Source organism: Amblyomma mixtum, chromosome 10 (genome assembly GCF_055824585.1).
Source record: "Amblyomma mixtum isolate Tamu chromosome 10, ASM5582458v1, whole genome shotgun sequence".
NCBI classification, from domain to species: domain Eukaryota; kingdom Metazoa; phylum Arthropoda; class Arachnida; order Ixodida; family Ixodidae; genus Amblyomma; species Amblyomma mixtum.
The window spans coordinates 32,859,146-32,968,068 of NC_143021.1; the positions used below are offsets into that span (position 1 = coordinate 32,859,146).

The 108,923-nt window shown below is 47.4% G+C and overlaps 1 protein-coding gene across 2 annotated transcripts; it reads right to left on the reverse strand.

Annotated features, from left to right (window-relative positions):
• Positions 1–10,776: 10,776 nt before the first annotated feature.
• On the reverse strand, positions 10,777–94,172 carry LOC149325558 (putative thiopurine S-methyltransferase). 2 transcript variants are annotated; one of them, XM_089565117.1, is made up of 7 exons: positions 94,047–94,172; positions 86,335–86,427; positions 82,798–82,927; positions 81,877–81,929; positions 19,646–19,737; positions 14,066–14,110; positions 10,777–11,211 (listed from the first exon to the last, which is right to left on the reverse strand). In XM_089565117.1, the coding sequence occupies exons 1-7, from the start codon at positions 94,136–94,138 to the stop codon at positions 11,102–11,104; spliced, it is 615 nt and encodes a 204-aa protein (XP_089421243.1). In that variant the 5' UTR covers positions 94,139–94,172; the 3' UTR covers positions 10,777–11,101. The 2 variants fall into 2 exon arrangements, with proteins under 2 accessions (XP_089421243.1, XP_089421244.1); XM_089565118.1 differs by lacking the exons at positions 14,066–14,110; positions 19,646–19,737.
• Positions 94,173–108,923: the final 14,751 nt, after the last annotated feature.

Sequence of the window (108,923 nt, forward strand, 5' to 3'; positions counted from 1 at the left end):
GGTTTTCAATACCTTGCAATGCGAGGCCACCACAAAAATAACCAAGTAGCCCAATTTTAAACGCTATAACTGTCTAATGATTCACATACCTGCACCTGTTCTCACCTTTTCTCTAAAGTTCAACACTTCTTTTGGGATGGAAGTACAAAAAGCAAGCTCTTAGAAAATTTTTACATGTCACGAAGAAAAAAATTTCCCTGCAAAAAAGGCTTCATCGGCTGTCGGAATCACAGATGAAAATGCTAGCTCCAAAATGAATGTGAAGTGGGTGCAAAAATGAAAAAAAGAATGTTCTTTATTCCTTTAAGAAGCAGATGGTCTTCTTCGCTGCTTCCAAACGGTGTAAACGTTCTTTTATACTAGACATACTATTCTGCTGTACCTAGCGACGCATGAAATCTGGTTCTAAGAATCGACTGTCGCAGGCCTAAGACCTTTCTCGTTAGTGTGTAGTCAGTCTGCAACTAAATTTAATCTGATAATATTTCAGGACATTCGTACATTGACACTTCAAGAATTGACGATTGCGGCAAACTGTTGACCTTAAAATACCTGTTTAATGACAATTCTTAATTGTTCTTTGTTTTTTTATAATCATGACAAAAGAGGTAGCTGATTGAAGGTTTTTTGGTGTTTGCAGCGCATTCCCGCCTCATCTAGCTCCGAAAGTCGTCAGCGTACCGATGCGCTTGATTTAGAGTCAATACAGCCAAATTATGATGTAGCCGCAAGGGATCATCTTCCCATTAAGTGTAAATACAACGTGAAATTCAGCGAGGAAAACTCAAGCGCTAGCAAAAAACGACATCAAGGTTGGGGGGAGGTAGAGCTAACTCCTCAGAAAATTCATCCCATGTTACCACCGGCCGACCTCTCCACCTTTCTCTCATTAAAATTCCTTTCTCTCTCTAAAGCGTTAGCCGCCGCGGTGGCTCAGTGGTTATGGTGCTCGGCTGCTGACCCGAAAGACGCAGGTTCGATCCCGGCCACGGCGGTCGAATTTCTTTGGAGGAGAAATTCTAGAGGCCCGTGTACTGTGCGATGTAAGTGCACGTTAAAGAACCACTGGTGCTCGAAATTTCCGGAGCCCTCCACTACGGCGTCTCTCATAGCCTAGTCGCTTTGGGACGTTAAACCCCATAAACCATAAGCCAACCAAATACGAAGCGCGCATTGTTTTGAATGCCCTAGCTATTAAAAATCCTTATCTATAACAGCATGAAGTGGCTGGATAAAGGCACGTCTCTGAGAAACTACACTGGTTCAGAAAACAAACACACATTTCATTCTGCACTTTGAGCTAATGCCACAGCGTTAAAGGCCTGATCGGGGAACAAATGTGGTGTCAGTCCTAAAATTTTCGCTTTGGCAGTAGCAGAGTGACGTCACAAGATCGCATCATTCCCATTGGCGTGAAAAAGCAACGTCACCCGAGCTGATAATTACCAATGGCTGGAGGTAAGTGACGTCACCAGACCGCACGTGGCGGCATTTCCGATAATACACCAAGAGCTCATAATGTTAATGCATTGTTCACGCATGAGGTTAACGTGTGTCCCTGTAAATTTGTTTTTTTATGCGTGTGCCGTTAAAGTCATGGTTATTCACTAGCGGGTGAATAACTGTAACGGAGTGCCCGTGTTCGAATCCTGCCGCGGCGACCTCGCTTCGATGGAGGCGAAACACAAAGGCGCCCGTGTGCTGTGGGATGTCAATGCAAGCTAAAGAGCCCCAGGTGGTCGAATTATTCCGGAGCCCCCAACTATGGCACTTATTTTCCTCTTCTTGTTTAACTCCTACATTTAGTCCTTTACGGCGTGGTTCGGGTGTCCGCTGAGGTGTGAGGTAATTACTGCGCCATTTTCTTTCCTGAATAACCAATTTTCTGCGTTAGGCTTCCCCGTCAAGGGAACAACTTGCAATCTTAGGATTTACTAAATGCTGGACCCTATACTCAGTCTTGCTTCCCTTTTATTTTGTCTAAGCCTCTTTTGCCCTCCCCCCCCCTCCCCCGTGATTCATGCGACCCACGGATTATTCTGGAATATATCAATCCTAGGTTAGCGCCATTGATGAGTGCATCTTCCTTGTTCGTGCGCTGGGTTTTGCACTCTCTTGCATATGTTATCGGATTCTGAAACGTCCAAAATTCCCCCTTCTTACCTAGTGTTTTGTTAAAATTTGCCTCACCAGATATATCTGACATGTCTTTGTATGTCGACGCGCCCCCTTAGCGCGGAGCACGTTCATTTCCGTTCTACTGCGCTCCAAATGCTTCCTTAAGGCATCGGATAAGTTTCCAACACTTCCATAGTGTGCAGATCATGGTTATGTAAAGTTTTGAAATCTGAATTTTGTTTTCAGGATAGTCTACTCAGGGAGGGCCTAAACGTCCAACTCCAGCGCGCACTTGAGATCCAGTACCACCCAGTGCCAACTTCGGCAGTATCTTCTAGTGACTCAACGAACCACAGCCGTGCTGCGCAAACTTCGAATGAAATAACTTCGGTCTGTCCCTGCTCTTTAGCACTAGTTTTGCTGCAAGAATACCCAGGCTCCAGAGAATGTGACTTAGTTTGTTGGGATTAACGTCCCAAAGCAAGTCAGGCTATGAGAGAGGCCGTAGTGAAGGGCTCCGAAAATTTCGACCACCTGGGGTTCTTTAACGTGCACTGAAATAGCACAGTACACAGGCCTCTAGAATTTCGCCTCCATCGAAGTTCGACTTCGATGGAGGCGAATCGAGCTCCTCTCTTTCGGGTCAGCAGCCAAGCACCATAACTGTGGCGAATCGACAAGTGGTTGGCAAGGAATGAACGAGCTTTATTAACGGTTAGTAGCTTTTATAGCCTCTTGGCTAGTGACGTCCTTGGGACCACTGACGATAACAGATGACTTGGTAGGTGGACCTCATATAAGATAAGCACGGCACGTGTCAGTAGCGCATGCGGTTAATAACAATTCTTCTCCCAGAAGGAGTGAAGCGGTCGGGGGGCCGACGCTTCCATCTCGGCCTACGCGGTGCGTCACCACCATCTTGTCCCTGTGCTTCGTTTGTACAGTCTTCAACTTGCGCGTCCGGCGCCGTGTGACTGTCCGGCCCTGCTTGAGACCGACTGTCCCTACTGCCGTGACTTTGAGGCTGCGATTCCACCGAGGCGCTTGCGCTGTCCTCAGCCATTGATGTTTCTGTGGGCGCCTGGGGCTTAACGTCAGCCCCTTCCACACTGGTCCTCCTGGTCTGTAGTTGGTCGAGCTGGCGGCGATGTTGTTCCCTATCTGCTGTCCTTACGATTGTCATGTGCGGGCCCTCGATGCACTCTACCACGCCTGGTTTCCATTTGTCGTGCACTCCGTAGTTCTTGAACTAGATTTCCTTGTGCAGCTGTTTTACGGTATAGTATCCATCTGCAGAAGGAATGGGTCGTGATACTACATTGTGTAATAAACAGCGCGGCTGATATCCGAGAAGCATGGAAGCCGGAGTATCCCCGTTTGGAAGGGAAGTGCGCCGATAATGAGAAAGAATGCGGTCCAGGCGTGCTTGCAAACTACCTCGCGTGTTTTTGTCTAACCCGTACTTCACAGTCCGTACCGCCCTTTTCGCCAGATCGTTAGACTGTCGTTTGTAGGGAGCTGTCCGCATATGACTGATGTTATTCCGCTTCATATATGTCCAGAGCTACTCGCTAGTAAACTGTAGCCCGTTGTCCGCCACTAGGGTCCTCGACAAGCCGAATCGGCTGAACAAAGTCTGCAGTGCTTCAATTGCTTATCCCGAACTGTTTATGGCCAAGGCACGGGTTGTCGTGCAGGGGGCATGCTTCCCTATTCTATGCACGTTGGACATGCGCTAGCCAGCTTCTCTATGTCTTGGTAGAGTCCTGGGCACCAGAATACAGAATGGGCCGATCTCTTCGTAGCCATTAGCCATTATTACTATTACTTCATAGCCATTACTTCATAGCCGTTCCAACATTCGCAGCACACCTCGGAATTACCGCTCGATTGCCCCAGTACACAATTCCATGGCTGGACGTCATTTCGTCCTTCCAGTGCATGTATGCGCGTAAAGGCTCCTGAGAAGGTTGCAAGTATCGTGGCCAGCCATTCTGAATGTTTTCGCGGACTTGTGCCAGTTGGCTATCGTCTGCAGTCATCGTAGCCAGATCGCTCGCTGACAGTGGACCGGAGTCTAAGTGTTCGGTTAGATGGACGTACTCAATAGCGTCCTTTTCTCCAGCCTTATCGGCATGCGCTTGCTGTACATGCAAACGGCTGAGGGTGTCTGCCGGAATTGACGCCTTCCCTGCTTAAACTCTATCTTGTAGTTGTAGGCATTTAGCAGGAGGGATCAACGCTGAATCCGTGCAGCGGCCATGGCTGGACCGGTCTTAACGGCTGAACAGGCCGAGGAGAGGCCTGTGATCTGTGACGAGCGTGAACAGATTCCTGAGTAAATATTCCCGTAACTTTGAAACACTGAAGACCACAGCCAATGTCTCTTTCTGTTTGCGCGTAATTCCGCTCAGCCGGTGACAGAGTTCGTGATCCGAACCAGATTGGTAGATCTTGCCCATTTACTCTGTGATATAGCACTGCGCCAACGCCACACTAGGATGCATAGGTTTCCAAGATAAGGGGCTTATTTGGATCGTAATGCCCCAAGAACTTTGCCTCCTGTAGCAGCCGCTGGGACAATCGGAAAGCGTTATCTTGTCTCACTCCCCACTGCTACCGTGCGTTCTTTCTTCAGGCAGCGGCTCCAAAACAGTAGCCAAGTTTCCCAGAAATGCGTGGTAATAGGTTACGAAGCCGCACAGTTTAGGCTCGGCACCTTTGCTATCGTGGCAATGTTGTCTGTCTTAGGTAACCATCCATCCGCACTTATACAATGTCCCAGAAATTCAACTTCTGCTTGCCTAAGCTTACATTTCTGCGGATGCAACATGACACCGTGCTGCCGGAAACGCTCGAAAACTTTCCGCAGCGTCTCCGAGTTCCGTCGTTTCTCCGCGATTACCACGTCGTCCAGCTAAACTTAAACGCTCGGAATGCCTCGCAGGATGCCTTCCATACGTCTCTGAAAAATAGCAGGGGAAGAGGCCACACCAAAAGGAAGTTGACTAAAGCAAAAAAGGCCTTTCTGAGTGTTTACGGCCAAGAGCTTCCTGATTTCCTCGTGGAGTGGCAACCGATTGTAAGCATCTTCAAGTCGATTGTGCTGAAGGCTTCATCCCCGTTTAGGTTAGCAAAAATATCCCTTATTTTTGGCAATGAGTATACCTCCGTGACACATGCGCCATTCGCGGTCACTTTGATATTTTCACACAATTGAATGGAGCCATTCTTCTTGATAACGGAACCGAGAGGCGTGGCACAGTCCGCACTGTCGATAGGCGAGATAATGCCTTCTTTAACAAGCCGGTATATACCAATATCCCTGAAGAGAAAAGTATACAACAGCTGTATGCTACCGGTACTCAACTATGGGGCAGAAACGTGGAGGCTAACAAAGAGGGTTCAGCTTAAGTTAAGGTCAACGCAGCGAGCTATGGAAAGGAAAATGATAGGTGTAACGTTAAGAGAACGAACAAACGCGAAGAGATCGAGGGAACAAACGCGGGTTAACGACATCTTAGTTGAAATCAAGAGGTAGAAATGGGCTTGGGCAGGGCATGTAATGCGACGGCAAGATAACCGCTGGTCCTTAAGGGTAACGGAATGGATTCCAAGAGAAAGCAAACGTAGCAGGGGACGGCAGAAAGTTAGGTGGGCGGATGAGATTAAGAAGTTTGCGGGGATACAGTGGCGGCAACTGACAAAGGACAGGGTTAATTGGAGAGACATGGGAGAGGCCTTTGCCCTGCAGTGGGTGTAGTCAGGCTGATGATCAGATATTAGGCATGAAATGCTTTTAGCTCCCGTTGTCGGCAGTGTGGTGATGTCACGCCGAGACCGGGAGCCAACATCCGGTCACTGAATTCCACTCACCCGGGCACTGAATTCGGCACATCCAGGAGCTGAAACGAGAGCATCTGGGCACCGTGCGAGATTTAACGAGACTCTCTAGAGAGGGCCGCTTAGAGCAAGAGGGGAGCTCCAGGGGGAGAAGCTGTTTGGGCGGAAAAACTGCTTCCGCGCCGTCCCCACGGATGGTGCGGCGGCCCCACACTCACGCATGTAAAAGGCCGGCCACTGTGCTTTCAGCTCATGACGTTTGCCCCTTTGGCAGGCAGATGTACACACGCTCGCGGAGTATTCGAACACGCTGCATATACATTCTTGTCAGGCCTGCGTCTCGTCGTGTCCGCGTACGCTTCTCCATCGTCCTGCATTTCAATACCGCCACCGTCACCGCTGCTTAAGCCGAGCAATGGAGCCTCACAGAATTCGGATACTGCTGACGAGGCAGGGTGGAAGACATTCCGCAGACACTCACAGGAAACGATTGCATCCACATGGACCAGTGCACAGTATGTGTGAGGTGGTGTGTTGACTAGACCCATTTCAAGATTTTTACTAGTACCATCTACAACCAATGTGTTATGCCCGTAAACATTTCATGCTTACTCTACTCTCGGTTACGGGAGAGGCAGAGATTTTTTCCTCAGACACTTGCTGTCGCATGGCATATGGCACAGAACGAGCTTTGCAGAATCACGGCCGCGCATTTTCATGCAACCGCAAATGAACCGCGGGGCCACCAATGCGCCCTAGGCCTGGTGTAAACAGATCACTAAACTCTTCTAACAGCGCGATGAACGAAGCTTGATGTGGAAAATTCGTCTCACCCGTACTTGCCTCGCCGACAATGCTCAGGACAGCCATTTCATTGCGATCAAATGCGCTGATAACGCCGCGCCCGCACAAGTTCGGACCGCCCCACTGCAGCACGGCTAACGTCGCTTCCAGAGTTTTACCTGCGTACGAGACAAGAAGCCGGAGCTCCCCTTACACGGGAAGCTTGCCCAGAAAGCAGGATAACTGCAAAAACGTCTCGCGGAGGCAGGCCAGGCGTACAGATGCTTGAAGTATGTCTCCACGTAATTATGGAGATCGGTGAACTGGTGTCTACTTGCATCTGGAGTGTAATTCCGCTCCAGTCGAAGGTGCGAACCACGTGCTTCACCAGGTTAACAGACACAGTGTACACATTTAGCGGACAAAGCTCGTTGGCGCTCTCTGAAAAATGCTCTTCGCAATGTGCCACTCCTGGCTGTTGCAGTACACACATCTTTGCTAGATGCCCTTTGCGTCGGCAGCAAAAACACTCCGCCCGGCGAAACTTGCATTTCGCTGCTTTGTGCCCTGCGCTACCGCAACACGAACAAACAACATGATCGCTTAGTTTAGGTGAAGTATGCAGGCGAGTCTTCTGGTAATGCGGTGGACCCTGCAGCTTGCTCTTCACAGCTTGAACGTTGCCATGCCGCTTTGTCTTAGCCATGTGATCCACGTTGAGGGCTTCCATCCCTGCCGCTAAAGCTGCTTTCTGTGCTTCTTGGAGGGTCAGCGACGATCTTGACAAGAGTGCTCGCTGAACTCCAGCGTCACGCAGGCCGCAATCTACTCTGTCTCGTAGCATCCCGTCCCTTGACTCGCCGAAGTTGCAACCGCAGGCCGTCTTCCGAAATGCGTCAATGAAGTCCTTTGTTGTTTTGTCAGGACGCTGATACCTGGTGAAGAACTTGTAAGACTCCGCTATTTCATTTCCCTGTAGCGCAAAATGCTCAGTGAGTAGCTGGACCGGCTTCTCATAGGTAAGCTCTTGAATCGTGCCCGGCGCGCAACGCCCCGTTAATATGCCGACTGTTTCTGTACTTAAAGCTACCGTTAGAAGCGCCCGTCGTTTCTTGGAATTATCGATTCCGTAGGCTTGAAAATATGACTCCAGACGTACTTGGTATGCTTCCCAACTGTCTTCCACTTCGTCGAACCCCGGTGGTCCAACGTGGGCTGCCATGGAGCAGCCAGTTGCTCGTCGCCACTGTAGTGAATAGACAAGTGGTTGGCGAAGAATGAACGAGCTTTATTAAGGGTTAGTAGTTTTTCTAGCCTCTTGGCCAGTGACGCCACCGGGACCACTTCCGATAACAGAAGGCTTGGACGGTGGACCACATATAAGATAAGCACGACACGTGTCAGTAGCGCATGCGGTTCACAACAATAACCACTGAGCCACCGCGGCGGCCAATTTTGACGTTACAGATGGACGTCCAGCCGGTGTTTTCTATGCCCCAAATGTTCGAGGCAAACAAAGACGGAGCAAGAAATGGTCGCTATGTTTCGACGTATCTTTTATCTTGCTGCTTAACATTCTTCTGCACGGCGCACATCGAAGCATGTTGACGTTTTCTCCTGGCGTAAAAATGCACTATCGGAAGTGTCTTTAATGACGTTGTGTCCATCCAAGGCGTGAAGTCAATCTTCCAGATGAGATGGTGGGACGCCTTCCTGTTCCGTGCAGTTATAGTTTATAAAAAGGCCTATCCTATTATTTGCAAGACGTTTAAAAGAAAGTGATATATGCAACAATCAAAATAAGGGAGTACTTCCTCATTGGCACCATGCCTCAGTGGTGGCTCAATGGTTATGGTGGCGGCTGCTGACCCCAAAGACGCAGACTGAATTCCGGCACCGGCGGTAGCATTTGGCTGGAGGCTAAAATCTAGGCGCCCATGTGCTGTGCGATGTTAGTGCACGATAAAGAGCTCCAGGTCGTCTAAATTTCCAGAGCCCTCCCTACGGCTCCCTTACAGCCAGTACGTTTCAGGAGTTCAATCCCATTCTAACCCCATAGGTTCGGCCTTTGAACCGTGTACCACCTGACCTTCCTGGAAAGTCGCTCTACCAAAGGAAATAACAAGCACGGGGACCAGACCTTGTGGTAGAGGCAACCGATACACGTCGCGAAATGGGAATGTGTTCAATTTGAGGGTAATCTCTAAGAGGTGCTTTGAACACTTGTGCATTCAAATGGTAGTATTGACTGAAATCAGCAACCCTACCGAAAATTTCAATGGGACTTCAATGGAACAGCTTCAAGATGGCACATTTTATCCGCCATTTTCGATGAAAAACAGCTTTATTCCATCCTAGGCTACTAGGAGTTGTGAAACTCCTGACTGCCGGTCCTATACCTAGATCATAACCACTGCTGTCTAAGTCAACTTGGATATTCAGCTTTGCTTTGAATGCTAAATTATATGAGATTTAAGACACCTCTCCAGGGTTTGCAATAGAATAACTATGGAAGCTTCTCTGTAAACCGCTTAGGATACATGAACCGCCTTCATTTTAGGTGAAAAAGCAAGCGGGAAAGCATACCCCGGAAAATCAACTTCTATTGCACACAAAAATAGAATTATTCATTAGTTATAGGCATCTCAGGCGGCTGCATTCCTGGAGAAAAAAAAAAGTGATATTGCTCGTAGAAGGATCAAGTTCTAAATATTAGGGATTCATTTAGGTGAAGTATGATTTAGCTTCTGGCTTGAAGATTCCTCGCCTCACAAGTAAAATTTAATGAATGAGAAACCGCCACTGTGGGGTTATTTTCTACTAGCTCTAATCATGAGCTGTCCTGCATATTGTAGAAGAAATAATTCTCCTTACCGGTCATATAGTAGCGTTCAATAACCAGTTTTGATCAGTGGACTACGGTGAAAGGTAAAGCGGCACCCATGAAGACAGGAGCTTGTAGGGCATTGAATAGGAAATCTGTGGTTATTAATTGCTAATGATACCTTCCTAGCGCTGCAAGGTGCGGAAAGGAGTGTATTAGAAGAAGCTGCACGGTGCTCCCACCACAGACGGTCTTGCTCTAAAATGTGCTGGTGATAAAAAAGCCGGAGCCGCTTCTTTGCAGGTATTTTTGGGGGACAACTGCAGGCGTCAGTACAAAAATAAGAGTGCTGTGAATATCTGCTGCTCCTAAAGTCAACTTAAGAGCACTTGTACGCAACCAAAATTAGACTGAGTGCTGAAAATCACGTTCTCCGCGGTGTTCTAATAGGTCAAAACACAGTTCGGTCCGCTTTAAAAGACGAATATCGTAGAACTTTGCCAGATCTAAGCAAAATTTCCTAAAGAGACTGTGGGCATGAGAAAGACGTGAATTAGGCTCATAACTGACACGTACTTGTCCCATACTGCCTTTTGGATAGGCAACGAAGCTATTTCAAAGAGTGGGTTATCTGCCCCTTCGCTCTGTGGTATTTCGTTGCCTTGTGATAAGCAAGGGTATCAGCTTTAATTATCTCAACCTTGTCAAGAATTATGCACAAAAAAAGCTATTTTTAAAACTCACAGCTGACTTTCCATGGAATTGCAAGCTCTAAAATGTGAAATAATTTGTGACATCAGCCAGAAATGTAGTGCCAATTGTCCATTACGACAAGCCTTTTGCACTTTTCATGCAACTTTCTATCCACATATATAATTATTTTGGTTCGTTTAGTTTATTGGGGTTTAAGTTTTCAAATCGACTCAGGCTATGAGGGAAGCCGTAGTGAAGGGTTCCGGAAATTTCGACCACCTGGGGTTCTTTAACGTGCACTGACATCGCATAGTACACGGGCCTCTAGAATTTCGCCTTCATCGAAATTCAGCCGCCGCAGCCGCGATCGAACCCGCGTCTTACGGGCCAGCAGCCGAGCGCCATAACCACTGAGCCACCGCGGCGGGGCGTAATTATTTTGGTTGCACTTTAGGCATTTTATATATAATAGAAGGAAGTGAGCTGTTTAGAGAACAAATGAGAACTCGACAACGTTCGAATTATATCTTTAATTACTTTCGCTCTGCTAACAAGAAACTTTCGCTAGCACATAAGAAAGCTTAATGGAAAAAAAAAATGCAGAGAAGCAAAAACAGCGGGGTAAGCCAAAGTATTTTATCCAGTGGACAGCAGAGAGCCATCAGCTTTGTTTCCTCTTCCATCCAGTCGATTTCTACAACAAGCACTTGGCATGCTTATTTCAAAGCAGATTCCAGTTCCAGTCTGAAGTGTAGGCTGACTAGTTCAGTGTAGTAAATCTTATCTTGTTATTGCTGTTACTGGTCAATATTCGCTATGAATACCGTGACTCGGTGCCGTTCACGAGCTTAAGCACCAGAGGCTCGCGGTGGCTGGGCCGGCGCCGTACAGAAACGGCACATTCTGCTCGACGACACTGTCCACGCGAAGAATCTTCGATGCGACGTCTCCTGTAGAGTGAGCATAAAAAGCATGTATTAATGGGATTAAAGCCGTTGTGTTTTCTGTCCAACGTTAGTGTGTGGGCATTACGTTATTGCCTCTCAGAACACCAGGAAAAGAGCGACAGTAATGAAGACGGCTAGCGGCGCGCGCAGCCAGCGTTTCCAGGCGTTTGAAGGCTGAATCTTGCCTACATTAAGAAAGGATGAACCACACAGTTCCTGCTTCGAACTAAGAAGCCTAGAATGTGAATCAGCAGCGAGTATAATGGCGTACGAAAGGGTACTACTTTGGTTACAAAAATGCCCTCAAGCCCATGTACAGATACCAAATTATACGGAGATTATCAGGTAGCAGCGAGACTGGTTATGCGGGACCTTAAGTGCACATCTGGGCATTGCAGTTAATCACACGTATTTTCTTGCCTACTCAGGTTGTTGTAGGATTGAAGGGCTTGCATTGATATGTGTTGCGCCAGGAACAGATTCGGTTATAGATTAGGCTGCTTATAGTCGTCGGTCTCCGTACAACGCGGTTCGTTAGGTGACTGCGTCTGTCAAAGCCGATGGAGGAAGCAACTGGTTGGAACGAAAAATGTGCACTGTTTTTTGTGTTGCGCAAATAGTGAAGTGAGTTTGGTCGCTGTCAGTGTCGACCAGGTGAGTCCGTTGTCAGCTCGATGGTGGCGCTCACGGCGGCCAGTCGCAGTGTAACGTGGCAGCTGTTTTGACAACAGAGCTGCACAGAGGCCAACTTAATGCTTCATGTCAAAAGGGAGCGCTGGGAGCGCTAAAAAAGGTGAAAAGTGACAGACCGAATAATCCGTTCTTTCTTGCGTCAGTGCAGTGCGCGAAGAAATGTTGCTTCTCTAACCTAGCAGTTCCTCATGAAAACTTGTGCTCGTTATAAAAGTGTAGCCACAAAAATTACAGTTCTCAGAGTCGCCGTTACGAGACAATGATGAATTTTTTTATTTGTCTGTGAAATCTAGGGTCCTCAAATCGCACTATTCTAAATGTGCCTCGAGAACGTATTTACTCATGAAACTGGTCCCGAAAACATGTGAAATTATGATTCGGGCAGATCACACGTTATGAAAAAAAAAAATCATCGCTACATTCTGGAGAAGGTAAGTAGGGAGCACATTTTGAACAGCTAGTGCTCGAGCACTTGTCGTTCCTGATCGTGTGTGAAAAATTTCCAGAAGACGAAGGAAACAATTTCATCATAAGAATATGCCTATTCATGTGAAAGCTACTGTCGCCGCAGGAAATTGCGCGAAGTACGCGCTTACGATTTAGAAAAAAAAAAGTTTTTCCTTGTGATAAAAACAGAGCAACGTTGATCAGAGAACCAGACCCATAGCATCGCTTATGAAGAACAAGCTTACATTTCGCACTAGTCGTTTTTAAAACGTAACGTGTTTTGCCTAATACACTGGTCTGTTTATACGTTAAAACCTGGGCTGCTTAGTTTCGGGTCGCCGCGCAAGATTTTTGAAACCTCAAGACCCTATTGCCAGAGTGCATACTCTTTTTTTCAGATCAACTGCTCCTCTTGCGCGCGTTCATTTCCACTCCCGTAATGAATTAAGCCTAGGATTACTATTAACTGGGATTATAAAGTGTTTTTCGCCCAACTTGAAACAAGGTTTAAAAAAAGCGGCGCACTACAGGTGGGTAAAACAGACACATTGTTTCCGCTCGTGTGGCTTTCCTGATATCGTGTCTTAGCTTCAGCAAAAATAATTAACTAGCTGTGAATATGAAGTAAAAATTTATAATAATATTAGAATCACTTCCACTTGGTTAAGTTGTAGAAAAGGTTATGAAACAGCGTACCGGGTTTTTTGTACAAACTCCTTTGCCACGTGGTTCTTTTATCGAGATTATAAAGAAAGCCCGCGAAAAACAGGAAACACATGATAGCGTTGCCAAAAGGGTTCAGAACAAACAAAGCGTGCGGGCGCATCGTTTCCACATGAGCGACATTGTCGCTCTCAGCGCAGCATTGAAAGTGTTTCAGCACATTCTTCCAGGGCGTGGAACGCAAGCGCCGTGAAATGCAATAAAGTGGTAGACAGGGCACCGACATCGAGTTGAGGCGGAACTTCTTCTGCGCCGTCGCAGAGAAAAAGCAAAAGAGGAACGGAAGGCAGTGAACACTGCTTATTTTAAAGTAGCCTCCGTTTTCGTTGCATGTATCACAGTGCAGCCCGTCCAGAGCAGCGGCGGCCGCTCATTTGGGCACAGTAAGCACGCACATTTTTTTTTTGTTCTAGATACGGATGGGAGTGCTTGAATGTGGTAGCAGATGTGCGCCGTGAGGCGATTTTTTTCTCCCATAGTTCCACGATTTTCTTCAAATTATAGTCAAAACAAACCTCGTAGAAGATAATTTTCCAAAACAAACTCGATAGGTTTTTTAATATTCTTTAGAAGTAATAAGCTTTTCCAATTACCCAATTAGCCAGAGCTAATACTCTGAGGATTACTACGCGACGGGAAACAATAGATATTTGCTTTCCATGAGCTCAGGTTTGCGTTTCTTTTAATCTTTGGTGCAGGAGATACATGCACTGTGCTTCTCAGGATTTTTTGCGCTATTATTACTTGCTTTCCGAAAAAAAATGGTCTTTTAGCTAATATGGGAGCCTCTTCGTCATTTCTTGAAGTTTTATGCACTCGTACCCATGGAGCTGTTTACAACAAAGCGAATTGGGCTTGAACTATAAATACTTGCGGTGAAATGTTTCGCTGATTTTCTCCGTAACACAGTGGCTAAACATGTAAACATGTTAATGCTTAACCTTACGCCCTCAAGCTACAACATATAGAGATATGGGATGCAGGGGGCAGTTACCGAAGTGTTCTTTAATCTCGGCTTGTCCTGCGCTGCGTGGGGCCGCTGTAAAAGACAGAAAATGTTGAAGAGCAGTTTTGTTTCAAGAAGCATTTAATGGCAGAAAAAATTTCTGGCAAAGGACAAAAAAAAGTACTAAACTATTGCAAATTATGCAAATATGTAGCCTAGCAAAAATGCTTGAAGTTACATCGAGGACACCGCGTAGCGCTATGGCAAGGAAAATGGCAGGTGCAACGTCAAGAAGGAATGAAAGAGAGCAGGCCCAAAATAAAGATGTCCTAGCTAGAATCCCAGACATGAAATTGACATTGTAGTGTATATAAAGTGGATACGAGATGATCTGTTTGGATGAAAGAGAAAACTTCAGTGAGGGTGGTATCGGTGAATAACATTTATCGTCCATTAAATATTCACGCAGAGGTGACTGGGCAAGGACACTATTGGCCCCTTCCCGTCACGATACTACGTGGAGCGCCTATTTCGGCGCCCTATTGGCAAACAACACCGCCCGCATCCGTTGAACCAAGGTCTTTTGGGCCTTGAGCTTGGATTGAATTGAATTGAATTGAATTGAGTCCAAACTTTATTTCAAAAATGTGCACATTCTTTAGAATGAGCCACAGGCCAAAAGCTAAAGAAAATAGCTTGAAAATGCCTGTGGCTCATCTAAGAGCCATTACAACATAATAAATAAGATAAACACATTCATACAACGGTGGCAGGTCGCATACGAGCACACTATAGAAAGAATTAATATTTACAATTGAATGGATTGCTACACACAGATGTAGTTTGAAACTAGAAAAAAACAATTAAAACTGAACAAGATGCATTTGAAAGTTACACACACTGCTGAGTTGATGACAAATGGGAAAAGGACACCGATACATACACAAACTACAATATATGATAAGAAGTTATGGAATATTATTTACAAAGTACACTTTTAAATCATGTGGTCGGAGGTTATACATGCTAAGCTGGTTAGATTCGTAGCTGTTTAGAACATTAGGTATAAGAAAATTAAGTGCTTGTTTACCATAATTAGTTCTAGTGCGTGGAAGTGTCCATTTTGCAGTTGATTGGGTTTGAACATACTTTTCTATGGCCTTTAACATTGCGATATTAAGCAAAAAATTACATATTGATGGTGAAGAAAATTTGAGATAGTATAATAGGCGGTACTCAAGAAAAATATTTACACCAGTTACTTCATACTTAATAAACAATTCAGCCGTATGGGCAGTAAAACTGGCACCTTCGAAAATCCTGATAGCTTTCTTTTGGAGAATTAGAATTTTCTGTAGATTTGTTTTGGATGTGGTAGCCCAAACTATGTGGCAATAGTTAATGTGTGATTGGAATAGGGCATGATAAATCATTCGTTTTATACAGGGAGGAAATTCAGTGCGGTACCGAGCAAGAAAACCAACGGAAGGAGCTAATTTCTTACGAAGATGTGTTGCGTGTGCGGCCCAGCTCATACAGGCGTCAAAAATTACCCGAGTGATCTGAAGGTGTCCACTATTTCTATTTTATGGTTACCAATTGGCACTCCCAAACCATGTAGAAGGTGTCAGCCACCTCCCCAGAGAACTGTGGATGACAAGGATGTGTTGAATGTGTTAAAGACCGCCAGGCACATTGCCGTAGTGGTAAAAATTTTGATGAGGACGCGCTCGTCTGCGCGGTCCAGTCCTTTAAAAGGGGCCGGGTAGCGCCGGTGCTCCTCCTTATATTAATCGGTGATGTGTTTGAATTTAAGGGCCAGATTGCCTGATGGAGAATAGGCTTCCAAGGATAGCGAGATAGCTTGGGAAGAGAGTGCGTGGGCGGCCTCATCGCCCTGTTCGCTTGCCTGGAGTCCCTGGTGACCGGGGCACAAATCAGGTTTCGTGGAGTTGGGGCTTCGTATCGGCAGCTAGACTGGCTTATGCGCCGGGCAAGCAGCGACCCCATCACTGCTCAGAGTTACGACTGGCGCCCCGCGAGTCGGTGATGATGTGTTTCGACTTCGGATTAGTGAGACCCAACGCAATGACAATCTTCTCCGTTTGTGTTGCCCTGTAGGTTTTGTAAGTGAGGCCGTTAACTATGTGTTATGTACGACTGCGGCCGCGTACTACCAGCCGTGGTGTGGGCCAGTATCGTCCAGGTAATACCGATGGTGGTGGTAACCATAGTATCGCACCAAGGCTTCCACGCCCGCCTGGCGAAGACCACTATGGTCTCCTCTGGACAAGTTGCTGGGAAGGCGCCGGACCTGAAGGGCCCGTCTCCAGTGTTCTGGCACTCTCTCCCTTTCCTCAATGTTGTAGTCGTGTTCGATGTGTAGCCGGTACAAGAGGGGCGACCAGACGTGGTCTGTGCAAGACGCGTGTGAGAACAAGGGTAGGAGAGGGAGCCAGAGAGTCTGGTTAGCGGATGAGATTAGGAATTGCGGGGATAACATGTGTTTATCTCGCACAGTGCAGCCCTAATGAGAGGACATTCGGAAATTTACTTCCTCTGTATAATACGTAGCAGGACTACCGATGGCGTGATAGGCACTTTTTCACGTCAACTTCAGGTACCATCGCTTTGAGTGAAAGAGTGAAAGCGAACTGTGCGTTGCTTGTGCCATTCACGTCTATTTGTGAAGCAGGGTTTCTCCAGCCTCAACCATACGCAGTGATAACTTCCACTAATTAATATAACACTGCAGGTATCAGCTAACGGCTAAGCAAAATCGGCTAGGGTTATTTGGTAGCTGTCAACTTCTTGTAGCACGACTTCAACCTAGATAATACAGATTTCTTTAGTAACTAGTAATCGGAGAAGCAAGGGCATAGAGGTTCTGAAACATTTAGTAATATGAATTGAAATTTCATGGGACAGGCTGTCATTTTATATACACAATGATTAGGAACGTGCTACTATTCGTTATATATTCTGCGCAATGTTCATCGTTATTAAAACGCGAAGAGAAATGCTCTGTCTACTGGCCGCGCATACGAGTACATATTTCCTAGACGTATTTCCATATTTCCTAACTTAATAGGAATAAAAAACTGGAGCTTTAAAAGTCAATTGTAACTGTTGGGTTTCGACATCACAACTGCACATATAGGCTTTGGGGGACGCCGTAGGATAGCCTCCTGAGACCCGTCTATGGAAATTGGTCCAATATATGGGACATTAGCTATTGAGCCAGTACTCCTACACCCGGTTCTCCAATACAATTGACAACTGGTGGTTCTATCTCGGGATCATTTTTGAAATTAAATTGTTCACTTTGCCTTCAAAACACATCGATAATGGCCGCGTTCAGTGGCGCGGCGTTCTACACTACCTGCCGGAGAAGGAAGTACTGTTTATGCCATTTTCACCTATATTCTGCGCACAAATTTGGTGTGACATGAACAAATATAGAACAGGAAACTCGCAGATATCATAGTTTTAACTCTACACACCATCTCTTTTCTCTTTTTTTAATCTGATTTCGCGCGTCCAATTAGTTGCACGCTGGGACTCAACAAGGTTACTGTGACCGCGGCCGCCGCGGTGGCTCAGTGGTTATGGCGATCGGCTACTGACCCGAAAGACTCGGGTTTCATCCCGCCCGTGGTGGTTGAATTTTGATGGAGGAGAAATTCTAGAGGTCTGTCTACTGTGTGGTGTCAGTACACGTAAAAGCGCACTTTAATCACGTGGTCGAAATTTCTGTAGCCCTTCACTAGGGCGTCCATCATAGCCTGACTCGCTTTGGGGCGTTAATCCCCAATTAACCAACCAAAACCAAACCTATTTTTACAGCTCATTTGAAATGGCTTTGGTTGTAACAGTAAACGAATGCTGCTTGTATTTAAAGGTGGGGGAGAAAATCATGTCTTTTCTTTTTCTAGGAGTCAGGCCTCGCGTTTCTGATGAGAGTGCCGAAGCAGTTTTACAAATAACTGCACAAAAAACACATCGGACAATGAGCTATGTGACAGCGACGACACTATTGTCGGTTCAAGCTTCAGTGCACCACTTGAGGATAAAGCCACGGACGAAACCAGTGACGACGACAGTCCCTCAATGATGACCTCCCAATTTATGTCAGCCACCTCAGAAATTGGCCCACTGGACCCTGAAAATTTCACTTCGTCCAAATTTGAACAAAATGGGTGTTCTACTCATTAAAGTATGGCCAATTCAATGGTTGCCTCCAATTTTAGGGGGGCAACCGCCGAAATTTGTCCTACCCTGAAAATTGGCTTCTACCAAATTTGAAAAAAAAAAAAACTGCTGCCCAGCCGCCTAACTGATTATGGCCAACTCAAAGGGTGACCTCCAAATATAGCTGGGCCACCTCCGAAGTTCGACTTTGAACGAATATGACAAAAATTCCTGTTCCAACCTACTTTGAGTATTGCCAACTCAATGGTGACCTCCAAACTTAGAGTACTTTTTCGCACAAGTTTCAGAGCTATATCTGAATTAATTTTTGCAATATCTGCTGGGTGGACAAAATGCGGCTTGAGTCCTGGTGTCCAATATATTGGACATCGTGCTCAGCTGAAAATATCAGTTTCGCTGAAAAAAATATATCCCACTTTTCACCTTTGTATTATTCTACAAATTACTATAATTATTATTATTATTATTCTACTGGCTTATTCTGAAAGCCACAGAAAGTTTGGGAACTCAAATGTATGTTGCGTCTCAGTTTGACAGGGCTCAAGATTAATGTTTGCTGCCTCAGGCCCTTTAACGTGCGCTTACATGCAACAACAGACCGATAGTTTTATATTTCTCCGAAACCGGGATCGCGCTGTGATCTAGCCCGTGAGCTTCTTACGAGCAGCCGAACACCGAAACCGGTAAGCCACCATGGCGGGTTAACCTTGTTTCAGTAAATTCTTAATATCCATCTAGGATCCATTCGGTTAGTGCAGATTCATATTTATTTTTCTGTGAGTACACCGACAACGCCATAGACATTGCTATCGGGGATGATGCACTGCAAGGAATACGTAGTTCTGCCACGTTCACCAATGGTCAGAATAAAAGGCATACAAGAAATGACAAAAAGTGTATTAGGCATCTACTTTCACAATTGCCGGATTTTAGTCAGGTTTAGAGCTTTACAAACAGCCTTGAGCAATCTGTCTTCTTATTCAGTTTTTACAGAATTTTACAAGCACCACAGAAATAGCTTTCTGAAAGCTTCTACCTTTGAAATCAATGCTTAAAAAAAAAGTGGCGACACCTCTGTGAGCACGACCGACGATGTTCGGCGTGAACGAATGCTGTACTCCATTTTTCAAATCCTGATTAATTATACTCTCGGCTATCTTCAGTCCTCCTGTTTAGCACACTCACCGGAATGATTGTCCCTATGAGGAAGCAGTACATGCATTGGCGCAGGCGCAACAAAAGCGTCGCTTAAAACCTGTGAAGGTTTAAGCGGCCACGCAGTAGAAATTCAGCTCTTACGTTCAGATTAAATTATCTCGGAAAGCACGAACGAGTTCCATCGCAAAATTCAATCTCCGAAATTTCTGTTCAGAAAACGATTACAGAAATTCTAGAATGAAGGCTTAAAAAACTCACATGCTAGAGCTGGTAGGGACTCGTCGTAAACAATGGACCACATACCGTAAGAGAAGTTTGGCGCCAGTATTGACTTCAGAATGGTAGCATATCTGAAGCAAAAGAGGTAGTTCGAAAGATCGTTTAAATTTGGCGTGTCTGATTTTACCCACACTGAATGCTAAGCTTACCAGTTTTACTTACCGATTTTCTTGCACCAAGCTTGTCAATACGGAAGTGTCGTGAATTCGCACGTTCTGATCCTAAGTCGCTTAACCATTTCTAGATGGACGGAAACATTGACGCTACGCTTACAGTATACAGACTTCTCCATGAATATGTTTGACGTTCTTGGCAAGGTCATGTCTACCAGGAAATTTGCTGCTCCATCAACATTCCTTGCTACCACGCCTTTCAAACCAGAATTTCCACCCTGCTCACTTCTATCACCGTTCTCCGCAATCTCGCACTCGTACCCCTCGACCTGTTCTTCGTCCCTTCAGTCTTACCTGGTGGCGGCGCCTTCTATCTTCAGCCACCTCACCTAATACTGTTTTTCTTGCTACACTGAACCCCCCCCCCCCCCCCCAGACAAACAATTCACTGCACTGGTTAGATTCCTTGCCGCCTTCTTTTCCTCTTTTCTCAAGCGGCTTTAATTAGCTGCGATGTTACCTGCAGACTCTTCGTAGAGGCCAGCAGGCTGATCACACCCTCTTTAATAACCGCCGAATGCCCACTGAGGTGGGCACCTGCTGCCAGCACTCTGCAGCACCTGACCGTTTTCCTCCACCTCCTTCACACCCTATAAGGAGTTGATTATTACGCAGCTCAATATAGAACTCACAGGAATAAAGCCGTTGCGTTGATGCGTCGACAGAAAAGACATTATTATCACTTAAAAATTAATGCTAATGCTAGCAATACCAAGAAACTATGGGAAATTCTAAATTCTATCATTCAGCCAGCGGGAGTAAAAAGGGTACTACCCTCAAAAGACTTGTCCCCGAGTGCATCACACATGACAGATGAATTTAACAGGAATTTTTGCTCCATAGCTCAGAATGTGATCCCCAAAGCGCAAAGCGGGGAGCCCCTTTTTCTTCCTCCATGGCAGGAATCCAGCTTCAGATATGATGACATAACCTGTCATGAAGTTATATCAGTGGTTTTACGAATTGGAAAAACAGCGCAATCAAAGACGAGACACAAGAGAAGGACAAAACACCAGCGCTGGTGTTTTGTCCTTCTCTTGTGTCTCGTCTTTGATTGCGCTGTTTTTCCAATTCGTAAAACATGTACCAACCAGCCCGTATTTGCCCTCTTCTGGAATTTATATCAGTGGGTAGGCAACTGGAGACCGGAAAAGCGCGCGGACTAGATGGAATTCCTGTGTCGTTATTGAAAAACAATATTGAAGTTCTAGCGCCTACTTTGGTTTCTTTGTTTAATAAGTCCTTTTATAGCGCCACATATCCGGATGCACTGAAGGTAGCAAAAGTAGTCCCGGTATACAAAAATGGGAACCCTGATAATCTAAGCAATTACCGACCAATTTCCCTCTTAAGTTGTTTTAACACACTTTTCGAGAAACTGCTTGCCAAACGTATTAAGAACTTTTTGAAGAAGTATGCCATTCTTAGCACTGATCAACATGGCTTTCAAGAGTCAAGATCTACTACTACTGCAATCTTATCCCTATCCGAAGTCGTAAATGACGCACTTAACAGAAATTTTGTAGCAGTAGGCGTGTTCCTAGACATAAAAAAAGCTTTCGATACCGTTGATCATGATATTCTGTCCAAAAAACTTGAAAGACTTGGTTTTAGAGGTTTAGCGTTGCAGTTCCTTAGAAGTTATTTATCCGATCGTTCCCAACGGGTCCAAATTGACGACATTGTTTCAGATTTGCTAACAGTGCCCATGGGTATTCCACAAGGTTCGGTTCTGGGACCTATTCTTTTTTCTCTTTACGTGAATGACCTTCCTGTATATGCAGAGAAATCACATGTCATTATGTATGCAGAAGACACCGCTATGGCAGTTACTGCCAAATCTATAGAGGATGGTATAACCGTGCTTAATAAGGAACTTCAATGCATTAAAACCTGGTTCCAATCTAACCGTCTATCCCTGAACACTGAAAAAACGAAATATATTACTTTCAAATCACCGCAAAAGTCTGCGTGCATATCACCCTGCAGCTTGCATATTGCAGCTGATGAGTTGCAGCAAGTTGACGCAATCACATACTTGGGAGTGATTGTGGATAAAGATTTCAACTGGCACCAGCACATTGATGCCCTGTGTAAAAAGCTGTCGTACTCTTGTTATACATTGGCGAAAGCATCTAAATATTTTCAGACTAATACGCTAAAAACATTATATTTCAGTTTGTTTCAGTCGCAGCTAACATACTGTATTGAGGCCTGGGGCCTTACGTATCCATCGTATATTGAACCCGTGGTAAGGCTGCAAAAAAGGGCTCTTAGAATCATCAATTTTGTTGCACCTAGAACTCCATCACTGCCTTTATTTAAACAAAATAACGTTATGCCACTAACTAACCTAAGAAACTATCGTTTAGCAATTTTTGTAAAAAATGTTATCTGCAACCCTAGCACCTTTCCTTTAGTTTCATACAAGGCTCCACCGTCCAGCTCTCGCTCAGCCGCTCATGGAAAGTTCTTGCTTCCAATATCTTACAATCATTATGGTCATCGATGTCTCCGTTTTTCTGGTGTCAAAATTTGGAATGCTATCCCATGGTCAGTCATATCTTCACCTAATACATTTAGAGCACTGAAGAATTTTTTCCTTCAAACAGAAGCGTCTCAGTGAAGCGACACTATATGCGTCTGTGGCGTGGCATAATACTACAAATCTATTGAACGTGGCAATCTGAATGTAGAATGACATTTATTTTTTATTTGGTTATATGAATGTCATACGACAGTGTTTCAGTCTGTATTTTGTATTGTATTTTGTATTGTATTTTGCATTGCAATTGTTTCATTCTACACCGACAATTGTGTGTGTGTGTTTTTTGTTTTGTTTTTTTTTCTCCTTAATCGTCACTAGACTTATTTGTATTCATTTTGGGATCCACGACTAGCCTCTGGCTAAGGATCCTTGAGTGTCTTCATGTAATTACATGTGTACTTTGACTCATGTCCTCCTCCAAGCGACCTTATCCGCTGCTCACACAGAGCCGTTGCGTACAACACTTTTGACCCCTGCCTTCAGCTTATCCAGCTGTGGAAGTGTCAAAGCTATACCCTCCAACACTATAACCTTCAACGCCGGACTTTAATTTCCCAGCTCCAAGATGATATGTACGCGTTGACGATATTGCGCTTCCCTCGCACAATCTCGATAGGCAGGCCCTTGCAATGATCTCGATTCGGTGCTTGATCAGAAAGCAACCTTGGCGCTTTTTTCACGCCCTCCTCAGTACCACCCCACCCATGGTCCGACGCTCGCTGAAACTATGGCCACACGGTTCTGCTGCAAATTCTTCGCAAATCTTTTGGCTGTTTACCTTGCCCCGACTATCTCCCTATTTCAATACATGCGCTCGGTACAAAAATAGTAACCTTGTTGTCCCTTTCTCAATCCGTGAGCTTCAGGCTGCACTTCCTTGTAACGCCACTCGCTCTTCTAACTTTGAGATTGCTATCACTTATTCCACCTCCGCGCCCTTCGTGATGCCGCAGAAGGGCGCTTTTCACCCTGTAACACCACTTGGGAAGAATATGCTGTACCCCCCTGGTGGACTCCCTTACTCAATTCCCTCATTCCTAAACTTGACAAACCGGTCGCGTTTACGAATATTTGTCCCATTTTTCTGTCTTCTTGTGTCGCCAACAGAACTAAGCGTATGGCGCCTTACTAAGCTTGGGAAAGATTACCATAGCTTAATTCGTAGGAAAGGGGGCATGAAGGACTGGAAAAATCACAGACCAGCAAACTTACTCTCCGTAGCCCCCATAGACACAGAGGGGGTAATGTCATTAACAATATGGGCAAGTTAGGTGTGGTAGCCGAAGAGTTCTAGACAAATATATACAGTAGCCAATGTAATCAGAACATAAAGGTGATCTGACGTATCCCACAGCAGGGAGTATCCGACGAGTAACGAAAGATTGGATTGGTTTATGGGGTTTAACGTCCCAAAGCGACTTGAATAAATAAATAGCAGCGCAAGGAGACAAGGACCAGAAGAGACAACAAGGACGGCGCTGACTTCAAACTTTTATTTCCAACGAATCGTGCGAACATACGTATATGCACTCTGAACAATCCGGCGTCATCGTCAGTGCATGCGCAGATATGTCAGCTCTTTATCAGAAAGTGTGATAGAAGCGGAGCTAACACATGCTTCTCCCCGATTATAAATCAACTCTGATTCAATGATTTCGCGCGTTACACATTGATTATTCTTTTTTCTAATGACGGGGCTAGCAAGGTCTGGGGAACATTCTTCACACGTAAGACAGTGGGCGGCCAGAAGTCCTTCAATATGTTTTCCTTTAAGGGCATTATCTACATTTTTGGCATGTTCCCTCAACCTGTCATTCACGCATCTCCCAGTTTGGCCGACATATGTTTTGCCACAGATTAACGGAATTTCGTATACCACGCCTTCTGCGCATTCAACAAAGGGCCGCCGATGCTTCTTCCCACAGTTCTTTTGCATCGCTGTCTCGGGATCTGTCATCTTGCACAGCTTTGACAGCTTGTGAGGAGCAGAGAAGACGACTTGCACGTCGTACCGCTGTGCTACCTTCTTCAGATTGTGTGACAGCTTGTGAATGTAAGGTATCACAGCTACCTTATGCCTACGCTGCGCGTGGGCGTCACACTTACTCACGTCAGTGCGTAACTTGTTGAGTAGGCCTTCAGCAACCGAAATGAGAAGGTGCTGCGGAAGGTGCTGCCCGGCACTGCTCAGCCTATCGGCTTGATGGTTGAACGCTTCTGCGGCGAGAGGCGGGCATCTTTTGCTAAGGGCGTTTTTAAAGCACGAGGTGGCGATGGCTCGCTTAACGAGCCTTCTTGTCATTGTCTCCTTGCGCTGCTATTTATTTATTCAAGTCATGTACCAACACGCCCAATTTTCCGCGTTAATAAAGCGACTAAGGCTATGAGAGACGCCGTAGTGGAGGCCTCCGGAAATTTAGACCACCTGGGGTTCTTTAACGTGCACTGACATCGCACAGTACACGGGCCTCTAAAATTTCTCCTCGAAAGAAATTCTAGCCGCCGCGGCCGGGATCGAACCCGCGTCTTTCGGGTCAGCAGCCGAGCACCATAACCGCTGAGCCACCGCGGCGGCGAGTAACGAAAGAGGACGGAAAGAAGGTCTTAAGAGCAATGCAAATGTGTAATGTAGCTCGTGAAGGTAAGAGAACAACAGGTCTATTGAAGGATGGAAGGGTGACTGTGCTCGAACTAGCCGCCCTGTATGCGCAATGCCTTAGAGCCTGGAGCTCACCAGAAGCTTGAAAGAACGCTAACAGAAAAGCAATTCATAAGAAAGGAGACGTCAAGGACTTGAAAGATTACAGATGTAACGTCTTGCTCTCCGTAGGCCACAAAGTATATATTAAGGTAATCGCTATTACATTCAAGGCAACATTAGACTTGAATTATCCAAATAATCATTCAGGCTTTCGTAAAAGATACTCTACAACCGAGCATATTCACACTATCAGTCAGGTGATAGAGAAACGCGCAGAATATAACCGACCCCTACATATACGTGAAAGACATGAGAGCGCAAGATGGCAACACGGACAGGTAAGGGAACCGGACGAGCGCTGCACTTTCAACAGGTATTATTAAAGGAAGAACGTTTATATAGCCTCTGTCCTTATTCATGCTCTTAATCGCACTTGACAAACATTCACTTCTCACAGATGTGCATCAAGAAACAGCATTTCACTATGGCGAACAACAACTTACGTGTCAATAATGCATATATGACCTCTCTTCTTGATAATGTCACGTTGTAGTGACGGCAGTCCAGCGGTCAGGAAGACACCAAGCAGTCTTGGAAACAAAGCTCTTTATTTGGGCTGACTTGCGCCCGCAAAAGAACTGAAACACTCGGCGGCGGCGTATAAAGAGAAGTTTATTTTATCTGTCATAGCATAGAAAATACAACAAAACAGATGAACTTAATTCTCTGATCATTCAAGCACATGCGCAGTGACGCAGCACTGAGCATGTCAGTAATGCAGTAAAAATGCCGATACTCGACCGCCGCGCAGGACGATAAAGTATGTCGACCATTTGCGCAAGAACTCAGCCTCGCTCATTGACAGAGCGTCCATGCATGCTTGTTCAAAGAGGCGCGTGCGCAGGCGCTGCAACATTGGGAACATTGTTCTTTGCGGACGCCCATTTAAGGATGCCACTCCACGCTGCCGCCACAAAACGAACATGCCGACACACAAGAGCATATTTTGAAACACTTCGGGAAAACTAGTGCGCGCTTCCAGGCGGGTTAAAAACATGCGTGACACTAATGTCCAAAAAGTGCGCGCAACTACACACTCAAACATTGCGTGCTGCAAAGTTTCAAGCAGACCGCACTGCGGGCATCGGGCGGAGGGCGCCACGCCCCACGCCGCAAGGCGGTCTCTTGTGGGCAGGACCCGCCAGCCTCGCAGCCAGCCGAAGTCCCTGACATCTGCAGGAAGCGTAGCTGAGGTCAGTTGGCGCCAGCGTGCCCGTCTCGTTTTCTGGAGTTGTTCGCGGGTCAGCGCAGCGACCGTTAGTGCTTCACACATTCTGGAGGGTGGGGTTTCATCAACATCCAGATCGGGCACGCTGGCAGTCAACGACGTCAGTGTGCGACGCACATTAACGAAAAATGCCGGCGGCTGCTCGGCTGTAGGGCCAACCACGTGTTGTGAAAAAAACACGTTACGCGCTGTACCCAGAAAATATGTGAGGAGTGTTCTCCCGGGATAGTCTGGGTTGCGTACAAGATCTCGTACTCCTCGCAAGGCGAGCACATTGCACATGGTGCGGATACAAGGTATACCAAACCCACCCATGTACGATGGAAGGCGCATGAACACTCGTGACACAAGTTCGGTTTTGCCCGCCCAAACGAAAGAGCCACAGGCCGAGGTTAGCCTGCGCGCAAACGTGCGCGGTGGGTTTGCGACGCGGGCGACAAAAAAACATGCGGGTAGGATTGTGGACTTAACTATATAGCAGCGCTCTGCCATTGAAAGGCGGAAAGTTGACGCCACCGAGAGGCGTTTCTCAGCGTTCGTGCGGAGGTTAGTCCAGGTTTCGCGGGCTACTTCTCCGCTGGCGAGGAATACTACTCCCAGGACTTTCACTCCCTGCACCCACTCCACCTCGCCCGCAAGGTTCGGTGTGAAGGTGCCAAACCTTAGTGCCTTGGTTTTTCACCTGTTCAATAGGGCCCCAGATATCTCGCTGTACTCGAGAAACAGCCGCGAAAAAGCGGCGTAGCTATCCTCGTCCTTGAGGAAAAGCGACACGTCATCGGCGTAGGCCGATACCTTGATTTGGCCCTGGCCAGGCAGAGGGAAGCCGCGTATGGATGGGCTGTCGTTAATGCGCCGGATGAGTGGATCCATGCACAACACGAAGAATGTTGGGGAGAGAGGGCATCCTTGCCTTATGCCCCTGGTGACTGAGAAGGGAGCGCTCTGGTGGCCGTTTACGGAGAGACGAGCATTCAGGTCTGCGTAAAGTAAGCGCAGCCTGCTGACAATTTGCGGAGGGAATCCGAAGGCTTCAAGGACTCCGAACAGATACGAGTGTTCCACCCGATCGAATGCTTTCGCCTGGTCTAGTGAAACAAAGCACCCGCTGAAGCCCGTCCTGCTGGCAAATGTGAACAGGTCTCTAGTGAGTGCCAATGCATCAAACACAGAGCGGTCAGGGACACTGCTGGTTTGAGCCCGGTGGATTAGGTGAGGTAGGATCGTCCGCATTCTTGTGTTCAGTAAAGATGTGACTATTTTGTAATCTGCGTTTAAGAGGCTTATGGGCCGCCATGCTTGCGGGTCGGAGGGGTCACCGCCCGCTTTCGGAATGAGTATGATGCGACATTCGCGGAAAGAGTTTGGACGCAACCCATCCGCGAGGAAGCCGTTGACCATCTTCAGGAGCGCTCCTTGGATCTCGTAAAAAAAGTTTGAATAAAAACTTGTTGGAATGCCGTCTGGACCGGGGGCAGAGGCTGCATTCATACTCTGCAGGATGGCGTGCAGCTCTTGGCTTGTGGCTGGTGCGCAAAGGTTTTCATGCAACTCTTCAGCTACTCGTGGCAAGTTTCCAAAAAAACTTTGTAGAAGCCCGTCATAACCATCTTGAAGATGTAGCCAACTGTCCGTAGAGAACAGGTTCGAAAAGTGGCTTGCGAAGATCGTGCAGATATCGGCCGTGGTTTTGCTTTGGGTGCCGTCTGGGAGTGTCACGAAAGGCACAGTAGCGGGAGCGAATTCCTCTGCCGTGCCTGCGCGTACGTGTCGTAGCACAGCCGGGTCTGATATCGGCCGCCCGAGCTGGTGTGCACGACTAGCTGCCCGTGATGACTGGCAGAGCAACACGTGGTAACGTGCTTTAAGTAGACTCAGGTAATCGCTCATGGCAAAGGTTAAGGGTGCTCCCCTTTGCACTATACGGATGCGCTTGAGGGTGTCATTCAGTGCATGAGTTACCCGGCGTCTGCGGTCTTGTCCGGCCGCCACCAGGGTTGCTTGCCAACGAGCCTTGAGTGTGTCCCATGAATCAGTCGCAACGAAGCTCCTGCACGATGCTGCCAACGCCGTACGCAGCGACGCCACGCTTTCCGGGTCCGCCAGTAGGCTCGTGTCCATGCGCCACGTAACAGTACGTGGGGTGTCCTCACCAAAGTCGAGCCTGACTGACAAGGGGTGGTGATCGGAAATCACCGGCGTGCCTGCAGGGAACGCGAGAACTTCGCAGCTAACGACAAAAGAAGCCAGCTCTGGTGGAAAATAGAATTTGTCTATCCGACTCGCTGACTGTGGTCTCTCAAACGTCGCTCCAAAGGCATCCCCGTGAAGCTGCACCCACGCGTCAGACAAGCGGAACTGAGTCACGAGATCGCGGAGCGCGGGGGCACCGCAATAACGGCGACCGTGACCCTGTCCGCGGACGTCACGGTCGATGTTAAGTACACAATTGAAGTCACCGACGATGAAAGTGGGGTAGGGATCAAGGAGGAATGAGTCGAGGCGCTCAAAAAAATCAGAACTAATAGTCCGCCGTGCTGGCGCATATACAACCAACGCACGTACCCGCCGCTGGTTTAGTGTGAAGTCGACCGCAAGAGTGCGGCCGTCCAGCCCGAAAGTGCAATGAGCACCCGCGCGCAGGCAGGGGTTTACAAAAACGACACCAACACCGCACATATGAAAATCAGTCAACGAAAAATAAGCAAAAACAGAAAACCGGGTGGTGAAATTCAGCACATCAAGTGAAGTACGGAAGTTGCATTCCTGTAAAAACAGGATGTCGACGCCCCTAGCCCTGGCAAAGTGCATCACCTCTCTCTGTCTGTCTACGGATTGAAATCCCCGAACATTCAGGGAGAGGAGATGCACAACCGCCATGACTGCCAAGAGCACCGACGGCATAGCATACAACCTAAAGAGCGCTGCCATGGGCGGCGCTTGGCGCGCGCGGCACTTTTTTGCTAGAACGTTCGTTAACAGTCCCTTCAGATTCCGATGATTGGGGGTGGGCACGTTTGAAGTCTGGTCGGGAAAAGTCCATGTTTTCGGGGCCGTCGGCGCTTGTGGCCTCGCTCACCGGTTGCTGCGTGGTCTTGGCGACGCTCGCAGCTGAAGCCGATGCCGACGCCAGGGTCGCCGATGGGAGGGTGTGGCTGGCTGGTGACGGGAAGCGCGCGTCGTCCGCACCTCCAGGAGTCGTCGTTCCTGACACCTGGCCGCACGTCAAGTCGCCTGTCAGGCGAAGCGGCGTGACTTTGTCCGGTACGTCCACAAGGTCGCCCGACGCCACGCTCGACTCATCGTCGCTGCTGCTCTCGGTGTTGAAGGAAGCTGTGCGGGGTAGCGGCGGCAAGGGTTCCGCGAAAACAGCACCGAACGGCTCCACCTCGTTTGAACGCGTCCCCTCGAGCTGCTCCTTCACGGGCACCTCCGTAGCGGGGGCGGGTTCGGGCTCCCTCGGGCGGCTGGTCGTTGGGTGCTCGTCGGCAACAGGCGTCCGGACGGTTGGTGGGCTCCGCGTTTCTGCGGCCACGTTGTCCTTACTCGGTTCCTTCCTCGAGGCGGCGGCCGCCGCATAGGACCGTGGCCGCAGGCAGTCCGCTGTGGCGTGGCTTCCACCGCAGCGCCTGCAAGCCGCTCCGCATCCGGCCGTGTCGTGGCCGAACACCTCGCAGCGAGCGCACCGCGGCGTTCGACACGCCGCGCCGATGTGGCCGTCCTGCCCGCAGCGGGAACACACCTTCCGGACGCCTCGGTAGTCAAACATGACGCGGTGGCCCTGGACGGTCAAGAAGTTCGGCACCGCCTGCTTCATCTCGATCTGGACCACGCGCGTCCCGTTGCCGACGTGACGACGGCCCTTGAGGACGTGGTGGGTGATGTCCAGCACCTTGCCGAAAGAGCTCAGTGCCGCTGCCAGCGCCGCGTCTCCCACGAACAGCGGCACACGAAAAGCCGTCACGTGGACCACGGCAGGACCCACGCAGGCTACTGGGACGGAAGTGCCGTTCACGTTGAAGGCGCCTTCCACGAGCATCTTCTCCGCCGCCGCAGCCGAGGCCATGGCGACGCAGAACTTCATGCCTCCATGGTGCTGGAGGCTCTCTAGCCCTTTCGGGCCGACAACCAACTCGATGCCGTCGACGATGTCGTCAGCTGTCGCGTCGGATGTAACTGTGAACGAAAAACAGTGCGCCTTTGGGGGCGGCGCACGGAACACCGGAGGGGCAGCAGGTCCCGGGCCTCCCATGACGTCACGGGCGGCCGACTGGGCTGCTGCTTGAAGGCCAGGAAGTTGCCCGAGCACCGGCAAAGGCACGGCGCCTGGGCTGGGAGGCTGGTTGCGGATCCTCGGGGTCGCAGTGGATCCGAGGCCCGCCTGCACTTGTCAAAACTTCTCAGCAAGCCAGCGCCGAAAAAACTTCGCTGGTTCTGGACGAGCTCGGGCAGCAACAAACGTGCTCGTCAGTCGTCGAACTGCGAATGCCCGCCGCTCGCGGCGTCGCTGAATTTAAAGCCGGCAAGGAAACTTCGAGATAACAGGACAACATCATCTACAGTAATCTGTAAAAGCGTAGATGTGGTTCTTCATGGCTGGGATCAATCGAGATTAGTCCGGTCCCTTCTCGCTTCACGAACAAAAATGATAACAGCCCTTTCCTGCGGCCTTGAGCGCGAAAGAACGGACACTACAATGATACGTGGCAATATAGAAGGCTTCCACGAGCTCACGTTCTGTCTTATCTCGGCTTTTCAATAGCACTTTGCAATTCGATAGTCGAGGCTTGCAGAATTTACGCTTCTCTTTCGAGCAGGCTTGGCAGCGGTCACGAAGACGGCCTCTCTTGTTTAATGAATTCTTGTGTTCAAGCAGGCGCTCATTAGGAGCCCGTGTTGTCTGTCCAACGTACACCTGGCCGCATGTAAGTGGGAACTCGCATACTACTCCTTTCTTGAAGCCAGCATGTGGCGTTCGGTGTCTGGTGGAGCACTCTTGCACTTTTTTCACTCAATGCGTGAGCAATTTCTGGCAAGTTTTAGCGGCGCTGGAAACACCACATCGACGCCGTACTTTTTGGCCACCTTCTTCAGGGTATGAGAGGCGTGGTGTACGTAAGGTATAACTTCCCGCTTTGCCAACTTTTTATCTTGAGGTCGGTTGTTTTCCTTGCTGCTCTTCAGCTTTTTTATCAAGGACTGTGTCACGGAAAAAATCAGGGAAGCCGGGAAACCTGCTTTCTGCAGCCTGGACACCTAAGAAGCAAAGCTGGCGTGAATGGCATGGTGGCAAGACCTCTTTAGTGTGGATGCTAAGCACTGGGTAGCGATAGAACTCTTAACAGTCCTAAAATGCTTCGAATGGAAAGGCATGAAATCTTTTTTTGCGCGTGGATAATATCGCCAGCAAACATGTGAAGGGTGAAAAGGTAGGGTGAGATCTAAACACTGTTATTGGTTATTTCTGCTAGGCAGTTTGTGAGTGAAGGTGAGGACCATGCTGTTCCGACCACACATGCCTAAAACAGCAGCTACTGCTTCGTCAAAGCTAAAATCGCTATCTGCGAAAAGGACCAGTTAATCTTCTTCATATCTAAAAATGTGGGCCATAAAATCCGTGTCAAGTGGTTCACTGTAAGTGGAAGCGGATAATTTGAGAAAAAAAACTTATTACAAAGTACCGCCGTGACACACGAGCCAATGCAAATGCCTTTTTTGCAGGCAGCTTTTGTCATTGAAATCAGTAAAAGTGGCCTTGTGATAAAACTCAAGTAAAGACATGAAGTTGTCCGCATTTAAACCGGTAGCGTTCTGAAAAGCCGTGGCTCCATTTCTGTCTGAGCAATTACGCAATACAGAAAAGAAACGTCGATGTGGAACAGAGTAGAAAAGATCTTTCACATCAATTGAAAAGACAGACCGTATGTTCCGATCAGTCTGAAGGAAGGCTATCACGTCATCGGAGCTCTTAGTTGCAAAGCCGACTGCTACTTCCACAGTCTTCAGGTGTTTGAGCGAAAATTGACTGACTTGCCGTCGCCAAGTTGCTTTTCGCTTACTATAGTTTGGAAAAGTATTTCCCGCTTGTGTTTTCTGCCGCGAAGAAAAACAAAAGGCTGTTTCTTTAAGACTTTTTGATGGGCCTGGTTAGTTTACACAGTTGCAGTTCCTCATAAAACGACTATGCCTTTTTTTTCTGAATTGCGTCGTATTCACTTTCACAGATCTGAAATTGTTCTTGACTGTTTCTATTGCCTTTTCGTTGTATAGACCGGACGCTATCATAACAAAACAGCCATCGACAAGATAGACCATCTTCCAGACACTGCCACGTCTTCTCGAAAGAGAAGCGTAAAAGCCTCGACTATCGCATCGCAAACTGCTATTGAAAAGCCGGGATAGGACAGAAGGTGAGCTCGTGTAAGCCTTCTATATCAAAAAGCTGGGAATAATCGGATTAGGGACACGTCAGTTCTTGTTCGCCACAGTGAAATGTTGTTTCGTGATGCATATCACGAGATGAATGAGATGAATGAGCCACTACGTCCCTCGCAAAGTGAGCAACAAACTTCCAATGAAGAAGGCTGTTAGGCATGGAGGTGCAATCTCGCCTATGATGTTTATATCTTGTTTGCGTGAGGCATTAAGGATAAAAGTTAAGGATAAGATTTCATCGGGAATATCTTAATAATGTGCTTTTCGCTGATGAGATTGCCTTGGAAAGTCACTCAGGTGATGGACTGCAAAGCGTAATCGACTTCGACGGGTAGAGTAAGTATGAAAATTAATATTGAGAAGACAAAACTAATGTTCCCTAGTACCGCCAGGGAACAGCAGGCACAAGTGATAGCGAGGCGCTACAAGTGATAAGGGAATGCGCGTGATTTTGGTAGGCAGTTACCGCTGGTGCAAATCACTAGAGCAAAATAAGAATAATAAGATTGGGGTGTAGCGCATTTGGGCCAGTTCTCTCTATTTCTTACCAGCTGTTTCTTACCAGTACTTACCTACAGGCAGAACCGTGGAGGCTAACGAATAGGGTAGAACTTAAACTGAGGTTAACGCAGCGAGCTTTGGAAAGAAAAATGATAGGGGTATTGTTAAAGAACAGGAAGAGGGTGGGTCAGAGAAGACACATGGGTTAGTTACATCCCATCTGAAATCAAGGAGAAGAAAAGTGCTTGGTGAGGGCGTGTAATACGAAGGCAAGATAGCCGATGGTGGTAAAAGGTAACGGACTGGATAGCTAGTGAAGGAAAGCGTAGCTGGGGGACAGAAAATTAGGTGGGAGGATGAGATATAGTTTACGCGGATAAGATGGCCGAGCTGGCGCCGAACAGGGTTAATTTAGGAGGTGGGTACGGGAGAGGCCTTAGTACTGCTCTGGACGTAGTCAGGATACTGCTGCTGTTGATGATGAGCTCACTTCCTCATGATTTCGCTGGATTTTATCTCTACAGGTGTGCCCAGAACTGGTTTCTTACACCTGCCATAGCTCGCAACTTTGTGCCCTGGTCAAAGTCGATATTCGCAAGGCATTCAACTTTTTCTCTTGTGATAACATCTTTGTCTCTAAAATCTCCTGTATCTCCCGCACGTATAACTATACTCCGGCTCACAAAAATGTTTGCAACATTAAAGAAGTCAGAGCTCTCTGGTCCAACCAGGTCAGCAGCCACATAAAACAGGGTCCCTGAAATATTTGAGCTATTAAGGATGTGGGGTTACTTGCTCGGCTTGGACCCTGCACTCAGTACAAGTACCACTCCGCTAGCTCCACCACAGCTGTGGCCGCGAAGAACAGGACCGAGGATTAGCCCGCTGGGAAAACCGTATATTAGGCAACTCCCAAAATTCAGGCGGCCTCCCTCAATCGCGCGCAGGCAGCAGTGCTGAGGCAGATCGGCAGTGGCTGGCAGCAGCAGGCAGCAGGCACAGCAAACAGTTCTGGTCACCTGGCCACATACCACTGCCAACTAAAGCGACAGAGATGTTTGGAGTGACGTCAAATATATCGTCGCCAGTCAAAACAAGACGTTTAAACTCCAAGGCGTGGAGCCTCTGGTTGCGGAAGACATCGTGAGGGCGACTGGTGAAATATAGAAGAATTATGTGTAGCATGTTATAAGTGAGTGAGGTGTGGGAAAAAAACTGGGCCACATCATCGACAATGTCTTCGACCAAGCACCGGGTATTGTGGTCAATCTGGAGGACGACACAACCAGCAGTGTTGAATTGAGTTGTAAATGGGACGATGGGATGAGCCCGTTTAACCTACTAATGTGATTCCTTAAGTGTGCGCGCACAATCGGCGCCGCTCAGTATTGTCGCAGTGAGAGTAACGAAAATGAGAACGACATCGTCTCTTATTAGATACGCCAGATTCCGTAGTGGAGCGCCGCGGATTAATGTTGACCGCTTGCGCGTTGACTTTCGCACACCGTATGGGCTTTTTTAGAGCGCAGCTCTTTGGCGTCCGTTCCTGGGTTTCGCGTCGTCGTCGGCGTTGTCGTCGGCCTCGTAACCAGCTCCGCCCCCCTTTCATCCCCCCAGCGCTAGCAGCGACCGACTGATACTGCTGGATGCCGCTGACGCCGCTAGAGAGTCAAGATAACGTGACTGCATAGAACACCGTCGCCGCCATGCAGAAAGAGGAGGAAAGGGTCCCCCCCCCCCTGTTCTTGTGTGGCGGACAGGGTGCTCTTCAGTTGCCGACGCGCCGGTTATTTCACGTAGGCCCCGGCACGTCGACGAATACGTGACCACCTTCCCACGGCTAGACCTGGTTCTTAGCGCTGCGGAAGCGAGGGTATCATATTGTTTGTGTAGGCATCGGCGGCGTTGTCCCTGAAACCAACTCCGCAGCTGGGGTTGACTCACTATCGGCGTCAGCGGCATCAGACAGTCGCTGCTATCTCTTCCCTCCTCCCTTTATCGTGTTGTCCGCTTGCTGCGCGCGCTTGTGCCCCCATCGTTTGCCGCTGGGTGTACACGCCGCCCCCCTCCCCCCTGTTCCTGCGAGTCTCCGGTTGTCAAAGCGCCGGCTCGAACTTAATTCCTGTGATAGCGTATACATGTGTTGCTCGATTTCTTTGCCTCAATCTATCGAAAAGGTGAAGCAGCTTATTTGCTGCTCTCAAATTTCGCATTAGGAAGTAACGTAATCGTCGGTAATTTTTGCTTCCACTTCGCCACCATCCACATTCGTCTGCTCCGGCCTGCATTCCACCCACCTTACTAGTGCAGTGGCCAGCTGGAGTAAATGAATTGGTATGCACATGACAGAAACATTGAAGTTAACTGCGACGTGACAACAGAAGAACTGACACAAACAGGTGGTGAGAAAAGAAAAGTGGGGCCAGTTCTTTTGGAATGTGCGTCCACCTGTCCAAATCGGAACAAAAGAAAAAATAAAAAACATGAACCGCCACCTGCTGCAGATAGAAAGACGCTAACTACTAGCACGCCTTCTTTCGCATGGAGCCACCTGTCCCTAAGTGGCGGGGCGTCAAGCGCGCAGGAACACGGTTATGTAGTGCGCGCCATCCTGACTAAACAAGAAAGCGCTACCTTTCGTAGTGCTGCAAACATCTTGTAAGACGGAGTATGCCTCCGAGGTTACTTTTCTATCAATTAGGCACTTTTCCAGATATTGCATTTCTCTTCTACACCCCGTGGTCTCCCCTGGGGTACCGTTTAGAGCGCCGTCCTGTAACCTATACTTTCAATCATCCACGGGTCCGCTCGTCGTTAATCTTTCATTATTTTCAGATTTTAATCACTTTTATACTGATTACAAAACACTGTGACGCTCGTAATGCTGTTCTGATCATGTGCCGACACCCTCCAAGAGCACCTGGATATAACCTACTATTTTCTAGACCAGACAGGCCTCTCTGCCGCACCCGACAAGTCGGAACTACGTTTCTAACACATTTTTCCTATTAACGAGCTCACAACTCACTGATCTTCCTTATCCTGTCTGGCTCCAAAGTATGCAGAGCTTCTCAGTGCAGTGTTTTTGGCATGCCTCTGTAAGTTGCCAAGAATGTATGGGGCCTTCATACAGCTGTTTTCAACTGTCACTTAGTCACCCACTTCAGCGCGTCGTGAGGCAGTCCTTCAGACTGCGGGAACCGCATGCTTATTCACCGGCTCGCGCACTTGTCCTTATCAAATTACTTACTTCATATCACATGGTACATTCATTATTCATTATGCCATCTGCACTGACTTCCACGACACCGCCGCTGCCATTCAGTCTAAAAAACTCCCACCTGATCTTTCTACGGAACTCGACGCAACACTTTGTTCTCTGCAGCTTTGACTGCATTCTTCCGTGCGACCCCTGCGCAATTGGGGATTGAGGTCCACGAGTGTTCTAATTTGCTTGCCCCTCAAACTCATATCCGGGTACCTTTGGTCCGCTGGCCCAGACGCTCGGAAGGTGGGACGAGAGTGCTCTGTCGTGCCGTCGTCGAAGAATATTCGAATGCTATTCGCGTTGATCGTGAGCTTCACCCTTACCCTCGTGCTGGTCATTTTGTTCGGCGTGCTCACGAACTTTAAAAGGTGCAGCTCAGCAGCCCTGCCCCGTTTGCGCGGCTTTATCTGTTCAAATTCGAACGAAATTCTTTGTCTCGACTGTCCTGCCCTTCACGCCAACTTCTGCAACTTCTTATTCTCCTGCCCTGTTGATCTGCAATTGGGATCCTATTCGGCCTCCTGCCCCCACTGTTGCGACTTGGCTCGATTGGCTTGCTGAAAGCAAAGACGAACAGCGCCTGTTCACGCAGGCGGCACTCGACTACGTAGGCGCCTAAGTTTTGTGCCCCAATAAAGTGGCACACTACAAGAATTAGTTGTATAAGACAGGATGTCTCAGTAGGTTGGCACGGCGTCGTTTTAAACCTGGCGGTGCGAAAGACAATGACATGAAGACACAAGTGCATACTCGCAACTGATGTTTATTGAAGCAGAGATTATATAACCATGCCAAGGGACACCCGTAAACACAAAACAACCAAAAAGCTTACAGCAAATCGAATAATGAACGGCCCTGAAACCGCACGCTCTTCCAACGGCGTGGCTGGGAAATTCTGCGTTCGTCAGACTAGAGATCTGTGCATAAGAATGTCAAGCTGGTACTCGATTACTGGTCTAAACAGTCTAAGCTTGACAAAGATGGCATTGCGGTGTCGAGCATTTGGTCAGTCGTGATGACGTCATGCTTTCAAAGCATGGGGATTACTTAAAGGAACAGATTCTTAGGCTGTCAAGCGCTGGATTTCCCAGCCATGTCGCTGCCAGAGTGCGCAATAAATTTCTGTAGTTGTGAAACCGTTCAGTACGGATTTGCGGGAAGAACCTGGGGCTAGACAGCGAAGTGCCAAAGACCAGTAGCGCTACCTCATATAGGCAGGCTTTCGCATAATTTGGAAAATCTGTCCAGAAGGTATGACGTCGTCAGATTCTAAGTTATCAGGAACATGGAACATGTATCAGTCTGCGAGCGCCTCCCTCTACTTCCTCCAAATCCTCAGTAAGCCGCTACGCGACGTAACAATTTTTAAGAAAAATTACCCTGCTCACTTAAGTCTGTTTATGTGCTACGAACTTAAGTCTGTTTACGTGCTACACCTGTCGGAGCTTCGTTCGTTAATGCCCGTATGTGCAAAATTGGACACTCTCTAACATTCTTACTTTGCGACGAGTGCTCATAGCATTACGAGCACAATGGTGCAGCGGTTAAGCGATGTGCCTCTGCAATGGGAGGTGTCCGTTCTTGTCATAGTCAACCGCAGTGATGGCATGACCCATCTGCTCCCCGAGCGACTTCTCGCGCAGTTGTCGCGACGCTCTTTCAAACTTACCCCAGCTTCCTCCTATTGGCTGCAGCTTGTGCTGTGCTTCTTCGAACTTACGCGAGCTCGCCCGTGTTAGTTACTACTGAGTAACTCGGCTAAGTTTCCGCACTTTCTGTACAGCTTTCCGCGGACACCACGCATGAGCCCAGAAATGCATGCGCATTAATAAAGCAGAAAGTATGTTTCCAGAAAGAAACACGTGTCGGGTGAAACATAAGAATATGTTTCTTGCTAAATGAATAAGGTTTACCGGATATCGCTACCTTGCGGAAGCGCACACATGGGCAGAACTTGCAGATGAATCAGTGTACAATTGTGGGAGCACGAGAGGTTTTCAGAGAATTCGCGGCTAATACGGTGGCTAGTTGCTTTTTATCTTTAGGGTGTTGGCGTGCAGTGCATTAACACAATGACTTACAACAAACAACTGGAAGAGGAGACAGCTGACGTACGAGATCTTTCAACTAGGAGAATGATAGGAGTTTGTACTTGGTTGTAAGGCGGAAGCCTTTAATGCCTCATCGTTGTAAGCAGCAGTTGTCGACAGAAATGTCATGCTTTTCAGTTGGTCCAAACGCCAAAGTGCGCGAATTTCAAACGGGGCCAATTGTATTTTCGGTAGTAACCATGCAACCAAATAAAGGGGTCGTATAGTGATGCTCCAAGTAAGTGGGAATGAGTTTAGTTAATTGCTTAATCACCTAATTAGCATAATTAACCTTTATAATTAGGAGATATAAATAAATAAAACCGAGTAGGAACTTCGTCGAGTTCGGAAATCGAAGCCCACCCTCCGGAGTGCGAGGCGAGCATGCTAACCCATCCGCCATGCCAGCTCGATGGTTTGGAATGAACAAAGGCGCGTCTAGTGAATACGGTGTCTTCGTTCACTCCCATCTTCCTCCTTTCCCTTTACGATGAGGTTCAGGTGTCCACCGAGATATGCGAGACAGATACATTTCTTTTTTTCAAAAGCCAATTTACCGACGAGCAAGGCGTAGAACCGAACGGGCGATGGCGTTCTGTGGACTCCCTGGAAGCGTTGCAAGACGCTGTCGCGTTTCATTCTTAGAGGCGAAGCTTAACATCTTAACAACGCATGAGTGACACAAACAGCAACACGGCGCTTAAGGCTTCCGCCTCACCGCACTTTAGGTCAACTAAGTGCCTCTTCCCCCCCCCCCCCCCCCCTGAATTTTTACACAGATGAACCGGGAAGTCATTGATGCCAGACATTACTTGCGACGACGTAACGAATGTGCGTTGCGCAAAGCGCGTTAACGAGCAGTGAGGTAGGTTATCATGATGGGAGTGGTTTTCAGGGCCGTTCATGAATTTTGTTGTTCTTGATTTTTTTGGTGATTGTTTTTTGGGTGTTGCTTGGCGTGGCTATATAATATCTGTGTGCTTAAATGCGTTTCTGTTGTATTCTTCATTCCCTTGTCTTTTCGCTGATAAAGCTAAATTCACTAGAACAATGAATCGGCAGCCTGGCAGGATGCGGATAATTATTTTGGTGAAGTGTGGTATCTTCCCTCTGCACCTTAATTGGGAAGCAATACGCGCACAGCCGGAACAGCCTCAAGTCCGCGCTGGCGAACGTCTTCAGGGCCCAATCGGAGCCACTCGCCGCCTAGCTTAGTCACCAATCATCCCATCGATTGGGCCATAAACTGCTGCGCTATAAAAGCAACGGCAATTGAGACATTCAAATTTCCCGCCAGACGATAGGTTAATGCGGTTTATGCGCACGCGGCCGGGTTTCGATTTTTTTGTCGGCGAGCTTCAGGAGTGTTCGTTTTTTGTTTCTTGTACGATTCATGTAAAAGATTGAGACATCTGTGTTCATTCGGCAACATCTGATATGCAATAAATTGCGCTGTCAGTGTTTTCTTTTTGTGTTTTTTTTCCGCGGGTCGCCGCGGTCACACGGTAGGCGAGGAATAAGGCAATGGTATATAAGCTCTTTCTTAGTAAATTGCTTTATGTGTGGGGTCTTGGTCTCATCCGTTCTTCTCTCCCCCTCTGTACACCTCTCTCCCACCTGAGCTCAGGTTGGCGACTCTGCCCTATGAAGTAACTACGCCCTGCGACTATTGGGAGCTATAACTCTCTCCACTCCTCCCGCCTTTTACTCCTCGCTTATTTTCTGGTCGCACTCCGGTGGCTGCACCACTTTCTTCGCCACTCAACACATAAACTTGTAGTAAGAGGTTCCCTGTGTAAAGAGGTGGATAAATATTTTCTAATCTTCGTAAGCTCCTATACACTGTTCTGTAGCAAGCCGCTTATGTTAGCAGTTCTGATCGGTGAATATCTTGTGCATATATTCTTTGCCGCTAATTCTAGAAGAGGGGCATTGACACCAATAAAGTTCTCTTGGAAAGAATATTTCACTGAAGAAAACTAATTTCACTGAAGAATGGTCGGGCGTCTGCAGCACAATCTTAATTGGGTGCTGTAGCCTAAGCAGCAAGTGTTTTTTGGGAAAATATTGTGACCACCAGTGCAAGAAGCGCCAACGTCAAAAAGCGCAGGGAACGAGAAGTTTTTATCGCCTCGGCAGTGAACGACCTCGTGCGCACGGAAACTCTTTTAAAACAAAGTATGCCAGGTTCCCACACTGTTCCTTTTCGTTCATCCCACGCCAGTATTTCCTCCTAGCATAGAGCGACTTATTTATTCGTCGCCAGGGATGACAGAAGTAGTCTAGACCAAACCTCATGTGAGAATCATTTTAGAAGCATTAATACTTGAGCTGTTTCGCATTGCGTTCAGCTTTGTGTTTCGAGGAACTCCTGCTTCTCTTTTACCTTGAGCTGCTATCCGAATGACTGACAGTGGTGACGCAGGTTGCGTGTGCGTTTTAGAACCCGGTTGTTCTTTCCGTTCAAGTAGGGCAGCAAAAGAGCCGCGGAGGACAGTCAATATACTATGCCACAGACACCGTTTGGTGTGCGCACTCGTAGTCGTTCGCCAGCAGTCCGTCCTCTTAAGGAATATGGAAAATAACTATCGATTCTCTTCCAAGACTAACCATATGTTATGTTTGTTTTCTCTGTAGTGCAAAAGTTCATTAGGAGTGGACGAAAATCGCGAAAATCGGAAATTGCTAAGTAACTGTTACAAAGCGACTGCTTTCCAAAGATGCATAGAATTTCTCTACTGCAACTGCACTTGGTACATCTGTGCAACCAAAAACAACTGTTTGCACGCTACATATTGTGAAAACAGGCCTTCCAGTATATCTTCGACGGCAACGCATGAGCTAGCTCTTTAAGGCACGGCGCTTGCAATGTTGTATGTGGCTATTTAACAATTTTTTCACAGATCGGTGTTGTCGTCTACATTTGAAATTCCTGCCGGACTTGATTTCAGAACTATAAAGAGTCTAGAAGAAAGGATCCGTTTTCCACGCCAACCATCCGCCAACAAGGTTTCTGGCGAGCCTAGAAGTGCTGTCTGGGGTTGTTACTTTACTCTTCTCTGATGCGGCGGACTGTTTCCCTAAAGTAAACCAAAGCGCAATCTTCGTTGTGGAAACAGAGTGCGGCCTGAGTACTGGTGATGGTAGTAAAGGCTTTAATTTGATAGAAAAGTAAAAACTAAAGACGGCGTTGAAGTATAGGCGTTGACGTGCGCAGGAGTCCGCGCGTAGTAATCTAATTTTTTTAAACAAGTAACGTGTTTTGTGAGGCTGGGTGTTCTAAATGTACGCGAACAAAATTTTCAAATTTTCTTGACAGCAGAACATATTTTTTTGTGATTAAAATTCGCTGCATACATTTTCCCCAGACTCCAGCTGCGCGAAAAGTTTTTTAACTTAATTTTATTTTTTCGGTTAATCACTCGCAACACATAAAAAAGAATTATTCGCCATGTAATTTTTTCACAATCTCGTCGTTTCAGGTTTAAATACTCACTTCCCCGTGTGCATATAATTTTTCACCGCAGGCAAATGTCAGATATTTCAAATAAATCCTGCCATATAACTCAATCATCAAGACCGCACTTGGTCATTATGTTGAAACACATCAATTATGGGCTGCATTGTGGCTCATAATTAAGAGGTGCAGATGAGGATCGGTGCTGTCATATGCTACTACATAACACATTCCTCTGTGAATGTCAGCTGGGAGAAAAACGCAATAATTGCCAGTACAAGCTTAATCGATGAGTGGTTTGTGTTTTTCGCAACGCAAATAAAAGCGTTCGATGTAATCCCAACAGACTATTTTATTTCCGCCGTAGCAAGCCCATCAAAAAGGTGGTTCACCTTGCACGGTCTTCCTTCTTCATCGCAGTGAATCCGGACCGGTCCCAAACAATGTCCACGGGTCCAGTGCATTCCGTAAGAAATAAAAATAAGAGTAATCGAAATTGCTTACCTTGCTTTTTTGGCGCTCTTGCATAGAGTAGTGGTATGTTTCAGGTTTAAAGTATGAAGCAGTGCTTCTCGTATCTCCCCATCCCGTATGACGCCATGAATACCGAAGGCCGACTTATTGTAATATCCTCCTCGACGGCAAGCTGGTTATTACATGAAGCTGCGGACCTTATTGTAAATCACAGCGGCGCAGCATAGGCGCTTGAGATATTGAATAAAATCTTTAAATCTTAAAGCCATCAAGAATAGGTGAAAAAATTATAAAATACATCGATGTGTATGAAAACTATGTCGCCTTAAGGGTTAGAATTCTATTTCGACGCCATCCTTACGGTGGCTTCAATATTAAAGAAGAGGATAAATAGCGAAAACACTAATTTGGACGCTGTAAGTGTTCCACTCAGTAGGTTTGTTTCCATTTATAAAAGTTCTTCTTTTCGGACCTTTCGGACAGTAATTTTTAGAACCGAAAATGGCTAATAATTGTGGTAGCGTAGTTCACGTTACCATAATCATTAGTCAATTTTGAGTTAGGAGAAGGTAAGTGACGCCAACCAAGTAAAATACAGGAAAAACACGACGTTTCGGGACCGGCTCGGCCCCTTCTTCACGGTGTGACTACGGGCGAGCGCAGCTTGGCTTTTTAAGCCCCTGTGTGGAGGACCTGCGGGTCAATGGCCGCAGCCCATGGAGGTAGGATGAGGGGAGAGTCCCCAGGGAACGATTAACATTCTCTCGTGTTTGCTGTATGTGCCACGACTCGAGTAGAAGCCTCCTGCGTGGGTTAGCTTCCGTTTCCAATACAATGGTGCTGTCGAAGTCAATTGGGTGGTCACACCCTTCACAGTGTTCGGCCACGGCGCTGCGTTGACGATTCATGTGACGGACGTCCGCTTTGTGTTGGTTCATCCTTTCCGCGAAGTTCTTCGTTTCCCCTATGTACGACGCCGGGCAGACGGAACACGGAATTTTGTACACGACGCCCTGGGCCTTTTCTCTGGGCTGCCGGTTTTTTGGGCGGGGGAGAAGGCGACCGATAGTGCTGGTCGGTTTGTGCGTTGTCAGCACCCCTTCTTTTCGGAGAATGCGACCGAGCGTCTCGCTCACGCCTCTCACGTAGGGGACGCAAACACGTTTCCGCTTCTGGCATGCGTCTGAGGAAATAATAGACCGGATTTTGTTTTGCCTTTCTTGTTTCCTGATAATGCGCCGGATGAATGAGCTTGGGTAGCCGTTCTTTTGGAGGTCAGAAATGACGCGGTTACCCAAGAACGGCTACCCAAGCTCATTCATCCGGCGCATTATCAGGAAACAAGAAAGGCAAAACAAAATCCGGTCTATTATTTCCTCAGACGCATGCCAGAAGCGGAAACGTGTTTGCGTCCCCTACGTGAGAGGCGTGAGCGAGACGCTCGGTCGCATTCTCCGAAAAGAAGGGGTGCTGACAACGCACAAACCGACCAGCACTATCGGTCGCCTTCTCCCCCGCCCAAAAAACCGGCAGCCCAGAGAAAAGGCCCAGGGCGTCGTGTACAAAATTCCGTGTTCCGTCTGCCCGGTGTCGTACATAGGGGAAACGAAGAACTTCGCGGAAAGGATGAACCAACACAAAGCGGACGTCCGTCACATGAATCGTCAACGCAGCGCCGTGGCCGAACACTGTGAAGGGTGTGACCACCCAATTGACTTCGACAGCACCATTGTATTGGAAACGGAAGCTAACCCACGCAGGAGGCTTCTACTCGAGTCGTGGCACATACAGCAAACACGAGAGAATGTTAATCGTTCCCTGGGGACTCTCCCCTCATCCTACGTCCATGGGCTGCGGCCATTGACCCGCAGGTCCTCCACACAGGGGCTTAAAAAGCCAAGCTGCGCTCGCCCGTAGTCACACCGTGAAGAAGGGGCCGAGCCGGTCCCGAAACGTCGTGTTTTTCCTGTATTTTACTTGGTTGGCGTCACTTACCTTCTCCTAACATTAAATTTCCCAACCAGACAGACTTCTGTCGAATGTTTTCTTTTGAATTTTGAGTTAGCTATAGAGGCGCACCGTTAATCGGCTGCGAATCATCGCTTTGATTGATAAGTTCGTCCGAAGTGAGCAGAGTAGGGTTGCCACCGTTTTTCGTGTCATTTGCGGGAACTGAACCTTTTTCTTGCCGGTTGGAAGCCGGGTAAGCTATTTACCGGATCACAGATTTTTTTTCTCTTTGCTGCGTTAATTGCATTAAAAAAAACCCTCAAGGGATAACTTGTAAAAGGAAGCCTGTTTACAGGCTACTCGTCTCTAGGAAAATGGCTCAAGTGTGTCATTCTGTGCACTGCACCAAAAGGATCACGCATATATGACTGAGTCTGCAAAAACATTTCGAGAACAGGATCGCCAACATATTCGTGATTACCTCAGACATCAATGTCACTATGACGAACGGCTATTCAGGGTTTCAACATGCTATCTAAGCCAAACAGCATTTGGAAACTGTGGGGAATACCATCAGAACTCTCGACTGACAAAAACAGAATTTTATGGCTATCTAATGGCAAATCTTTCACAACATTCCACTGTAAAACGTCAGAAAAGAAGCCAAATCGCAGAAATCTGTAACAGCGTGCGGTATTCCCATAAGTGTGCATAGACACCTCCTGGTCGAAAAAAATTCCTTTCCCGCGATCTGCCTTTACGGGCAGTTTGAAGACGGACGTTTCATACTAGACTCTGCAGGAATTCATTTTAGAGGTTAAAATGCAGTTATCTCCGGTCAGAAGCAATTTAATGACAGGCACACAGGAACAGAAAAAACTAGCTCAACAATGTCTGTATAAGCCGTTTTTTTTTTTGTAATACTGTAGCGCCACCGTATCTGCACGCGGAAGAAGACGAAGCGGTGGGCACGCGAAGGAGAACGCTGGCAATATACTCCATTCCCTGTGCATGAGTGCGTTTGTATCCGCTGTGCACCCTGGCCAATCCCCCGCCGTGGGTGTGTGCCATTCAGCCTGAGGACATCATCATCATCATCGCGCAGGGAACGCTCTGGACTTCGGCCTCGGCTGGACGCTGCCGCCGCTGCTCTGCCGCTACCTCTTCTCAGGCAGCCCTCATATTAACGTGGCCGCGGTCGCCTCCTGGGCGACCTCCACAGCGACCTGTACAAGTGGTGACCCGCAGAGCCGCGCCTTCTATCCCAGCGGCGTCCCAGCATGGCAGGCTGGCAAGACCTGGATTTCAACCCCCGCTCCCAGTGTTCCGGCCTGCAGGCGTCGGCGGGTGTATCGCCCAACTAGAGGCTGCGATGTACTTGAACGGCATTACCATCCAGCCGTTTAAACACGCAGTCCTTTGCGACATTCTCCCGCCCGATCTCCTCTGCCGACTCGCCTGCCCTGCCTCAGGGTGCCGGCCCTACGAAGGGTTGCGCGCTGCCGTCGTCGTCTACGGCGCATCATACTACCCGCTACCGCTCTATGATGAGGCCGACCCGCCTTCGCCACCCCCAGCGCCTGCGCCCGCACCAGCATCGCAGTCGTCTCCGGCTGCATGCTCGTGAAACAGCACGCCGCAACCGTCACTGGCCAGTAATCTGCCGCTCCAGTCCAGCGTCTCCGGCCGGGCTGCTTTAACAACGACCGCACCCTCGAATTCCTGCCCTCTCGCCAAGGACCTGGCTCAAGACGAGTGGCAGCCACCCGAGCTTCACGACCCTTCGCGTCTGCGGCTGTGGCTATTCCGCCCGCACAGCCCTGTCGCTTGGTTTGTGCAGGTGGACGTTCAGCTACACGTGAACGGCGTCCGATCACAGATCTGGCGGTAACTCCTAGTGAAAAGGGAGTTGCTCGTCGATCTCTTTTCCCAGCTTGACCTTCCGCTGCCGGGTGAACACCTCTACGATGACTTGAAGGACGCCTTCTTCAAGTTTTTCGGCGCAAACCTTCCCCGCGCTGCATCCCGCACGGTACAACCTGCTTCGGCCATAGACGCCCATCCACGTGCGAGCACCCGTCCCACGGCTCCTGCCCAGCCCTGCTTCCCAGCTGTGGTGCCTACCCTGGGGCCATCACCAGAAGAGCTCTCTCTCGACACTTGCCCCACCTCTTCGCAAAGTAACTCGACCTGCGGCGCAGCCCCGCTCCTCGTCACATGTTCGCCTGTACCCTCCTGCCCATTTCCGGTGAGCCCATCTGTGCTTCCTCTCGCGAGGCACGCATGCACGCCTCACCAGAGCCCTGTCGCTCATAATGCGCAACCCACACCGCTTACCCCGGCTCCCTGAGCATCTCTCGGCTTCGCTAGTGACTCTGCCTCTGCGACAGAGAAGACAGCCGCCGAATGTGGTGGCATGCTTGCGACATGGACGCGTCTAAGCGGGCCCCATACAGCACCGCCTGTGGTCTCAGCACCAGCGCATCCCGTTCCTTCCGAGGCTCACGTGGTGGACTTTTTTTTTTTATTCGAGAAGTCTGCCATGAGGCATAAGTTGAGAAAAGGGGGAGTGGAATGTAGGCTTCAGAAAGTTAAAAGAAGGAGTGTAGACCAGTTTCGGCGAGGTACTCGCATAGGCTGCTGGTGAAGTGATTGTCCATAGTCCACTTCGCATAGTCCCCGTCGCGGTTCCACCACAGGCCGACCTCCCTGAGGAGCCGTTTTCTAATAGGGGCCGTCGCTGGGCAAGTCCACAACAGGTGCCGCACATCACAAATGTCCGGTGCAGCGCCGCAGTGAGGGCACCTGTCAGATGCTAGCAGATATTTATCACCCCACCGGTAACGGACAGATGGGGTCAGGGCCGCCCCTGCCCGAATCCGGCGCACTGATACCTCCTCCTGCCGAGTAAGACTACGGGGGAGAGGGTGCGAACACGGAGGAATTAGAGCGCGTGTTCGCTGGCGCAGAGCTTGTGAATCGGAGACTAGGGACAGGAACGGATCTGGGGGAAGAGGGGAAGGTGGCGGGTCGTCTGATGTGTCAATGTGAGTCATAGCATCTGCTTGAATGTTGTGTGGATCGTGAGCATGACCGCGAATCCAGTGTATGCGTACAGGACATGGGTATTTTGCGCAGAGTAGGTGAATTGTGTAATCTGGAATGTGCGTCGAACAGCCTTAAACTGTTTAAGGGCGGCGAGGGAGTCTGTATAAATATGAAGTGCATTGAATGTGGGAACGAGCGGAAGTGAAGCAATGGCATTGTGAATGGCTTGGAGTTCCAATGCCAGGGGGGTACATGTATCTGCGGTGTACGTCGCACGAGAGTTGAGATGCGGATGGGAGGGACTATATACAGCAGTAACTCCCCGCTCTGCAGTATGTGATGCATCGGTGTATAATATGCACCCTTCAGGCAGATGCGCGGCTGATACCGACGGGGAAACAGTGGGGCGATTATCTGTGAGCTGACAATACGACCACGGAGGGAGCGTCTTTAAACGATGAAGTTGTAGAGACTGTTTGCGAGCTCTGTTTGCCACCCGCTGGTCGATGAGTTCACTGAGAGTATTAATTTGGGCGAACTCCTGAAGCACGGGTATGGGTGTCAAACGAGGCAAAAATGTTATGGCGCGGATAGCCTCACGATTGATAGCCTCAAGGGAGTCCCACTGTCTGCGGGTGAGACGTTGAAATTGTGCCTGATATATTATCCGTGGCTGAAGGATAGAGCGCACAAGCTGGCGGGCCGTATGAGCACGTGCGCCACCAGACCGCATAGCTATGCGACGAATCAGACCTATAGTAGCGTGAGCTGATTTCCGTGTGGCTGTCAGCCAAGGGGTGCCAGTCCCAGAGGTATGAAGGAGGAGGCCAAGAATACGAACAGTTTCTACCTGAGGAATCGGAGAACTATCTACTGTAAAGTTTAAAGGGGCAGCTTTCCGTAAGCCGGATTTGTTGCCAATGCGAATGAAACATGACTTAGTAGGCGAGAGGGTTAGACCCAGAGGTGGGAGGCGAGATGTCAAGACATCTAGTGCATGTTGGAGGGCCGACTGATGGATAGACGCATCTGGGTGACAGCACCACAAGGTTATGTCATCGGCGTACGCAAGCACACGGATAGAAGGGATGGTTTCTAGGGCTCTAACAAGAGGAATAAAAGCCACATTGAATAATGTGGCGGCGAGAACGGAGCCCTGGGGCACTCCTCTATTGGAAGTGAAGTTACCAAAGGGCTTTCCATGGACCCGTAAACTGAAGGTACGATTTGTTAAAAAGGCGTGAATGGATAGGAGAAACCGGTGAGGGAGACCAAGAGTTTGAAGGGAGGCAAGAATGGCAGAGTGAAGGATGTTATCATATGCCTTTGTTATGTCTGTCGCGATTACCGTTCGAACGAGGTGACTATGCGGAGAGTGGTGAAGCAAGCCAGTAGCCAAAGTAGCAAGACCATTCTCCGTTCCAATTTGGGGACGGAAACCTATTAGGGAATCTGGGTAACAATCGCGTGATTCTAGCCACCACGACAAACGTGCGGCCAGAATGCTTTCGTAAAGCTTGCAGATGGTAGGCGTGAGAGAAATTGGTCGAAGGGCCGAAAGAGATACGGGAGGCTGGCCTGACTTGGGTATTGGGACCACAATAGAATGCTTCCACTCTCCAGAGATGACACCAGAACGCCACACTTGGTTGAAAGTATCCAGTAGGGTTTGCAAAGCAGACCCATCCAAGTTACGGAATAAAGAGTTTGGTATGCCGCCGTGCCCGGGAGAAGTGGTAGTTTTGACGCGTTCAATGGAGGCTAGCAATTCTGCCATGGTTAAATCAGAAGTAACCTCATCGGAAGGCTCTGTAACCGATAAGACTGGAGGAGATGTAGGGTTGCAGTCATGGTGTGGAAAAAACTGACGGGCCGCTTGTTGCGCAAATGTATCTTCGTCCACATTCAGCGCGAGGCGAATGGTTTCAGTGTAATCTGCAACCTGAGAAGGGCGCTCCAGGGCGTGAAACACTCTCCAAAGATGTCGATTGCCCTTCGTAGAGGACAGGCGGGCACACCGTGCAGCCCAGCGTTTCCTGCCTAGTTGCTTTGCATAACGCCGCGCTCGGGCGGTAGCTCGGTGAAGAGAGGGAAGAGCCAAGGGGTCATCAGGGTTGCGAGAAGCATAATGATCGGCCTGGCGACGAAGAGCCCACAGATTCAGGAGGTGTATGTCCGGGTTTGGGTCGCTTTCATTTACAGTACTGGTAATAGTAAGACTGGTGGACTTGCGCGCTACTCCTGCAACCACCGCTGCCCGTACCAAAGCCTCCCGTTTCTCCCTCCGCCTTCGCCTGCCTTGCCGTTGCCTCGCCGCCTCGCCGCCTTGAGCGCCTGCGCCATCACCTCCGCTTCTACCACTGCTGCTGTAGCAGGCAGCATCTTCTACCACACCGGCTGGGGTGACGCACTTCACACGCTCGCAAATCTAGATGCTGGTCCATCTTCAGGCCATCCTCGAGCGCACTCTCAACTCTACCAGTTGCCCTCAAGACTGGATCACGACCACCTCGTCGCCATTTTCTGGGTGAATTTTCACGCCTGCTGCCTCTGTCCTCACCGTCGCCTTTCTACATCCCTCGCCCGTTGTGTAGCAGCCAGGCTCGACCGCCTGAGATTGGTTCTCCTGCCCAACAGCCTTCCTGGACTACCGACCTGAACTTACCGGCATTTACTTCCCAGCTCATACTTTTCCGTTTCTTTTATCCCCCCCCCCCCCGCCTAGAGTTTTCTCTCCTTTTCGCACAAACTAATCGTTAGTGCTGGGTGCGGGCCCCTGTAGCGCCACGGTTACGGCACGCGGAAGAAGACGAAGCGGTGGGCACGCGGAGAAGAATGCTGGCTCGCGCAGGGAACGCTCTGGACTTCGGCCTCGGCCGGACACTACCGCCGCTGCTCTGCCGCTACCTCTTCTAGGGCAGCCCTCAAATAAACGTGGCCGCGGTCGCTTCCTGGGCGACCTCCACAGCAACCTACACCTCTACAACACTATTTTAATACTCCAGTGAGAATTAGTTTCACGAAAACGGGTTGATTGGACAGTTTCACAGAAGCAACCACATGTTCATCAATGCGATGAAAAGCAATTGTTACCATGTGCATCGGAAAAGCCCTTGACAAACGCATGAGATGAAATGGTTAGCAAATATATGTTACAGTAAGTTTGACAAACGCAGGCCATCACAGAATACACGGAGGAAAAGGTTATCCGCGACTGCTTGTTCATATGATGAAGCCCACTTGAAGTCTACAAAGATTTTGATAGCTTTTTAATGGCAAAGCATTTCTTGTCTCAAGAGTGGCGTGTACAGAACCTGTCAGCACAGCGTGTCATCACACCGTGTCCGCACGAAAAAGACCATTCCAAAGCAGCAATTCGCGGCACTGCGGATTGAATCTGGGCCCTCTGTGTGCCAAACGAGCACGTACTGAATACGCCATGAAGGGTCCTTTTCCCAAAGCGGTCTTCAATACGCAAGGTTATGTATGAGCAGCATTATAGAATATAGATTATTTACAAGTACCTTAGCTAATGGCTGCACTCCACCTCTTGACACAGGACAACACGGCTAAGAAGACGGCAACAATAGACCTCGTATTGATAGCGAAAACCAGTCGGGTAGACAGACTCATATATGTCCCTGAACTGGAGCATCCTTCGGCTAAAATGGCTTCTGGGTGAATCAAAATGTTCAGCGCGGAGGCAACAAGCTATTGTTAACAAGCTTTTCTTAAGGACCGGCTCCTGATGTTTCTTGTAAAATGACTTAGCAGAGCCAGTTTTAATAGCTATCGCAAGTACTTCCTGCTTGAACATTTCCTAAGTGGGAAACAAGGGTAGGCTGCCAGAAAAACAGTATAGCAGCTGCGAGCGAACAGGAATAGTGAACTTCTGTCCATTCAAAAGCGTTAAGTTTAACTGTTGTTGAGTTTAAATTGTCATTGGTATTTGCCTCAAAGCGAAGCAACCACCATACCAGCATAAGCGAAACCAGCATAGTTTCACCGACAAGCCCACGTCAGAAAAGTGCACATGAGCATAACTCCGATCCGGGCTAGCGTGAGAGTTCCCTTGCATTAGCGTGATGATCGAGAAGCACAGCACGAAGCTTCTGCATCGATAAGCCCTCCATCTTCTCTAACCCGTGACAAAACATCGCAGCTCGTGTACCTGCGGACATTAGAACCGACGCGATCAATCGGATCACAAGCGCAATTAAAATCCGCCATCAGCACGACATGCCGGTCACAGTCCAGTTGACCGTCCATACCTTCAAACGGACTGATGGAGTCGCCTACATTATTTAATGCATAGACATTTATCAGTCTGCATGGCTTCCCTTCTGCTAGAAAATCGCAACATATCAACCTGCCCTTGGCGTGATTGTTACTGGTCAGGCCAGAACAAGGGAGGGTGCCTCGCAGAAACAGGAAACAACCCGCCGACAAATCTACAGCGTGCGTCAAGAGGACAATAATATCTGCCAGAAAGGGCTGTACTGCCCTTATGGGTCTCCTCCTCACTCTCTACTTTGTTTCCTAGACAGCGACAACATTTAGACGCCTGCTAGACAAAATTTGGTGATGTTGTCTTTGCCTCTGGTGAGGTCTAAGGCCACGCAAATTTATGCTTGCGAATACTAACGGCTTGGACGCAGCCAAGATCACTGAACCTAATAATGTTTAGACTGCAATCGGCCTGTTAGTAGACGGCGAAGCTTCGAGCTTCGAGCAGCAGGCTTCGTGCACCAGACCAGCACAATTCTTAAACTACGAAGTTCTGAGGAAGCTGTTTAACTTTCCTTTGTAGGCGTATGGCTTCGCTTGGGTTGGTGCCAAATAGCTTTTACTCTAATATTACAAATCTACTCCACCTTGGGGGATTCCCCTAAAGTTGCAATCACAGTTAGTCACTTGCAGTGGAGCAGAGAAAGACAGCGGGGAAGGAAAATGATGTACATCGCTAAGTTTGTCCGTTTTTACCGGGTGGTCAAAATTTAGATCTTGAAATCGTCGCCGATATTATCTTTTCGCTGGCCAAACTTTGTGTCCGGCGACAAACGGCGGTCAGGTCAGTTTTCGCAAATGAACGATAAATCTATACATACATTTCGGTTGTTGTTTCAATAGGCTGGATGTATTCGCACTTTCAAAGCAAAAGAATCCTTAAAGGGATACTGAGGCGGTTTTCGAATCAGCTAACCTTCTAGGGTTTTTAAGTAGTGTCGTTGCTAATAACGTCTGCGAAGTTACGTTTTCGATTTTGGCTAAAAGAGTGGCGAAATCAACATTTGAAAATGCGATGTTTAAATCTCCCGCGTCCCGCGCGAGATTGGACGCGGTTTCATTAACCGCATCCATGTCGGCCGACGTGACGTCACGTAGAGGGGCCCGGAATACTGCGACGCACTCGAGCGAGCTTTCAGCCAGCGTTGTTTCTCGTGCTGCGTGCGTTGTTCCTCGTATTGCGTGCGTTTTGGCGTACAAAGCGTGTCAGCCGACCCTGGCCGTCAGGTTCAACACGAGGTACTGCTCTGCGTTCGTGTCCACGAACAACTACGGCCGCGACTGTGTGCAAGATCATAGGATCGCAAACAGCGTGCTCGCAACGCAGGCATTCGTTGCTGAGACGAGGGAGAATTAAAGCGGACCAAAGTAAGCGTACTCTGCTCGAAGCACTTTCGTCACAGCGGCTGCATGCAGAGCTTGTGCTTAGTGTGATCTCTAGTGATTTCTGTCGAAGAGGCACTGCTTAACTATCACACAGTTCCTTCCATTTTCTCGCGTATGAGATGCGTATCACCATTGCCAAGAAGCGCCTCTTCTAAAAGTAGAAACGTGCTCACTTAGCCCCTGCAGAATCCTTATAGAGGCTTAACCCTTTTAGGCTCGAATTATTTTGAAGAAAACTTTCCCAGGTGGTCAAATTACTTTTTTGCGGATCTTGAATCTACAAAATGTATATAATCGAGAATAAATAGTAAAAAAAATTAGGAACAGTACTTTGGTGACAGCATCACTCACAACTGGAAAATGTTCAATAGAATAGAATTTCAACGGTGATAAGCAAGCTAAGAGCAGCACCAATAAAGATAGAAATCAACTTTCGCCGCCTCTGCAAAACAGTGCCCACAAAGAGAAAACACGTTTCGCGCGACTCCGTTGCGATCCCGCGGGGGAATCGAAACCGCGTAGGCGCGTTGCCACAGAGGGCGAGAATACCTCGCGAGCAACGGTGATAAGCAAGCTAAGAGCAGCGCCAATAAAGATAGAAATCAACTTCGGCAGCTCCTGCAAGATAGTGCTGACAAAAAGAAAACTCAAATTTCGCGCGACTCCGTTGCGATCGCGCGGCGAAACCAAAACTACAAAAGGGGTGTCGCCGCAGTCTGTGCCGCCGCGCTAAAGCTAGACATAAGTTCTGCTTATCTCCGTAAGAAGGCAGCACAAAATTCAAACACTTCTTGTAAGTCCTAAGAGGTGGCAGCACACCCCAGTGAGCACACATTGTTCTTTTGGCGCAAAATTTCAAACGGAAGATCGAAACCGTACCCGTACGGCAAAGACCTTGCGGGACAGAAAACCGCCGCCGTACATATACGGCAAAAACCTTCAAAGGGTTAAGCATGGGTCGCTCTCCACAGCTTAGGCGCGGCCAGACCACCTGAGGCGTGCTCAGCAAGGCTGGGTTAGTGATTTTATACTCGGTTCGACGTATCCAAGCAAGCATCGAAGCGCTTCATATGCGGCATCTTGTTTAATCATAGCCAACCGATTTAAACGAAGGTGTTCGACAGAGGCTTGTCTGATTTAGGAGGCAAATTTAAGATATAAATGAATGCCAACCATGTTTTTGCAAAAATACAGCACGTTTCGCAACCTTACTTGGTTTCTTCATTAAGTTGTGGCAGCGGGCGAGTTGCATCTAGCTTGGCTTTTAAACACACATATAGTTGGCTACCACTTCACTGAACCTAAACTGCAGATCTAAGAAGAACGAACGTTTCCGAGGGAGCGGTTAATATTTCCCGGCACCTGCTGAACGCGCCACGAGTGAGCAGCAGCCTTGTGCGCGTATTTGGCTTGGTTCTCAGTGCACAATGATTGCGTCACTAAACTGTGGTCACATGCCTCAAAGTGCTAGGCCACTGCGCTTCGCATATTTTGACGTCAACTCTGTGCTGCTTGATCGTTTTCTTGAAATACTTTCTTGCCCCAACCTACGACGCCGGGTACTGAGAACAGTATTTTTTTTACAGAACGCTTTGGGCTTTTTCTTTAGGATGACGCTCTTTAAGGCCAGCCAGGAGGCGTCCGGTGGTGGTAATTGACATTAGTATTTGTTGTGTCCCCTTATTGCTTTTGTGTGTGTGCGCCCCCGCATCCTCCTCCTAACGACCACTCGCATCCTCCTCCTAACGACCACTCGCATCCTCCTCCTAACGACCACTTGCCCCTCGTCGCACGCTGTCGCCAGATGCCCCCCCACGGTGCGCCCCCGCACCCTCCTCCTGTTCTGGGAAGCCACTCCCTCCCGTGGACGCTTCTCCGCTCCCTCCTTTCTTCGGGCGGCCAGTTCGGCTCCTGCCTCGGTCGACGCTGGTCGCACCCTCATCGGTTTTAAATAAACGAAGTCTTAAGGTACCGTGTGCGTCTTTCGCTGCATTCAACACAGCGACCGGACACGACAGTGGCGACGAGAAAGTGGATTCGACCCGCGCTACGCAACGCTATTGACAAGCCATGGCTACGCGAGGGTTTCCCAATCAGATACCAGAGTTCAACGGCTCATCGTGGTCATCGTGGATTGGACGCCTTCAGTTCTACTTTGAAGCTAACAACATCACAGACCCAGCCTTGAAGAGGGCCCACCTGCTGACGCTGTGCGGGGAGCAGACCTACGACACTGTCTGCGCCCTTATTCAGCCAAGCACACCAGCGGCAGTGTCTTACGACGACATCGTAAAAGCGCTGCAAAAGCACTACGACCCAAGCCCATCCGAGGTCTACAGCCGGGCTCGCTTCCAACGACGAGATCAACTGGGAGGAGAAACTGTGAGCGCCTACGTAGCCGCGCTCAAGAAGCTCGCTGCCGACTGCAATTTTGGAACGCTGTCGACAACAGCTACCGGGCAGGAGGGAGACGCAGCTTCTTCTGCTAACACCACCATGCTTCCCTTGGACGTGATGTTACGCGACAGATTTGTGTGCGGACTGAGTGACGAGTCACTGCAGCAGCGCCTGTTCGCTGAGAAGGACCTCACATTCAGCAAAGCTTACGACATCGCCGTTCGAGCGGAGAGCGCCGGTCACCAGCAGAGAGGGATTCGCCGGAACACCGAGCCGGTACACCAGACAAGCAACCAGGTGCGCAAGCCTTCTGTTGTTGTAAAATCGGTCAAAAAGGCACAACGCTGCTGGCGGTGTGACGACCAACACAACCCCCAGGGATGTCGATTCCAGTCAGCCACGTGTAATTTTTGCCACAAGCGAGGGCATATCGAAAGAGCATGCATTACGAAACGGAGACTTGCCAAGAAAAAGTCACCTTCCCAGCCTAATCACAGCGTCAACGCCTCAGAGAATACGCCGCTATCTGATCTCCATGGAACAACATCAGCAACACCATCTGTGTTGTACGACCTGAACACCATGAATCTCGGCACGCGACCGAAGATTTTTACAGAAGTAAGCGTACATCACCAGCTGATTAAGTTCGAGGTGGACTCCGGCGCAGCCTGTACTCTGATCAGTGAGGACACGTTCCGAACTTCATGGCCATCTGACGCACCCGCCCTGCAACAAGACGACACGCACCTGCGAACGTGGTCAGGACAGAATCTGCCACTATTGGGCTCTGCCAACGTGCAGGTTAACTACAACGGCCAGACCCATACGCTACCTCTGCTTGTTGTGAAGGGCACAGGATCAAGCCTTCTAGGGAGAAACTGGTTTTCTCCACTAGGCGTGATGATATGCGGCATACACCAGACGCCGAGCCAGAACATGGTTGAGCAACTGCAAGAGAAATACGAAAGAGTATTCTCGGAAGAGATTCCAGGAAACGAAGGGCCCCCGGTCACACTGGAGTTGTTGGACAACGCACAACCCAAATTTCTGAAGGCCAGGCCGGTGCCGTTTGCTCTCCGAGATTCAGTTGAAAAAGAGTTGGACAAACTGGAGCAGCAAGGTGTCATCGAGCCGACGCAGCATTCAGAATGGGCCACACCACTTGTCGTAGTTCGCAAGAAGAACGGAACCATACGCCTCTGCGGAGACTACCGGAGCACCGTCAATCTTGCGACTAAAGCGTCCTCTTACCCGCTACCGACACCTGAAGAAGTATTCAGTGTACTACGTGGCGCAAGAGTCTTCAGCACATTGGACCTCACCCAGGCGTATCAGCAGCTGAAGGTGAGCGAGTCAACTGCTGAATTATTGGCAATTAACACACTGAAAGGCTTGTACAAAGTCAAGCGACTGCCTTTTGGCGTAGCTGCAGCCCCGGCCATATTTCAAAAATTCATGGAGACAGTGCTTCAGGGCATCCCAGGAGTTTGTGTCTACCTTGACGATGTCATCATCAGTGGCACTTCCACTGAAGAGCATGCAGTGCGCCTAGAGCTCGTTCTCGAAAGGCTAGCAAACGCTAATTTGTGCACAAGCAAATCGAAGTGCTGTTTTGCGGTGCCAGAGGTGCAATTTCTGGGACACCGAATTGATGCGGAAGGCATTCACCCTACCGAGGACAAAGTGCGAGCGATCACAGAAGCACGAGCTCCAACAAACAAGCAGGAGCTACAGGCTTTTCTCGGACTCTTGACGTTCTACGACCGGTTCTTGGAACAAAGAGCTACCGTGGCCAACGACTTATACCAACTCCTTCGGAAAGATGTGACATGGACATGGTCGCCACGCCATCAGCAGTCATTCGATGCCCTGAAAGACCTGATTCGAAGATGTACAGTCCTCCGCCACTACGACGAAAGGAAGCCTCTGCTTTTGGCTTGCGACGCATCACCGTACGGAGTCGGCGCGGTTCTATCGCAAACTGACGAGCAAGGAAGGGAAGCTCCCATCGCCTTCGCCTCACGTACGTTGTCGCAAGCAGAACGCAACTACGCGCAACTTGACAAAGAAGGGCTAGCCATCGTCTACGCGGCGACACATTTTCACCAGTACATTGCCGGCCGGAAGGTGACCTTTATAACCGATCACCGACCGCTATTGGGCATTCTGGGACCACAAAGGCCTATGCCACCAACTTTGTCTCCGCGAATGACACGTTGGTGCATCAAACTCTCAGCGTACGACTACGCTCTGGTCTACCGCAATGGGAGTAAACATCAAAACGCCGATGCGCTAAGCCGTCTGCCACTAGACGCAACTGTTGACGAACCATTTCCACCAGGAGACGTTCTGATGTTCGAAGCACTGCCAGAACCTCCGCTTACAGCAGGCACAGTTGCAGCATCTACGCAGAAGTGCGCAGCTCTCCGGCTAGTTTACACAGCTGTTCAACAAGGCAACGTGCATAAACTCAAAGGGGACAACTTCGACGCTTACCGCAGGCGAGCTACAGAGTTGAGCACCCATCGCGGCTGCATCATATTTGGGTCCCGAGTTGTGATGCCGAGAGAACTACGCGCACAAGCTATGTCTCTCATCCACGCCGGACATCGGGGCATCGTTGCAATGAAAAAGTGTGCCAGAAGCTACATGTGGTGGCCTGGAATTGACAACGACATCGAAACAGTGGTGCGAGAATGCAAGCCTTGCCAGAGCAGCCGGAGCGCCCCGCCGAAAGCTCCTGTCCCAGAATGGGAAAAGCCAGACACACCATGGCACACATTGCACATTGATTTTGCAGGACCAATTGAGGGCTGCACCTTCCTTGTGGTCGTAGACGCCTACACAAAGTGGCTTGAGATAAGGCAAATGGGACAGACGACTTCGGCAGCAGTCATTGACAACCTCCGATCACTATTTGCAACGTTCGGCCTGCCACGCAAGGTAGTATCGGACAACGGAACACCGTTTGTGTCTGCGGAGATTCTCAAGTTTTATCGCGACAACGGGATCTCCTCAGTTACATCGGTCCCCTACCACCCAGCGACAAACGGACAAGCCGAGCGCTACGTAGCCGAGCTAAAACGCGCCCTTGAAAGAGATCAGACAGGCTCGCTGCAGCGCCGCCTTGCGCGCTTTCTCTTCAAGCAGCACACGACGGTTCAGAGCACAACAGGCGAGACCCCCTCGAAAATGATGTTCGAGCGTGAAATGCGAACCCAGCTCACAGCCATCCTCCCCGAGCCAAAGGCAGAGACGTTCCGGGAAGAAAAAGCAATTCCGCGCTGCGGCACGCTTAATGAGGGGCAGCGCGTCCTCGCCCGACAGTTTCTGAAAAAGCCACGCTGGGAGGAAGCTACAATTGTCAGACGCATAGGCCTGCGCTCTTGGCTCGTCAACATACATGGCACAGTAGCACGCCGACATCTCAACCAGCTGCGTAGATTTACGACGCCGTCTGAGAGCTGTCCGCCAGCGGAGAGAACACGTGCACCATCTTCCCACATAGCCTGGCACCTCTTCCCGGAAGAGGACACGACAGTCAGGACAGACCTAGGAGACACAGCGAACAACAGCCAGCCTACAAGTGTTTCTCCCCCGAGCGCACAAAGCCAGCGCGCCTCCACGCGTGAGCGCCGACCCCCTGCACGATACCAGGCAACTTTCTAAGGGGGAAGGAAGTGTTGTGTCCCCTTATTGCTTTTGTGTGTGTGCGCCCCCGCATCCTCCTCCTAACGACCACTCGCATCCTCCTCCTAACGACCACTTGCCCCTCGTCGCACGCTGTCGCCAGATGCCCCCCCACGGTGCGCCCCCGCACCCTCCTCCTGTTCTGGGAAGCCACTCCCTCCCGTGGACGCTTCTCCGCTCCCTCCTTTCTTCGGGCGGCCAGTTCGGCTCCTGCCTCGGTCGACGCTGGTCGCACCCTCATCGGTTTTAAATAAACGAAGTCTTAAGGTACCGTGTGCGTCTTTCGCTGCATTCAACACAGCGACCGGACACGACAGTATTGTTCGCACCCCTTCATTTCGGTGAATACGAGCCGAGGTTGTGCTGACACCTCTTACGCATGGACTGCATAGGCGTGTTTCACGCTGGCGTATGCTTGTGCTAGGCGTAGAGTTTTTTGCTTGCATCTTTTTTGGTTTCAGGTGATGCGTGTAATGAACAAACTGTTGTATACTTTGCTTTGGAGGACAGTAAAAAAGTAGTTGCCATCTTCACTTTTACAACACTACGGCAAGCTGCGATCTGCACTCAACGCAGCGCCCGATCCGCATAGGCAGCTTCTCCAGTCCTCAAAGTGTCGTCACGACCTCTTGACCAATCACGAGCGGCGGCGCGCCGCACAGTGCGCCCCGCGGCACAGGCCACATTTTTCTGCTAAAAAAGGCAATACGCGCTTGTTTTTGCCTTATTTGGATGCGATATTCCAGTATAGATAGATACAGAGCAAGGGGAAAGGCAGGGATGTTAACCAATATATACGGCATGAAAAAGTATAGGATGCCGCTGCCAGGCTGAATTCCAAAAAAAGTGCTTCAGTATCCCTTTACGGCTGGCAGCCTGCTGAAGCCAGAAAGCCTATTAGCAAATGCATTTCACAAAGCGCTAAAAGACACGGACACAGAGAGAGACACAGGACGGGCGCTAACTTACAAGTGAAGTTTATTGCATGAAAGCAGGCAATATAAGCTCTTTCTTAACAGAGAAGAGAAAACAAGAACCTTTGAAATAAGGAAGCACTCAAACAGCGTTGCCGTAGAACAACATTTTCAGATTGCCTGACATGAAAAGCATTTCCTTGACAGGTAGAAACAGTGAGGCAGCACTGACGCACGCATCTTCTTTTTCGAATGCATATTGAACGCCTGAATAGTTTCCTTTCTAAGCTTATCTTTGTGGCAATTAATGACAACAGAGCTTTTCATATCCGGATAACAGCCAGGACACTTTTGTTTTTCGATTTTTTTCTTCTGCTTTGATGTGGCCAGCAAGATGCCCTTTGACACCATTCCTGACATCATTGTTGGGTTCTCGCAACCTATCATTGAGGCATCTGCCTTCCTGGCCTGTGTACTTCCGGCCGCATTTCAACGGAATAGAATAGATTACATTCTTTGCACATGTGACATGCTGGTCCTTATGCTTCTTACATTTTATGGCTTTTTTAGGACGAGGGTTCACGCGATTACACAAGTTTTATCATTTTTCGGGAGTGGATAAGACCAACTGTACTTTTGCATGGCTCATTATCTTCTTGAGATTTTGGCAAAGGGTGTGGCAGTATGGAATAACCTTCACTTTTTTTTTCTGTTCTCATTCTTAGTAATAGGCTCGCTAGGTTCAGCCTTTCCGCACTGAGAAACTGTATGATTCAGCAACTTGAGAGCGACAGATACCAGAAGATAAGGTGCGTAACCTGCTTCCTTCAGCCTGTTGCACTGATTAAGAAAACTATACGCTCTACCAGGTGTAGAAGACCTTTTAAGTGCGTTGGAGAGGCATACGTTAGCGATGGCACGTTTCACTATCTTAGAATGAGCCGAGTGCAAAGGAAGGACCGGTTTTTTGCACCGTGGTTCATAGGACCAGCTGGTGTGACGTGCATGGAGGTGCAGTTTTATGTCTAGAAATTGAATAGACAGGTCTTCTGGCACCTCATGTGTTATAGTTAAGAGAGATAAGGCCGCGCTAAAGCATTTTAAGACCTGTTCTACAGTGGCATGAAAGTTCTGTCTGTTTACACTTCTCAAAACCATATAGTCGTCTACATACCTAAAAATTTTAACCCCACAAAAACCTAAAAAAAATCTGAGCTACCTCTCTGTCCACTGATTCCAAAAACCCCACAACCTGATGATGATAATGAGCCGTGCAAGAGTACAGTTGGTGGTCTCCGCTCCCGAAAAATGATCAAACTTGTGTAATCGTGTGAACCCTCGTCCTAAAAAATCCATAAATTGTAAGAAGCATAAGGACCAGTATGTAACATGTGCAAAGAATGTAATCTATTCTATTCCGTTGAAACGCGGCCGGAAGTGCATAGGCCAGACAGGCAGATGCTTCAATGATAGGTTGCGAGAACACACCAATCATGTCAGGAATGGTGTCAAAGGGCATCTTACTGGCCACATCAACACAGAAGAAAAAAATCGAAAAACAAAGACGTGTCCGGGCTCTTATCCGGATTTGAAAAGCTCTGTTGTCATTGTAGTCGAGGGTTTGACGGCATACCGTCTGGTCAGGAATCATGGTGATGAGGATTGCTGGTCACTGGCCAAAGTCAATAAAGATGGAAAGACGTTTCGGGAGCGCTACGGCTCCCTTGTTCACTATCTGTCGTTAATTGCAATTAATTGCCACAAAGATCAGCTTACTAGAGAAATTATTGAGGCGTTCAATATACATTCGCAAAAAGAAGATGCGTGTATCAGTGCTTCCTCAGTGTTTCTATCTGACAAGGAATTGCTTTTCATGTCTGCTAATTCATAAATGGTGTTCCACGATAACGCTGTTTGAGTGCTTCCTTATTTCAAGGGTTTTTATTTCCCCTTCTCAGTTAATAAAGAGCTTATATTTCTTGGTTTCGTGCAATAAACTTCAATTGTGAGTAGCGCCCCTCGTGTGTGTCTCCCTGTGTCCGTGTCTGTTTAGGGCTATGGGGCATGTGAACCATCACACACTCCCCTATTGAAAAAACTCTGCGTGAGTTTGCACGAGAACAGTGATTTTTGTACGATCACGTTCATTTTGCACACGAATGCGCAGAAATTGTGCATTACCTGTACGCATTCTGTGCGTCCTGTGTGCACATGATCGCGTACTGTGAGCTGAAAGACGTACACGCACACTCTTTGTGTGTAAAAAATCGTGGACTCTCGTGGACAACTCTCTGTGCGTGGACATCTGCGTGCTGAGAGGGGGCTTGCCGAAGCTGTGCGTGCTTATGTGCACACTGAGCAAGCTCAGTGAGGCTGCGTGTGGCCATGTGTGCGTTTGCTTGCTTAGTAGCAACTTGTCGAGACTGTAAAGGCCCATTTAGGGTGAAAGCAAACAAAGTTCGAGCATTCAGTTAATGATTACTTCTCAATAATGAGCAATAAGCTCACGTTTTGCTGTTTTATAATTTTCGTCTTGGCGTAAGTACCCATTAATCATTTTCAACTTCAGCAAACAAATAACCAAAAAATTATCTTTTAGTGCAAAATGGGGTTCCCTTCGAAACTGCAGGGACCTGTACATGACAACATGCACACTGAGCAAGAACTTGTCAACATTGCAAGTTCATTATAAAATAATGTAAAAAACAAGCTTCTAACGACTCTTACAGCATCCTTCAGTTCTTCCTTTAACCAATTCTGAAAGTTACAGATATCTTATAGATGCATGATGAAAGCCATCCAGAGCATTTATGTTGTCGCCCGTCATGCAGACAGCCATATTTCGAAATCAGAAGCAACACAACCATTTGTTGCTTGCACTCGAAAGGAGTCAATCAATGGAATAACTCTGAAAGGGCAACAGTGTCTGTTAGGTGCAACAAACAAGCTTGGGGATATAATCAGGTTCAATCAAACATGACGTGCAGAAAACGAATTGTGAGCTGTAACAGGAATGTTACGAGGCAATTTCTAAAACCATTTCCAAAGCAATTTCCAAAGTCATTAGCATAAATTTACATACACGTAAAAAAGCCATGTAAGCCTACATGAAAAGACAGTTTTGAATTCATAGTTGGTGTCAAAAGTTCAGAAATTAGTGCCCTCTCTCAATTTCAGTGACAAATCACAGATCGATTAATTAATTCCCAGTATGGCTCCAGAACAAATCCAATGAATCTCAAATGTGCGAAGTATATATACCACACATGTTGCCTGATTAGCACCAGCATTGCATGATGCATGACGAAGTATCACACTCTTCATTCTTCTTCAATCTGTTTTGAAATTTGCACTACCACAAAGACCATCTGGATGGACTATGATTCCATCATATTGCTGAGAGTCACATTTGGAGACCAAGAGCAACACAACAGTGTGCTGCACATGAGTGGATATAATGCACTGGGACAACTGTGCACAGTAAGGAACGCTTGTAAGGCGTCAGGTATTTGCTTGGGGAATGTAATCAAGTTCAGTCATGTTTCATGTGTAGAAAGGAAGATAAAAGTTGTAGCAGAACTATGAAATCCAACATCCAATACTGAACTTCCCCACGTGATCTACACACACATAAAAAGCACGAAAGGATAAGCTCAGCGGTACTGTTAAGTTTGATGCCCTTTGAGGTTTGACTTGCGCGTCTGTATGCAACCATCAAATACCATCTTGAAGTTACCAGAATGCCCAAAACAACTTTGTTGAACAGTTCTACTCTAAACTGAAATACTTTTCCTTAAAACATTTTTTTTCCAACATGCTGTGTAGCTAATTATAAAATAAAGAAAAGAAGCTGATAAAATTTTCTCATCTCAAACGTACTGATAAGTACACAAATCTGAGTGCTTTCAAGAGAGGTGACGCACCCGGTATTCAGTGTCCAGAAGCATACATAATGCTGCAGAATCCTATAGCAAGAAAATTTCTTTTAGTTGACAAATGGCTATGTCTGTCACAAAGTCAATACCAAGTAAGGCGCATATCCTAACCTGCAGTTACATGAAGCTGCACGTGCTTCATAGGCTGCAACTCCGCCAATAACTGCTACATATTTCCCACCTCTAGCACGAGTGCGGAATCAATATACAGCATGGAAACAGCAGTTTTGTTGCTTTAGCTTCTTTACTATGCTGTTTAGGCAAGAGACGAGTTGAAATATTTGCATGGGCAGTTCTAGATTGAAGTAACGTAAAAAACATCCGCACTCCTTTCTGCTGAAGCGACTGGTGGACCACTTTTGCATGTCGCATCTCGTATGACTTGCTAAGGGTCCAGACTGACACACGCACTTCGTCAAACCTTCACAGAAAACACTCTTCGCTTTTGCTATAAGCTCAGGCCACAGGCAGTAAGTGTCCCGTCACCGTTCACATCGCAAAAGAAGGCAGCGCTCGCAGGCGGTCAGTTTGAGCTGACAGCGACAGGCGTTGCAGGCACACCGCCGACTAAGTTTCCAAGGAAGCCACACTGTAGAAGGGCGCCGTCTTGTAATCGAAACACACCACAGAAACAATGGCCACTGTCGCTGCTTATGAGCCAGGCATTTTTGCAACGAAGTTAGCAGAGCAATAGGCCGAAAGGTTCGACTCATCAAACGACGGCACCGCACTGCTGACCTCATTATCGTTGTCGACCAGACAACCATAACACATATGCCCCGACGGATCGCTTAATTGGGAGCTGCTACCACTCTTGGATGAGAGCGCGCCCACCGGCAGCACACACCGGTAATCCTTCTTCTTTTGCGATTCCAGCACAGTAACAGCGGCGCACAAGACCGCCCAGCAGCAGCACGAGAAAACAAGCGAAGCTCACGGCGGTGATCTCAGAAACCATGCAGCATGTCGGATAGGCTTTGGATTTGACGCGCTAGAGCATGCCCACTCACGCACGCACGCACGCACGCACGCATGTACCGACACGCATATTCATGCGTCCACGCGTCACAAATTTCTCAAGTTTTTAATGCTAATATGTGCACAAGAACTTAATTATTTTTATAACGAAAGTTTCATTTGGTTTTAATCCTTTGCTATCGCACTGCCCAAAAGCATAGAGCCCGAAAGAGACGACCTGGAGGAATGCCTGGAGGCGATGCCTTTCTAAACGGGCCGAAGGAAGCCGGAACTGGCCGAAGCGCTAGCCAACGAACGCAGCGTCTGGGAAGGGACAGCATGGCGGACAGCGTTGCTACGTTTGTCGTGGTCGGTCGTGGTCCTCCTTTGTGGTGCCGAGGGCGTGAACCATTGCTGGCATGAGCATTTGTCACTCTTCCGATATGTGATGTGCCGACAGCAGTGAAATTCGCTAAACCTGTGTTTATAGCATGCGTCAGCGGGCTCGACGGATAGCGCGTCGTCCTTTGCGCGCCTTCACTGGAAACGCTATGCTGACGGCGGGGCTCATTTCCTCCATGGCGGAGCAGCTGGTGGGAGACCACTACCCGGGTGACATCTCGCATCTTGCGGGTAAGTTAATTTTCTTCGAACCTGTTCATTATTTCAAAGCCTTTGCGCACAACTGGCCACGTCAACACAGCTAGTACAGAGACGCGAAGACGCAGTGCCTATCGCGGCAGCACGCAGCGCTGAAAGGTTGTTTGCTGGCGGCACACGGGCATGAATGCGCGTGTAGTGTCAGTGGTCACACGGTCATGGTCAGTATGCCATGCAAATATGCACAGCTGATCCGATCGCGGGGTGCACGATATCGGCGCCGTACTGCCGCCGTACTGCCATTCATCTCTCGCCGAGAATGGAATATGTGCCCGCGAATAGATCTTCGGCCCGGGCTTTGCATTCTCGCCGCATGTTACGCTGTAATTGAAGTAACAGCGCTCGAGCAGTATAACTACGTAGACTGCGATTCAGCTGTATGCCTTAGGATTGAGCTTCCTCCTCTTTCACTTGTATTTCACTTGTACTTTTATAAATTGTGTATTTAAGGTACGAAGCTCCGTATGATCCAGCTGCGTTCGTACTTATAGCCGAGCCAGTGTAGTCGAGCCTTCAATAGCGGAACGGTGAGATAAAAACAAATTGCTCTGAAGTTTTTCGCCTCTATTTTGGCATTCGCTTTTTCATACTTTGGCTCGGAGCTGAAATGGTACAAACAACTGCAAAATGCACACAGGTGCCCTAGCTCCATTTGGCCTAAATCCCGAAGTTGCAGTGAAATTTAAGGGTAATTGAGCCTTTAATATGTACGAAGAATAAACTTAATTGTTTCATGATTATAACCAATGGCGCAAATAAATCTGACTTTGACTTAAATATGCTGAGGTACCTCTCCAATACCTTATTTGATGTTAAAGGAAAAAGTGTGGTTTTTCTGCAATTGGCACTATTAATTCATCATACCTGTGAGAATGTGAAATCAGTGCTAATCATGCCAGATTTCAAATTGAGGGACGCATGCAGAATTTGAAGCAAACCAGCCTTCTACTGAAAATATCGTTCTGCTGTGGTCTGTTCTTTTGAATGGTGGCATGTATTGTAGAAACGATGCTGGATATCGATATGCAAGTGATGTCTCGTCTGAGGCTAGCTTGTGAATGACTGCCGTGGTTATGAATTTCTTGTTGCCTGGCCCACTTCGAAATGTGGTTAAACAGTCGTGTTCCATTCTGCGACCGGCTCCTTTTTGTGCCTTGCATTTTGCCTTACATGCTTGATTCTAGTCCATTTTTTGCACTGTGCTGCTGTTAAATGTGTCTTTTTACCTTGCAGCAAGCTCCACATAGCTTTACCAGCAATGCCTCTTCCAAGCTCTCCAGTATAGCTGTGCCAGCCTTTCACTTGGTGCTAGGATGCCCAGCAAGCAAGCAGGCTTTTGAGGTAAGCACTGAAGACATCTTCCGACACAAGTAGCTTTTATTTTCCTAGTCCACTGCTACTTGTGTGACCCCTCGTTATGTTGATTTTTGCAAGTTAGGTTGCCTATTAAGGGCTCTCTTTTGTTTTTCACCTGCTGCTGTGGCCTACTGCATTGGTGTTCGGCTACTGAGCCCAAAGACGCGGGATTGAATTGTGGTGGCTTCGTTTCGACAAGGCGAAATGCATATTTGCTCGTGTGTTATGCAATGTCAGTGCATGTTAAAGAATCTTTGGTGGTCGAAATTTATGCACAGCCCTCCTCTATGAATGGAGCTATTGTTCAACTTTGAGGCATTAAAAGGACACTGATGGCAAGCTGAAGTTGACCTGTGATGATGAAGTTCCGCATCCTAACCACAAAGACGACACTTTTTCTGAAAGTGGAGCTTTATAAGCCAGAGAAAGCAAAACATACAATTGTCATCAGCACCGGCTGATATCGGAAATAAATTGCGATGCGCTGACTCCGTTTTTTTTGGCACAGATTCCAGAGGCTAGGCTGAACTGCCATTCACCTCAGAACGGTTATCATGGAGTCCTTTGTGTAGACTTCATGAGTTCAAATCGAGTGTCGGGAAAATTTTTAAATGTAATTTTTGCGCCAATCATTGTGTTGATGGCCTTTGCGCTGCTGTTAAAACCCGGGATAGCAGTATGGTATCCCATAAAACTAGGTTCAGGACTTGCAGGAAGTGGTTTATCACATTCCGCTAGCTTGTGCAAGGAACTACTTCAGGGATATGTGCAGGTGTCTTTAATGTGTTCCTGAGTGAGCACTAACTCGTTAGGGGGAAGGCAGCTTCTAATCTGGCACTACAGTGCCAATGTCGTGAGTGTAAATCATAAGATGACCCATCAGTGTGTACGCCTGATTTCTGTGACACTTCAGTGGTGTATAGAAGTGGTAAACAAATCTGTAAGGTATTTGATGCATATCTCCAAGGCAATGGCTGTATGAGTAGCGAAGCCATTAGTCAATCTTCAACGGAAAGAATTTTCTCTTTTAGATGACGTGCTTGTATATCAGTGACAGTTATTTGTTGTCCTGCCTTTCGCTGGTGTGGGTCATGTGTGGCGCATCTTCATGCGAGCCTTCTTTTCCTTCACAAAAAATTCAATTGATAGTCCAACCTGTTTTCTTCTCTTTTCCTGTGTTGCATCTTTTGGCTGGTTTTAAATCTGTAACTGAGCTCAGACCGTGATAATTACAGCCGGAAAACAGGGCTACTGAATGTGAGCTTGGCATACATGCGTACTGTATGTGTGAAAGTGCAGTTTACAATATTCAGAAATGCTTGATAGCCTTACAAGAATCTAAAATTTTGTTGGTATTCCTATTTGTTCTCTGTTCAAGTGTCGAGAGTTTTTCCGCTTCATCGTGTGATTAGAGCCACTTTGGTACTTAAGCTGAAATCTTTTCTTTAGCCTGCATGTTTCTCACTTTTGGGACAGAAATGTGGAGGCTAATTAAAAGAGTTCAGCTTAAAAGAGTATAGACACCTAATCTTGGTGGCATGTTTTCTTCTCTATAATGCTGCGGAAGACACTACTATGCATGAATCACCATCTGGTATTCGCGTGAGACCGCTGAATAATTTATAATCAACTTTTTCTGCCATCCTGTTTCGGTGAACAATTTGACTATGGCTATGACATCAAAGAGAGGTTATAGGTCACGTGAGGCGTGGTAAAACTGCACTTATAATCGCTGCTTCATCATTTTAATTCGCTACAGCGCTGACACCAGCATTCCTTAAGAGCCAGAAGTACCAATTGTATTGCAGTTTTTCATGCCTCACGTGACCAATAACCTCGCTTTGACGTCACAGCCATCATTCAGCTGTCGAAACCGAAACAAATACAGCAGGAGAAAGAAATTTGATTATAAATTATTTAGCGGTCATAGGAGGATGCCATGTGGTAATTCATGTATAATACTTTATGCCTTATTACAAAGAAAAAAACACGTGCCAAACAATAAGGACAGCAAAGTGTGCTATGGAAAGAAAAATGATAAGTCTAACATTACGAGACCAAAAGGGGGCGGAGTGGGTGAGGGAACAAACGCGGGTTAATGACATGCTACTTGAAATTAAGAGGAAGAAATGGGCCTGGGCGGGGCTTGTAATGGGAAGACAACATAACCGCTGGTCCTTAAGGGTAATGGAGTGGATTCCAAAAGAATGCAAGCATAGCAGGGGGCGGCAGAAACTTAGATGGGCGGATGAGGTTAAGAAGTGTACGGGGATATGGTGGCCACACCTAGCAAAGGACAGGGTTAATGTGGAGACATGGGTGAGTCCTTTGCCCTGCAGTGGGCCTAGTCAGGCTGATGATGATGGTATGTGTCGCACCTGCTGCTTCGTGCTATCAGCTGGCCCATGCTTGGCCGACCAGACTAGCCAAATTTGTGATGTGGGTTTTCTATTGCACCTGCATTTGTGTACACAGAGGACTTGAATGGCAGCAGGCGATCCTGTGCATGTGTTCACGCCACAGCACACATGACCCACACTGAAAGCTTCTCTGCCTTTAGTAAGACAGCTGCATCAGTCTGGGGCATAACGTATCCCAGTGCTAGAGTATGAGTAAATTGCTCTCGAATCTTAATCTGGTATCAGGTAGCATAGCGCAAAAGAAGGCTAGCGCGGCTGCCTAATATTCTCTTGGGCAGCTGTGTTGGATTTTCAGTGCCTGTTAGTGTAATCCGTGAAAGTTCACTGTAAACCATTCGTTTCGATGTAAATTAGGAAGTCCTTAGAGCCCTGTACTTTTTAATGATAACAAGGTAATGCAGTAATTCAATTGTACCTGTTCTCTTTCAACACAGTAAAGTGCTGCTGGGTCGAGTTCACAGTTTTACTTTGTAGGTGTGCTTAGGCTGTCATCATCATCATCATCAGCAGCAGCAGCAGCAGCAGCCTGACTACACGCACTGGAGGGCAAAACCTCTCCCATGTCTCTCCAATTAACCCTGTCCTCTGCCAATTGTGGCCACCGTATCCCCGCAAACTTCTTAATCTCATCCGCCCACCTAATTTTCTGCCGCCCCCTGCTACATTTACCTTCTCATGGAATCCACTCTGTTACCCTCAAGGACCAGCGGTTGTCTTGCCTTCGCCTTACATTCCCTGCCCGAGCCCATTTCTTCCTTTTGATTTCAAATAGGATTTCATTAACCCGCGTTTTTTCCCTCACCCACTCTGCCCGCTTCCGATCTCTTAACGTTACACCTATCATTTTTCTTTCCATAGCTCGCTGCGTTGTCCTTGAATTAAGCTGAACCCTCATTGTTAGCCTCCACATTTCTGCCCCATAGGTGAGTACCAGTAAGATACAGCTGTGTTAGACTTTTCTCTTGGGGGATATTGGCAACTGGCTTTCACGATCTGAGAGAACCTGCCATATGCGCTCCACCCCATTCTTATTCTTCTAGTTATTTCCCTCTCATGATCCGGATCAGCGGTCACTACCTGCACTAAGTATACATATCCTCTTACTACTTCTAGCACCTCGCTACCAATTGTGAACTGCTGTTCCCTTGCTAGGCTGTTGAGCATTACTTTGGTTTTCTGCGTGTTCATTTCTAGCCCCACAATTCTGCTCTGCCTGTCTAACTCATTCATCATGCTTTGCAGTTCATATCCTGAGTGGCTTAGCCAGGCAATGCCATCAGGGAATCTCAAATTACTTAGGTATTCTCCAGTAACTCTTCTCCCCAACTGTTCCCATTTCAGGCCCCGGAATACCTCCTGTAAACAGGCAGTGAATAGCATTGGTGAAATCGTGTCTCCCTGCCTGACACCTTGCCTTATTGGAATTTTATTGCTGACCTTATGGAGAACTATGGTAGCTGTGCAGTCGTTATAAATATCTTCCAATATTTTCACATAACACTCTTCTACACCCTGATTCCACAATGCCTGCATGACAGCTGTGGTTCCACCGAGTCAATTGCTGTCTGGTAGTCAATGAAGGCTATATATTGGGGTTGGTTGTATTCTGCCCATTTCTCTATCACCTGATTGATTGCATGAATGTGGTCTCTTGTTGAGTATCCTTTATGAAAGCCTGCCTGATCATTTGATTGATTGAATTCGAAGGTTGTCCTGAGTCTATTAGTGATTACCTTAGTAAATACCTTGTAGACAATGGATAGTAAGCTGATCGGTCTGTAAATCTGCAAGTCCTTGACATGTTCTTTCTTATGAATTAAAATAATGTTCGCATTCTTTCAAGCTCCTGATACGCTCGTGGTCACGAGGCAAGCGTATGCAGGGTGGCTAGTTTCTCTAGCATAATCTCTCCTCCATCCTTCAACAAATCTGCTGTTACCTGATCCTCACCAGCTGCTTTAGCCCTTTGCATTGCTCCTGAGGCTTTCTTTACTTCCTCCCTCGTTACTGGCTGGTGTCCCATTGCTGTGCTCTACTGCCTCTCTCTGTAACCTTCTGATTACATTCACTACTGTAGAGATTTGTGTAGAACTCTTCGGCTACTTTAACTATCTTATCCATATTGCTTATGACATTGCCCTCTTTGTCTTTCAGCGCATACATCTGGTTTTTACCAGTGATTAGTTTTCTCTTCACTGATTCTAGGCTACCTCCATGCTTTAGAGCATGCTAGGTTTTCTCCATGTTAAACTTTCTTATGTTGGCTACCTTGCACTTATAATTAACTTCGATAGCTCTCCTAGTCCTATTCTATCTCTGAAGTTAGACGTCCTGATGCTTTGGCGTTTCTTCATCAGATCTTTCGTCTCCTGAGATAGCTTGCAGGTATCCTCTCGAATGATCTGACCACATACTTCTGCAGCATGCTGCAATGAATTTAAATATGTATTTAAAGATAACAGTTAAGGTGGGAGATTGAGCTTTGAGATTTGCACTTCAACTCGGGAGTTATGCCGCTGCTACACAGAATACTTGATCGCCGTAGAGATATTTCATCATCTCGCACCAAACTGCTGTGGAGCCACTGTCACAGTTGATAATTTTGCTGGGAAGCTGTTGTAGCACTCACGCAGTTTTGAAAAGGTGGTATTCATTGTTTTTGTGCTATTGGCAACAGTGATAATACGCTTGCTGCAGTGTTTTGTGGCCAGCCTTCTTTTTTTTCAGTGAAATAAGTTGTACATTTCATGTTGAGTATTCTTTCAGCGATTAAATTGCTTTGATTTTATTCCTTAGTGTAAGTTGCGAGTGCTCCATGTCTGAGTGCAAATTTCTACCACTGAAAAGCCTTCAAAATCTTGATAGATGTCCACACTGTTCTAGGGGCTCTGTGGCTATTGGAAATGCCCATTTAGCTGCATTCAAGTGCCACTGAGTTGATGGCCATTTGAAAGCCTTCAAAATGCCTGTGTGACACGGTTATTAGATTTTGTACAGGTTTGATGCTGAGCAGCCTGCGTGCTTGAGTCGGGTTTTCCAATGTCTGTATTTCAAACCTGATACTTTTCGAAATCATCATTAGTTCATTAATGGAAGAACTACTTGTGCCCTTTTCTGGAATTTCGAGAAAACAAATTAACTGAATTTTTTTGCATATACTGCTACCTTTTTGCAGGTGCTGCATAGTGAGAACCTGGATCAAGACGCCAACCTGCTGGACTTGGAGAAGCTGAAGAAATTGTTTAGCCACTGTGTGGCACCCGTCATGAGGGATGTGGCATTAATAAAGCCAGTTAAGGTGACCTTATCTATGTCCTTTTGCAAGCATGCTACACACATGAGAGTCATCCCACGAAGCACCATTGCTGCAAAGCTTGTTATCTCACAACATGCATGCTGAATGAGGCAGTGACAGACAGGTGAGGAGGCCTTTAGGTAGGGCATTGGCGTAACGTGTTGAGCAGTGATGTAGGAGCCTTGCAGCCATGCAAGGTATTATTGGTATCATGATGGTATCTCTATTTGACACTGTCTAGTGCTCTGTGAGCCAGACAAGGCTCTTGAACATTCTGGGACTCACCCTTGGCTCTCGGACATTCTGGAAGCCCCACCCGGCTTGCGCATATCACGCGAGGATGTCTCCTGCTGTACGAGCCTTACGCGGCTTGCACACTTTATGTGACAGATGTGTCGCATTTGCGCGCTTGCTCGGCTTGCGCAAATTGTGTGAAATATGTCTCGCGTTCTGCGACCTCGCTCAATCGTCACAATGTGCGTGGCAATAAACACGCAAAGATAGGCACGCAGAATCCACGTTCAGTATTTTCAATAGGGTCGCCCAAGCTTTCACTGTGGCTATTATAAAAGACATCGTAACGGTCTAGGAGCCAGTCCCACGAGCCCGGAAAAATTAGGGGGACACTTAACCCATTCGGGACCAATAAAAATCTAAGGGAGGGATTTACTTCAATTTTAGCACATAATGCTCCCCTATGAAGACAACCACATTACAGAAATTTCATCACGATTGCTTCATTTATTCCGATGTTACAAAGGTGTACTTTTTATAGTACGCTGGGTCCTCCCCATAGCACTTGTGGCTACTTGGTTCCGCTCCTACTTGGTAGCTTGCATTTTGTTAATATGTCCATAATTGTTATGCAGGGTGACATAATACTAATTTCAGGCTCTCATGAATCCTTTCTGGCTGTACTGGCACAGCAGTTATTCCAGTACACGCGGGAAGCTTTCTCCTCTTCAAAGATGCATCAGACGCGATTGAGCCAGAGTGTCTGCGAAAAGCTGGTTGCTGCATGTCAAGGTGTAGATAATGACGAATAACGTTATTACCAAAGCAAAAATAGTTGCCAGGCTCATCTCTAACAATATGGTGGATTGCTCAGGCGTTCACGATTGCAAAGTTCTGCTTTCATGTCAACATCCACTCCCCTTTTTTGTCCCTGATGCCGATGTTGCAGCAGTAGGTGGCCTGATCCCAAAGTTCTACAGCTGTCATACCACTGTTGTAAGAGGAAAGGAGTTTGGCTTACCAAAGCCGTGTTTTTTGTTGCACTCCTGGTAACTACCGCTTTATAGAACATTTAGGCTCAATGCTGTGAGTGTTGCAGGCCACAGTAACAAAACTCTTCTTCTTAGACTGTAATAAAAGCACGTAACCTACTCTATTAAAGCAACAACCAATTTTTCCTGGCTGCTTCTATTCCGTTGCTTCCGTTCTATTCCGTTGCTTCCTAAACCAGCTTTTGCGAACGGTTCCTGTGACCCGAAATTCCTCCCGGCAGAGCGCTACAAGAATATCTTGGCTGGTAAAAAAATGTCAGAAAAGACGAAATGGTCACTAAGCGTTGAAATCACCGCAGGCAACAAGAGAACACCTGCTTCCAAAAGTTTATTTTCCTAACTAGAGGACTTGGCAGAAAAGGTTCAAAATGCATAACAGTAACCGTCTTCTCTGCAGACTATCTAGTTGTTATAACCAAAACTTATTATAACCAATTAAAGTCGTACAATCGTCATATTCGGGATAGCTAGCGACAAGTGCAGAAGTCTCTGAGGCCTCGCTGAGCAGACAAAGTGTTTTTTGTCCGAAAAATTGCAAGGAACCATAAGATATATGACCTTGAATAGATAAGCGCTGTTGTGCACACAGGAGGACGCAGCGTACAATAGAAAGGACAGCAGCATATAATTCATCATAGCGCAAAAAGTAAAAGGGACAAACTATAGTTTGAGGCATCAAAAATGAATAAGAAAATGAGCCTTGCCCGCACTACTGGTGCATCGCGGGGATAAAGCCAATGGTGATAGAAAAGATTTGGCCTGTAGGCAGTTGTGATTTTGCCGCCCGAAGGGGGAAAGAAATCAATAAGGGAAAGCTACTATAGCGACCCACAGCAGGGGGAGCGGGCCCGGGGAGACTCCCCTGATCTCCCCTGGAAAGTAGCGGAAAGTGTCGGCAAAACGGATGGGATGAATGGTTGATAGGAAATGGATTATGTGATTAAGGATGTTAGTGAGGACCGCGAGTTTTTTGCTCTGATTCTTCAATTATTTCTACTCTATTGCTCGCCGGCCTGGCCAGGACAGGGAGAGCATCGAGATCGCTCAAGTATGCGGCCCTTCTCACGGGATGGCCGACCACACAGGAGATTCAAAGCATCCATTGTTTACTTTCTTCTGTCGTGCTGCTCTATACTTGAAACTAGCATGGTATTGTCAGGGACTAGAAGACGACAAAGTGGGCAGTGGCGCGACACGGGTTTCTCGCGCTAGGCCCGGCGCCATTAAATCAATCCATCGCCATCCATCATGTAGTCCTGTCTTCATCGGCTTGCCTTCACGTAACATTTGGTATGAGGTGCTGGGGAATCACCGCCATCCTGGTTCTTGAGTTTCGGCGTGCTGCGTCTGCCGTGGTCGTCGTCTTTGTGCTCAGAGTCCGCACCGCCCGGCTGTGCCCCCGCCCCCTAACCTGAAGTGACCTCGCCGTTCGCCCCAGCCCCGTCCCCCGCCCCGAAGACAAGAAACGACGAGCTGACTCCACTGCCCAGACCCTACGACCTGACTGCCCCGAGACACATGCGCACACAGCTCCCCTGCCCATACCGTTTGGTGCGCCTATGCACCTCGGCCGTCGGCGCATGCTGTCCTGTGGCCCGGCATATGACAGGTCCAGCACTCATTCGATCATCTGCTCATCCCTTTCGTCACGACGGCAAGCCCTGCATCTTCTACTCTACTCTGTGTTCATTCCTCCTGTCACGCCAATTGTCATGTCCCGCGTTTCATCGTCACACCGTTCTTCTATACTCCGTTTCATACATAGCTGTCAACGCAGCCAAGGCTGCGGCGCCTGTTCGCGCTCCTCGTCCGCATCGTAATGTAGTGTGTCGAAAGTGAAAAGAGTAAAGAACTTAAAATTAAAGTAAATGTTGGATGATATTGCAGTATAATGATAATGGTGTTTTATTTTGCAAAAAGATTGCCTTTTTTATGTTCTTCAAAACAGAGTGCCTTAGTTTTCTGGGTTTTTTCGGCTCCTCCTGTATCATGTTTTCGCAGCTAGGCCGGCCGGCGATGTGGTCTGCTTTCGTCTTTCGGTTTCCGAGTATGCGAAAATGGTACCGCTATCTCCTACTCGCTTGTTTTCTTCGCCCACTGCGGCTTCAAAAACATCTCCTGCTCGCCTGTTCTCCAAGCTGAAGTCTCCGAAAATTTCGAAAGGCTCCAAGCAGGTTATTGTCAACGTTTACTCTAGCGTAAGGAAGCGCTTCCCGGAGAAGAATGTGCGTGAAGTTCTCGAAACTGTGGGCGAGATGACCGGGGTGAGCCCTCGGACAGTTGCGAGGTTCAAGGAGGAAGGTCTTGCTACTGGAATAAGATCACCGCAAAAACGACCTAGCAAGGTGACCATATCTAGCTCTCGCAGTGTTAAATATGACAGCTTTGCAGTCAACGCCATCCGACTCAAGTTGCATCGTATGTATGCCGTACACTACACTGCCTTTTCCCTTCGAGACAAGTAAACAGCGCTGTTTTTCAAAGTAGGTATTAGAGTTTGATAGTTTCGAGTTTCTACATAATGAATATTTTAAGAAAAATAAAAAAAAATAATCAAAAGAAACCAGCCGAGCCGGCAGTCGAACCTAGGCCCTTTGTAAAATGAACACACAGGCGCGCGCTTCGTACCACTCAGCCACGACGCGAGGCGGACGGATACATTTTGCTTGTTTTTTGCAGCGGACTACTTCCGTACCTTTGACAGCGTTGACAGCTATGTATGAAACGGAGTATAGTTCCCCATTCACCGTTCTACTAGAAGACGACAAAGTGGGCAGTGGCGCGACACGGATTGCACGCTCTAGGCCCTCCGCCACTACATCAATCCATCGCAATCCATCATGTAGTCCTGTCTTCATCGGCTGGCCGTAACGTAACAGTATGTACATAAACGCGGCCGCGAGAAAATTTTAAGCCTGCGACTACCGCTGCAGTTCTGACAACAAACTTTCTGAAGTTTCGCGATAGAAAGATGACATAGTGAGGAGAGGAAACGCGCCTTTTTAGTTAAGGGGCGTAGACCCATCCCCTGGCGACAAAAGCATGACCTGCTTGAAAACGAAAGTTCAATCTTTGGTGTTGAAATCATAGCTGTAAAATACCGCTTTGCGTGAAAGACTACACGACATACATAAAATCCCGCTGCTTCGCAAAACCGTACAGGCGTGCCTTGCGGGCTCAAGTTGGTAGCGTGTCTGGCGCACAAAGCAAGAGTCGTGGGTTCGGACCTCACTTAACGATTAAGACCCTTGAGCGAATGGCCCTGACTAGCCTCTCTAATTTTCTCGAGACGAAGGAGTTCTTCCCTCATTCTCTCATCGGCTTCCGACGCCACGTCTGTGCACAGGACATGTTTCTGGTTCTCCAGCACACGTTTCTGTCACCTACCGCCCTCAAAGTCACGCAGTTGTGACAGTCGATGTTCGCAAGGCGTTCGACGGTGTTTGCCACGACCACATCCTTTCCCAACTCGCCTCCCTAGACTGTGCTCCCGCATGTACTGTTATATCCGCTCATTCCTCTCTAAACGTGTCGCTCGCTTTCGAGTCGACACCTATCTGTCCGACCCCCACAACCTCACCCGAGGCACTCCTCAAGGTGATGTTCTCTCTCCTACCCTTTTCAATCTTACTATGGCCCCTCTCGCCTCCCAGCTAGCTGAAATTCCCGACCAGCATCATATATTTTACGCCGATGACATCACTCTCTGGTGTTCGTCTGGCTCTCCCGGTCACGTACAGGACACCCTGCAACGTGGCCTAGATCTCATCGACTCCTTTCTCACCACTGCTGGCCTCTCTCCTGCTCCTGAAAAGTCCGAGCTCCTTCTCCTCAACCATTCCTCATACCAGCGCTCACACAACCAATTCGTCTCTCTCCACCTTTCTGGCTCTCCCATTCCTGTCGTCACGCAGTGCAAAGTTCTTGGCTTTCCTTTGCATGCAGCCAAGAACGTGCAAGCCCTCCACCGTGCTGTCACCACCTGCCACTCCGTAACTGACCTCCTGCGGCGCGTGGTCACTAGGCGCTCAGGTCTCCACGAGGCTCATGCGTGCCGAGTTGCCCACGCGCTGGCCCTCAACAAGGTCTTGTACTTTGCACCCTACGTTTCCTTCAATCAGACTCATCTTGAATAAACAGCGCGAACGAAGACGAGCACAAAAGACAAGAAAATGGACGACACAGCGCTGTGTCGTCCATTTTCTTGTCTTTTGTGGTCGTCTTCGTTCGCGCTGTTTATTCAAGATGCTTAACCAACTAGCCCGCCAAAACGTGTTCAATCAGACTCAACTTAACGCTCTTGAGACTGCCCTTGTGGGCCTCTACAAGGCAGCTCTCAACCTCCCTATCACTACCTCTACTGCAAAGATCTTTGCAACAGGCCTCTTTCATCCTCTCCGTTCTCTGCTCTCTCTCCATCATGACTCGCAGATTGTCCGGCTTTCCCTTACCCGTCAGGGTCACTGGTTACTGACTCAAACGGGTATCTCGCCGATTCCCTGCTCCCCGTTTACCTCGCCTATTCCCACCCCGGCTCCCAATCTTCGGATCCTCCCCTTTCCGTCCAACATGTCCCCCGTTCTGCACGCCGGCCGTCGTCAGGCGGCCGCACAGCACCATTCCCCTCTCTTTGATACCCAGGGTGTAGCTTACACGGATGCCTCCTTCGTGGCTCCTCGAGGTTCCTGCGGCTACGCCCTGTACCACCCCCACCTCCCCGCTCCTGAAACTCACACCAGCGGGCCGTTTCTCCGCCCTCCGGGTGCATTGTCCCTCGAGGTCCTCGCCATTGCGCATGCCCTCCAGTCATTTGCCCTCCTTCCCTCTCTTCAAGAGTACACAGTCTATTCAGACTAACAAGCCGCTATACACCACATACAGAAACGCACCCTAACCCCTTCTCTTCAACAGGAGGTCGAACGAGCGGTCTCCGCATTGCAGCCTTCCATCGTTTTCCTCCGCTGGGTCCCTGGGCATTCAGGGATTGACGGCAATGAGCTGGCTCATCAGCTCGCCCGTGACACACTTTTCCGGGCACCGTTGATCCCCTGGCCCAAGCCCTCGGAGGGCGGTGAGAGACTCACCCTTCGGCGCACCATAAAAGACGTCTACCTCGAGCTCCGCCTCGACAAACGCCTTTACCCTCCCCCTCATCCATCACTCACAGTGCCGGAGGCTCACCTTCTTCGGCACGTTCAAATGAATGCAGTCATCACCCCGTCTCGCCTCTTTCTCCATCGCTATCGATCGGACCCTTCCTGTCCCAACTGCCCCTGTAGATATGCGGACCTTGCCCATTGTCTCTTCTATTTCCCGGCTGCTCAGCAGTCGGGTTTCTACCCCCCACCTTCTTCATCCATCACCACCTGGCTCGACTGGCTTGGCGCTGAAGGGGAGGAAGAACAGCGACTTCTGGTCGCCCAGGCGGTCGACATGCTCGGCCTGTACATTTTGGCCGAATAAACGTCTTCTACTACTACTACTACTACTACTACTACTACTACTACTACTACTACTACTACTACTACTAACGATTAAAATGTTGAAAATTTTCTTTTTTAGTCAAATTAATTTTAGATATCGGGGCGTTTTGATACTGCTTTTCATGTCATGTTTATAACCAATTCCATGCATGATGTCGCGCTTTACGTGACCGTTGTGAGGTGTTTGATTTTCTCATGCGCGGTCATGTTCCTGTAACATTTTATTTATTTATTTATTTATTTATTTATTACCTCAAAGGCCCCGGTTGTGGAGCATTACATGAGGGATGGTCGGATTACATGCAGATTATATAAAGATTACAGAGCACATAAAGATCAGGATACATAAAGATTACAGGATACATAAAGATGACTGATTACATAAGGATGGCCTCAATTGTTTTCTTGAAGTCGATGCAGTTGACGATGAGTACGGCTTCCGGCGGCAGATCGTTCCAGTCCCGAGATGATGTGACAAAAAAAGAACGGAAATGAGATGTAGTTCTTGCAGCGGGTGGATATACGGTCTTGATGTGGTTGTTGCGGCTAGAAGCACGATGAGCTGTTGATATGATAGATGATCCTAAAGGTGAATGATAAAACTTGTGGAATAGGCATAGTCGAGATATTTTTCTTCTAGTTTCAAGGTTAGGCAAGGATGCTGTGGATTTTAAAGAGGACACGCTAGTATAGTAAGAGTAGTCACAATAAATAAAACGGATAGCGCGGTTTTGAACTTTTTCGAGGATTATAGAAAGGTTAGATTGATGAGGATCCCATACTGCTGACGCGAATTCTAGTTTAGGTCGGACGAATGTTTTATAAGCTAATAATTTGATAGAAGGGGTAGTAAAACGAAGATTTCGACGTAGGAAGCCAAGGGTGCGGTTAGCGTCGTTAGCGATAGTCGTGATATGCGAAGACCATGTTAGGGTATGAGTTAAGGTGACGCCAAGATACTTACAGGAAAGAACAGATGATACTTCAGAACCGAAAAGAACATATTTTGAGGGAATATGGGATTTCCTGCGAAGAAAAGAATTCATGCATGTTTTAGTAATATTAAGGGACATTAGCCAATGCTTGCACCAAGTTTCGATTTGGGTTAGATCAGTTTGGAGGGTGTCAGAGTGAGTTCTGCTGGTGATCTGGCGGTAGATTACACAATCGTCGGCAAATAATCGGATGTTCGAGTTGACGTTAGAGGGAAGATCGTTAATGTAGATTAGAAAGAGCAAGGGTCCAAGCACTGTGCCTTGTGGTACACCTGAAGTAACGGGGGAAAGAGGTGACGATGATTTGTTAGCGTAGACAAATTGCTCTCTGTTGGTCAAAAAATTTTGTAGCCATTTTAACACCAAGTGGCTAAGGTTAAGACGTGAAAGTTTTAGTAGTAATCTTTTGTGGGGTACCTTATCAAAAGCTTTTGCGAAGTCAAGGAAGAGCGTGTCAACGGGAATGTTTAAGTCAAGATGAGAGCTAAGATCATTAATAAAAAGGGCTAGTTGGGTGTCACAGGAAAGTCCTTTTAGGAAGCCGTGTTGGTTAGGATGAAAAAACTTGACCGAAACTAAAAATTTAACGATGTGAGAATAAATGACATGTTCCATTAGTTTTGAACAGATGCTCGTAAGAGAAATAGGGCGGTAGTTTTTACATTAAAACGATGAACCTTTCTTGGGGACTGGAACGATCTTACCGATTTTCCAGTCTTGCGGAAGCACGCCTGATGACAATGACTGTTGAAAAAGATGGCACAAAATGACACTAACCACGTTTTTAGTATTTTTTAGCACTTTAGAGTTCAAGCCGTCAATGCCAGATGACGATGACACTTTCAATGATTCAATTAGTTTCCTAATACCATTGCTATCGAACAAAATGTCTGGCATAACTGGATGATCGAAGACCGTGAAGTGCGGTAATTCACCGTCCGGTTCGTTAGTAAAAACTGAACAGAAAAAACCATTCAGAATATTTCATTCAGAATATTTCGCTCATGTGTAGCGATGTCGACACAGCCTTTTGTGCTACACGGAACCCTTAGGTTATCGAGTACAACGGTCGCTGCGGGAGGCCGCGCGCAGCCTTAATGACGCAGTGCTATACATCTGTTACCATGGGGTAGACATTCATACTTCTTGCTCTCACATTGGGGTTTCTTTACTGTTTAGTGTGACCTCAAAAAAAAAAAAAACACTGAACAATTACCTTTCGAAGTCGAAAATGTTGCAAACAAAAACTTGAAGGCGCTGATCTGGAGTCTGGGCAGCAAAGAAAAAGACAAGAAATTGATATGTTAAGTGAGCGTGTGCAAATCATGCCCCAATCAAATGTAAGCGGTCGTTATATATGAAACTTCAGAGCAATTATGGCGATACAAAGATCGAACATTGGCAGTAACCGTGCACGAATACCGAATTTCGCAATGCCACCATGAAATGCCAGGGCAGCAGCTGTACCTCTGACATCATAAGCTTTTATCAGCAGAAGGCCTTCTTTGGTAACTAACTTCGATATTTGATGCTTACTATTTGCAGTGGTAGATGTTCAAGGGTCGAATCGTTCAGGCATAAGCCTGTGTTCATATACGTGCGTAAGTGATAATGTTATACTGGCGCGTCTGAATCATAACGGCCGCATGCATACAGATGGAGCGTTCGATCATCCAACAAGTAAGGAACTGGTGTCAAGCGCCATGGATATAGACGACACCAAAACACCAGGAAAGTTCCTGCTCCTTCCTACCATGCTCAACGTCGGTGGCACTAATGAGTGGAGGCTGGGGTTAGAACAATAATTTCTTTATATCAAATCTCAAATAATTCTTCGCATAATAGTCTGCACTTTTTCTCGAATGCATGCAGACTTCAAAGAGGCGCCATTATCAATGAAACTTTTAGGCGTAACTTTTGTATATTGTGGTCTAAACACCAATTGTACCAAGCCAAGCTGGTTAAACTACGTGCTACACATCATTTCGCAGTCAGGTTTTTATATTTAGCAGATATTTGCAAATCGGGGCGTGAAAGCTCGGGTATCCAGTACACGATAGAAGATGACTGGATGCGGTGAGAGAGCGACAGTATGCACCAAGAGTGTAAAGCTCGAAAGGCAGCTTGTTCGCTATACCTGAATAATTTTGCAGTTGATTATGGGGCACGTGGCTTCTTCCATGGGCAGGTCGTTCTCTTCAAAGTAACTGCGCACGACTTCCTCTATAAACTCCACACCAATCACGCTGTGACCGGGGTCCAGAAACCTGCACGTGCAATGAACCACTAGCATGAGTTTTAAATGCTAACTTAACACTTTTCGCCAGTCATGAACCGTTTTGATCAATTCACTCGTGTATGCTGAACTTCAGTGTTCAATTTAATACCAGAGCGAATGCCAACCGTCCTATTATTCTGAAGATAATGTGCTGTGTGTTGCCCACCGAAAGATTACATTGTTTCCAAAACGAACAATGACTCCGATCACAATGCATGGTGCAAAAGTATAGTACATGTTTCTGGCTGCCTCATGGAATGGGAATTGTACTTATTTTTATGTACAGCCTCCCTGATTTTTAATAATATAGCGCGAGCGTCGACCGAACTGCTGGCCAGCGCCTTATAACGGCGATAAGCGTGCAACAAGGCGAGAGTTCGCGCACGCGCACGAAGGCAGAGTGTCGTCTGCTACGCTGTTCCGAGCACGAGGGCACACGCCCTGCCAGAATATCAGTTCGCTAGATCCCGCCAAGCCGTAGAGCGCATGCGCATGATTAATATGTGAGACTGCATGAGACATGATTTCTTTCCCTCTTTTTTTTTTGCCTACTACGGGAGGCCAGCCTGGCGATGCAAAGTTACGATAAGAAAAAATAAAAGGAATAAAAGTATCACATATGAATCATGCGCATGCGCTCTACGACGTGGCGGGATTTAGCGAACTGATATTGTGGCAGGGCGTGTGTCCTCGTGCTCGGAACAGCGTAGCAGACGACGCTCTGCCTTCGTGCGCGTGCGCGAACTCTCGCCTTGTTGCACGCTTATCGCCGTTATAAGGCGCTGACCAGCAGTTTGGTCGACGCTCGCGCTATATTATTAAAAATCAGGGAGGCTGTACCTCTCTAAATGAAATGCATGGGCTAATTATGTGGTTCAGCGCCTATTGTGATCGAGCACGCTAAAGCAGCGAATGTCATTTTTTTACAGTTTTCTTAGATTTACCAAAACAAGTGTGTTGTGCTAGATATGTACTTATTGAAGGCAAGTCCATTCAACGGAACCTGATTGCGGTGGGAGAAATTCTTGCGTCAGGTCATATTTCCCTGGAACTACTCGCGAAAGCGGATGGGAGTTTAGTTTAGCTGATGAGTTGGTTCTTTTTTTTTGCGTGGCACACACAGGGCAACAGTTAAAACCATCACTACAGATCTCTATTTACAGTGTTTTTAAGCGCTTTCAATCGAAGCAGGTCTTTTTTTACATAGCTCTTGTTCAGAGTTTCAAAATCTATTAGGCGCAGTTAACTGGCACATGTTTGTAGATTATGTCGCTTTCCTCTACTCCTGTAATTGCGAAATGAGAGGCCGGACTGCATGAAAATAAAAGAAAAGCACAAAATGAATTTCGTTCTATGGCGCTCTCAAAACCAAGAGGAACTTATTTTATGCGGTGTCCTGCGTTTATTCGCCAATGTGGAAAGAGCGCTCATTATGTTGCAAGCGAAAAAGGGATTTAAATTGGGTCGCCTTCTTTGTAAGAAACTTTTTCTAGATGAACTTGCCGTAGTATATTCTCCAAAAAAATTTATGCGAGGAAACAGCCGTATCTTGAACGCGTTTTTTCTTCTTACGTCAAAATTGTCCCAAACATTGTGCTCAAATTTCAATACATCGAATAAAACTATAATTCGAAGCCTTCCTTTTTCTGCAAACCTTTTAAGAAGCCGTATTTATTTTTTCTATGTGAAAACCCAGCACCTTAACTTATATAGAGAGCAGGTTATTCGAAAGGCCGGCTAGTCGGTTTGCCTCACCTTGTGAAAAAAAAAATTGCGGCGGGCACTTAAAACTATTTACGATCTCTGAATGCGAAAGCATTGTCTCATCGTGAGCGTTGTTATGAGGCTCAATAACAATTGCTTCCTTTTTAATGACACACCTACGCATTAGCATATGGTCTAAAGGAAACGCATGCACTAGGTTCACCTTTATTTTCCAAAAGAAGCGCGCTTTTGTGGCCTATGGGTTCTGTGCTTGTCTCGCAATCTGAATATCCTTGGCTCGATTCCCCGTATCATCGGAAGAAATTTTATTCTTCTTTATCTGTCGACAGTGATTACCTGATGTTCTTTTGTTGACGTCATGGCGACATCAATGGCGGTTTAGGACCACCAGTGCTGATCAATGCCGTCTGGTTTCTTTGCCGATGAGTCATACATTTTATTCGCGTTTAAAGTTTAGCGCTGAGGACCACTGGACATAAAAGATGTTCACTGGACGCACGCGGAGTTGGGAATCACGAGCGTTTTCTTCAATTTAGAAAATATAGAGGAAAAGAATATACTCGGTATGGGTGTTTTTCATAATTATTTGCGCTAAATATTCCGCCTTCAACGAAACGTTAATAATATGCAGCCAGCACGCATCGTATCAACTTCTGTCCCAAGGTGTCCTGCTGCTCTTATCATTTTTTCCTCGAAAGATTACTGCTAAGACAAGCTTTCTTCGAGAAACCATAACGTTGCATATTAATAAATAGCAGTGTGCTGAAAAAAATTATGAAATGTTGATAAATGCACGTGTTATAGCTATTTCGAGAAAGATAACTTATACGTCACGGACGCATTATTCATCACGAAGGCAGGCTAGTTTATCAGCACCAGACAGTAAAATTTTCTCACACATAGTTGTCTCTAAAGTAGAAGTAACAGTTATACTCCCATCAACTTTTCTTGCTAGTGAAGAGAAAGCGATAGGGCCGGAAGGACTGTGAATGCGTCACTCCGCTAGTAATTTTAGCGTTCGGCGGTCGCCTCGCGCGTTGTTTGCTGCGTGGGTTCTTTGTTCTGTTGGTGGTCTAGCTAGAAACATATATTAAAGGCGCTTCTAACCGGACTTGCCTGACAACTTTTTGCAGCCAAATAAACTCTTTTTTTGCTTTGACTTTGAATGTCCCTTAAACTGCCAGTTTCACCAGTCCAGTACTTGTGGAGAAAACCCTATACGCTATTGACTGGGGTCTATATTCACTTATGCTCAAAAACGCGGCGTGGTCCAACTCACAAACTTTCGCAGCGCTGGCGAGAAAAGTCGCGCATTACGTCAGCAGCAAAAAAAGAAGGTGGGATTTTTGAGGATGGTATATCCTGTCCATGAAGGGCGCGCACCATAACGGTATTGCGAACACTTAAATGAGCAAAAGGCTTTGGGAATTATGCCCTACATCTACTTATGTTTGCACTGAATTAAGGCTGATTGCCATAGTGGTTCGTCGTTACCCATATGCGCCATATACAGTTTGCGCGTAAGAGAACTAAGCCTGCCTTTGACATTTCTGATGAATGCAAATAAACCCCTTTCTTTTTGGCTGAAAGCGAAACGCGCCCGAAATTTTCACATAGCCATGACATGATTCCAGGCAGCCTCAAGATCCTCAGAATTCGCCCCAGACTCACCACTTCAATTCGTGTGCTTTCCCGCAAAGGGGAATGAACACACGTGCATTCTCCTTTCCAGCCAAGATTACGTCTTTGTTGTCGAGCAGGAACCTGCGCAAAATTCGAAGCACAAGAGATGCAAGCTCACAGTAAAATCCATAGAAACAATACATTCTTTAAATAGCTCTAACCTGTAACCTGACGGTTTCGTTTGTTCCTCGATGCACCGATTCAGAGAAACTAATTCCCCACATTCGCTTAATTTCCAAGCTCTTAGAAAACTCACTGTGGTGGTTTTCCAACGCAAGCCATGGACGGCTCTTGTTTGACAGCGAAGTGTAAAATTTCATTCAGTGTGTCACAATGGTTCTCACAAATACCCCAGGTGTCATTGAACCCAATGTACAGCCGTTTAAAACAAGACCACGCTATTTCCGTGAAACATGTATCAGGTGCCCCTGTAAAAGTTTTTCGTGCCGGCCAACACAATGTCTTTAACGTGTATCTTCATATACGTGTCCTCTTTGTCAATACTGCAATATTCTTGCCCACTTAGCTTTGCTTCCAACATACCCTTCATAATGAGCGTTTCATGGGAATCTAAAATGGCCTATGTTTTTCTACACATATTACGGCCTTCATATAACGACATCATATGAAAATAAACGGCATCCTATACAATTATCTTTATTCGTGCTTGCAATCGTGCTAAAATTTAAAAAAAAAACAGCAAAAGCGGGGCCGGTGGCTCCGCTTGAAATTTTTCTAAACAAGCAGAAGAGAAAAAATGATGTATGTCTGTGATCTAAATCAGGGCTACAAATAGTTTCGTCGCAGACATTTCGCATTGCCCAACTGCTCCTTTCCTAGGGCAGAGTGAGGCAAGATCCTATAAGCATTTCAAAATCATCCATACTATACGTTGTTGAGGTATGAAAACGCAAATACAGTCTAATTTTTCTTCACGCTCTTCGCATCAAGATCACCAAATAGAAAGGGTCCAGTTGAATAAGATTCAGAAGAAATAGTGTGCGGGGAAATTTAGACGCCCTTCTAAAACAACATGTTACTGATTTTTGGAATGAGCTCGCACAAAGTGATCGTTAACAACATTACAACAATATTTGTGGGTCTCTTCGAATGAAATGCATTGTACTATTTGCGACCGCGTGTACTGTTTTGTTGCACGGCCCTTTGTCCGCGCAGTTTTACCCCGGCCTCGGCTTGTAGCCTGCCAAAACTATATTTTTCAGTTTCTTGCATTCTTCGCAAATTTTTTTTTTCTTTTAGTGAAAGAGTTGTTGCTCTTGCGCTCAGCAGTGTGGATGGTCATGTTATACTTTTTCTATTAATTACCGATGCGCAAATAAGAACAATAACCAAATGTAATAACTAAACACTTGCGTCAATCCAGAACACCGGAGTGACTTTCTGCACAGTTTTAAAATATGCGGCCTACTGACTTTCGAGCAATTTCGGCTTCTTTGTGCACACCAAGGCTCACGTCGGTATTTTTCTCTGTTTAGATGAGGGCGTTCTACGGAACCTAAACGAGCAATGTATTAGTCTTTTGGCGGGTGTGTGCCACCCAAATACCTAGTGATTATAAGTACTGGCGTGAAATTGATGTAGGCTGACTGACAAAGTCTCGATGTTTGCCCCTTGGGGCCTTTTAGCGCACTCTCCCGTACTTATATAGTGATGTCCGGCTCAGACTTCGCATTTCGGTATCCTTTAAGCATTTGGCAAGGAACCTAGTTAACACCATCCCGATCATTCAATTCTGTTTTATGCATGAATAAGAAAAAGAAGAGCAAGGAGGCCCAACACATACAGAAAGACCCGGATCCCGAGACTGAAAGACGCCTTAATGTTCATAGTACACGAAATTATAATACATATAAAAGATTGTTCAATCGCAAAAACAACAGCAGAAAATATAAAAAAACGTAAATTTTTTGATACGCTGTAATAATTCGTAATTATTTTAAGTTATAAAGTGATGAATGCCGCCAAATAACTTCTGAAATTTCTTTTCTATTTACCCTAGTCACTTCTCTGTGCAACTGTTTTTTGTAGTTGCTTGATGCGAAACATAATGGACCTCACGTTCGAAGTTTTGAAAGGAAATTTTTCTAACAATTATAGAACACGAGTAATTAAATGCTTTTTAAATATTTATAAATTTACATCCCAGCAATCTGTCATCTTTCGGAAGCAGTGAGGAAGCTTTGAAAATGTAACCACTAAACCTTATTATTCTGACTCCGTGGCTCCGTATGCGTTGAAGTAGCGTCGCTAGTAATGCATTGTCGATCGTGATGGGTGCGCAGAGCCTAGATTAGAAGGAGGCGTTGACAAAAAACAGGATACTATACGCGGCCTGATATTAGTTGTTTACTACTGCTGCAGAAAATTCTTAAGGCTAACCTAGCATACCTCGGGAAACGTGTAATCGGCACAATGAATTATTTTAGTCGTAATAAATGTCACTGCGCTACTGAACACCACTTTTCATATAAACCAAACTATTTGTGCTGTGGTACTGTCGTTTGCTGTATTTGTCTGCTCTTACATTGCCGCGAACGTCCGTACTGTTTGCTCACTCTTCGAAGCTGCCGGCCCGCAGCTTTATCACTTCGCTTGTGATGTAAGACGCCACCAGCTTTATCTCGATTGATCGCATCCAGGTGGAGCATACTCTACATTGTTATAGACGGCTGTGGTGAATTTGCACCCCGTATCTTGAAAGTTCGCTATCAGCTTTAAACTGAGCACGGCCTAGGGAGGAGGGAATTCTGTTTTTACGAGCGCCGAGCACGCTTGTTGCTACGCCGCCGCGGAGACATTCATTTCTTTGTTGGCGCAAGTGAGCCCCTATAGAGAGTTCTGCTTGGAAGCCACTTTATCTGCCTTCCTGCTCGCCGCACTGCAGTCAACATTGCGAGACAATATGCTGTTAATATTTGTGTTGCGTACTGCTGCATACACTACTTTGGGAACTGTACCCACGGTGGGAACTGTGTCAGGATTTACCGTCTTTGTCACAGTTGTCGCTTTTATCTCTGAAAGAAAGAAAACCTATACCTCGAAAAGACGTAAGCCTTCACACAGTGATTCAAGGTGGCGGGTGCGGACTTCAGCAATCGCTCAGAAGTCTTATAAACTCCCATCAGCACTTGCCATTGGGAAGTTTGTACATCAATGACCTTCTGCACAGGATTTCGAATGTAGACACCCCATAACAAGGTGCACATATGAGCTAAGACAACAGACACCGAACCCAAGCAGCATAAAACTTTTTGTTTTAAATGTGGGGTGTTGATTACTTACAAATGAAGTGTTATTGTTTAATGGCTTTGAGGTAATCCATAAGAATGCAGAAAAAAATTGCAGCATGCGGCCGGTGGGATACGAACCCACAAGCTCCGAAAATAAGTGTAGCAAAGCGTAGCAACAAAAAATCCTTCTGGTTTTTTGAAACCGCCGAAAATTATATTTAAGCTTCATTGCAAAACATTTGCCATATTTCTGAACCTCCTGGGTAATGATATTAGAGACACTCCCCATGCACAAGACCATTTTCGGCCACTCGCATCACCAGCAATATAGCGGGTATCCCCATGAACCTACCCACGCTTCCAGGCCGTCCTAACCCAACATCTGATTGCATCAAGGTTACAATGACCAAAAAAAAACTGCAACGAAAATGGCTGCGTCAAGCGAGGCCACACAGAGGCCGACCACCGGCTCATATATTGGAGGGACCCGCCATATTCATACAGAAAACTACAGCACTGCTCCTAAAGAAAAAAATGCACTGCAACCACTTGTTAAAGCAGGCCGTGTGTTCAGAGTGCCCTACATGAACAGATGCAACATGTTACAAAAGCTGGCTTCATTTGCCTCTTGATAACGAGCGAATCAGTGCTTGAAGTCCCGAGACATGTTTGCAGCAAGAATATCCGTAGCGAAAACGCTAGAGGCCAGTTCCGGTCCTCTCATGCATGGATAACTGAGCGCACAACAATAAGAGATTTCGGGGCCAATGTGACTTGAATGTCGTCTTGTTGAGCACGATTTCAGCAATAAAAATGGGTTCTAGGATGACGCTCCTACCACGCAGCTTTGTTAAGAAGCATTTCACAATGTTCACTGATTGTCTTTCTGGTGGTAAGTGAGAGATCTCCCTCATATATGGGCTTGTCTGCATTGGTGGAATTAATCTATGTTTAAACGACAGCATGCCAGCGCTGTCTTTTAAGGCTTGTGCATTGAAGGCAGAAGCGGGACCATCCCAAGGCATCGGGTTGTAAGCCTAAATAACGACAAGGCGCTACAAAACTACGTTAAGATATACAGTGTGTCCCAGCTAACGTGGACCAAGATTTATAAAAAACTAAGCGTTCTTCATAACTGAAATCACATTTTAGTTTTTAGTGTTTATCTAATGTTATAACACTGTTTTTTTCGCTCATCGTATTTAAATAATTAGTCGACATAAATAAATTAAGTGTTTAAATATAGCTTGAAACGTTCTGCCATCAATGTAAAAGTTGTGGAGCTCCAGAAATATTGTCCAACCCAGGCACTTTCAACAAGATAGACTAGCGTGGCCATTTTTGTTCCGGAAAAACAAAAGCCCGCGGTGTTTAAAAAATGCCACGTCACAGCGCGCTCCGTGCGTCCGGATGCGCCGCGATTACAGCACTCTCATAAGTGCTTTGTGTTGTGCTTGATTTCTAGAGAGGGACCGAGCTTCGCGTTGCGCTTGATTTCTAGAGAAGGACCAGTGGGTACGGGCGGCAGTTGAAAGAAAGCATGGCTCCCGTTTCTGCTGGGATAATTGCACTCTCACGTTAGGAGAATGCATGCGGGGGAACGATGACAATCTCATTAGTGTGAATTTCTGACCAAGATCCCAACAAGCAAAGACGCATGTAACAAGCCTGATAACGTCGTCTGAATTACGCTGCAAAACGGGAGCCGCGCTTTCATTCAATTGCCGCCCGAACCCACCGGCGCTCATCTTGGAACCAAGTACAACGCAATGCCCTGTCTTGGGCAGCACGAAAGGCGCGAAGCCAGTGATGTTTTTACAAAGCACGGATGAGAGCGCTCTAATCGCGGCGCATCCGAGCGCACGAAATGCGCAGTCACGCGCTATTTTTTAAACTCCGCGTGATTTAGTTTTTTCGAATAAAAACGGCCACGCTAAGTCTATCTCGTTGGAAGAGCCTGGGTTCGACAATAATTGTGGAGCTCCATAACTTTCCTATTGAACGTTTCAAGCTATATTTAAGAAGTTCATTTATATATCTCGACTAATTGTTCAAATAGGAGGAGCTAAGAAAAGGTACTACAACATCCATGTGGTTTAAGTTCAGAAGAACGCTTAGTTTGTTTTGTAAATTATGGTTCAAGTTAGCTGTGACACCCTGAATAAGGAATTACTGAGGCCTGCGACACATGGAGGGCTGGAAACCTAGCACAGAAAGGCTCTCGTAGTGAGATTGCAATATTTTTGGGTCCGTTGTACTCCTTTAAGCATGCTTCGTTCTTACTAAGTATCGAGGTCTTAACCTCTGGGACGCCTTCTCTTTGAACGAAGCATTAGCTGACCGCTTTCAAGCATTTCAAGCGCTTAGCATGACTAGTAGTGATCTTATGACTGTTGTTTCGTACATTGAAGATGCGGTTACTTCACAGAGACAGGGCATTGTTCTTACAGCTGATATGTTGGAATGTGGAAGCATGATTATTGTCCTTGGGTTCATTATTTACGCATAACGTTGTACAAGAGTACAAGATATAAAGTTCTTCTCTGCAACTTTATGTGTTTACGCAGTGGTTGCGAACCCAACAGCAAATGTTCGGACACTTGACTAGCACATGTAACTTAACAATAATCAAACTCTGCCAGCGCATGTAACTGATTTGCAACGAGAAATCTTATGACACCTCCCGGAACGGTGGGGAGAAGCTGTTGCGTAATAAATTTTTTTACAAACTTCGGGAAAACTGGCTCCACAAGAAAGCCACCCTGCGGGAAAAATATGCAGACTAATTGCATGTACAGGATTGTTTAAAGTGGTGGTGCTCTGCTCACAGAGTGCGTCATACGGGCGCTGATGACGTGACCCCGTTTCCTTGATATCAGTGGAATTTTCTGTACTACCTGTGAGTACGCACACGCACAGACACATGCCACTGGCTTTTCTCCTAATGCAACTAGAAATGCTTTCGTAAAAAAAGAATGCAAGTTCTCTTGGACGAACTGAGGTTTACACCTGTGGCACTGAGTTCTTAATCACAGCAGATTGAACTGCTTAAGGTGATCTACACACTTACGGGCCGGCTTTAGGATATGACGCTCTAGCGTTAATCGATTAATGCCCATATAGGCGCAATAGGTCATTCTCAGCTTCACATTCAATGTCCTTGGAAATCCTACTACCACTACTTCTTGAGTGATGCAGCGTTTAAGAGATGCGCCACTGTACTGAAATAGCATGTGCTGCCACCGGTCGGTTCAAGAATAAAACAATTTTGTATCCTCTACTTATTTGAAACACCTTCAGCACATTGTTTTATTCACTAGGAAAACTGTCTACTTCCGCCGTTCTTATCTTCGGTGATGCTAAAGTTCCAGGCTCTCATTAATGACAGCTCAGTTATAAACAATAAATTTTAGATATCATGCTAATCCTACACACAAAGCACTGCCATGGACAAGATGTCATTCCGTTCTTCCTTCTTGCCCGGAATAGGTTTTCAAGCTTGCGGTGGCATCCCAGTTGTTTTAATAAATAGAAAGCACTCAGCGTATACAGTATTGTGGACGCAGGACTATGTACTTGAGTTAGACAACCCAAATAGCTTTAATGAATGGTGGTCTTCAACTCCGGTTGACTGAAATGTAAGGTAGATTATTCGACTAGCGATTGCCGCAATAAATACGCTGGAAACAACGGTTTCTAAGTTTTATGTTAACTTCTGGACATCACCTTTATGAATTATATACCACCGAACATTTTAATGTTTATATCAAATTCTGCACAAAATTCCTATATCTTGACTTTTCTTCGACTAGGCGCCCACAGCCCTTCAACAGATTTGCAGTTGCCAGACCCTCACTAGCCAAACCCTCACTAACCAGACTGAAAAAAAAGTGTTCGTCAGGTGCTTTATCCTGTGATGTTCTTTGTCACATTGTCAACGCATATCAACGGAGCCGTTTGAATCATATAATACTCAAGCGCCGTTTAAATATGCTATATCGAAGGTCCTTGCAAACGAAAGCCCTTAAAGTTCGGTGGTAGAGTTCATTGGTTATTGACTCAGTCGGTATTGATATTACCCGTCACAGAGGATTAAAACGTGTGGCAGATAAACTCGGTGCTCTGCATGATCCCTTATATAATAGAGATATCACCATTATCATCAATATACCTATGCCCAATTCTGGACAAAGAACTCTCCAGCCCTCCGATATCTCTCCAATTAACCCAGTCTTGTGCAAGCTGCGGAACCTCATCGCCGCAGGCTTTCTTATCCCATCCGGTTACCCAACGTTTTGAAGCCGCCGATTCTCCGCAGCACAACGTGGCATTCGTATTATTTAGGTGGTCCAAGATACTACTTGAAACAAAAGATCCATCTGTTACCTGCCACCATTACTAGAAGCTTAGTATGAAAGTACATCCTGAAAGCGGTCTAGTATGGCTTACTTGGTCACATTCTTCTGCTGCCAACGCGGCTGGCCATCCTTCCACAGATTGATCCAGAATTCTTTGCAGCTTCTATCGACCAAGTCACTCATGATGCTTCCCTTGAGTGGCTCCGTGTTGCTAGGCCGGGATCAAAATAACCCCTTGTTTGCGTCGTGGCATTTATGGAGTGAGTATTGCTGTAGGTCGCAGCTGCGCTCGGTTCACTACGCCAATTATGGTTTGCCTTGGAGCACAGTACGAGCAAGGCTTTACCTGCTCGGCATACAGCTCGGAAACTTCCTCTACGTGCGAACTGACCTCGACCCTATTTATCCGGCGCAAACATTACCTGAGCCAAGAGTTTATTTGCTCATTTTGTTCGTGTTTGCTCATTTTGTTTTGCTGCACAGCACCATTTTTTATTTGCCACACGTAGCGGTTCTGCGCGCTCGAGCAACGCTCCTGTTTTCTTTCGCATGGATTGTATTGGGCCATGTGATGTTTCTGAATTTAATCGTAAAAATAATCAGCACAGTGTACAGAATGGTAGCACCCGTGATGACTTTTACCAATGCCATATAGGAGAATCGCTTTCGAGTCCATCAATCTTATTTTCCTGATATAGCTCTACGAAAAACTTCATGTGCATTTAAGGTGATTGTTTCGGGAAGTAGGGGATGTCTATTTGTAGGAATTAGCATGACTTTGAGTCTTGTAAAAACTCACCCTCAATAGTGTTTTACAAAGAGGAAAAGTTTCGGCACTTACTCCACCATAACGTCCAGAGTGCTCTGATATCGTCAGTTTCCGCCGCGGCATATATCGTTATGCCGCCATTATTGCCGGCTTATTGCTTAAACGCGTCCTTTATTGAAAGCTTTCAATGTGCATATCGCTCAAAGCATTTGTGCGGGTGTTTCGCCCCATCATTTTCACGGCGGCCGAGATAGGTACTGAATTGATTGTCGCCAACTGATGTAGAGTGTGTATGTCAGGTTTTCTGCCACAAATTCTTCAAACGCTGTGTACTGATCTCAGCTTAGCTCCCTGTACGAAGAAGTGAAACGCTTTGAAAAACACTTATTTACATTTCCTGTGGCTTTTATTGTTGTCACAAAAGCTGCACAAATATCGTCAAAAAGCTGACGAAAATTAAGTTTGTTTGGTGCCATAGAAATCGTAGTAGGCCGAGTGTGGTCAGCGCTAGACCAGAAAAGTACGGCGTGTGAGTTGAACAGGCTCTCTTTTCAGGTGTAAGGTTTGGCGTATGTTTTCTTAAATTCACGTTCACGTCTCGTGCTTTTTTTAGTCCGAACGACGGCCTATGGCAAAAATTTCATCCAGCAGAGATGGTCAAGAAAAGTGTAGCAGAAGAATGCAGCACACCTCCAACCTTACGCCGCACACAACGTTTTAATGTTAGAGCATTACTTGACTATGTCGGCGATTTCGTGTCCGCAAAACGTGTAGGCAGAGATTTCTCCATTCGCTTGAGTGTTAAGCAGGAAAACATAATTCTGTATGATAGAGATGATGTGAGGATAATGCATGTCAAACTTTGGTTGATGTAGAATAATTAGTTAATTAACTAGAGCCAAAAATGCCACTTAGCCATCAAAAAAGTATCAGAGGTCGATATAGTGCGACGACGTGAACACAGCACTAGACGTCAAAATTACGGTAAAAAAACGCCACCATTTGACAGACGATGATAAAATGTACACCAATTTTGATTTATATGCTGTAATTAGTAAAATAATTAGAGGCCAAAAGGTAATTTAGACGACAAAATTGCCCCGTACATGATTATAGAGCTAGGCAGTGAAATCAACGGTAGACGTCAAAATTGGAAGAGGTAGAAAGAAAGGCAAACAGTCTAAGGAGAGAAAAAGAGGCAATAAGAGAGGCAAGCAGTCTAGAGGGAAGCAAAGATAGGCGACGAGTGTGAAGGAGGTATCAATGCTTTCGCAGTATCTCAATGCGGGTCGCCGCATTGATCTCTAAGATTTTTTGATAGTAACACACATTCGCGGTGTCTTCAGGACTGTCGTATTGAACGCTTTTCCATGCATTTCATACACATGCTTGGCCTCGTACTGTTTACGATTGCGCACCAAACTATTGTTCTTACATTATGCGCCAACGTTTTAAATAAGCGGAAAGCCCCAGAACAGCACGCTTTGATGTGCTTACGCTGCCTTCTCTGCTTTTCCTACCGGGTCGTGCGCAGGGAGAGACTTCTCTCAGGCACGGTCTTCAATTGGACAACGCAAGCGGGAAAGGAAAAAAGGCGCAGTTGGTTGATATCTCTTCTCATCCCTTTACTGCCACCTTCGTCCCCTTCCTCACGATGTGTCCACCGAGATGTGCTGCAGTTAATGCGCTATTTCTTTTCCTCAAAAATGAATTTAACCATTTTCTCATCTATTGGGTGCTGAAAGACCTGCTAGAGCAGTCGCGTAGCATGCGTCCACGAATGTTCCGGAGCATCGGGGCACATCTTCAGGTGAAACCACCTGGGCTGAGGAAACGCGTGATCTCCCGATTTCGTAAAAGAGTGCGTTCAAACACCTTCCCAGTGGCTGTTCCCATCTGTCCTCGGCATTTGATACTGGGAAATATTGGTTGCTGTCGACGCATCGCCACTGGGATCAAAGCCAATTAGAGCACTGCACGGTTCCTTGCTTTGGTGCATTTTATGTTTTAGATTCAAAGTCGCACATTGCTCGAAACTTGAGTCAAATTTCTGAAACAAGGAGCCGTGAAAAGAAGTTATGGCGCGTCAAAAGTCGGATCGTTCAGGCTTTCGTCGTCCGTCGGCTCGTGCACGCTGCCCCTGACCTGGATCTCGAGAGAGTAGAGAGCCAAAAGCTGGACTGCCTGATGAGGTAGTCGTTCAAGGTTGTTCTCGTCCTTCCAAGAAACATGCCGACCGCGAAACTTCTGTCTCTTGGGATCCATAACATCCTCGAAAAGATGACTGAGGCACAACTTACATCGCAAGAGCAGCAGCTCAGGCAGACAAATACGTGGGTCTACAGTATGAGAAGCTTAGGCATAGAGGGCGACGAACGTTCAGGCTAGGCAATTTTACCGACAGAGATGCGCGAACTCATTCGCGGTCAAACATATCGCCAAGAACATGCGAGCAGACTGCCATGAACAGCGGAGGAGGCAAAGGCGAAGACATTAAGCAAAAAGTATCTAGGGAACGACAGTGCCGTATGTATGTTATAATAGTGCGTATATGTTATGTATTATAATATTACAGGCAAAGACGTTTTCGCTGTGAGTGTGGTAAGCAAGCGTCTCCCGGAGGGTAGCGGCTACGGTGGTCACGGACGAAATGGAAGATGTCGAAGAGGCTGCAGTAGCACTAGGGATCGTTCAGGAAGGCACCAGCAAAATTGTCAGTAATTACAAAACGGCCATTTGCAACTGCACGAGCGGACGTATTCCCGCCACTGCCTAAATCCTCCTAAAGGAAGGAAATGGATCTGGTCCACAAGGGTGTTCCAGAGAACGACGCTCCTCAGCAGTATGCTCGAGGATTTATTAGCCGAACTGGTGAGGGGGTCTCGGACTCTGACGTGCCAAGGGGTGAGACGCTAATTACATATGAGTCCATAAGAAATTATTACAGCGAGCTTAGAGTCAGCCTGCCTCCTCCGCCCGTTTCGCTCAGCCACGAACAGGCTACCACGTGGAGGCGGCTGCAAACACGATCGTTACCAAAACCATGGACTTATCTCAATATCTTTTCCGATTTGGTAAACCCGTATTGTCGGCTGTGCGACGAGCCGGTAACCTTAGGCTACACAATCTGGGACTACACGGAGGATCTGCCTGCGGCAGATCTAGGCGCAAATTTCCACGCTTTAAAAATGGGAAGCTGTTCGCGCCAGTCGGGATCCGGACGTTCAGTCCAGGGCCACGGCAAGAGTGCAGGAGGTCCCCCAGAAACTTAAACTGCTGGCCACCTGGAGCGACTGAAGAACCCAAGAAGATCACCAACCTCTTATTGACAATAAATATTTCTCTCTTTCCCTCTCTCTCTCGCGTGCGCGTGCGTCTGGAGTCAAGGACGCACAATGGACGCGCCGGCGAAGAATGGTTATCTACTATACATGGTTTGTTAGATTTAATTTGCCACACAAACGCGGTTAATGAATGTACGTAACCTTTTAACATTTGTGCGTGCAAATTCCTTGTTGCTTGATACTGGTAAGAGGTAAGATACAAGGACAAACAAGACAACGACTTAACGTGCGAAAACTATAAATTAAAAGATGATTTGAAAAAAAAAATGGCCATACTAAGGAATTTGACAGCCGTCACTGAGCATGCGTACATGTCCCTTTCTCATTAACAAGTGCGTGATCTGTTTGCTAGCAAATGCCAGCTCCCTCGATCATAGTGCTATTTTAGTTGCCCTGAGACAACCTTCGTGTGTGTTGGAGATAAATAAAACCTCTATGATTGCCTGCCGAGCCTCTCTTTGTACGTGGCCAGTACGCGAGTTTTTTTCAAGGTTTCCTTTTTTGGCATGGTTCGCACCTTTACCAGTGGTCTGAAAGCGAGCCAGGCACGCTGAGGTATCGCAGATTTCTTAAATGGTCCTGCAATCTAACAATCAGGCAGGGGCCGGTTTGACCTGCCTAACTGGCACCGCAAGACAAAGGAATAGGATAGATAACTTTCGTGCGGCAGCGAACAAATGGACCTTTGTACTGGCAGCCACAACAACGACGACTGCCTTGCGTGTCAGGTCGAATAACCTTCCCGCATATCAACATCAATTTTTGCTGGAGCGGAGAAGGCAATATAAACGTTACGGCTGTCACATCCCTTTTGCAATGACTTTCGCTTCGCAACCAGGGCGCGCAAGGGGGCGTCCTTATATCATTCTGTTCGTTCATGCTCAGCAAGGAAGGCGTCCTTGCAATATCGTAGTTTCGACATTTCTCTATCTTGATCGAAGCGGCAGCTGTTTACGAAAAGGTTATGACTTCCATTCGTCTTAAGTTCTTCGGACAGGGACGATTGCTCCGGTAGCCGTGACGATCGACTTGAATTTCTGTAACTTGAATTTCTGCACCTCCCGAGGACATTCACTGCTTTCAGAGCCTCCTTGTAGGCACCGGGAATTGTTCTGAACGATTCCGTGCCACCAGGCAGTGTAGCCGACACAGACATCTGCTAGGCGACCAGAGGTCTACTTTGCCACTGCAGCGTGGATTAGCCCAAGGCCCTTCGCGCAAAGCAGTTGTTTCCACCTCACTTGTGTAGCATTAAATGCTCAGTTTTCCTACAGCAGCGCATAAAAGCTAAATAGCAGACCGTTTTTATTCGGAGTTTTCTCGATGTGTTTAAAATTTTTGTTACGTGCAAATCTCACCAATTTTGTCGCTGACTGATTTTTTTCTTCCAAGGAGCATATACACTGCTTCATTGCAGCAGAGAAAAGGAAATTTTATAGGGGACGCCATAAGGCGCTTCCATAAAAAAAGTTTTAAATTAATGCATGCGAAACAATTTTATGCCCGCCATTCTAAACAATCTTTTTCATGGTAAAGAATGGGGTAAGCAAAAAAAATTCCCGTTCTAAAGCGATGGCTGCCGAAGAGGCGATAATTTCTCCCTGAATTGCCCCCGATTGTTAACTCCGCAACCTCCTTTCGCGCACACTGCACGTGAGGTTGCGCCATATGTCTATTAAGCCATGGCGCCTCCTTTTTTGCTAACTGTCGAGGCATGTGATACCAGTCCTTATAAAAATTTTACAGCCGCGCTCCTGATATTGCCGCGAGTCTTTGTAGCGTTTGTTTGTTGTGTTTATTTCTTCATGCTTCAAGGCTGCCGGCACGCCGCTTTATCGCTTCGTTAGTGACGCAAGACGCGCCTAGATTTATCTCGATTGATCGCATCAAGCCGGAGCCGATTCTAGTTCGTGCCAGAATGTTCTAGTACCTTTAGAAGCTTTATCTCGAATGTTCGCTATCAGCTTTAAAAAGAGCACGGCCGACAGAGGCGGGCGTTCTGTTCGATGACCACCGAGCACGCCACTTGCTACGCCGCCGCCGAGTGATTCAGTTCTTTGCGGGCGCAATTCAGCCCAAATAAAGAGTTCCGTTTCGAAGACATTCTCGCTGTTTTTCTGTTCGCCGGACTGTAGCCACCACTACGTGACATCTGGTGGAGGTGCTGATATGCTATCCAGCTATGCCCATCACGATGGAACCTGGTGCGCAGCCAACGCCTGTCGTGCTTCGCCAGCCCCAGGAGCCACCGACTTTTCGTGGAGAACCACACGAAGATGTAGAAGACTGGCTGGACATGTACGACCCTGTGGCAGCACTCAACGCCTGGGACGACAGTTCTAAGTTCCGAAATGTTTACTTTGCATTGGACGGCCCTGCCAGAACGTGGTTTGAAAACCACGAATCATCTCTCACGACCTGGGCGACCTTCAAGAAGCAGCTCCTGGGTACGTTTACTAGCGTCGTACGCGAAGAAAAAACTCAGATGCTTCTAGAATCACGCATCCAACACCCGAATGAGACTGTGACCGCGTGCGTGAAGACATGAAGCGCCTTTTTCAACGTGTCGATCCTAACCTGACGGAGGAGAAGAAGGTGCCGCTTTTGATGCGTGGCGCTAAAGAGGCGCTTTTCGTTGGTCTGACCAGCAATCCACCGAAGACGGTCGCGGAATTTATAAGTGAAGCAGCCACCATTGAGAAAAAATGGAAGCACGAGCCCGTCATTTTCCTCGACTGCCTTAGTGACCTCGACTGCCCTCTCGGATGGCACAGCATTCGGAGGCAACCTGCAGGTGCAGTCCGCGAAATTGTACGGGAAGAGCTGCGTCGCCTCCTACCATCTTACAACCAGCCTCAAGTCGCGACCCTTGAGGAAATCGTACGCGAAGTGCAGCATGCGCTTGGCACCCCGTCATGTCCGCCTCCTGCTGAAGCTCCAGCCTTAACCTACGCCGCTGCACTACGGAGGCCTCCGCCTCGACGAGACACCCCCCCCCCCCCCCCCCAAGCCCTCTTCGACGCGCACCAGCTCTGCAAGAACGACGGCCCCAAGCTCCCTCACGCCCACATTACGAGCGACGCAACACCTTTAGAAAATGCGACGAGTGGCGGACTCCCGACAACCGCCCACTGTGTTTCCATTGTGGCCACGCCGGGCACATACATCGCCACTGAACGTACAGACGCATCGGCCTCCGAGGTTTTGCCGTCGAAGCCCCACGACCGCTCCCCTACCTGCGACCACGGGAAATCGACGACTACCTGCGCAGAGAGGAGTACGTGTCGTCAAGCCGTCTTTCCCGCTCCACATCGCCGTCCACCGCACGTTTTGCATCACTGGGCCGCAGATACGCCGCGACTGTCTGAGGAAGGTCCCCTAGCCCCCGTAGGGAAAATAAACAAAGCAACCTGTGGAGGTCAGGTTGCTTGCCGAGGAAACAACGAAGATCCTCCAGCGACCACACCGTATGAGGACGCCACACCCACTACACCGACGCCGCATACAAACACAACCTCGACCACGACGCGAACCAACTTTAAAACGACGCCGCCATCAAGAAAAGCTTCGACCACAAGCCCCACCCACGATTCACATACCTGACGAAGCCGTAACCCGACGCCGAGGACAACGTTCAACTCCAAAGCCAGGACATCCGACATAGAAGGGGTTATTGATGGCCGGAAAGTTACCGCTCTAGTCGACACGAGTGCCGACTATTCGGTGATAAATGGACCATTCGCTGCGCAGCTGAGGAAAGTAACGACCGCGGACGGCCCACATATTCGCACCGCAGGGGGTCACCTCATTACGCCATCAGGACGGTGCGCAGCGCGAGTGACTCTCAAGGGACATACCTATCCCGCGACCTTCGTAGTGCTATGGCAATGTTCCCGCGAAGTGATCTTGGGCATGGATTTCCTTAATGAGCATCAAGCCATCATCGACCAGGGATCCAAGATGATCACACTTTCCACGGACGAGGCCATCCCGTCGATGAGAACTCCGGAACATCCCGTTGCGCTTAGTGTCCTGGAGGAACAAGTGAGTGCCCCACCCCGTTCAAGCGTCATCATTACCGTAGGCGCCACGGAAGCGAATGCCACTGAAGCCTTTATCGAAGGGAACATGCAGTTGCTTCTCGTCCGAGGAAGCGACATCGCAAGAGGCATCGCACATTTCCGCAAAGGACAAACCGAAGTACTGCTGACTAACTTCAGCGAAGAATACCGGCACGTTAACAGTGGAACGACGATCGCATTCCTCGATGAAATATCCGACGTACAAGACTTCACGCTCTCCGACCCATCCGTAGAGGATTCGCCTGACCAAGAGAACAACCCCACTTTCTATATAAACCCAGTCCTACCCCGGAACAGACAAGACCAGACCCGCAATCTCCTTCGAAGCTACAACGAGTGCTTATCGTCACCTTCGAACGTCCGACAAACGCCGATTGCCAAGCATCGCATGATAACCGACCAGCACCCCCGACCTCTCGGCCAAAGCCCCTACCGAGTGACGCCGTGAGAACGACAAGCCATCCGGGACCAAGTGGAAGAAATGCTGCGCGACGACGTTATTCCGCCTTCAAAGAGCCTCTGGGCGGCACCTTTTGTTCTAGTGAGAAAAAAAACACGGTGCACTTCGATTCTGCGTTGATTACCGCCGCTTAAACAACATCGCAAAGAAGGACGCCAACCCCCTCCCTCACATCGACGACACACTGGACCGACTCTGCAACGCCAGGTATTTCTCATCAATGGACCTCACGAGCGGCTACTGGCAAATTGAGGTCGATGAAAGAGATCGCAAGAAGACCGCATTCATCACTCCAGATGGCCTCTGAGTTCAAGGTGATGCCCTTTGGTCTCTTTTGCGAACCAGCCACATTTCAGCGAGTAACGGATAGAGTGCTGGCAGGACTGAAGCGGCAGATATTTTTGGTATATTTAGATGACATCGTATTCTTCACCTCGAACTTTGAGGCGCACTAAAAGGCTTCGAACAGTACTAGACGCAGTCAAATTATCCGGCCTAACTTTGAAAGCAGAGAAGTGCCACTTTTCCTATCAAGAGCTGCTGTTTCTAGGTCACATCATTCGCAAGGAGGGAGTACGGCCATACCCGCAGAAAATAGCTGATATCGCAATGTTTCCGCCATCGGCCGATAAGAAAGCTGTGCGCAGTATCTGCGGGCTGTGCGCGTACTACTGACGAGTTGTGAAGAACTCTTCGCGAATCGCCGAGCCACTGACCCACCTGACAAAGGCAGAAGTGCCATTTAAATGGGAAGCGCCGCAATTGGAAGCCTTCAAGAAACTTCAGCGTCGTTTACAGTCCCCACCGATCCCCGCGCACTTCGATGGAAATGCCGAGACTGAAATTCATTCCGACGCAAGAAGTGTGGGCCTAAGCGCTGTCCTCGTTCAGAAAACTGACAGAGTGGAGAAGGTCATCGCGTACGGTAGCCGTTCCCTGTCCAAAGCCGAAGCTAATTATTCGACAACTGAGGAGTGCCTTGATATCATCTGGGCTACATCGAAATTCCGCCCCTACCTGTACGGACGACCGTCCAAGGTGGTGAGCGATCACCACGCACTGTGCTGGCTCGCCAGTTTGAAGGACCCCTCCGGCCGCCTTGGTCGATGGAGCCTGCGGCTCCAGGAGTTAGATGTAACTGTCGATTACAAGTCCGGACGCAAGCACTCTGACGCCGACTGCCTGTTACGAGCCCCTGTAGATGCAGCGCCGCCGGACGACGATGAAGACACCTTCCTGGGACCTATAAGCTCCAGCTCATTTGCACAACAGCAACGCTCGGACCCCGACATAAAATGCCTCATCGAATACATGAAAGGCAAGGTTTCTTCACCCCCCGCCTCGTTCAAGCGATGATTGTCTTCGTTCTGTTTACAGAACGATATCCTCGTGAAGAAAATCTTTGCAGCGAACAAGACAGCCTACCTCCTTGTTGTACCTGTAAGTCTCCGCGGAAAAGTTCTTCTGGCCTCACACGACGAGCCTACAGCTGGATGTCTCGGGTTTTCTCGAACCCTCCACGGCATTCAAGACAAGTATTACTGGCCCCGACTGTGTGCCAATTTCGCACATTACGTGAAAACCTGCCGAGATTGTTAGCCACGAAAGACCCCTCAAACCCGACCAGCAAGATTTCTGAACCCCATTGAACCCCCCCTCAAGGCCCTTTCAGCATATCGGCATGTACTTGCTTGGCCCTTTCCCAAAGTAAACATCTGGAAATAAGTGGATCATTATAGCGACCGACTACCTGACCCGCTACGCCAAGGCAAAAGCCCTACCGAACGGAAGAGCAGCAGAAGTCGCCAAATTTTTCCTGGAGAACACTCTGCGGCGACACGGCGCCCCCGATGCGCTGATCACTGACAGAGGAAGAGCATTCACGGCGGAACTGACGCAAGCCATTCTCCATTACAGCCAAACCAGCCACCGTAGAACAACTGCATACCATCCGAAGACCAACGCACTGACCGAGCACCTGAACAAAACCATCGTCGATATGCTCGTTATGTATGTTGATGCTGAACACAAGACCTGGGACATCATCTTCCCTTACGTAGTCTTCGCCTACAACACCGCAGTGCAGGAGACCACCCAGATGACGCCTTTTAGGGTCGTCTATGGCAGAGAGGCCACGACCACGCTGGACGCCATGCTGCCGAACGTTACCGAGGAAGATATCGTCGATGTTGCCGCCAGCGGACCGACGCCACCCGCTACAACCTACGAAGACACAACGCGGGGTACAAGCCAGGAGACCGGGTCTGGGTTTGGACGCCCCTTCGCCGCCGAGGATTGAAGCTTTTGCGCCGCTATCTCGGCTCGTTCAAAGTTCTTCGTCGGCAAGGTGAATTGGACTATGAAGTCGTCCCTTACCAAATGACTGCAACTCCGCGACGCCGCACACCACCAGTAGTAGTCCATGTTTTACGCCTAAAGCCCTATCATGCACGCTACACTCTTAGAACTAAAGGAGTGCAGAGGAGTGCCCAGAACACACTTTGGAGGAGTATTTGCTTGTCCCATATTCCACTCCTTTTTCCAGAATAAAATTACTCCCTCTGGACAAAGAGTGATTGAACACCTACTCATGGAGTACTGTCCTACTCCTGCAATAGAGTACAGGCACTCCTCCGAGGGAGTAAAGCTACCACATTGAAACAGCATCCTACTACTCTTTCAGGTAGAGTTCCAGGACTCCGTTTGTTAGAGTGACTATACTCCTTCAAGTAGTATCAGCCCAGATCTTATTTTACTCCTTCAAAAGGAGTTTCACGTGTTTTCAATGTATCCTACTAACCTTCTTATTTCACGTATTCTTCAGAGCAAGTTGGTCATATGTTTTGCAGGATCCACCTGCGCTACATCTACAAAAGAGTAAGGAGCAAAAGGGATTATAATCTTTGAGTAGAATAATTTTTGCTCATACAACTACTATATGGCTACACTACAGTTTGCACATTAGTATGGTGCTCTGTCTGCGTTGGGAATAACAATGGTTCAAGAAATAATGACAGAAATGTACAACGCTGATAACTTTTATTTCTCAAGTCATTGCTGTGATTGCTGTGGCTGCCCAAAACACGCTCGGGAGGCGCTCGCTAGGATCAAGCCCCATTAGTGTTTAAGGCAGACAGCTGGGCTAGTTGGTGTTTAGATTGAGAGGACATAGTAGTAGCGCTTAAAAACAAGGACGACAGGGTAGAGAAAGACAGCACAGGCGTCCTTGTTTTTAAGCGCTACTACTATGTCCTCTCAATCTAAACACCAACTAGCCCAGCTGTCTGCCTTAAATGTCTTACTTTCTAGTTTATTGGGCCCTGTCTTCCCCCCTTCTTTGTGTGTCAATCTTACTAGCGCCTGTGCTGTCTTTCTCTACCCTGTCGTCCTTGTTTTTAAGCGCTACTACGATGTCCTCTCAACCCATTAGTGTCTCAAGCAGCAGACAAGCCCGCTTTTTTTTGGGGTGTACTTGACATTAAATGCCAAGAACACTGCCAAAACAAAGTAAACCCATCTACCAAATCCACCGCAGTGAGCTGTAAGCGCTCAAAAGAAACTATGATGCTGTATGATGCCGTAGCTTGCTCGGCTGAGTGAAGGAGCTTTGGCTATGCGTGCATTTCTCGTGGTGCCTGCAAACATGAATGAAAATAATGCAAGTAAGAGTCAATTCCAATGCCCTTTTCATACTATCCTGCATATAACCCCATGAAAAAAAAGAAAATACAACTAGAATGTACTGATCGTGTGTGTCATGTCGCCACTAGTGTGTACCTATATTGTGACCAAGTGCAGACACCTTTCATTGCAAACCTTCATTCAGAGCTACAATTTTATGAAGCCCATTACAATTATCACTATGCTAGTCCTTTCAAAAGCTGTGTGCATGTAAAACAAGCACATATTTACCAAATGAAAATTTTAACATGAGCAAGCTCTTCTGCAAGTATCATGATCAGCCTGACTACGCCCACTGCAAGGCAAAGGCCTCTCCCATGTTCTCCAATTAACCCTGTCCTTCGCCAGCTATGTCCACCGTGTTCCTGCAAACCTCCACGCATGGAACTTTTTGCTGCTTCCTGCTACGGTTGCCTTCTCTTGGAATCCACTCCGTTGCCCTTAAGGACCAGCGATTATCTTGCCTTCGTCTTACATGCCCTGCCCAAGCACCCTTTTTTCTCCTGATTTCGACTAGGATGTCTTCAACCCGCGTTTGTTCCCTCACCCACTCCGCCCGCTTCCGATCTCTTAACGTTACGCCTATCATTTTTATTTCCATAGCTCGTTGCGTTGTCCTTAACTTAAGCTGAACCCTCTTCGTTAGCCTCCACGTTTCTGCCCCATAGGTGAATACCGGTAGGATACAGCTGTTGTATACTTTTCTCTTGAGGGGTATTGAAAAACTGCCATTCATGATCTGAGAGAACCTGCCATATGCACTCCACCCCATTCATATTCCTCTAGTTATTACCCTTCATGATCCGGATCAGCGGTCACTACCTGCTCTAAGTAAATGTATTCCCTTATCACTTTCAGTCATTTCTAAAACCACACCTATTGTGCTTGACGGTTTCTTGTCACATAATACATTGTGCAGTTTAAAATATAGGGTAACCTTGAATCGGGAAAACACTTAAACCAATGACAGTTTTTTTGCTGAAGAGAAATGGCTGTTGCAATTCCTGTTTCTCAGATACCATTAACTGAATTTCATGGTCTAAAATAGTGAAGGAAAAATTCAAAATTTTTCATCTCAAAGAGGCAGACAACAAATTTCAGTTTGGTTTGGGTTGGTGTATGGGGTTTAAGGGGGGACTCTGATCTTTGAGACCAAAAAATGACCAAAAGAACGATTTTCAAGAAATGACATTTGTGGAATTTACAGCTATCATTTTCCAACTGTACCACTTTTTTCCTTTAAAAAGTCATCATTTTGACCATAATATTAAATTCAGATCATTGTGTGGGCTGAATTTATGCAGGCGCTGACAATTTAATAGCATGAAAATTTTGGACATCTGGCTATCATAGTATGTCGATATCTCAACATCTAGGACAGATAGAGATGTTGTATTACTTGCTAAGGGAAGCTGAAGGCACAGTGTGTGCAATAATCTAAGCAGATTTGTTCAATAGCACTGAAAAAATTTATAATTTCGCAAAGTTTACCGATGCACTACATTCACACCTTGAACACTCATATTCCAAGTGCTGTAAAATTACTAATGAGGGTAAAAGGGAAAAACTGCTTTGATTATTGCACTCTTTACTCACCATACTATGCAGCCGTGGATTAAAAGTGATTTTTTATTGAGCAGTCTTTTTTGCACTGAGGTACTAATGAATGACTAATTAAAATTAATTGTCTCGGGTACCAACTAATTTATGAGAAAGATAATTGGATTGTTGAAATCAGTATAAAAAACTGAGCAGGATAGTACAGTTTTATTAGGATTGGGCTAAAAATAAGGAAAATAGGTCTAAGACCAGTGTCCCCCCTTAACGTCCCAAAGCGACCCAGGCTATGAAAGACTCCGTAGTGAAGGGCTCCGGAAATTTCGACCACCTGGGGTTCTTTAACGTGCACTGACATCGCACAGTACACGGGCCTCTAGAATTTCTCCTCCAAAGAAATTCCAGCCGCCGCGGCCGGGATCGAACCCGCGTATTTTGGGTCAGCAGCCGAGCAAACATCAGTTGCACATTTTTTTCTTTTGTTTTTAATGATGCATAAGGCATTACTATGCACGGATAACCACACAGTATTCGCCTATGACTGCTAAATAATTTGTAATTAAATATCTTCTCTCTCCTGCTTCACTTTCAAAAACTGAGCACTGGCAATGGCATCAAAGGTCAGTATAAGCCAGGGGAGGCATGAGGAAAACTGCAATATAATTGCGGTTTCGTCATTCATTGTGATTCCGACTCTTAAGGCAGGCTGGCTTTAGCATTGTACCTAATTAAAACGATGAAGTAGCGATATCGTAGCTTTTTTGTGCCTTCCATAGCCTATACTGAACATTGATGTCATAGCAATTGGTAAGCTATTGAAACAGGGAAGAAAAGAAATCTGGTTGTAATTATTTAGCGATTGGAGACGAATACTATGCAACAATTCTATGTATACGAATGCCCAGCACGTCGCTAGAAAGAACACACATAACCAAAAATTTGGTGTTTATACTCATTTAAGGTAATACTACTTCCCACGCAAGAACACGACAGCCATGTGTAAACTTTTTGCTTTCATAGTAATAAAATCTTTCCAACGACAAGTTAGGTGCAGCATGTCTGCTCTTTATAAATA

Excerpts from the sequence above, each read along its gene's own strand:
- LOC149325558 (XM_089565117.1), bottom strand. The coding sequence starts at position 94,138 with ATGAGTGACTTGGTCGATAGAAGCTGCAAAGAATTCTGGATCAATCTG. Across the intron at positions 81,930-82,797 it reads TCAACTGCAAAATTATTCAG|ACTCCAGATCAGCGCCTTCA; the intron begins GTATAGCGAACA and ends TTTGCTGCCCAG. Across the intron at positions 19,738-81,876 it reads AACATTTTCGACTTCGAAAG|ATATGCTACCATTCTGAAGT; the intron begins GTAATTGTTCAG and ends CTTTTGCTTCAG.